Here is a 144,179-nt window from a genome sequence, read left to right on the forward strand (position 1 = left end):
TTAAAGAGGTGTAAAGGCCCTTCTCCTGCCGAGGAAATTTAATCATGTCACAGGGCCACCGGGTTATTACACAAGACACCGCTGACGCCATAGGACACTTTTATGTCAAGGGGCCAGGTGATATTAATTTTACTTTCCCCTTTCAGTGCTGGGGTAGAAGCGGTGTGGAGATCCACCGCAGATTCCTGAGAGGACATCGCCAAAAACTAAAACACCCAAAAAGAGGTTAATAAGAACATTTTATTCTTGGAAATATCTATGAAGAGCATGAATGAACACTGAATTCGACATTCTGCTCAGTATTCTGACTTAATGTATTCAGGATCTGTGCTCATCCTCCTTGAGAAATCCAATGATAGAGTTCTTTACTCTGTTGACTAAGCTAATTAAGTTTTAAAACATACAGTGCGTTTCATAATCAAAGCAACGCTGTGATTAATTTCAATTAAACTTAAAGCATGCGCCCCTCGAATCGCCGTCATCTCAATCAAACTGTACAATCTCCTATAGAAATCTTTCAAAATGAGCAGTCATACTTCAAAGTCATCGTCTGAAAGTCAGCCTTCACTATTTTTAGGTGCGATGATGTGTGTGTGAGTGAGTGCGTGAGAGTGTGTGTGTGTGTGTGTGTGTGTGTGTGTGTGTGTGTGTGTGTGTGTGTGTATGTGTGTGTACCCATATAGGTGAGCATGCTCAGACTAATTTCAGCCCCTTTTGTGAATGGCTGATTATCACAATCTGTAGCTTAAGTTCAGGGGGAGCTGCAGCGTTAAGTCCTTCAGAGTGAGCGCGAGACGAGGGGAAAGAGTCGGCATGGCCCAGAAAAATGACTGTAAGTTGATGTTCTGATTATGTTAACCTTTTATACTTTTTCTTCAAGTTGTTGAGTTGATTACGAACAAGAGCACTAATAAGACAGCTAGAGTGTAAATGAATGGCACTACTAACACGCCTAGATGACACATAACACGTCTCACAGAATCTTAGAAAAAACCTTTTGTTTCCTCATGATTCTCCCCCTTTGCTTTGATTCTCATTATTATCACTTTTCAGACCTAATTGTATTGAATCTCAGAGTGACTCACTGTTGAAATCAGAAAGAGACACAATATTATAATCATTTTTAATTCTGATTCTCACCTTGGGGTTTTCATGCAAATGTCAGTATTTTTTATTCATGTGGAATAGAGTTAAATTAAAAATGGAAAAAGGTAAGATTCTCTAAGAGGTGTATTGATGCTTCTTTTTTCTTTTCTTTTCCTTTTTTTTTTTTTTTAACAAGTTACGTGAGCGTATTGAGCTCATTGTGAAATCCAGCAGGAATTTTTTTCATTGCAACAACAGACAGATTAGTCTCACTGAGCTTTCATTCTCTCCCTCCCTCTTTCTTTCTTTATCCCTCTCCAACACGCAGTTCAATTCTCCATCAGGGAATATAGACCCTCAGATGAACATGGAGTCGTGTCACTCTTTCGTGATGGCATTCTCGAAAATATTTACCCGGCCTTCTTCAAGGCCTTGAGCCACCCAGACCACATTGGTGTGGCTCTGAGTATTTCCATGGCTGGCTACATACTGGGAGGCAGCTCCTACTTCCAAGCTGTACTCTTTGGCAGTGCATGGGCTGGCCTCATTTATTACTGCTGCCATGAGATCTATGAAACCTACATGTTGAGGAGGCTGAGCACAGACATGGCCAACATTCAAGCCAGCTACCTGGACAACCCAGATAACGGTTTCTGGGTGGCGGAGGACGGCGCCAACGACCAGTCCAAAGTGGTGGGGATAGTGGCGGTGATGGGGAAGAAAGGAGGGGATGAAAACGAGAGGTGTGACGACTTGAACGGAGGAGTGATGAGAGGAGGCTCCGACTTCGCCCAAGACGCTGGAGATGGAAGTTACGGCGAGATGTCCGGCGTGGTCGTGGCGTTTCCGAGGCGCCGCAAAAACCTGGGCTTACAGTTGACACAGAAGGCGTTGGACTTCTGCAAAGAGCGAGGCTACAGCCGCCTCGTTCTGGACATCAGCTCAACGCAGACGGCGGCCATTTCCCTCTATCAAAAATTAGGCTTTGTTCAAACTGCATCCCACAGTAACACACATGCTAATCGCTGGTTCTCCAAACTGGCAAGAATAAATGTGATGCGAATGGAGAAGTTCATTTAAAACAAATTGGACTTTAGACCTCGGCACTAGATACGCCCTCGACTGTACAGCACATTAAGAATATTCCAGTTAATTTATGCCTTTTTGGCACTTAATGCAAAATAACCCCTTTCTGTTTCTGTGATATCTGGTCACTCGTGTATCCAGCTCACTACCACGGTAGTTTGGGAAAAGAAAACTACATTAAATTTCATGTTTTTTTCCAACAACATGGCATTAATGATTTCAGTTGCCTTGTATTTCTTCTTGCCTTGATGTATTATGTATGCACCTGCACCCCTGACAGTCCATTGCCCACAACCTTGGTGAACGATGAGACAATTAGTCTTAGCTTCTCCGGTTTGTCAAATTAATCTAAAATTTGCATATGTAAGAAGAATAACTCTCAATAAGATAATGGTATTAAATTCATTACTAGACATTAAATAGAACAATCAGTTTTCACATTCAATTATCTATTGTTCTCCTGTCCACTAAGGAATATAAAAATATATGTGAGAAAAGAGAAATTTAGTCATTTGGAAGTAGGAGAACTTTCTTTTAAGCCTCTTTCCAGGGAGACGTTGAATCCCTCTGCCTCACAGGAATTAATGCCAGCTGACTTCTAAGACCTCACAACTCCTTGCTTAAAATACCAATGAAAAATGCAATAGTATCAGGACATTGGGAGGTTTAAAATTCTTTGGAGCTAAAAGAGCCGGTGTGTGTGTGTGTGTGTGTGTGTGTGTGTGTGTGTGTGTGTGTGTGTGTGTGTGTGTGTGTGTGTATGTGTGTGGCATAAAAAGAGGATAAAGAGTTCAGTATACAGCAATGTATTCAGGTCATCGTACGCAAGGAAAATACTGAGATTATTACGACACCAAACAATAGAGAAAAAGCTTAAGTGTTTCTATATCGATGGTCTTATGATATGTGTGAAGAGGGATTTGACAAAATAGAGGTGAAACGACCATGGGAATTACTCTTTTCTTATACAGAAAAATGTGATAGTTGGCCACTGTGACTGAAACAATGTAAAGAAGGATGTTCCTGTCAACTGTACCGCCTGATTTCAGCAGGAAATGTTCCTAATAAACCTCATAGGAGTGTGCAGTACCAGCTAAACAATGCAGATTTACAGATTTCTTAACCTTATATTGCCTCAGAAATCCCCCAAAGGTGATTACAATTTCAAAAGTATTATCGGCACTACACAGTACCTGCTTATCTTGAAAGTGTGTCCATGGTAAGCCTATAAGGGAATAACATCAAGCAGCAAACGTGTGCGATGACAGGTGCGGCCTAAATGAGTTTCAAGAGGAAGTACTGTACGGAGAGAGCAGCTTGGCACCGAGATACACACACCATCAAAGGCCTTTGGGCATCAATCATTCCTGCTGAGGCTGTCAGAAAAAAATTAGGCCGGTGGCCAGCAGGCAGGTGCTGTACTAGCCACAGGAAGATGAGCCTTAATGCTGGCCAACCTGTTGTCATCCTCTCACAATTACCAGTACAACTGGCCTCAAGGTAATGACAGCTTGATTGTAATTCCTCTCATACACATGCACTGCTGATGAGTCAGTTGCCATTTGGGAATGATGTTAGATGAAAAAGCTTTTTCGCAAATGCTCTCCCACAAAAATCACAATTGCTGAATCAAGCACTGAATCAAAGTAGATTCAAAAAGGAAAATTCCAGTTTATTTTAACCTGGCATATTTCCAGTAAATGTGGCAAGCTGTGTGAGCCTCCTAAAGCCTCCCAAGTAAGCTTTATTTCAACATTAATCATTTCAAAAGCTGGTCTTTGACCCAAAGTTTACAAGAAAATAGTCGCCTAGAATAGCCATGAAGTGCAAAGGGATCTGCAGCTTGGGCAACACGCTGGCTAACACATGTCTCACCAGTTTATAATAATGTGTTTATCATGCTTGTAAAGTGTGACACGACCCATAAACTTACAATAGCCACATTTATGAGTAATATACCAGGTTGAAATATACTAGAATTTTCCTTTAATGTGGCTTTTTTTAAGAGTAGTGTGAAAACAGATCTCCACTAAATGTATTAAAATTAATATGAAATACAAAATATGTGTTTGCGTTAGTATTCACCTCCTTAAAGGAGGAGCTCAAGTATTCAGTTGATGCATTTTTTAGCAGAACTGCTGGATTGGATTAAGATCTGGACTCTGAAGTGATTCCTTTGTAGTTTTCTTAACACAGATGTGTTTTAAAACCCTTTGACTACATACGTGATCTCCATTTAATTAATTATGGCTGCACCAGTGATGAAATAGGTGGGTTCTATAAAAGGGGGTTAATATTTATATGTACATTTATTTATATTTGTAATTACTTTAGCTGATTTTATAGGTATCTGTTTTCACTTTGACATTAAAGGATCATTGTCAAAAAATCTACTTTAATTCAATGTTGTAAAACTGTGATATAACTTCCGAGCAGGTTTAATCAGTTTTGTGGGTCCTGTATATTATAAGAATGGTTTAATGGTGCGGCAGGTATGCAGATGATTCACATTAGAGTGTGAAATTTAATTTTTCGCGGATGCATGCAACAGTTGAGAGATAATTGTATTTATTAGCATAATGATTAAATGAGTGTTACTATGAACTTGTAATCTTAAATTTAAACTGTTTCTTCTATCTTTCTTTCTTTTATTGGTAAGGGGGTATATATATATATATGTGTGAGTGTATAACTAATCTTAAAGGGTCTTTTCATCAGTCTGTTGTTACTGGACCAGTGAGCTTCCCAATTTGAGGTAACATATGAGATCAATGAAATAGGCAGACTCTCATCAAAGAGTGAGCTCAAGAAATCCATTTGGAAAACATCTCTTTGTTTGTTTGTGTTTCTCTTTGCTATTTTTAGGTGGGATGGTGTGTGTGTGTGTGTGTGTGTGTGTGTGTGTGTGTGTGTGTGTGTGTGTGTGTGTGTGTGTGTGTGTGTGTGTGTGTGTGTGTGTGTGTGTGTGTGTGTGTGTGTGTGTGTGTGTGTGTGTGTGTGTTTGTGTGTGTGGGCAGGGATTATCTTGAGCATTCCTGCGTGCATCCATTCTCACCATAAGGTATTTCTTTCCGTATCTTATTAATCTGACTCGGATCAACATCAAAGCCATCTAGCTTACGATAGGAAAAGAGTTAATGTATCTTGGGAGCACCATGGTAGTCAAATGGTTACCATGTGTATCACATAGCTGCACAGTCCTTGGTTTGATTCCAGCCAGAGATCTTTATTGCATGTCAAACGTATCTCTTTCTCCCCATGTTTCCCTGTCTGCCTCTTCACTGCCCACCATCCAATAAAATGCCAAAAAATAACAACAACAACAACAACAAAAAATTAATATATCATAAGGCAAACTTTGATGACACTTTCAAAGTAATAGCAAAGCAAGTATTCAACATTACAAAACACTGAATAGATGAAGATTATGGAGATTAATTGCATCAGGATACCAGTCGCCTATGTGCTGTTGTCAAAGAGCCAGAGGTAGATTTGTTTGGATCATACATCATCATGCACCATTCACCACTGCCTTGCATAATTACATTTTTATCTTCTCTGTTGCACCACAGGAAGTTAAGTTTTGGCCATGCCGCTGAACTCCATTGCAAAAACCCTAACACCTGGCCAATTACTTTAGATATTAAATCACAAGTAACGATGGCATGTCAAGCACTTATACAAATTGATAGCTTATCCTGCACCGTCAGTTTCGCTGCATGTTAGAAAAACCTGACATTATGCAGAATCCGCACTTCCTTTTACTGAATAATTGGTCAATTATTTGCTGCATGGTTCAAGAATGATACTTTTTTATTTTTTTATTTTCTATAAGAGCAGAATTATAGACCACAGTGAACAGTCAGTGAAACACTAACAGGTAAGATATGAGAAACAGGGGAGATGAGTCAAGTGGATCCCTTTAAATTATAGCTTACATCACTGTATCACATGTATGGAAGCACAATTAGTGTCTCATTATCATTCAAGATTGGAAGTCAAATTACGGGGATAAATGTGGGATTAGATGAAGCTAATGAGTTGGTATTAAATATGTTTACACCACACTAAACCTCTGCATTGTGGATAAATGTTCCAGACAATATTAGGCAGCCGCTCGTTTGCTGAGCTCCAGCTCCAGTGCAACGGTACTGTGGGGATTTGGTCAAGGAAATAATTGGACACAACAACAACCGAAAAATTGATCACAGCTGTTGTAATTAGGAGAAATATGGGACAATCAATTTTTTCATGTTCCAGGCTCGATGCCGGGTTACCCACAATAACTGCTCTCCGATATACAAGAGTGTAATAATTATATTGTGATCCTCTTATGGTATACTGTGCTTAAAATGATTCGGCAATATTTTTAAGGATAATGAACCAAGGGACTCAGATTTCAATCGCAGTGCACAATGAGACTCTACAGAATAGGAGTGATTGTACTAAAAAAGAAATGCAGATTTAAATAGGACACATTTAAGGGACTGTGTAGAAAAATATTGGGGCGGGAGGAGCTGAGTTTTATGTTTAATTTCATTAAAATTAAAAAAGGAAACCATTGCCTCAATATTTCAAACCAAAAGCATAAATTAATGTAAAATTAAGCCAATCTTTAATTGTGAGAGCTGTTAAATAAACAGTTATTAAAGTTAATGAGGAAGCCAGACGCATGCTGACTGACTCGAGCATCACAGAGTTGTTGTTGCCCCCCCCCCCCCCTCACCCCCTCCACCCCCCACTGCATTCAAAGTAATTAAAACACAAATTAATTAAATCAGATGATGTTGCCTGATATGTTTTAGATGTCTAATACCCCATTAACACCTGGTATTTAATTGCAATCTGTATATGGATGGGAAACTTTATGTTAATGCTAAAATGTAATTGACCATGGGAATTCGGTCGCGCTAACTCAGACATGTTTGTAATGACAGCAGGTCGGACAGGAGCGAATGTTGTAGAAGTTTTTATACAATGCAGTAATTACAATACAACTTTTAAAAAAAAATGACTTTAAGATGCAATGTGTAGAATTCAAGTGTTTGACTAATGTATCATCACCTGAAAATAAGAATTATTGTGTTTTTGTTACCTTAGAATGAGCAATTTATATCTTCCACAGAGCATGTTACATCACCAGGTTTCTACAGTAGCCCACAACAGACAAATCAAATACTGACGCTACAGAGGGCCTTATACGTACCACTGTAGGTTCTGCTACATGCTTGGAAGGGGAGGTAAAAGTGGAGTGGTATTCATTTGGTTGCAATCTACAACCTCACCACTAGATGCCACTAAATTCTTCACACTGGTCCTTTAACAAGAAAGCATTAAGAGCTTTTTTTTGGATATGGGCAAAGACAATTCACGCTGACGTAAGTAACCTAGCTGACATGGTTCAAGGAAAACATCATGCATTTAGTTGTGTGTGTGCATGTGTCCATCTGTGTGTGTGTGTGTGTGTGTGTGTGTGTGTGTGTGTGTGTGTGTGTGTGTGTGTGTGTGTGTGTGTGTGTGTGTGTGTGTGTGTGTGTGTGTGTGTGTGTGTGTGTGTGTGTGTGTGTGTGTGTGGGCGCATGTGTGAATTTGAGTTTGTCCATAGCTAATCTCACATACTACTGGATCCATCAGCCTAAAATGTTTTTGTGCACATTTATGACTCACTCTTTATCGTTCAAAAACCTTTCATGGTTCACAATTCACAATTTTATACCGGCAGGTGCAAAAAGTCGTCAACAACTGCAGCAGCAAAAGGCATTTTTCCGTCAATCAGCTCGGCTAAAAACGTGACTGTTGCAGCCCACATTTTGACCTGTGTCGTGGTTCAAAAACTGACATCCATAGAAAAGTTTCATCTTGAGTTGAAGCACCTGCATATTAATCCCACATCCAATATGTTATGATCCACAAAGTTAGCCCCGATATGAGCTGTGCAGCTATCTGTAAAGGACAACTGAGTGAGATTCAACTCTTCTTTGTTTTGGAGGTGAGACAGAGGTAGCGAAGGGTTGTATTTTGTGTGGTGTGTTACAACAAATTGTTCTGAATAAATAACTATGTTCAAATTGAGAAGTTTGGACTAACTATCATTTATCGTTTATTGTTTCCTCATTAAGTTTATACAGTTAGATGAACCCAGCATGCATGATTACAACACCATTACACTATTCTGTGCATCTTAACCTTCGTGTCGTCCTCCCGGGTCAAATTGACCCCGTCTGTTTTGACTGTTCCTTCTTTCCTCCCTTCCTTCTTTCCTCCCCCTACCTTCCTCCCTTCTTTCTTTCCTTTGTCCTTCTTTCCTTCCCTCCTTCCTTATTTCCTCCCTCCCTCCTTTCCTACCTTCCTTCTTTCCTCCCTTCCTCTTTTCCTTTCTCCCTCCCTCCCTCCTTCCTTCTTTCCTCCCTCCTTTCCTTCTTTCCTCCCTCCCTCCTTTCCTACCTTCCTTCCTTCCCTCCTTCCTTCCCTCCTTCCTTCCCCCCTCCTTTCCTTCCTTCTTCCTTCCTCCCTTCCTTTCCTCCCTCCTTCCTTCCTTCCTCCTTTCCTCCTTTCCTCCCTTCCATCCTTCCTTCTTTCCTTTCCTCCTTTCCTTCTTCCATCCTTCCTCCCACCCTTCCTTCCCTCTTCCTCCCTCCCTTCCTTGACTCGAGGACAACAGGAGGGTTAAAGGAAACTGAGACTATGAATGCACCCAGACACATCTGGATCTGCAGTCTATTAGTTTAATTTAGTTAAAATCTCAACAGTTTAAACTTCTAATTGTGGATGCCGAGTTGTCTTTCAATATAGAAAGTTGAAGCTGCAGTAACATACGTCGTTTTTTCAGAGAGACAGATGAAAGAAACGCAGAATGAAAGACTGCATTGACTTGAGAAAGAGGAACAGACTCCGACTTCAGCTTTCTATATAAATCCAGGATGAGACATAAAATTAAAATACCTTCCCCTTTTATCCCAGAAGAAGAAAAAACCTGATCATGTTCATACAGTCCCTAACTAACAACATTAGTCAAGCATAAATCATGATCCAATATATTTTGGAAATCATTAACTTCTAATGATGTACAGTACAATTTCATCATATCTTTGAGTTTCCAGAGGTATTGAAGGAAGTGAAGAAAATAATCCCCATCACAAATGGCTAGCAGAAACCATTAAAATCCAGCTTTGATTGATCTCTATATTAACTAAAGACCCACTGAAGTTATTTGACAAGGAAGTTGGAAGACAGTACTTTATCAAACACGTTCAGTGAGTCATGGATTAAGTTGCGCTGCAGTGAGGATATCTGGCACGTGTCACTGTACTGAAGTGAGGGGAAGGATAATGTCTCAGTCTGGGCTGCTGAGATTTGTGCTTCAAGCAAGAGAAATAGACCTGTTATGGACTTCGATTTCTCCTCAAGGAAACGACTGTGAGGATACTCAGCGCTTGTTGCCATCTGTTATGTAACACCATACATGCCAGCTGTCACATCAAGATAGATTAAGTATTTTATGTATTCATTAGCTGTCCTGCTGTTTTGTAGGTGCTATAACACCAGATATCTCCGTATAACCTTTCTGTATTTTAAAGGCTGCAACTCTACTCTACCGCTTGTTCTCATTTTAGCTAATTTACATGTATGAGGAATTCTTCCACCTGGTGCATATTTCAAAAAGACTATTATGGTGTCAAATTAAAGCTATTATTGTGTACGATGTTGACATCTTGTAAATTATTGGCAACAAGAGAGCACAATAGGGTGTTTATAATTCTTATAAGCTGTCTTAAAAGAATGGAAAGCTTTGTTTTTTTGTCCTCAGTCGCATCTCACTGTCTGCACCAAGCAACAAAACAAACCAGTGTGACTGCAGAAGTGCAAGGTGAGATGTGATCTCTAAAGTGAATCGGATGGTTCAGACGCCAGGTATTGACTGTTTTTTTTTAAAAGCCTAATAGGAGATTTAATAGATCCAGACAGAGAAACAAGTTATATTTTTTCGTGATGCCATTTCTCAGGGGTGTTAACGTTTCGACAAGCTGACAAACCTACATGATATTTATAAGCAACGGTCGCAACAATATAAGTGTCTCTGAGGATTACTTTGGGTTAGACTCTCACTTCTCGAGCAGAGGGCCTAAATGGATTTCTCTCTAAATGAAGAACCTGCATGAAGAAAAGAAAAGAAAAAGAGGCTGTACTGTAAAGTTCCTTCAAAGTGTGACTCTCTGTGGATAAATACTCCTTCAACAGCTTATCATAAAGAGTTCAATTATATCTCACAGGTTCAATGTAATTCTCCCAGCTCAGTCAAATAAGAAAAGACAAAACACAATTAAAACACAATGCCTGAATCTGTGGAGGACGGATACATATAATACATGGATAGAGTTCATTTCCAATTGGGGGATGAGGTTTGTTTTCTGTCTTAATGGGAGCTTAATGGGGAGTTGGAAGCAGTTGGGTCTCCTGACAGACTGGTCCGAGGCTGGAGGTGCGGACACAATGTCTCCCCGAAAAATGATGTTTCATGCAACTAATTTGCAACAGCAGATCCGCTTTTGAAAGAAACTTAATGCATGATTACACTTTCTATCAACATAATAAGGAAACGTTGCTATGAACATATTTGTCACATCGCAAAAAAAATCCTATTGAAGATATCAGCGTAATGTTCACTGACACTGGGTTTAATTTGTTTTCCTACGATATGCGCCTGTAGTGACTGAACCATGATTAATTTTGTGGACTTGCACTTGGACCCATAATGATCAGAGGCATATAGGAAATGGTGTTTATTGAAGAAATATTTAATAAACATTGATTGTAGATGTTTTTTATTATCATCACCGTCCTTATATAACATATAACAGAGTGAACCAGACGACATACTGTTGAGTCACGTTATGTTCTTAGGCTGGATTTTTAGTTCTTCTTACTTCTTGAAGTTCTAATTTCACTTCGGCTCTCTATGAATCTTTTTCATTGCCTCTCTTTAATCTTCACCAAAGTACTCTTGTTGCTTTGTTGCTTGTTAAAACACAGCGTCTCATTTGTGATTTCTACCCTAATGCCCCACTAGAGTACTTCTGTTCCCAGAATGCAGCCTCGTTTGTGGTTCCCAGTACCTCCAAAAGTAGAAGAGGAGGCAGAACCTTCACCTATAAGGATCCTTTTATGGACCCCGTCTGATTTGACTGTTCCTTCTTTCCTCTGTCCTTCTTTCCTTCCTTCTTTCCTCCATCCTTCCTTCCTTTCCTTTCCTTCCTTCCTTCCTTCTTCCTTCCTCCCTCCCTCTCTCCTTTCCGTTCTTCTTCCTCCCTCCTTTCCTTTCTCCCTTCCTTCCTTCCTCCCTCCCTCCCTCTGTCCTTCTATCCTCCCTCCCTCCTACCTACCTTCCGTCCTTCCGTCCTTCCTTCCTACCTTCCTTCCTTCCTTCCTTCCTTCCTTCCTTCCTTTCCTTGCTCCCTTCCTCCCTCCCTCCTTCTCTCTTTCTTTCCTCCCCCTGCCTTCCTCCCTTCCTTCTTTCCTCTGTCCTTCTTTCCTTCCTTCCTCCCTTCCTTTTTTCCTTTCTCCCTCCCTCCTACCTTCCATCCTTCCTTCTTTGCTCCGTCCTTCCTTCTTTCCTTTCCTTCCTCCCTTTCTTCTTTCCTTTCCTCCCTTGCTTCCTCCCTCCTTTCCTTCCTTCCTTCCTTCCCTCCTTCCTTTTCTCTTTCTTTCTTTCCTCCCTCCTTTCCTTCCTTCTTCCTCCCTTCCTCCCTCCCTCCTTTCCTTCCTTCTTCCTCCCTTCCTTCCTTCTTCCCACCTTTCCTTCCTTCTTCCTCTTTTCCTTCCTTCTTCATCCTTTCCTTTCTTCTTCCTCCCTTCCATCCTTCCTTCTTCCTCCCTTCCATCCTTCCTTCTTCCTCCCTTCCTTCCTTCCTTCTTCCTCCCTTCCTTCCTTAACTCGAAGTCAACAGGAGGGTTAAGAGTAAGCTTAAAACTTTCCTTTTTGATAAAGCTTATAGTTAGGGTCAGACTAGCCTTGGATCATCCCCTAGATGTGCTGCTAGGTTGCCGGGGGACACTATTACTATTTTACTATTAGTCATATTTCTTCTATTATATTGTTGTTATCATTAATATTGTTGTTGCTATGCGTCTCGGTGTCTCTCCCCTCTCCCCTCTCCCTCTTTTCTCTCTCAACCCAACCAGTCAAAGCAGATGGCCGCTCACCTAGAGACCAGTTATAGTCAAGGTTTCCTCCAGTTAAATGGGACTTTTTCTTTGTCGCTGTCTCCAAGTGCTCGCTCATCGGGGAATGTTGGGTCTCTGTAAATTAAAGAGTACAGTCTGGACACGCTCCATGTGAAAAGTGTCCTGAGATAACTTCTGTTGTGCAATGGCGCTATATAGACTAGAATCAACCTTCATGTTGCTTGTATTAGAGTCTCAAAACTACCCGAACACAAATCCCGTTAATGTTTCTAAAAAACGTTCTGATAGGATTTTCTTCATGATCTGTACAACTGTAATTTGGATAATGTTTGTCTGATACCTGACGTTTGCTTGCTTTGGGAATATTAGCATATATAAGAATGCTCCTCTAGAAGAAATGTAGGATTAGTGGGAGTAATAATCCACAGTTCAGTGAAGAGTCGGCTCTTATTATCAGAGAGAGAGAGATAGAGATGTTTCATGGGTCAAAGCTCGAGCCACAGATTACTATCTTAAAAACTGTCTGAAAAACTCGATAATCCCTCCAAATTAAATCACTGTCCTGTTCCAACTCTTCTTCAGGTCTCCTTGTGCATATTTTCACAAAATCAATTGAAATTAAGAACAGTACCAAACCTTCACCTATAAGGCTCCTCTTATGGAACCAGCTTCCAGAAAACCTCTATATGTTTGACCCCGTCTGTTTTGACTGTTCCTTCCTTCCTTCCTTCCTTCCTTCCTTCCTTCCTTCCTTCCTTCGTCCCTCCTTCCTTCCTTCCTTCCTTCCTTCCTTCCTTCCTCCTTCTCTCTTTCTTTCCTCCCCCCTACCTTCCTCCCTTCCTTCTTTCCTCTGTCCTATCCTTCCTTCCTCCCTCCCTTCCTCTTTTCCTTTCTCCCTCCCTCCTACCTTCCATTATTCCTTCTTTGCTCAGTCCTTCCTTCCTTCCTTTCCTTTCTCCCTTTCTTCTTTCCTTTCCTCCCTTCCTTCCTCCCTCCTTTCCTCCCTTCCTTCCTTCCTCCCTCCTTTCCTTCCTTCTTCCTCCCTTCTTCCTTTCCTTCCTTCTTCCTCCCTTCCTCCTTTCCTTCCTTCTTCCCTCCCTCCTTTCCTTCCTTCTTCCTCCCTTCCTTCCTTCCTCCCTCCTTTTCATATAATTCGGGGCTCTTTAATAAACATTTTGTATCAACTGGCTTTATTTTCAATGAGTCTAAATCAGGCTCTCATTTCTTGTTACACCTCGAGCTGATTCACACTCAGCCTCTTTCATTTTTAGACCCATTTCAAAAGAGGATATCTGTTTTGCTCCTAAAGCTATTGATCCAAAAAATGTCCCCGGGACCAGACAACCTAGGGCTCTTCCTATTAAAGGCTGCAGCTGAAATTATTGCTTAGCCTGTGGCATTCCTCTTTAATTACAGTCTACAGACAAATTCGATCCCCAAATTATTAAGGGTAGCCCTTTGTGGAGATCCTTCAGCTCTTTACAAATACAAGCCAATTCTTCAAACTCTCTATTCTTGCTAAAATGTTGGAAACTCAAGTAAACTGTCAAGTGAATCAATTTCTGTCAGATTACGTCATTTCTAACGCCAGGTTTAAGAGCAGGGCACGGCTCTGTTACAGCAACCAAGCTGGTGTTGAATTATATTGTCGATACGCTGGACGGAAAATGCAACACTGTGCTGCTTTATTTGTTGATCCGTCAAGAGCATTTCACTCTGTAGACCACGATTGCTAAATAGATGAAGTGATATTGCGATTGGGAACACAGCTTCTATAAAATGGTTGAGGAATTATCTTACAGGGGGCACACAATGTGTTTTTACAGATGGTCTTAAATCAGACTCCCAAAGGATTGATTTTAGCAGCTATTTTATTTTCTATATTTATTTGCAACATCGGGAAGTGCTGGCAAACTGCTTATTTGCACCTTTGTGTGGACGACACAGCAGCGTACTCATCGCCCCTTCTCTGAGCCAAGCCTTTGGTACGTTTTCGTGAATCATCCTAAACATTTGCAGGACCATAAGAAACTATTTGTACAAACAAGCACTATAGCAGCAAACGCCCATAACTTTTTCAAAATCCTCAGTTTATACCTCAAAAGTAAATATTTGTGCCAATGAACATGTCAGTGAAAGGCGGAGGAACGTCTGTTCACCGTAGCTCCCAATGCAAGTATAGAAGATAAGACTTATTATTACTATTATCCTCATTACACTTATATGTACACCTGCAAATATGAAATAGGATCGACACATCATGTGACTGTCAGGTGACTTTGACCTTTGGCCTATTTAAGATGGCAACTATAGATTCGTGTTTTAGCAAGAAGAGCAAAATGATATCCCGTTAAAACTATACTAGCATTGGGAGCTACAGCGTACAGACTTTAGTTCTTTGGTCCAACACCTGTTTTTTTGTTCAGAACTTTTTAATGAACATGTCAAATTGATGAGCCATGTTGTCAATATAACTTTGTATTCTGTATTTTCTTAAACTTTGTGTTTGTGTGTTAAAGTACATGTACAGTATGTATCTGTGTAAAGTATAATTACGGTAATGAACTTCAGATTCAGCTTCAAGTCTGTCATGTCTTCCGCCCGGGTCAAATTGACCCCGTCTGTTTTGACTGTTCCTTCTTTCCTCCCTTCCTTCTTTCCTCTGTCCTTCCTCTTTTCCTTTCTCCCTCTCTCCCAACTTCCTTCTTTCCTCCCTCCCTACTACCTTCCTTCCTTCTTTCCTCCCTTCCTTCTTTCCTCCCTTCCTTCTTTCCACTGTCCTTCTTTCCTTCCTTCCTCCCTTCCTCTTTTCCTTTCTCCCTCTCTCCCAATTTCCTTCTTTCATCCCTCCCTCCTTCCTTCCTTCCTTATTTCCTCCATCCTTCCTTCCTTCCTTTCCTTCCTCCCTTCATCCCTTCCTCCCTTCCTTCCTTCCTTCCTCCCTTCCTCCCTCCCTTCCTTCCTTCCTTCCTTCCTTCCTCCCTTCCTTCCTTCCTTCCTTCCTTCCTTCCTTCCTTCCTCCCTTCCTTCCTTCCTTCCTTCTTCCGTTCTCCTTTCCTTCCTTCTTCTTCCTTTCCTTTCTTCTTCCTCCCTTCCTTACTTAACTCGAGGACAACAGGAGGGTTAAAGTTAGTTCTGAATGAAACGAAAACCAAAGTCAATCCTCAGGTAACACAAATCTTTACACACTTAAATTAGGACTAAATTTAAAAAAATGTCATCTTATATGTATTTAGGTATGTGGTTGGATGACAAACTTTCTTTCAAAGTACAAACTGAAAATATTATGAAGAAGCTAAAACCAAGGAGAGGTTTTTAATTTTTTTTTTAAACAAGCTTTTTAAAACTCGTTATCCAGGATTAAACCTGTGCAGACTTCCTTTTTAAATGTTTCAGACTACGCTGATGTCGTCTACATGCAGTCAACTTTTTAGATTCTGTGCTTTATGATTTATAACCAACTCCAGTTCCCATACTCATCATTGTACGTATGAATTGGTGGACTGGCTTTCACTGAGTCCATGTAGAAGAGTTTTTATTTGTATATTTTTGTGTACAGGACCAAGCTGGGTAAACTCCTGTCATGTGACATCTTGACGCAGACCTTAAGCTATCTTCAGCTTCCTTCCACTAGGTGGCTTCATTACCAGTTTCCAGGGGTCTGCACTGAGCTGGGAAACAAAAACTTTCTCCTTTGGGAAAATAAGTTTTAAAAAAAGTCTATGCAACTGAGAAATGCAACTGCCTTTTTTTTCACACTCGATTTAATGTGTTCCTTGTGTGATTGATGTTTGTGTTACTTTTCTGTTGTGTTTTATTTCTATTTCAACTGTAACTGGTGGGCTGTCTTGGCCAGAAAGAGAGATTTAAAACTCAAGGGGCTTCCTAGTTAAATAAATGTTAAATAAACATTAAAATATATAAGATTGGATGTGAGGGTGTGAAGGCTTTAACAGGAGCATAACAAGTAATGTTACACTTGCTGTGAGTAAAGTAACGTTATTTCTTAGATAGATAGATAGATAGATAGATAGATAGATAGATGGATGGATGGATGGATGGATGGATGGATGGATGGATGGATGGATGGATGGATGGATGGATGGATGGATGGATGGATGGACGGACGGACGGACGGACGGACGGACAGACAGACAGACAGACAGACAGACAGACAGACAGATAGATAGATAGATAGATAGATAGATAGATAGATAGATAGATAGCATGGTCTAAGACTTTCCCAATGATAGACAGACAGAGATCAAGCAGGCTTTTACAAGGTTAGCGTCACAGAAAATGAAATGCATCCCTCCTGCAGATTCACATCTCTCCGGCTGAGCTGGCAGCAGTCTCAGCCATCCGATGCACTCGCTCCTGCGGGAATGGATTTAGTTGGATTTTTAATTATCCGACTCTGATTTCTAAATTAGTTTTTTTTATGCCAAAACTAATAATAACAATAGACAGTGATGGATCTACAGAGACTCGAATATGCTTATGAAGAGACAGATTGTTCTCTATCCAGGCCGTCAGAGATTACCTCCCCCACTTAGAGGGTTATAAGCAAATAAAAAGGCATGTAAGACAATTAAATGACACAATCACACCAAGGTCTTAATCATTATTCTTGATAGCATGAGCAAATGAACCGCATTTATTCACGTCTCATTGATACCCTCTTTATAAGTGCAAATATTTCTGCATCTAGAAGCAGTTAGCTTAATTATACCATGATTTTTCTGGCTACATTTGAATTGTTGAATAAGAAAACAGAAATAAGAAGTGTCTGTGTAGGCTGTAAACTCGCACACAACAAGCAAATGACCCGACGTGATACTGAAAAATAAACACAATGATTTTCAGATAAAGTGAAGCAATCCTCGGTAGTGGAGACAGTGTCTTAAAACCACAGCAATAAGTCTTCCTCTCCAACTGGGTGAAAGCCCACCCATCCGTCCACCCACGCACAGACTCACTGTCACCACCGTCACACACACACACACACATGCTCACCGACTTCCACATAAACCTTCATCCTTCATTTGCTGGCATTGTCTCTGTCTGTGTCGCACTTTACAGCTTGCTCAACACACCAATATCTCTAAATTTGACCACGCTACACCTTCGAGGTGAAACATGATTATTACCCAAAGACAACATACTGTTTCCCAGCAGCTGGGACACAAGCTACAGGGGACAGATGGATATTTACTAATTTTGTGTGCCGCATAGAGACTGAGCAGTCTGCTTTGGATCTCTTGGTGTGTACTATCTCCAGGTTTGGCAGGAGAGTCCTAGCAGAGACCCTCCGAATAAGCACGTCCTCCTGCTCCCTTCTCAGGAGACTTAATTGTTGCTGGACATTGTTTGTGATTCCTGCCAAGTTGCCGGGAAGTTTCCCTCTATTGCAGCTTTTTGTCACCCACACACAGCAGGGTCCCTGTGCTGTTATTCTCATCCCATCATCAAATTCATGACTATGGAAAAAAGCTGAAGAGACCGAAATAACCTCTGTCTGAGAAGCATCATCAGTCACACTACCTCCTTAGGGTCAAACACACAAACCGCAGTCTCCTGGATGTGCTTGAATCTTAAATTTGCTCTGATTTTCTGCATGTCTGGGTGACACTTTGTACAGTTTATAAACCGGCAAAACTTTTTCTGAAATATGTGAGGAAACTATGCTGTTCTTTTTTAACTTTTATTGAAGATTAGATAATAAAATCAGGCTTTATTGCTTGTATAGAAAAAACATCTTCAGTATTAAAGTTGGATAAATAATAAAGCCTACAGTGATTTAATTTGAAAAACATAATACAAACATATCTTAAATGTAATCTCAAGGGTTCATCGTGTCACTGAAGAACTCCTGAAAAATAAAACTTAAATCTGTGCTCTGAGAACAGAAATTCAGGAAGCACACCTTCACAAACACATTCAGTCGGCTATAATAACTGAGACAAAGCTCCTGATGACATCTGAGCTGTTTGAATTGATCTTGATCAGTGTTTCCGTTACGAAACAACAATGGCAATACATGAAGAGTCATTGTGGCGCAGAGTGAAACCGACAAACACTTTTATCTAGCCTCATAAATATCTCTTTGGAGAGTCACGGGGAAATGAACTCTCAGCAGTACGGTAAATAACAGCGTTCAGTGTCACACCACACCTGCATGCACACTGCTCCACGCTCTCAACAGAAAAACCAGACCTTGAAGTCTCTTCTGTCAATTTCCACCTCTGTTTATATTGCTATATTACACTGTATTCTAATGCCCTTCTTTTATTGTGCAATTTGAGCTATCTCGCCAGCAAAGAGCATGATTAACATGATAACTGAATATTAGCTGCACGGAATGCGCATACAGTATTAGACGTAAATAAGCTTCTTTTCTTATCTATTCAGCACTCGTGTCACAACGTAATACTGCAGCTCTGTCAGTGAAAGCCGAGCCACTGGCCTTCACAATGAAATAATCCAAGTGTTACTGACATTATGTTTTGTATTATAAGACTCAAATCCCACCTGAGTTGCATATTATAATAATAATGAACTGGCAATGTGTTATAGGTCCCAGCTGGGAGTTTCCCCCCTCTCTCTCTCTTTGCCGGCTCTGCAGGGAAGTACTAGTTTTTAGGATGCAGTGTGTTGCTGAAGGACACATTTACTGCTGATAATGCGGTACTGAACCCAGATCCTCCATTTGATAGCACTCCCAAGTTGATAAGCTAACCTGCTGCTATTGATGTGGTATAAAGATAGAGGAGAGTGGATGTCATGTTTTCTGTCCCGTGCAGTCTAAAGATTTGTAGGGGAGAACGGGGTTGGTTGTAACACGGGTTGGTTGTCACGTTGATCAGATCTCGGTCCCTAGAGGGCGCTGTTAAACATTTTTGGCTTTGAAAGTTTCACAATTTAGGTGAGATGTTACTTCAGAGGTCATCCCTGAGGGGCAATTCAGTTTCTACAAGCCCAACCTCACATCAACAAACAGTAATCAACAACATTCGTTCCTACACAACAATATCAGAGGAGGCGATAAATGACCAGTGGGGAAATAAAATACAATACTTCACCAATACTATACTAATACAGCTGAATAAAGAACAGCTGAATATTGAGAATTATTGAGAATATCGCACAAGAGTGTTTTTCTTCTTTTACACAATGAGTTTATAATAAAACATCATTACCATTAAAAAGTATGAAGAGAGAGCGATAGTTAGGTAGTTTTTTTTCTTAGCTACGCCAAAACATGTGGTTGTTAGCTTTGCTGGTGGCAAAAAAACCCAGTTGGGGATGTTTGTCATATTCTCTTTACGGGGTTGGTTGTCACATGTTGGTATTTACATATATGGTGTGATATATCTAGTTCTTTCTTTCTTTTTAGAGAGCAACACAAATGAGCAGGAACTTTGTCAGCAAGTCAAACAAGGTCCAGACTCCTCCAGATGTGATGCTCAGAGCAGTCAGAGAGGTGAAAATGCAAAATATTGTTATATAAGGACAAAGAAATGCACTTATAGGAATGAGGTTTCCTGCTTATGTTCTCTTAGTGCAGGAGATGTGTTAGGTTGTTGTATTTCAATGAAACTAAACATTTTAAATATTTTTTTTAAGACAGTCTACATTTTGTCCTCCATTAAAATAACACAAGAACAACCAACCCCACGATTGGGGACGGTTGTCATAAGTACACAAGACATATTTGACGGCCCGCATGTTTTGACCAGAATCAGCTGAAGGAGAGTAAGTCCTCTCTATCTCTATTCCTACCTGACACTTTAGGCTTTCATTACAAATTAAAAGAACATCTGTTCAGTATATGGTTCATGAGGAATTCAAAGTAAAACGTGTGACTACCAACCCCGTTCTCCCCTACTGTGAGAGATGAGGTGTTGTGTCCCTATTAGCTAATTTCTTGATTAAACACACTCTCATTTATTTCAGTGCATAGAAATCCAGCAGCAAGGTTGATCTTACTGGAGGCAGGCGAGGGAAAGACACAGCCAACTTATTTACCAAATTACACTTGGGTATTAACCTATTTAAAAAGTCACCCAGTCAAGGTCTTAGATAGTCATCCCAAGGGCATTTTAGATTGAAACGCTGTCATGAATGGATCAAAGTACTCATGTGAGAAAGCCACTGGCTTGACGAAAAAAACCCTCCCAGTCCTGAGATTTAATTGTTGTGACATGCCTGCTGAACGTCTCGATAAGCGTTTTCAGAAAAGCTAAGATAAAAGGGTGTATGGGTTCAGATAATTATTCTCATTTTCATCAATATTCTGTCAAACACAAAAACTTGTACCGAAGGCGAGATAAAATGAAAGTTGTAAGTTGTAAACTGGCTAAATGTTACCGTCAAAAAAAACAAGTGTACGCCACAGGAAGCAATAAAAACCTTGAGAGGCAGAGTGAATTAACACGGATTGAAAAATGGCAGCCTGTGGTGAACTTTCTTTACTTACCGTCAATATTAATGGCTCCCAGCATAAAGGAGATTAAAAGCCATGAAGTCCAATTCATTCAACTTCACTGGTGGCCATTTACATCATTCAAGCCTTATTGTTATAATCATGTTCATTTAAAAAAAAAAAAAATCATTTTTTAAATTTTTTACATTATCCCATTTAAATATGAAGCACAAATCTTTAAAATCATATTTCTTGCAAATGGCATGTCAGGATGTGGAGCTAAATTAAAACCTTTCTTATTCATGAGGGAGTTTATGAGACATTTAACAGCAGCTGTATTTGTAAAGATTGATCCTGAAGCAAGATCAGGACGGAGAGGAAGAACATGATGAAGGATACGTCTCATACAAGCATCCCAGTGTAATTTGAAAGGTTTTTTAAATAACTGAATAAAATGTTTATTCTCACCTTCCTATGAATCGGATAAAAGGTTTCACTTTAAAGTCTTTAAAGTAAGCTTTGACTTGTATACTCAAAATTGCAATTATCATGAAGAGGGAATTAATATATGTTTTGATTGTTTTTCTGTAGGGAAAGAGCCATTAGTGTTCCCCATGTCCATAGATTTCCACATTACAATGGTTTAAAAATCAAATACAAAGAGTAATAGTAAGTAGTAGTAAGAGGAGTCCTATCTACACTTTTACAGATGTCTATTTCACAATTACGGTCTTTGGGAAAAATGCTCTTAAGGGTAGCAGGTGGATATTTCTGATTGTGGCCACTGGGACTAACTGGCAACAGGTCTGGATGGCAGCCAGGGGCGGATTGACAAGATCCTGTGCTAAGCCCAGAGTGCCGAGAGCCAGGGCCAATCTTTTACATGTGCAGAATTTAATTTTACTGCAAACATTAGTAATAGTAGTAGTAGTGATTTATTTTGGTCCTTATGAACAATTTTCCAAAAACAACACACATAGAAATAAATAAATAAATAAATAAATAACAATAAGGAATAAGATTAAAAGGAAAACAAAACATTACATTTATATTATATTTGATATCGATTAGTACATTTTTAATTGCATTTCACTCTGTAACACCGCCTCGACTGAAATGTCTTCAGAAGTTTCATTCTTAATCACAATTGCTATAAACTCAGTCAGAATTAGTCAGCAGCTGGTTGAAGTCACTGTACAGAAAAAGTGAATTTAACCAGGATTTTCTTTATTTTTTAAATAAATTCAGGGCTTTTGAGAAAACATTCACGGCTGCAGCCCTATAAGCCTTCCCCTAGCTCAGCCCCTGGTAGCAGCATCTATTCGTCTTTCTTAATACATCCATTATGTTTTCCTGAAGTTTTTTGTTTGTTTATTTTTTTGGTTCCGACCAACGAAGTCAGTACTGTATTATTTCACTGGGGCGGTATCGCGATATTACGGTATACCAGGGTAGGTATGATATTCAGTACCATCAAAAATACAGAAATCGAGTAAACTTGGATTTTACGAGGAGCACTTGAAGGCAGCATGTAATCCCTCCTCTGGCCACAGTGTTGTTTTCAATGACAAAGTGGCGCTAGTTTACTCTGCAGGAAGTAAAGACTGCAGAAGAAGTTTCAAACCTTGCTGAACATTTTAACCAAAATATGAATTATCCGCGTCTTCTTATGCTTGTGGTGAATGAAACTCACCAGACTTTTCTCTATTTGAGCTGATATTCATTTTATGGCTTTTCAGTAACTTTGTTCCGGACATTTAATCAGCTGTTTCTCCACTGTGGTACCTGACGAACAGGTAAGACATTAATTGTTTTATCTCTGAAGTTTTTGCTGTAAATTACTTAAGCGAACATATAGATAACATATTTTCTTTGCAGTTGGCTGTTTGTGGATCAGGTCGGGTTTTGGCTGGTTGACTGACACATATTTTTGCAGGTCATTTGCACGTAAAATGTCAGGAAATTATGAAACAATAGTTAGTTCTCAAGCCTGTCGGGGCAATATCTATGTAGGCTGGCACTAAACATCACTTCAGTTTTAATGGGGAAATTATTAGACGTTGCTTAGTCCCATCTGTTGTTAGAGTCACTGCAGAAGGGCCTTAAACCTGCATTCTTTCCAATGGCCAGCAGGGGGCGACTCCACTGGTTGCAGAATAGGTCCTATTGTATGGAAGTCTATGAGAACCCTACTTCTTACTTGATTTATTGCCCCAGTAAACACTTTACTAAAGAGTTTATGGTGTCAATTGCTAGTTTCAAGTCTTTTTTAATAGAGTATGTTCATTTTGTAAATTATGCTCCCTTTTACAGTAAAATAGACTCTACACCGCTATTTTTATTTCGTCCTAACAGGGCACAATTGCATGAGCTTACTTCGGATCTTGACTCTGACAACCCGGGGCTCAACACTGCAAGACAAGTTGTAAAGGAGAATGAGAGAGAGGCTGATTAAGAGGTAAAGTGCCAGAGAGCACAGCAAAACACACCCACAAAACATTTGCTTTTAAAAGGACTGCCCCTCTTTTGTTTCTGCTGGCCCCCTGAAATATATCTGGCTGAAACCATGCGTGGTAAGCCAGCTAGGCTAACTAAAGACTGCAGGCAAGGTTTTTTGGTTGTTGTTTTTCTGTATCTGCAAAGACAGCTGTTTATCGCGAAGCTACACGAGGGGTGTCTGCTCTATGTGTGACTCACTGTATTTACAATCGATTGATCAGCTCTCAATCTGTCTGTGAGTTGATCTGTTTCACCGTAGACAGGTAGGCTCCCTCGCTACAGTGGGCGCCGGATTAAAATCAATGAATTAATATATTGATTCATGCATTATCATATGATTCATCGACATTTATGTGTAAATGCAAATACTGTCGATTTCTTCCCATCGAGCCGACATGCAACTATTTTGGTTCAGTATATTTCTGCTATCAGTCAGCCTGGTGGAGGCAGTTTGTCTGGCCGCTCTCCTCTGACCTCCCGAAAAGCTGCTGCTGACAGACGACTGCTTCTGAGGACAGAGACACTGAATGCAGGTCAGAAATGATGTTGACTTCATTCAGTGATGATGATGATCTCGTTCTCCTACTACTGTTATATACGTTCCATCCGCACCCACTCCAACCTGCGTTCAGCGTCTCTGTCTACAAACTGGGTGTCTGTCAGCTGCAGCTGCTGATGAGCTGAGAGGACAAACTGTCTTCACCAGGCTGACTGACAGCAGAACGAGCTGTCGAAAGCGCTGCCGGTGTGAATCGTTTTGATGCAAAATATTCGCAGGCGAGTGTTTCACATTTTTGTGTTGACAAACATTACATGTTGTAAAGACACAGCTTAAATCGTAAAATTTACATGACCAACACTGTGTGGCAGTTTCGAAAAATGTCTTATATAAATGTTCATAGAGTGCTATGATGTGCTCCAGACAGTAGAGCATCACAGAAGTTGACAAGATGTAAGTCAACCACTGTGATGGGAAGTGCCCACACAGAGTTTTGAAGCTTCGACTCTGCTTCCACAAATGTGTCCAAAAAAATGACATACAGTATGCAAAGCAGCTGCAGTCTCATTATAGTTCTTATTTCCTTTTATAAAAAGTGAGGATGCTTCAAATTTCAGTTCAACTTTAATGTAAGTAATTAAGTTTAGGCGTTTAGTGGCCTCAGTGTAACATCTGTAGCATTCAGAAAATATCTTGCCTATTTCCTGTGCTGAGCATCTGTGTGCCACCAGAAATATCAGCATCAACACTGGATTGATCAAATAAGGCATTATGAATCCGAGCAGGTTTGATGGCACACTACAGTAGCCCTGCTTGTTTTAGACTGAAAACTCTTAATGAGACATCGAGATTTCCCCTGAGACTGACAAATAAGTAAAAAATCAAAAACTAAAGCTGTTTACAAAACAAAAGGGGGGTTTCTATTATGCTCTATTCAAAGCAGATATGAACGCTCATGATGAGTCAAGTCAGACAGCTTGAAAAACAAAAGTGTTGTTCTTGTGCTAAACTCTTAAACTGATCAAATGAGTTGAGCTGTAGAGCTTCAGTTCTTTTACTTGATTGAATTCTTCTTGGGGAAAAGGTATTAATTGGCGGATTGGAGAAATGTTACAGCAATCCACGTAAGACTGCATTTGTACTTTTTTTCATTGATTTTTTTTTCTTTTTTTTCGGAGTGATTTAAGAGGCACTTTGAGCTTTCAAACACTAGTGTGGGTAATTGCCAAGCACAAGAGAATTAGTAATCTTTTATTCAAATCCAAAGAATACTTTCACTTGAATTGAACCATCTTTTGCACATTCAAGTGAAGGTTTTCAGATAGACGGTAGCACTGTTTAATATTCAAAAACTGATTCTCATATGTGTAACGCCGCAATTAAAGTGAAATACACCAATGGTAGACTTGAAGAGCTTTTAACTTTAAGAGATCCTCTCTTCATCAAGGCAAATACGTGTACTTAGCCTGTAAAGGATATTTGTTACACATGTCAGATTATACCAATGTCACTGAAATGAAATATTTTGCTTAGTTAATCAGTCACAATCAGAAGTCTAGGTGATTAGCTGTTAGACCATATTACTGAAAACATGATTTCAAATCATCTGGAGCAGGCATGTCCAAATTATTCTATCAAGGGCCATGCGGCTGCAGGTTTTTGTTCCAATCAATTGAGAGCACACGATTAGACCAATCAACTGTCTGAAGACTGAGATGTTTATTAAATGAGTCTTGCTTGGTTGGAAAGAAAACCTGCAGCCACATTTTGGCCCTTTAAGAAATAGTTTGGACATGTTTGAAGTAATATTAAATGAATTATGACCACATAGAGTAAAAATACCGATCCTAAAAAAGGAAAACCATCATCACAAGATTAGTGTTCAGTACATCCATCTAGATCAGTGGTCTCCAACCCTGCTCCTGGAGAGCTACTGCCCTGCATGTTTTAGGTATCTCCTCACTCTAACACACCTGATTCTAATTATCAACTCGTTATCAAGCCCTTTGACGACCCTCAGCTGCTTGATAACGAGTTAGAGTGAGGAGATACCTAAAACATGCAGGGCAGTAGCTCTCCAGGAGCAGGGTTGGAGACCACTGATCTAGATGATGTTTACTATATGCCACAAAACCACAGCATTTATGGAAAGGCTGCCTTCACATTGAGGACAAACAACTCTTTCTCCTCAAAATCACACGTGTTTAGAGCTAGTTGTGTTTTGGAGGAAACTTAATTGCTGCCTGGATGATGTTGACTGATGTGGTCAGGATGGATGACGGTTGTACAAAGCACAAGACTCTAACCCCCGGAGGCCGAGCTTTGCCTCCTGAGTTCTGAGTTTATATTTAAAGAAACAAAAGCACTTAGTTAAAGGTTAAAGAAAGACTGTGGGTTTAATTAAATGCTAACAAAACAATTACGCCAATCAAGACCATGATGTCTCCCTAAACTTAAAGGGGGCATCTTGGGATTTTTGTTTATTTATGTACTGTTATGATGTTGGATGTCTATGTTAAACATGGTCATAGTTCCAAAACTTGAGGTTAACATATTGTGAGCAGCACAGCACGTTCATAAATGACGATTGGTTTCTTAGTCTTCGTTGGAAAGGTTGTTCTATTGGTTGTTTACATTGTCCACTTTCACATTTTGTACCAGATTCAGGCTTGAACATGTACAAATGTATTTGAGTAGTTGGTATTTTGAGTAAAGAACAAGAAGAAGAAGTGAAATCCTGCTACTATTGCTTGTTTGCATAGCCTTCAGAGCCAGAGGATGCTTCTTTAAGCTGGCCAATCAGAACAGTGGGCTCATCAGGAGGCGGGCCTTAAAGAGACAGGAGCTAAAACGGCCTGTTTCAGACAGAGGCTGAACTGAGGGGGCTGCATAAAGAGCCAGTATTAGATAAATAATGCTAAAAAAAAACAACCATAAAACAATTTTAGTAGCTGCAGACACATTTTTAGGAGAAAAAATTGAATGTTTTGTCACTGAACATTTTACAACGGGGCAGATATATTCATTATGTACATGTACTCATTATATTTACAAAGAAATGTAATCCCAGTTGCATTATGTTTCCCTAAAACAGATGTTTAGGGAATTACTGTACTAGTTTATAGAAGTAAATCTATGAGAATCTAAGCTAGAGAAGATGTGCATGTAGCTGCAGTATTTATCATATAATTTTATTGTGGTCTCAACTTTTATTAGTTTGTAATTGTGGCATAACAAACAACAAAGTTTACACTATCATAATGAGCCATCTGTGTATTTAGAGCACATTAAATAAGTGTGTCTTGATCTTGAGGACACATATTTTTTAAAAGTGACCTTCTGCAGTGTTAAGATTTAACAAATGCAAAATGCTTCAATGTTCAAAAGTGTTTGACTTAACTCTTAAAGCCATTGCAGTCAAACAATAATCATGAGCTACACAGTGATACTTTGTAGTTATTTTATTGCAGTGTGCTCTGGCTAAACTTATTAAAGTAAAAAAAGGAATCATGTGATGAAATTACAGTTTGGTTTTGATAGCTGCAATCAGTTGAAGTTGATAAAGTGGTTTAAGTGTTATCCAACATGCTGAATGTGTCTCTACAATCTAAGCTCATCATGTCAAGGACTCGTTGCAGACACAAGTCAACACACTGCTGCAATTAGGCCTGTGACACTATATTGAATCACACTTACAGGGCAGGAAATGAGAGATTTCATTTCACACTGCTCTATTGGAGTTTTACATTTGGGAATAAAAAGCTCTTTAGATGGCAGTTTTATCTGTTTAAAGGTTAAGTACGTCTCATTTGTGCTAGTCAGCAGTGGTATTTATTGCTGATGTGTAGTGCAACAGCAGGACTCAGTGGTTAAACCCTCACCTGGGTGTTTGGCTTTATAAAGTTATGATGAGCTGATTATAGACGAGCATCAAACTCTACTTCTACTCAGTTGTTTAGCCCCTTCAGGAAACTCTTAAAGGTCATTGGCTGATTGGTTGACGCTATTGCTATTTGCTCATTTATCCTCCTCAGATGGCCGATATATTAGTCTGTCTCTTCTGGCTCGGAGATGCTTTATATATTCATCCCCCCTTCACAACTTACATGCTTATTGTCCATCAAAGTCACTAATGCACTTTTGATTCGAGTAATTCTTGAGCTGCCATGCCAGTAAGTAGTCCGCCCCTACCTTCCTCCCCCTCCCCATCCTCACACCCCACCACCCAACCCCCTCCCTCTTCCTTGCTTCTGAGTTTCGCAGGAGACAGTTGACGAGACAATGGCAATTCATCTTCATCATGCCGTCCGCATTACCATCAACTTGGAGCTCCCTCTCCTTACATAATGCAGCTCGTCTCACTCACAAATGCATTCAAAGGAAAAAGTACAATATCTTGAGAGCTGGTTATGTCATTTATGGTTAATATCACCAAGACATCAAGGATGAGTTGAGTGGAAGATGACTGGACTGGTTTTCCAAAGAAAAATTCCTCCACATATACTGTATGTTTACTGGCCTAATATGAAACTGCCCTCTCAATATGTTATCAAATTAAAGATTTATAAATATCATTTCAAAGTAACCTATATGAAACAGTGCAGTGTATATACGATCAGCTTATTTCTCAGGTGTAAAATGTAATAATAGAGCATAGAATATTGATTTATTCTATGGGGAAAGCCTTCAGTGGCTGCTCTATTCCCACACTATTTTAGATGCCATACTGTTTGCCAGCACAGTACACAGCCTAGCATTTAGATCTATTCAAAAGATTGAATTTTTTTGATCAATAGATGTTAAACGTTTGTGTGTTTTTTCAATGGAGGGGGGGGGGGGGGCATTTCTGTTTGTGTTGCTTTGTATGTCAAACATTTGATCTAACACAGACAAATGCAGCCTGTCTGGTATCAGAAATGTATTTGCACGCCTTTGTGAAGCCTGACAGAGCTGAAACATAAAGCACACCAGAGGATAAATACAATATATGCAACAATGCTGTGCTCATTGACCAAGTAAATTACACTATTATTATTATTATTATACAGACTTCACTTGGACAGACACAGATATCTGCAGTTCTGTAAAGTCCACCTGGAATTGACAGATATATTGTGATTTAGCTTTTTCTATTCTTGCCTTTTCTCTTCCTGACAAATGCTTTGCCAAAAATATCTAGCTTCCTCTCCCCTGCACCGTGTCCCTCTGGATACCGACAGCTGCCTGAATTACAAAGGTAGCAATGTGAGTAATGAACCAACTGAAATCTCATCATATATAGAGCGACTTTGAGTTACCCTGAGCAGCCCCCCTGACCCCAACCCCAGCCTCTGAGCCTCGCCAAATGAGCTTTTCATTTACTATTCAGAAATCAGAATGAGGCGTGTTGCAGACACAGAGGTGCTCTGACGAATCGCACTGCATGCAAACGTGGTTTTGCAATCCTTAAGCCCAACAAATCAGCAATTCTGCTCCAAGCTCATTTGCATACAGTACTCACTTATTCAGCTTAGGTGCACAGCGTGAAAGTACAAATTTCACAGCAGCCATGTTTGATCCTCGTGAAATTGTTTGGAACTGTGTTTTAACTGAAGTTAGATACGTGCCTTCATGCATATCTTTTCTGGATTTCTGTGAAGCAAAACATGTTATTATTTAATGACCGATGCTTTGATCTCGCTCATGCATAATACACCAGCATTAAAGACCAAGTTTAGCAGAGCTGATTGGAGTTATCTGGGAACTGAAACACCATTGAATTCAGATTTTGCTACATCATGGTAGGTACAGTATGCAGGATTTTCCTAAATAACAATGTATGGACTCTATTTTCTCAATTTTGTATTATTTTGCTGATGTTTCTCGGTGTGTAGCCAAAAATGCAGCGTTTCTTAATGTGCGTCAGTGTTTCCCCAGCTTCTCCGTCTCCCTTTCATTGCTCCATCTGTTTGACCGAAGGCGGGGCTGAGCTTCACAACCACGCACGCAGAGCAGAGGGGCCACAGCTAGACAGGATGAGGCCTGCGCTTCAGCTGCATTCACACGAAATCCAACGCTACCCGCGGGGTTGTGCGGATGTGTGATGAAGTGTAGGCGTGTTTGTTTGTGCCTTAGAAACATAACCACTGTGAAACAATCAGTAAATAATGTTTTATTTATCTGATTCAAATACTGTTGTTCTCGCCACCACCGCTCGTTCAGCTTCATCCATTCTCTAGCTCGCTCAACCGCTGCTACTCTCTCTCTCTGTCTTGCTCTGGTGTCGTTGAGCATTCATAGTATTCTTTAAAGGTAGCAAGTGCCAAAAACATGCCAAAAATTACCATCAGCAAGAAATATGACAACTCCGAAATATGTTCCTTCCATTAAAAAAAAAAATACTGTGACGAGAGCACTTCAGAATTACATTAAACTACTCAATAAAAGTGAGGAAAATAGTAAAAATACGAGTGAAATGTGTTTGAAACTTGATCAAAGATTAAAATAGGATATATATCAGGGCATTGATGTTGTGTCACTTATACAGAATTGACTCATTTCTGCTGTAAACGCTACTGAAGTTCCAAACATTTCATTTCCAGTGTGTACGCTGCAACCCACATAAGAGTGAGCACAATAAACATTGTATATGATGCAATGTTTTGTTTGCCATTGCAGATCTGCAACTTTCTAATGTGCTCCAAATTCTTAGATTATCTTTCAAGTTTATATGCTTCAACCTGCGCAGGGAGTGCAGATAGAAACTAGCTAGTAGCTCAAACTGATGTGAGATTTTCTTTCTTACATGGTCCCTGACAATTAAATTTCATAAACTAAACTAAACTTGAATGCGTAATTATATATTGTTTTTTAAATCACTGAAATTGTACAAGAGCATTTCAGTGTACTTTTAATCAAGATGTTCTACTGCAACAAAATCAGTAATTAAAAGAACAATCTACTCATTAGACAACCTTAAAAAGTGTCTTGATCAGTTTGCTTAATTGTTGTTAACTAATATATATCCTTGCATGCACCTATGGACACAATAGGAGATAAAAGTATGTATAAGAGAATCTGAAAAGGGATTTTTGAAAGTCAGTAGGTGTTGAAACTGTGATTATCCTCCCATTGTTTTGTGGTATGTGTGTCTCTTGTGTAATGAAGCATCGTCACTCCAGTCAGATATCTTAGAGGTGCCATAACAACAGCTGTGCAGCGGCGCGTCTTCACTCGACTACAGAGGAAATCAAAGGTTTTATCTCATAAGTGGCCTGGCACCTTTTTCTAACACTGTATGCTTGAAGGCAGCTGACTGCCAAAAAGCTAAATGTTTATCAGAGAGAAATACTGTGCCTATTTGAAAAACTGTTCATTTCACATCTAAATATATTAAATATAAAAAATAAAAAATGTTCATAGCTTTCTAGAAACAATCTGTGAGAAAGGCGGTTAGGTCTGTGAATTCTGATAACAAGGCTGGAGACATAATAACAGCAGCACCTCTGCAATATAATGCATCCCATCACAAACAGCCTCAAACATTATTATATAACTAAATCAACTTCGCTCTCACTCACTATCAACAAAAAAACAACATTGCAAGCTTCACAAAATTGTTTATGGCATTAAACTATAATGGTATTGTCATCTCACGTCCCATACATATATATATATATATATATATATATATAAAATGTTGCTTCGTGTGTTAGTCAATTATAGGTAGTCATTTTTTATTTCAAACATGTGAAAATGAAAAATAGATAAACAACCCCAATCCCATTTCTGTAATGTGGCTACAAAAATGACAAAAAACAAATGAATGGACGGATTCATATTCTAATCACGAGTCATATAACTCTTTCTTTTTCCTACCTGAAGCAGGTAGCCGTCTAATCTACAAACGTGTTTACTTATTCATGAACTAACTGATGCCTCCAGTCATACAAAGGAATTTATGAGGAATTAACACTTTGAAAATGACTGTCGGCAATTGTCCATTTTGGATTCAGTGGTCGTGCTTGGGTCTTGCCTCGGGAGAAAGCGAGCCCGGCCATGTTAATGTTAAGGATAAACACATTTCAAAAGCTAATGTCTCACCTCTACTACGAGAGACTTTGTTATATCAAAGTGGAAGAGGATCGAGATGAAAGGTTAGTTGCGAGTCATTACGGCATCAAGATTAAGGTAACTGGCCGTTCACTAAACCCCACCACCCTTAGTTACTGTTGCTATAGAGAACCAAAGTCATAACGTCCTGCATGATTAGCCTTTGTTTGACTAGCTTCTGTAACTCAATACAATCTGTTGTTCAGCATTTCTTTTATGTCTCTTTCAAAACAAAATTAAGTGTTCCTGGAGTTTATTTTTATATATTTTCAAACCACTCGGCTCCACTACAGCAGCTGCAATCAGAAATGTAAGCCTTTGATAAAAATAACAAAGGTTAAATTTAAAAAGAAAACATCATTTTCATTGTTCACACAGTCAATGTAATCACAACAAAAGTTATCTCAATGCACTTTCCACATAGAGCAGGTCTAGACTGTACTTTTTTATTCCCAGATGTCTAGTCTTAATCTCTGCTGCGTGAGGACTTTGTGAAGCATTTGCTCCTTTCTGTCCTGCTGTTAATACAAAGAAAATATGAACTCACCTCAACCATTCGACCCACTCGTGGATAAGTCTCCTCTGTCGTTTAGCCCTTGAACGTCTAGAACTTAAAGGAGACAGTGATTATTAGAGACCACTTAATAAGACACACACACATTGAATAAACAGCAATATCACATCGGGTTTTTTTTTCAGAAAACGAGTCATAGCACTTGACATACTGTTGAGAAAGGTCATGTTATATGGCTTGATTTTTTTTTAAATGTTAGTTATTAGCAGAGTTAAAAATGTCAGTGGGAATCTTAATGAGCTTTTCCTACTTCTGCAACAGAATCCAGTAGTTCGGGTTTGATTTCGTCTCTCTATGCCTGTCAAGCTTTCCGACTTGTCAAACCCTCTGCAGTCAAGAGTGGTAGATGGTTTTTGCGTTGTGTGATATTTTGCTATTCCTGCTACCTCGACCTACTCCATCAGCTGTGTTTTAATCAACCCCAAGCTAGTGAGGAGGACTTTACATTGACCAAGGAGATCTTCTATATCCTACCTTCAGTACATCCTGGTAAGATCTCAATCTGTGTGATGTTGCTCTACAGTGCCTCTGGGTGGTATTTTGCAAGGTGCTCTTTTATTATGAAAGTCGTTGTTTTTTATTGGTTATCACGGTCATGCGGTTAGGGTCTCAGACCAGAGCAGCCATCTTGTTTGTTTTTGTGTGGCAATGTGCCTCTGCCTTGTAATCCATCGCATCTGTCGCTGTTGAGCCTTGGAGAAGCTTTGTTTTTTCACAAGAAAGATTGTTCCTGGCATTGTTAAGTACGGTGACAAAGATCTTCATAGACGGACTTCAACTTACTAAACGTCAGAGTCGTCTTTCACCTTTTCATCAACAAAGTGTTTAGCTATCTGTCACTCCGTGAAGCCACGCACGTAGGGGACAGAATATTCTGCTTTGGAGTAGGAATACTGAAAGATCTGAAGAACTTGCAGGAACAACACAAACCACAAACGGCTGTGGCTCAGGAGGTAGAGCGGTCGTTCTCCAATTGGATTGGATTGGCGGTTCGATTCCCGGCTCCTCCAGTCCACATGTCGATGTGTCCTTGGGCAAGACACTTAACCCCAAATTGCTCCCGTTGCTGCGCCAACGGTGTATGAATGTGTATAAATGGTTAACTTCCCCTGATGTGCAGGTTGGCACCCTGCGTGGTAGCTCCTGCCGTCAGTGTGTGAATGGGTGAATGGATGAATGAGCTGTAGTGTAAAGCGCTTTGAGTGGTTGTAAAGACTAGAAAGGTGATATATAAGTACAGTCCATTTACCATTTACCACAAACAAGGTTCAAGGTGATGATTCTGATTTTTTTTTTTTTTTACTTCGGATATGGTCAAGGACCCACTGGAATGAAAGAAAAACGTCCATGAAGAATTACAAAAAAGACGAGAGGCCTTCAGTTCAACAAATAAGAGAGCTTGCTCCCTGCTGACTGAGTTTCTAGAGCTAATGATCGCTTCGAAAAATACTCACAAAGATATTGATGAAATCAAACATGAACAGACCCAGCTTAAGGATCTTGTAAAACAGGAACTAGGAATCAAATCAAACTCGCTGGATTCAAATGCTGGAAAAAAAACCGAGGCCAGTTGTGGTTAATCTTTTACTCTTTAAAGACAAATATCCTCATTATGACAAAGAAGAAAGATGAACCTCAAGAACACTTCAGTGAATGAAAATGAAGCCTGCTGAAATGCTGCCAGCGATGAAGGAGGCGAGAGCCGGAGGGGACCGTGCAGTTATTAGTTATGATTGCCTCGAGAAGAGAGATTGGAACCTGGTAATCTTTACAATAGGTTTAATGATTTGTTTATTTTTATTTAAACTAGCTTAACGTCTGTCAATTTACCAAAGAAGGGGTTTAAACATCTCAATATATGCAGTCTTAAATATAAAGTTGATGACTTGATTTCCTTACTTAAAAAGTGGAATCACCTGTTGAATGATTTCATTGATTGGAGGATGAGAGGTGACTTTTTGTACTTCAGATATTGAGGCTTTCACAATTCAAATACATTAACATCACACCAAACCATTTCTCTTGGGATGATCTTATAGACGACCAAGTGCAAATATTTAATACTTGGAGGAAATATATTCAATCCTACAGAAGGCGACAGACTGTGATAGAGAGGTTTTTTTCTAGATTTCTTTCAGCTGATGAATGCGCTTGGGTGTATTCAAACTTTGCATGCAAGACAGAACTCAACAACCCTAACCCTGATCTCATTGAATGTGATTAAGACCCAGAGTGAGGTTAAACCCATGGGAAGACACAAGCTGAAAGAGGTTAATCAAGACCGGTGGTGGTGAGTCTGTGTCCGTTGGGGAAAGAGAGGTTCTGTTTGGCTTCAGAGACCGAGGCGCCAATTTATGGATTGTGTACACAGGACGATATACATACTGAGTTTTTGCTTACTAAGTCTCAAATTAACACCACTGAAGTACACCTTTCACTTTATTTTATGTTATCAAATGGGTTTTATTTTCCATCTTATAGTACATGAATATTTTTACATGTTTTTATCTTTGGATGTCCTTTTCATGTGTAGCATTTGGTGCATGTGCATGTTTATTTTGTTGTAAAGTACTTTGCATCAGGAGGAGCATGAGGCGCCCTCCTGAACCTGTGAACCAATCAACCTGTCAATCACGACGTAGCCACGCCCTAATGCATACCCTGCTTTATCGTCAAATATAAAATCAGGGAGGCCAAAATGTCCCAAATGAACATCATACTGCATTGAAGAAGGCTTTAAACTAGCGATTGAGACCATAAACACATTTTGAAAACGTTTACTGAGGTTAGAAATCAAGTGAGAAGTTGGTGAATTCTCCATTGACTTGTATAGAGACGGAAGTCCTTTTGACACCAAAACGGTCGCCCCCTGGTGGCCTTTTGATAGAATGCAGTTTTAAGTTACTTCCGCGTTGGCCTCATTTCAGAGGACCGGAACTCCCCGCCTGGTAGGGATGCATTGTGTAGGTTACACTGACGTCTGCTGCTCGTCATCACCTAGCAACAACATTTCAGCCAATATCTGACCAGTTTTATAACGTACAGCGTGAAGGATTGACAGCTGAAAGAACGCCAAGGCTTTATTCTGCAGAAGTCTGTCAAACATTTACTGTTATTTTCATAGCAGCTTTAATTCATTTATTTCTCCCATTGCATCAGCTGCTCATCTTACTATTTTAGCAAGTATGGTGACTGGTCAGATTATAACAATATAATATCATAATAGGAGAACAATATAAAAATAGAACAAACTTTCTTCATTCAAAGCTTTTTTAAACATTTTCTAGACGTTTGAAAATGTAAGCTATGATTGGACAGTCACTGTTGGGGGTTAAAGGGGTTAGCACACGGTCAATTGTTAATTATTTAAATGTTAAAGAAAACGTGTATGGAAATGTAAAGCACAAATGGTGTTTTGCACTATCTGTCTCTTAAATATCTCGTAAATTAACCAACATTTCCTGCAGCTTACATGACAGTGTAAGATATACATTACTTTTTTAGTGTTTTTATAAGTCATATATCATGTCAGGGAAGCAGCCGCACAATATGAGAAAGACACGGCACATGCTCACGCTAAATAATGTGTTTCTGTTTGTTTATTTGGTTGATTTTTTTTTTTTAAATGAGCATTTTCGACACCTATCACATCTGGGATGAACGTTTTCTTCTGTTTAGATCGAGTCTCTGTTTTGTTTTACTTGGAGTAATCCTGAGTTATAATTCAGTTCAGGGGTTACGTGTCCCACTGGATGCAATCAGAGCGAACAGTGCTGTGCATTTCTCAAACCAAGTGCTGGAAACAATCTGCGTAAAGTGCTATACTGTTTATAGACAATATATTCAATCATACCTCAATATTGTCCTCTGAAATGCCAGCAGAAAGGTCAGAATTAAGTTTGGGATTCAACACGACAAACCTGCCACCACACAGCTTTGACGACAGTAGGAACTTGTATTACTTAAAACCTCTTTTTCTGCAGCAGAGTTTTGTTCTGCAGCTACAAGGCCGTAAAAAAATCACAATGTTAAGTTCTCAGGACGACTTTCTGTTTGCTGCCTGGTGAAATGCATGTTAAAGTCAAGAGATATGAGAGTTTACTTAAAAATGACTTTCTGGTTGACTCTTTCTTATCTCGTAAACAGTCAGTCTGACAGTCTGAACGCACCCGCAACCAAATCGAGCTGCAGTGGCAGATAATCTCCTCCAACAAATGATTTTAGGATCAGATTCATTAACAGAGGGTAATATTGCTTTTTTTTTTTCTCCCCCCCAAGACATAACACAACATCAGACAGCAGGGTTCAACATATTCACCGCTGCTTTAATTTCAAAGATATACAACATGTTAGATAAAAGACCATTAAAAACCTCAGTTCATCCATTTAATGGTACCGTGTAACAATTACTTGTGACATAGTCTTGTTTTCATTCAAAATGTTTGACATGTTTGTTATTCACTGAAGTGTAGCACCACCAAATATCCTGAACCAATCAACATGATGGTTACAGCTGAGTCTGTACATGCCGAATTACTGAGGTTACAACCATGTTATGATATGATTAAAGATAGATTTATTTGTTGTTTTTTTATTTTTTCTGAACAACAACAGTAAAAGCATAGAATTTAAAGTGGTGGCACAATTTCATGGATAAACCAGCAATCAGCTTTGTTATAAATAATCAGTTCAAGCTGTTTGCTCAGAACTTTTTTCTGACTTAAAAATGGGTTTTTTGTGTGTGTGTGTGTGTGTGTGTGTGTGTGTGTGTGTGTGTGTGTCATCAATGCCCAAAAATGTGCTTCGTTATAGAGCTTTTTTTTTTTTTTTTTTGGAAAATGATCATCCTACCCATCGTACTTTCAACATTCATTTAGAAATCACAACATACAACTGTAAACATTTAATGTTCACTTTTATATTTATAACATTCTGTGCATTTGAAGTACATGAAACGTTTCTCCCAAGATGTCGAAACAAATAAAGGAAAAATCTGCACAAAGAGAAAAATAAATGCATTAAAAAACTTCAGGCTCATATTTAAGGCCTTTTGTACTATGATGAAATCAGATTGATCTGATGTACTCCAAGTACATTGGGTGAGTTTCCACAGTGGTAACCTTAACTACAGCTAAAGTAAGTACATTTTGATGATTTAGGAAATTTCCAAAAGACAGAAATAAAAGCCAAAAAAAGTGACAATACAAAACCAAACATATAATAATTGATATGAATGCACAAAGGCTGAAAACGAGTCCCTGCCAAACAAAAAAAGAAGAAAAAGAATTGCTACATTTTTAAAACATATATAGTGAATAATGAGGCAAAAGACTTTTATGGCATTACAGTGTTTGAAAGTTTGACTAATGCAAAATACATGCAAATGCAAAGCAGCTTGTTTCAAGACTTTTCACGAGTTGAATATTGTTCTTAATACTTAAGGAGCGATTTGACACCATCTTTCAAAACACTGCTCTAGGTGTGTGTCCTTATACTTGTTTTTATTCACGTTTTTAATTTGCGCATTTGAAAAAAAACGTGAGTGGAAAGGACAACGATTTGCAAAAGTCTCAAAACAGTTGGTGCATCTATGAATGCAAAAATGCAACAAAGTGCAATGGAAACTGATTTTAGTGAATAAACCCTGACGTGCATGAAGCGTGTGAATGTCCACTGAAGCTTTCACGCCACCGTAGGGGATGAAGAATAGCAGCAGATGAAAACATCAGATCTGTGTGGGGCTCAAATTCATTCATGAGACTTAAACATAAATGAAATATTTCCATCATGTTTTTAAATTGTTTTTTCACCGTTTGAGGTTTGACTTATAAATCTGTGAATTACGTCATCTTGTTGTGCCCTCTTCCTCTGCAATGGACCCCCCTTTTATTCATGGCAGATATTTTAATTATTCAAAGCAGTAAAAATACTCACAAAATATCAGTGGATCGAAGCATGCATTCATTTGAATTTGCTTATGCCAGTTTTCTGGAAATTTGGATGGGAAGCCAAACCACTGATATTTTCTATATTTTCTAACCCTATTCATTTCTGCTGGGAGCTATGAAAATCACAGATATTTATTCTAAATGCAGCATTTCCATCTGTTGTGGACCACAGTAAATAAATTATGTAAATCCTGCACATACAACATACTGCAGATAACGTAGATACTTTCTTTCCTTAAATTTTGTGTAAATATCCTTTTTACATATCGTATACTGGCATCTGTGGAGGCTGGAGTGTGCTAGAGAGGAAATGTTGTATTTGTTAATATAATAACTTCATAAATGTGTGAATTTAGATAACATAATGAAATCCATCAGAATTGCAATTCAATTATACAATTAAATAACTTAATGATCATTAATATTAGTAATAATTAGTCTTTGAAAGATGAATACCTTCATGCTTCTTGAAATAGAGCTGAAAATGTTCTTTAAAGTTACATTTTAGTTTTGTTTATTTACTAATGCTCCTTCCTGTCACATGAATTTTCTTTCCCAATTTCATCCCACAGAACAGCAACAGGAGCGCTCTGATTGGTCAACTGATAAACTGGCTTTTCTTGCACAGGTTTTCATCACGACTGGCCGATAAAAATCCCCAAAATCTTTGACACATTCATTAAATAATTGAAGCATTTAATGATGACGTTAAAACGTTTTTAAACCATACATCTATATTTGCATCATTTGCATATAAAATGAAGTAATTATACAATTAACTGCTGAAACTATAATTATTCCAGTGGCACCATCCAGCTTCCACATTCAAAAGCAGTCAACCAGAGAGTCAATAAGGTAATGTTCACACATAAAATATTGATTGAATTTCGCAAAATAAATATACATAGTATAATAAAAAATATAGCAGGTTGATTCAATAAATTCTGCCACTCTCATTTCATTCTCTTTAAACAGAGCTCTGTCAGTGAACTGAAATACTAATATTAGGAGAGTTCGAGGCTATACTTTTCTATAGCCTTTAGCAGCTGTTGGTATGAAGTGACACATCTGTAGCTGTAAATCTGCAGGATGATTTTTTTTTAAGAGTTGCACAAAAAAATATACCAACGCTTTCATCCCCACTTTTTTTTTTACCTCTTTATTCACACCAGAAAACACAAAACAAAACAAAAATCACTTCCCTTCAACGTTTTCCTGATTACAAAACAATGACAATGATACGAATGCAACTTATCAATCACTGCCAGAAATATGTCAGCAAACGACTCGTAGCAACATAAATTGGATCAGTGAACGTGAACAAGCCAAACACTTCGGAGGCTCCGGCTGATTCGAGGTGCAGATTATGATTTCAGGGTGAAACAATAATAAAAGTCTCCTTTAAAAAAAAAGAAAAAAAAGGCTTCAGCAAGGTTCTAGGTTGATTTTTTTTTTTTTTTTTAACAATGCGGCTGCAGACTGCACCAGCAGCACTCTCTGCAGTAAAGTCCACCAGTAACTCTGCTGTTAGACATCAAGGGGAGAGCCATCACATTCTCTATGAGCACATTGAGCTCAAGAGCAACAATTAAGGAGTTTATTAATTCATCCGTTATCCCAGGCTGCCCACTGGAAGCTTTTTACGCTTGCCAACTGTGACAGGAATCTGTTTATTATCAGCATGTTAACCAATTAAGGCTCTCAGATGCCTATTAAACTTTATTAAGGTCCATAAACCATGAGTCCGTTATAAACACACAGGTAGAAGATACATTTATATATATACTACTCATTTTCAACAGATGATATGTTTTGGGAGAAACCTACCTAATTGCTTATCAGTGTAATGAGAGAGCGTTTTAAATGAATGCACCTGCCAAGTTGCAAAATGTTCATAGTGAGTGGACTTACAAAACATCCACATGACAGTTTAATGTGTCCTCCCCCCCCCCCCCCCCCTCCCCCCCTCCTCAATATAAACTCTTGCAATACAACGTCCACTTGTAGCAACTGACAACATTTTTCATGGTTATGTTCAGGCACTCGCAGCACTTGGTTAAGTTTAAGGAATGATGATGGTGTTTTTCTTAAATGCTTAAATACTGACAAACGTTGACAGTGGTGTGAAGCATGTGACAGGATGTGTTTATTTTTTATTAACGTTAAAACCGAAACCAGAATCTTTTCCTATCTTTAAAACCTGCAATAACAGATTTTTGTGGCTACTCAAGAACATCAGAAATGAAGTGTAACACAACATTGACATTTTATCAGCTTTTCAGGTTGATTTTTTAAAAACTCAGCAGGCATCAAGTAACATTAGCGTTTATTTGGATTGGTGTTTCACTCTCCTTTTACCTCTGTTTTTGTCGCCTGTAATCGATAACTTTCTCTTTTTGCCATTAGGTGGTGAGCAGATACAGACGGGTGACAAATTAAAGGAAAAACCAACATAAAGAGTCTTAGTAAAGTGTTGTGGCCACAAGTCTCTGAACTCTACTGGAGGGTTGAAGTTCATTTGGTGATGATGGTGGAGAGCGCTTTCCAACACATTTGGTCCAAAATCTCCCATAAATATTCACTTGGGTTGAGATAAGGTGAAAGCAAAGACCATAAAATATGATTCACATCATTTTCATACTCATCAAACTATTCAGTGAGGGTTAGGATTCGATAGAAAGTTTCATCAGAACAACTTTGTATTGTTTGCAGCGACTCTTCCCTCTAAGGACCCAAAATGCCTCCTATAGCATAACAAAGCCACCAGATCTCCTCACTATAGGGGTCAAGCATTCAGGATTGTGCTGCTTTTTCCTTCAATTTCTCACCTGTTTAAATACAGCAGGATTTTAAAAAACCAAAAGCAATGAAATGAAAGGTGCTACAACAGTGAGCTGAGGGGAACTCCAGAGTCCAGAGTCAGGCGATATCTGTCCGTCACTACAAGCAAACCTTTCACATACAAAACAGTCATGTGATCAATTATTAATTTGCAAAATATTGATTGAAGCCACTTTAACCGAAGCGCTTTCATTGCCTAAACTTAACCACATGCAGGGTTTTTAGGATGCAACCAGCAAAAAACCAAAAACCTGTCACTGAACATAATTCAGGCAAGAATTGAGTTTATCTCAAAATGTATTTGGCAAAACAAATGAGGAGTACATGGAGACAGTTTCTAGGCGACGGGGTTGCAGGTAATTCATCAAAAGTATCGGTATCAGCGGAGAGCCGATACATCACAAAACAAGCTTTGTAATCAGCATGAATTCTTCCTTTTTGATCAGATATAACTGAAGTTGTTCCACACCACAATCATCACTCTTGTCTGATGAACTCTCGAGGTCTGGAACGATCAGCTCCAGATAGAGAAGACGCCACACACACACACACACACACACACACACACACACACACACACACACACACACACACACACACACATACACACATACACACACACACACATACTTAGCAATGTGAATACTTTGGGTGATGAGATGTCCACACAAGTAACACAAGCACATATAGATTACATCCACGAGGCAGATGTACAAATATGCAACAACTGTTATATGAAAAAAAAAAAAAAAAAAAAAAAATCAGTATGCCAAGCAAACGCTCCGACAAGTCAGAGTTTGAAAAGTACTTCTGGGATGTTTTTCCGTGTTCCTCTCTGAGGCTGCTTTGAGTGACAGGAACATACAGTAGCGATAGGGAACATTTCAAGTCCTTTTTTATCTGGACGGGAGGGGGGGAGGAGGGGGATGGGGGGGGGGGCTCGGCACTTTCCAGAGAATGTGAACGATTTTTTTCCCAAAGTCTTATTTCCTCTCTTTCTCTCTTTCTCTCTCAGTTGCGATCTATTTCCATCTATCATTTCTCGACCATTTGGCAAGATCCAACTGAAGCAGCAGCAATGTTTTGATTATACGGTGACAACACATTATGAAGAAAGTCAGTAAGCTTACAATCTTCTTTTCTTTTTCTTTTTTTTTTATGGATTTTTTGATTTTCTTTTTTTCTTTTTTTCTTTACAGAGGGAACACAAGAAAGCCAGAAAACGTTGAGTACTGCCATCCACCAACTAGGTTTCCCTTCTCCAGCTTTAGGTAGACTTTGTCCTCTTTTTCTAGATAGAGCAGAACTCCATTGGTGGCCGCCTCACGAGTTACATCTTTGTCACCCGCAAAAGCAGAGATGACTGGTTTCCCATTCAACATCAAGTTCACCTGAACAAGCCAACAGAAATAACAATTAGTGACCGTAAAAAGAAAGAAAAAACGTCTAATTCACAAACATTTTAACTTGAACGCAGCTGTCGATAAAGACGAGTAAACTGCATATCAGGTCAATAATAAAAGACTCTGACTTTGGCCTACCTCTTAAATTTAAGCATTTATACTCATTCATTTCACTCTCTGTTTTGGGTGACTAGAGAAGAAACATTTCAGACATTTCATCAATAAGCCATTAAGTTCATATTAAGGGACTGTAAGCAAATGATGAGGCAGGGAGGGGTTGTTTTTTAACTCTTTTGAGAGCAGCAGAGGGTCTTTTTAAATGTTTTTGTCACCCCAGATTTATATTTTAGAATAATAATATTAGTCTTTATTGATGTAGCTCCAATCCAAAGCAGTGTTATAAAGTGCTTTACACAGGGAAAAATAAAATTATTAATTAGATTCAATTATTTATAATTAATTAAAGCAACTCAGCTTTACAATTGAATACAACGTGACCAAATTTAAATGAAATAGTATGAAACACAATAAATAAAAAAACACATAAAACATATTGGAACTGTAAAAAATTAAACTTGGGGTTAACATTTGTAAAAAAAAAAAAATTATAATAAATAATAAAATAATAATAATAAATAATAAATAATAAAATAATAATACATAATAATAAATAATAATAAATAATATAATAATAATAATAAATAATAATTAAAACAAATAATCATAAAAATAAATAATAATAATAAATAATATAATAATAAATAATAATTAAAACAAATAATCATAAAAATAAATAATAATAATAAATAATATAATAATAATAATAATAATAAATAATATAATAATAATAAATAATTAAAACAAATAATAATCATAATAATAATAATTTAAAAAATAATTTAAAGATGTCAATGACTTTTTTTCTCTTATAGATAATTTATTATTTTTCTAAAAACCCTCAAATACCAAATGTATCATCAATTGATGTATTTTAAATAAAAGGTTTAAGTTACATTTTTTATGCTTTGCCTCTTTTAGTTATTAAAGGTCAATCAAGTTGTACCAAAACTAATTTAAAGTGTTATTTTAAGATATTAGGGGGGGAGGTGTTGCAATTTTTTGTTGTGTTGCAAGTCAAGTCAAATTGTATTCATGATTCCAAAATCACAAATCACAAAATTTGCCTCAAGGAGCTTTACAATCTGTGCAAAAATACAAACCCTCTATCCTCAACCTCCTCCTCCTCCTCCCTATACCTATTACTTTCATACAGTCCCTAAGGAAGACATTTTGTCCCAGTCCAATACTACAACAGGTTTAAAACTGATTCAATTGCACAGCTCTGTGAAATAAACAAAAGTTATACCTGTATGGTTTGGCTCTGGTACACTTTAATGACATGGAAGTTAAAACTGTAGATTCCTTTTCTTGGGGACAAAAATACTGATTCGAATGTGAAGTAGTTTCCTATATTCACAAGAACCTATATGAGAGAGAGAGAGAGAGAGAGAAAGAGAAAGAAAGGGAGCACGTAGTGATGAAGGTGCTTAAATAGAGCCAGCACCTGAACAAAGATCTTAATTTCAATGAGGCTTTAAATTTAAATATGTAAATAAGAAATCAGCCATGCACACAGGATCCCCTCTCCCTCCTCTCACCCCTTCCCTGCTCAGACACAAACCGAGTGCGACACACTTCAAAAGACATTTAATTTCACGTTTCTCCTCAATGGACCCAAACCCAGCATTTAACTTTCCTACAGTATTCCAGATGCTTGATTATGAAAATGAGAAGAGAGAAATGAATCTCATCCATCTGATCCATCTGTAGATTTTTTTTTTGGTTTACACACAAATTCCAAATTGATCTTTTTGACAAGATGATGCTTAAAAAGAATCAAAAGCTGTCTTTATACGTAAAGTGACAAGTGCAATATGACCCTAATGAATATTACACACTTGATAAATAAATAAGTCTTGTTACTTTTGGTTGCTAGAAATAAAACACCCACCCCAAATGTGTCAGCAAGCATTCACAGTGAAGCACTTAGTGTGTCTCATGAGTGTCCCTTAAGGGTTTTAAGCACACTACACTACAGTTCACATGTAGCCTGTTATATACTGTATATGCTTCTCATGACTGATGGTGGCAGCAGACGCTCCTCTCTACCTGCTGACTCTCACTTGATCCTCACCTGTTAAAGACCCTGACATCACTGCAGGCTCACTCAGGACCTTTTTTTTTTTTTTTTTTTTTAACTCTCATAGCAACAACATGCACTTGATCCACACACCAGTCAAACCACTTGCAGCAAAAAAAAAAAAAAAAAAAAAGATCATATTATGTAATTCATATGAGAAGCCAGAAGGATATTGTTGCAAACACCTTACACTGCCCACAACTGTGTGACTAATCAGATTCTTGTTGTGCGGGTTTGCTTGACTTGTTTGGGTGTAATATGTAGGTGAAGGTGTATGCGTGTGTGTGTGCGCGTGTGTGTGCATGCGTGGAGGGGGTAGCTTGAGGCAAACTGAGGGGAGTGCGTGTGCAAGGCTCTGCAGGATGCCCGCCCTCAAACATAATCCAGTCACTTTCAAGACCTGCTGGTGATGGTGATATGTGCACTTGTACAGCTGCAACCAGCGTCAAACTCAACTCAGAGGTGCAGCTGCACTTAAAAAACTGACAATGACTCTTTTAATGTTCTGCATCACAAGTCAACGCCGAAGGATGAACGTTTATTACAATGAGAGAGAGAGAAAAAACAACTAAACAGACGAGAAAAGACTAAAGGATGCACGCATGAACTGAAAAGTGCGATTAAAGGCACATTTAACCACTTTTAGACATTTTAGCTGATGCATAGTATTGTTTTAATAAAAATGTCTTAACCTGATCGAAGTAGATGATTCTTGTTTTGTTGCTCATCTCCGACGGCTCATGGTTGTTGCTCCGGACTGCAGAGAAAGCCACCTTGGAGTTGGCGGCTCGCACTGAGATGCCGAGTGGAGAGGACGAAGCCTTCCAGTCCGTGGTCGGGTTAGAGTCGCAGACGACGAGGCATTTGCCCTCCAGGACGATAGGCTCCGTGTCATTCTGAGCTCTTGCAACCTCCACAAACACAGTCCAGCTGAGCATCAGTATGAAGGGGTTCACCATGGCTCTCTCTCTGACAGCTGTGGCTGCGCCGATACGAAAAGAGAGAGACCGTCTCCTTGCACCACACAAGTTTCCGAGCCCCTCCACTGGTCTTCCCCCCCTAATGGATCCACAGATGTGCCATATCCGAGTGAGACAGTAACAAAAAAGGAAGAAAAAAAACAATCCTTTATTAAGTCTAAACCTTCTTTTTCAAACAACACATAGATCCTCCAGTGTTGTCTCTGCGTCTCATTTTCAGGTAGACTTTATTTAAAGCTCGTGGATGAGACAAAAGTAGACCATGTGTGATGTTTTAGAGACGATCGTTCCCGGTATGAGAGGCGAATCAGTAGATAAAGCGTCCATAGCCCACACTGCCACTCCAAACAACGACGTCTGACACCAGCTGTTCCCCGCAGTGGTGTGCCGCCTGTGTGCGCGCACAGCTATCCACTTTACGCACGCACATGTGGTGTAAGTTGTAATTAACTGTCCCTGCGTAATTTACCAAAAAGCTTACATTGCTCTAATATTCTCTGCAGGACAGCTTCCAACTAACATATAGATTAATTACTTGTGCATGATGATTATCAGACTGAAGAGATATATGCTGGATATGAGGCTACTATTCTTGACTGGACCCTTTTTTTCTGAGATTCAGGAACAAATCCATGAAATAATGATCCCCAAACACACATTTTTTTCATTATTTTCCAGTTTTTAATGACTTTTTAATCTAGAAGTACAGAACCAACCCACGAGTTTCACTTTTTTCTAGTGCTTTAATTGCTCCCTGTTTCACTCTAATGCAGTAAGACTGAATAAATACCAACATTTCTCTAAAATCCAGGTCAGTAAAGCAAAAAAAAAGTTTAAAGATCTTGATCTGCAGAAGTCAGGGATGTGACCTTTTCTATGGTTGCCTTGGCGACATCATCCTTGAATTCAGTGTTGACTTCACTCAACCTGCCAGCAGCGCCTCAGGTTTCTAAAGCTTGACTCACTGTATATTAATCATATCCGTAATTTCTCAGATGCTTTGGCGGAAAATAAACATCTCATATAGTAATTTTCCAACATACTATTATCCGTAATGAGATGTTTTTCGTCGCACAGCTTCAACCGCTGTGAAAAGCACTTGTCTGTCTTATTATGCTGCATTAAATCAACAAGTCGTCCAAAGTGTCCTGTGAGAATATTGACAAGAGATTAGAGATGTGAGCACATCACCTCTGTCCTTGTGTTACGCCATGCTCCCCATAAAACAGCAGATCAATTTTAACGTCCTTCCCCTGACTTACAAAGCGCTCACTGACTCTGACTCCATCTTTCAGTTTTAAACCCAAAGTGGACCACTGCAGCTAAAAAAAGCCAGATAGATAGATAGATAGATAGATAGATAGATAGATAGATAGATAGATAGATAGATAGATAGATAGATAGATAGATAGATAGATAGATAGATAGATAGATAGATAGATAGATAGATAGATATTGGATTTATGAAATGCATTAGGCGTTGTGTTATGAAAGTAAAATGAGCCTGTGTCCCAAAAAGCACATTTTGTCTTCGGGATGCATTTGCTTTTCATTAAATACATGCTTATGAATGCAGCTTTCTGATCTTTTTCTAAGCTGAACATCAACAAATCATTAGGTTATGCTGTTGAAAGTGATAAAGTGGTTTGAATTGGAGCTGGACAACAACCAAATGGAGCCGAACTCTGACACTAATCATACTGTGCCCAATATTACTGTACACAGCGTGGTGGAAACTATCTCAGATTTTTAATTTTCTGCATAAAAATTAGAATATGTTGAGAGAAAGAGTCTGAGGTGGTGCTCTCTGCAGGAAAAACTGGCTATCAGTAAAAGCAGCACTATTTTCATTTATTCTGAGATAGTAAATGGGCGAAAAAACAGTTCACTGTACTATCTGTCTATCTACATATATATATATTTTTTATAATATATGTATATGTATATCTGCAGCTGCACAAATCTGACTTCACTAGTCAAACACAGTTGTTCTGGGCATCAATCCATCTGTAAATGAAAGACAATCTGAGGATATCGCCACCCCAAAACTCAAATAGCTGCCATTTTGTGAGATTTGTGTCATCACCCAGCCCTGACAAATGGTTCGGTGTCTAATGTTGTGCATGTCAATATGTTTCCATGGCGATAGAGTTTTCAGAGCTGAGAGGAGACGGCTCGTTATGTGCCAAGAAAAACATCCTTTTGGAGATTTTACACAGAAAAATCAAGTTGTCTCCCTTTCATTATAAGTGGACCAGTTGTTAAAGTGGGCATATTATGCTTTTATGTGTTTTTCTGTTATTTTTATACTGTTAGGATGTCAGATGTCTACGGTAAACAAGTTTTAAAACTTGAGGTGACAGATGTAAAAATGCCCAGGCTTCAGTCTGTTCTGGTGACGAGAGATGTGGTGGATTACTTTGTAATGCGGACACAGTGTTTCTGCAGTTTATTCTGCCTTCGTCGCAACAAAAGATAAAATAGTTGTCGCCACAATAACTTTCCAGGGTTGTAAAATCCGTTCTGCCAGCCTTACAAACAGCTGTGCAGTGTTTTAGTGTCTGATAAAGCTTCAATTCAAGGATCTGCTACGGTACCTTCCAGAAGATCCCCTCCAGACATGTAGTAAGACATAAAAAAAATACTCAAAAAACACAGTTTGAAATCTTTGAAAAATCTCCTAGTTCCTGAATCTATGCGTAACTTTAACTGCTGGACACAAGATTTCTCCGTCTTCACTGTAAAGTTCATTCTCTATTGGGCCAGAATTGGTCTCCAAACTCGTTGTGATGTCAGTAATCATGCTCAAAGACCCCTCCTTAAAAATCAGATTTTAAGTAAGCACAGATAAAATTTAACGTTTTAGCAGATGTTTGTGAAAACAGCCTTCTAATCTCAAAAACTCTTCCCATACATCATTCTGCACAGCGAAACTCAATCATCCAACTGTTGGAACAAGAAGAAAACATATTTTCGAGTGAAGGGGGATTTTAAACAACAAGCCCCTTGGACTGTTTAACGCAGGACTATTTCTGGTCTGCTGGCAGCCTAAAGCCCGTCTGGCAGCGCTGCCAGCATGCACAGTAAAACATCAGCAGACGGTCCAAAGTATGGCAGCACATCTGGTTTAACCAGCCAAAAAACAACCCATGTCTCCACTCGCTCTCTGCGGCTGCTTGCATTAAGTTCAAGGCACTAATGCTGATCTACAGAGTGGCTACGAGCACGGCACCCACCTAACCGAACACCCTCCTTCAGATTTATGAGCCTTTTAGTTAATTTCAATCAGCAAATGAGCAACAACTAGTCCTGCTGTCTATTGTATGTCCTATTTTATCTCTCCCTCTGTGGCGGAACAAGTTACTGAAGTCTTTTCGGTCAGCAGAATCCATCAGAAATTTCACTTGATGACTTCTTCTGAGAGAACTCCCTCACCTTGTATGCAATTTCTTTCTCCATGTTTACATCCTTATTATATGCATCTCTCTCTCTCTCTCTCTAAAAAAAACAGATTTTCTATGCATTTATGTGTTACTCTATACACCTGCAACCTTGTGACTCTTGTGTGAGTACTGAAGCTTCTCCTTGATATCTAATTTGTACATCGCTTTGGACAAAAAATGAATAAATGTAAATGTGTGTGTTGTCGATGCAGCATTGAATCACAGCTGTCTGTGTAGTGCAAAATTATAGCGATAAGAGTGAAGCCCGTGATTACAGTCATAATCTTTCATTCGTTTTCTCACTGCTGATTCCTAAATTGTTTGTGAGAGTTAAATGCGGTAGAAAAACCTCTGAGGCCAGCAGCAGTGTAACCAAGACGACCAAGGTCAAGCGACTTTTGATGGCCTGTTTTTTATTCACTGTGTGTTGTTCAAGTGACTTAAGAAACATTTTAGGATGTAAATGATGGAGACCGTCCTCTCAAGAAAAACAACACAAAAGGTTATAAGTCACCTCAAAACAACCGATAGTTACTTTTGATTGACAGACACCATCTTTTGTCTGTAGGGATTATGACCCAGAGCGAGGGCATAGGTCAGTTGACGTGACAAATGCATAGACTGTATATAAGAAATGGACGTCACCCATTGGTTTGTGGACTGCTGCTCGGAAGCCAATAGTATCGGTTCTGAGCAGCGCCATCTTGAAAATTTCAGGTGCATGCCGGGAAAAATAAAAACATGGATTCTACTTATATGGGCATCAGGAGGAGCATGAGGCGCCCTCCTGAACCTGTGAACCAATCAACCTGTCAATCACGACGTAGCCACGCCCTAATGCATACCCTGCTTTATCGTCAAATATAAAATCAGGGAGGCCAACATTTCACAAATGAACATCATACTGCATCGAAGAAGGCTTTAAACTAGCGATTGAGACCATAAACACATTTTGAAAACGTTTACTGAGGTTAGAAATCAAGTGAGAAGTTGGTGAATTCTCCATTGACTTGTATTGAGACGGAAGTCCTTTTGACACCAAAATGGTCGCCCCCTGGTGGCCTTTTGATAGAATGCAGTTTTAAGTTACTTCCATGTTGGCCTCAGGACCGGAACTCCCCGCCTGGACAAATGTCCACATTCAGAAGAGGAGGGGTGGGTGGAAGATACCCGACAGTGGACTTTGCCTCAAGAGGGCGCTGCTTGTTTTAATGTCTCCAACAACAACTACTACTTTAACCTCTTGGTTATTACTGCAGCCTAACGACAGAGATCCAAGCTCATATTTCGATTGAATTAGATCCAATTTTGTCTCAAACATCTACAAGTATATTTGAGGAGTTGGCATTTCAAGTGAATAATGAGAAAAAGTAATGAAACACTGCTATTGATTGCTGCAAGGCTTGTTGATGTAGTCTCGACAGCCAGTTGAAGTTTAACCCACGCCACGTTTTTCTAACCTAACAAAGTAATAATAAACCCAAACTATGATTTGAAGTGAAGCCTAATCAGACTTCACTCACTGGAGTCATGGCCTCCTGGTTTTTTGTTCACTTGGTTTGTGGTCCAGTCCTTTTGGTCATATGATTTTGCTCGTTCATATGATTTCGATTTCATCTTTAAATGATTATTTAGCTTATAATGTTGTGTAAGTGTTCAGTGCTGTTTTGTTATTTGTGCTTTCTGGGTTTTCCTCCTCTGCCTGTCTACACACCTAACCTGTATCAGCCTCCCTGTGTTTCCCAAAGCCAATCGACTCCTTGTCTGCTCCCCAGTTTCGTCTTCCCCCCTCCCTTCTCCTGACCTTCTCCGCCCATCTCCCCACCTACACCTCATCTCCTCGTTAGTTCAGTTAGTCTTAAAATCCTAGTCTTCCGTTAAGTCTTTGTTGGATCCTTTGTTCTTGTTACTTCTTCATTGTTCTGTCTTGTTTAGTTCTGCCTGTTCTGAGCTGACAGTTTTTTGCTTTGCTTTGCACACTTGTGGAATAAAAGATAAACTTCAATTCCTTTGCCTGCTGTTCTCTGCACCTTAAGCCACTTGTCTGCCTAACTGTAACAATCATGGCATTGTCATATCATAGACGTCATTATAATTTGACAGTGATTTGAAGCGATGCTGATGTTGGCCTGACGATAGTGGAAATAGATTAGAAATGTTCCTATGCGTTGTTCTGGAGCGCACATCATTTTATTTGAAGGACTTGTTGAAATGATGTGAAATATCTCTAATTTTATATGATCGCTCCACAGTCTGTATTTAGTCAGTGTATTTAGTGTGAAAAATGTCAGTAATAAAAATAAAACCTTGAACATGACCTTGTTGACAGATGTGCTTCTTGGGGACAATGTGCTGAAAACCACAGCTCGCTCCCTGAAACACGCAAAACATTATTTAAAGCATTTGTGTGTCACAGTGTCAAGCTGAGCTGAAGTTCAGTAATTCGCTGATTAAAAAAAACAGTCAAAGCAAAAATCCCTTCATGAGTTTGTGTGTGTGTGTGTGTGTGTGTGTGTGTGTGTGTGTGTGTGTGAGTGTGTGTGTGTGTGAGTGTGTGAGTTTGTGAGTGTGTGCGTGTGTGCGTGCGTGCGTGCGTGCGTGCGTGCGTGCGTGTAGCAATCTATCGTGCTGCCAACCCTCCAGCTGAGAATATGTCTCTAAAAGTAATAATACTGCTTATCTGATAGGAAACAAATCACATTAATATTTTACCTGCTTCCTCGAGCAATTATTCCCTCTTAAACAAATGCAATGTAAGGAACTTGGATCATTTTATTGCCTGACAAAGACAAATGAAAACTGAAAAAAAAGAATCTGACTCCCAGCTGAGTCTTGATAAAAATAACAAGTCTCTAAGGAATTTAATTAGCAGTCAAAAAGAGAGTATGTACTTGCATATAGTAACACACTGACCATGTCAGATAGCCCTGTCGCACATGAGTAGCTTTTATAATCTTCGAACACACGCAGACTGACTCTTATGTAGTCATTGTATGTACTTTCACACTAATTGAAAGAATCTTAAGTAGTGCATGTTCCACTTCTTAAAGCAATAAAGTATGCAATAGACCAAAGGAAACCAGAGATAGGAGCTGCCAATCACTAACAGATGCACCTGCTCCTGTCCGTGATATTTTAGCATTCATCTGAGCAGAGATTTCTAAGTTTGAATGATCAATTTAGTAGCATATTTGTATCCGAATCGATATCACCCAGACTCACTATTGAATTTAAAGTGATATTGAACCTTTTTAGAACTAAAAATGTATGTAGATTGCTCCTTTTATGGAGATTAGAGATTGTGTTCATCTCTGGATTCACGTCAGTTACAACAAAACAAAACAATTTTACAGCTAGGAGAAAGAAAAAAAAGAAAGAAATCAAAGCGTATCTCAAATCACCCCTGCAGCATAGTCTTTTTCTCTGCCGTCTATCTGTATGCTCAGTGTGAGTATAAATCCTCATGTTTTCTGCTCTTTCATTGGTCGCAACCTCTCTATCCTACAGCTCACTCACTCACTGGGCTGAACTGAACTGCCTCCACTGATCACATTCCTTAATCCTGACAGAGATGTGCACCTGCATTAATTGACTTGTTTCAGTCACTTGGGGTTAGCAACCAGCTGTAAATACAACATTGTGTTTTTAATCAACCTTACAAATGAGACTGTATTAGAGACTTACCTCCCACAAAAATAACATATATGGGTTGTGATGTCAGTCACCGAAAAATGACCTACAGTTACGTTTGAGTGACAGCTGCCATCTACTGGCCGTACTAATCCTAACCCAGAGCAGTGGTGCAGTTCAAATGATGCATATATGTCGACAAATTACCTCATTCAGAGGAGGGCTGGACGGAGCCATTGACCCAAAATTGGACTTTGCCATGGGACACTGCTGTTTGTCTCCTGTTTCTAACGGAAACTGTCACATGTCTAACCAGTAGGGACAGTTTTTTTAAAAATTGATTTTGTAAATTAACTACAACCATTCCCAAACCTTTATCCTGTGGTTATTTATAGCAGCCATGTTGATGAAAGTCGCCTAACTTTTGTGGAAGAAGTCAATTTAACCCACACTGTTTTTCCCTAATCTTTACAATGTGACCATTTTAACCTAAACCATGATGATGAACTTCCCTAAAAGTGTTTTTGTACCTGAACCTAACCAGAGCTTAACCACAGCGTTGTCACGTCATAAAACATCACTATTTTTTAACAGTGATTTGTAACAGTTTTGGAAAGCACAGTCAAATGATGATGTTCAGCTGATTACTGCCGACAGGTGCACCATATTAGAAAAAGCTAAAGTAACTTGTTGGGCTATTTACACATCCAGCAGGCACAGGGCAACATTAGCATTCATTTGGAGTCATGCTTCTGTCCAACTGATGAATATAGTCCAATATTCACTCTTCTTTTAGCTTTGTTTTTGGTCTCCACCAACTCCTGAGGGAGACATCTGGCTCTTTAGCTGCTCTAAATGCATCGCTATGTTTACCAGCTTGTTGCTATCGTTGTCTGTCATTTGAGAGCGGGCTAGGTAGCAATTTATCTGAAAGTTTTAGCTGAAAACAAGTGCCTGCAGCATCTGTAAAGAAAGCTAATAACAATAAATCAAAGCAGTGAAATTTTAAAGCCAAAACAATGAGCTGAACCAAGTGGAAGTGATAGAGGATCAGGACATATTTTGTTGAGGATTCATCACAATGAGCATCACCTTTCACATTACATGTCATGTCATGTAATCCACTGTGAATATAAAAAATTGATCAAAGCAGCTTTAAAATAATTGGCGGGTAGGCTGAAGCTGTTGAAATGCAACCCCGAACCAGTTACGGTCAAATGTGATTTTTGTTTTATTCCGTCGGTTTAAGCAGGACAAACCTGTCCAAATTAGAAATGCAGTCAAGAAGTACATACAGTTGTTCATACAGTACATGTCTATGGCTTCTTTTAAAATCAATTTATACAACTTCACTAGGCACAGAAATCATGCTGAGTGTAACCCTGTGACAGAAACTCTATCTGACATCTGACTGACAATGCAAATTTAGAAATAAAGAAAAAATATGTCACTGATGATTATGTTTGTCCACTACATGAAATCCACAGACTGGTTAGAGACGTTGGCATGCATTGACAGCAGCGTGGAGACACAAACAAAAACAGAGGAGATGAACAGACGCTTTCCCACTCAAAAAACACAACAGATGTGGTATTTAAGACCAGTGAAGGCTGGTGTTTGACAATTCCCACCAGTGCACACAATGGAGTCTGAGACAAATGTGAAGCTTTGTTTTCTTCTGCAAACATGTTTATGAGAATCTGCCAAAATTGTTTTCACAGTAGGAATATTATAATGAATATTAACACCTTCACTCCAGCAGCCTCCTGCTCCAGCTTTTGGTTAATGAAATTTCACAACACCAGCAGCACATTGTGATAAGTGCCTTACTGAAACACCAGGAATTCAAAACACTGATGATGTAAATAAACTCAATTTAATCATCCCACTTTGCAGTCAAAAATAATGTCAGCATGCTTTTTAAGTTTATTGGTAATAGTTTTGAATCATTAAAATGAAAAAAGGTCTTTGGGGAAATATCAGAAATGCTACTTTTGACCACAGCCAACTGAGGAGGCATGTTTGATTGCCAGTAGGTTGGCCAAGAGTGTCAGCATTACACTGTAACTGCTGGTCAGACCAACAGGAATCACATGTGTTGCTAACAGGGATCTTGAAGACCAAACCAGCATCCAAACTGGACCAAACTGACATTTTCAGGCATGTTTCCATGCTGTTTAATGTGCTGCAGCTGAACAGCTAATTGGCTTTCTTGCCTGCTAACTGATGTTCATCAAGCTGCAGTGCAGGAGAAGACAGGTTTTGATGTCTGTAAGTTATATAAGGAGGAGACTTTAATAGAAATCTATTGTGGGTTGTTCTTCAGTGTCTGTGGCTCTTGTGTTGAGTGGCAATCAGGCTCAGTGTGACTGCTCTGCCTGCGATCAAATGGTCTTATGCAAGATTTAATTTGCTGTATTAAAATAGAGAGTCAAGGTTAAAATAATCTAATATTGTTTATTCAATATGTGTGTTTTCAAGTGGCCTTTAACAAACATCGTTCAATGAAATTACTAGATGTTTGCAGGAAAAATGACAGACGATGAGTATGTGATCGAGTGGAGGAGTTGAACCAGGTTAAGAGTACAGATGTTACGGTGGCCGAGACCCGCCAACGCTGCAAATAAAAGTAACGCTGCAAACAAAAACAAACGCTGCTGCAAATAAAAAGAAACGCTGCTGCAAATAAAAAGAAACGCTGTTGCAAATAAAAGAAGCTCATATGCTGTATGTATATGTTTTTCATAAAGATTGTTTTTATGGTTGATTAGTGTTTTTTGTTATGAGTGAATAAATGACTGATTGATGGATGGATTGATTTGTATATTTGAGTGTTGAGCAGCACTGGTGCCCAGGGCAGTAGACACTGAGCAATTAATCACATAATAATTTCATACACAATATCCACGTAGTGAAATATATACAGATGCAACACCACACAACTCGGACGGCGCGAGTGTTATTGTCTTGTTATTACAGTCGTGAATATGGCATAACTATTGCACGGCGATCCGTCCCCCAACATTTTAATCAGTTGTTCCTGGTCCCATCGCGGATATTTCCTGAAAATTTCATCCAAATCCGTCCATAACTTTTCGAGTTATGTCTATAAAGGTAAGTTGGATAAAACACCGGAGGCCGCCACCTTGCTTTTCTGTTTATCAAATGGAGCAAGCCTATTGGGCTATCGCGGTCACGTGTCGACCGTGCCACCTCTCGCGGACCAAAATGTTACTACGCCCAGGTAGAAAACTAGTCCTGTGTAAAATGCCTCGCCGTAAAGATCGGGCAGGATTTTTTGCGATGAACTTTTTGCTGTGAGCTTAAATTTGCAGCGTGTTTCTTTTATTTGCAGCAGCGTTTCTTTTTATTTGCAGCGTTTCTTTTATTTGCAGCAGCATTTCTTTTTATTTGCAGCGTTTCTTTTATTTGCAGCAGCGTTTCTTTTTATTTGCAGCGTTTCTTTTATTTGCAGCGGCGTTTGTTTTTGTTTGCAGCGTTACTTTTATTTGCAGCGTTGGCGGGTCTCGGCCACCGTAAGATGTGTCATCAAAACCAAATAATAGTTTGCGGGGTCTAAAGTTGACTTTTGTGCTGCGGTCGTTGTTTTTTTTTTTCATCGAAAAACTTTAATCCAGAGTTGAGCTGTGTAGTCTAGTATGAAGGGCACGCTCACAATACTGGAGAGCAATTTTCACTTTCAGCCACTAGGAGGAGCACTGTTTTTGTAAACCACCTCGACCTTATTTTGAAGAGGAGCGACAAGGTGAATGTTTAGTCCTTCCCTCGGCTACTTTGACTTGAAAGTAAGTTGCTAGCTAGCTGACTGGAGGGAACATGGGGCAGACAAACCCACACAAAAGTCCAGAGTGGAAAAACTGCGGACCTGACACCAATCACCAAACTAGTACATCAACATTTGTAACAGCCTCTCTTGAAGGCTGATTATCATTTAAATAAATACAAGTTTGTGCAGTTAAAGCTTTTTGTTTGTTATGAATATTTGAAATTATTTTTGACACATTATCTATTTAGCTCTTGTGAATGTTGGCATGCAGCGAATATTCGGTTAGTTGTCGGTCATACCAACCGGTAAGTCGACCTAGTCCCTAGTTCAGACCAGGCGGGGAGTTCTGGTCCTCTGAAATGATGCGAACGCGGAAGTAACTTAAAACTGCATTCTATCATAAGGCCACCAGGGGGCAACCGTTTTGGTGTCAAAAGGACTTCCGACTCTATACAAGTCAATGGAGAATTCACCAACTTCTCACTTGATTTCTAACCTCGGTAAACGTTTTCAAAATGTGTTTATGGTCTCAATCGCTAGTTTAAAGCCTTCTTCAATGCAGTATGATGTTCATTTCTGAAATTTTGGCCTCCCTGATTTTATATTTGACGATAAAGCAGGGTATGCATTAGGACGTGGCTACGTCATGATTGACAGGTTGATTGGTTCACAGGTTCAGGAGGACGCCTCATTCTCCTGATGCCCATTTAAGTAGAATCCGTGTTTGTTTTTTGACCCAGCATGCACCTGAAATTTTCAAGATGGCGCTGCCCAGATCCGAAGCTATTCGCTTCCAAGCAGCAGTCCACAAACCAATGGGTGACGTCACAGATGTTACGTCCATTTTATATACAGTCTATAGTTCAGACATGTCTGTTATAACAGGACAAGGAAGAGTGTGTGCTGTTAAAGTCTTTACATAACAAAGTTAAACATTTACTTCAGGAGAAAGTGTGTGTAGTTTTATGGAAATGGACAAAACCCAATTATCACACTCAAGTAGGTAGCTTACCCACACTGATGCACTTGTAGCTCTTTGAATGGGTTGTAGTTTTTGCTTTGTGCTCAATAAAAATATTGTTTATCTTAAAATAACAAAGGTTTAAATTTCTGATAGCAGTTGCTGCTTTAAAATAAGCCCCAAGGACACACTTCATTTTTTCAATGAAAGATGAGATGTTGTATTAAATACAGGTTAAAGAAACTAGTGGAGCAAGGCCAACAGGATGCTGGCCAACGTGCATGTTTACTGGTAATGAATCAGTAATAATAATAAGTTTGTGTAGATGCAGAGATTTCATTAAAATCTGTTTTTTTTTCCTTTTTACAGCAAAATGTGCAACTTTTCATGTTTTACTTTGGCAGATAACATAATGATATTTCATGTTATTCATTCAAAACTAGGAGGCACCATAATGAAAGAATTTTGAATGAAAGAGAACATTTTAATTTCTCAATTTTTTATTTTATGATTTTCTTCTAAAACGAGAACACGGCCAAGTGATTTACAGAGCATGCGTGATGTAGTCGATGAAAAATGTGATTTAATTTCAGGGAAAAAATCTATAAAAATAAGTTTTCTTAGCTTTCACAGTTTCTGTCAGTAGTTAGTCAAATGAAAATCATCATCATCATACTCAGTGTTCAATTCTCAAGTTTATGCTTCATTTTCTCACAACAGTACATGCACTGTTGGTTTCATACAGAAGACAAATTATCCTTGAATGATTCAGTGATCGTGAGTGAATGTATCCCCCTAAACATTTGCATGAATCTTTATATGCACATGCTGTGCTAAGAAAAAAAAAACATATCAAATATAGAACCACACTTTGAAAAAAAAAAGCTTTAGGAAAAATAAGAATAAGAACCATAATATGAAGAAGCATAATGAGAGTGAGGGCTCATTGCCTTGGTTGCCTTTCATTTTTGTATTTTTTATTTTACATTACTGTCACATACAGTATAAAGAAGTGAAGAGTGGCTGGCGGATATTATCAGAGGTTATGAGTTACCTCTGAATAGTTTGTTGAAACCGGTGTTTCTATGGTTTTAGTTACTGTAGTTGGCTGTAGAGGATATTTAACTTCATTATTGGATCATTATATCGAAGTCTAAATCAGGAAATTACCTTAATTAACGTTTTTGTCCTTTACACTGCCACAGTTCATTTGACTGTTTTGACTTGAGCAGTAATAGAGTGACAGGTTATTTTAGTGGCAGTGATGAACTTGTGGTTGAAGTTGTTTACTTTGAACATGTGAGTTATGTGTTTTGAGTGACTCACAGCAATTTGACGGACAAATAAAATGTGCCGCTCAGTACAAAATGATGTGAGTGTTTTGAGAACGGAAACAGTGATTCAGAAAATGTGCTTAAGCAACCGAGAAAAACTTCAAGATCCATACAAGTTACAATAGAAATAATCTGACATTTAGACAAACTGAACGGGGAAACGGTAGAATTAAATCTCTCTATTGTTTCCGACCTCCTAAAAAAAAAACCTGAACCAAAAGGGAAAAGCAGCCAATTCAAAATGAGTTTTCACTCTTATAACAACAAAGTGGAAGAAATATAGGCTGCAACTTATAACAAGGGCACAGTAAATGCAGTAATGTGTCTTATGTTTCACTTTAAAGTCCAGTTTACACCAAAGATTTGCGACGAGACAAAAAACCATTGTAGAACTTCACAGTAAACTGTCTCATCTGGACTCGAGCTGACTGGTGGCATCACCTGTAACTAGAACATAAAGCACGTCAGCAAAGTCAGCTGGTCAAGTCAGTTACAGTGCAGGTTTTGATGGATAAAAGAGAGGATCACAAACTGCCCTCTCCTGAGTCCTGTCTCAAGTTCATAGCATAAATATGCAAAAGCCTCCGTAGTATACTGTTGAAAAACACCTATGGGCAGCTCCAAATTCTCAACCCTCTCATTTTTTAAACAGTTTTTCGCTGTTTCATCAGTGCTAGAACTGCAACTGCAACAAGTAACTCAATATCAGTGTCCTCATTCATTCTTTAAGACCCGACAAAATTGTCTGATCTAGTCGCATTGGTGTAAACTGGCAGGTTAGAGAACATTGCTCACTGGTGCATTGCAACAAGAAGTAAGTTTCAACTTGTGTCGACGTGTATCTTTGTTCTAATTTGGCCTTTAAAGTGAAATTAAGTCTAAAGTAAGAGAGAAAATGGAAACCAGTGAAATTTTAACAAAAGAAAATTCAGTGTTAATGTGCAGTTCACACTCAGGAGTTAGGTTAATTATCTTTTTTTAATTTCATAAGAGGTACAAAGACACTGTCAGAGGGTGAAAAAAAAAAAAAAAGCTGTAATGATCCTTCCAGCTACAATTTTGACAAATTGGAAATAAAATAATAAATAATAAAATAATGAGATAACGCTCTGTGAAGGTAACATTTAATGAAATAGTTTTGCATGTTTCCTGCTAATGAATCACCAGTTTGTGTCGATGCAGAGATTTAATTAAAATCTGTTCTTTTTTACAACAAAATGTGCAACTTTTGGTGCTCAGTAAGGGGTCCGGTTCATTAGACCGCCATGATTAACAGTTTTAACTGCACACTGTGTTTCTGCTGCCATCTGATTAAAACGCCAGACACACACAACAAGATAAATCAGTTATAACTAGAGCTAAGAATACCTCTCTACCTTGTGAAGAGGAATATTGTTTTGCTCATCATGTCATTGCCACAGTGCAGATGTGGTCCTGAATCAGAAGTGGCCTTGGAGCTCCTCCCACAGCGCTGGGGTAGAAAATGTCCACGACCAGCGCACGACTGCATATTTAAGTACACCGGCCTCAGCCTCAGCCTCAGCTGGCCTCTCAAGTGTCTGTTTTGTTCCTCTGCCAACAGAGAGCTTTTGGTATTAGCCGCACACTTCAGCATCCGAGTGTTGTTTGATACTGCAGAGGAGTTTCAAATCTTTCATTACTGATTTGTCAAACCGGATGTCAATAAACATCAGGTCAACCCAAATCAATCCGACCTCTGACATGAACTGATGTGACACAGATCTGTTTTATATTCACAAAATTGATTTCCGCTGACATCATCAACCTGTCGTCCAGGTGCATGAGTTTAATACACTACACTTCATCACATTCAATGTATATTATATAAAAGGTAAATATTTGTACAACACAGAACAGTAAGGTACTAAAAATATCAACATTTAACAATATTATTAATGTTGTTTTTACAGAAAAATCTTGGTCAAACTGCTTGATATCTATCTGAGGTTATTTAACCTTTGTGTCGTCCTCCCGGGTCAAATTGACCCCGTCTGTTTTGACTGTTCCTTCTTTCCTTCCTTCCTTCCTTCCTTCCATCTGTCCTTCCTCCCTCCCTCCTTCTCTTTCTTTCCTTCCTCTCTTTCCTCCATTCCTTGTCCTTCCTTCCTCCCTCCCTCCTTCCTCCCTCCTTCTCTTTTTTTCCTTCCTCTTTCCTTCTGTCCTTCCTTCCTCCCTCCCTCCTTCTTCCCTCCCTCCTTCTCTTTCTTTCCTCCCCCTACCTTCCTCCCTTCCTCTGTCCTTCTTTACGTCCTTTCTCCCTTCCTCCATCCTACCTTCCTTCCTTCTTTCCTCTGTCCTTTCCTTCCTCCCTTCCTTCCTCCTTCCGTCCCTCTTTCCTTCCTTCCCCCTTCCTTCCTTCCTCTCTTCCTTCCTTCTTCCTCCATTCCATCCTTCCTTCCTCCCTCCCTTCCCCCTCCCTTCCCCCCTCCTTTCCTTCCTTCTTCCTCTCTTCCTACCTTGACTCGAGGACAACAGGAGGGTTAAGATGATGTGCGGTGAATCATGGGGCTTCAGTGTAAATAGAAGAATAGCAGAAACACATCATCAGCTTGTCTCTGATGTTACTGCTTTCATTTCATTCCACCTCCATCATTTTGGTTTTGTGTGTCAAGCTCATATCATGTGTAGAACATGTTAAATGAAGCCAGTGTGGAGGTGCCTTCAACCTGCATTCTTTCTAATGGCCACCAGGGGGCGTATTGAAGTTTACAAGAAAATGACCCTACGTCTCACTTGATTTATTCCCTCAGTAAACACTTTTTCACAGTTTTAAGTCTTATTCAATACAGCATGATGTTCATTTTATAAATTATAGTCCTGTTTAAAGTCAAATAAGACATCATCAAAATTCAGCATATGCTTCAGGACGTGGCGACATTTTGATTGACGAGTCGCTACCATGGCAACAATGTTAGTTATATAACATAACCATGGTGTAACCCTAGATTCACACCCAGGATAGACGTCGCTGCTGCTATTTCACAGTGTGTTTTGAGTTCATGAAAGGTCATTTTAACATTTTGACCACCTAAAAAAAAAGTCTTGTTCAGCATTTGGTTGTAGTAAAAGACTCTAAGGAGTTGGCTCTTCAGTTTTTTTCCAGTAAGTACATTTTGTTTTAACCAATTTAAGCCAATTGTTAGCATTAGCTTCAACACAGTTAACCATAATCTGCAAATGTACTGCGCTAACTCAGCTAGCAGCTAGTGATAGGGTCAGCTCCACCCTCTTGTCCGAATACGGTAACTTCTGGCTCCAAAAATAAAAGATGGCGATGGTAAAACACCGACAATGTTCATGTTTTGTTGGGTTGTTTTTTTTACAGTGTATTGTACGGATGCATTTGAGATCAAATTTAGTAGAAAAAGTAGTGATATTCTACCCCCCTTGTGGCCCAATTGTTGAAAAACGCATGCTAAAGTGCCCTCTTGGTTGGCAAAACAAACTAAACTGCCCCCTTGGGTGGCAAAACGTGCGCTAAAGTGCCCTCTTCAGTGGTGAGAACTCAAGCTGTATGTGCCCTTTTTTTTTCCGGCCCTGCCCTTCAAAAAGTCTGTGCACGCCACTGCTACTACAGTTATTGTTTCATATAGTTTGAGCCTCCAGAGCTGCCAGAAGTCTGCCAAGGGAAAGCTTCCTGAAGCTGGCCAACCAGAACTGAGTGGACTCATCGATTGGGGGCCTTTAAGAGTCAGGAGCTAAAACAGAGGCTGAACAGAGGGGTTACATAAAGGGTCAGTATGAGTTAAAGTGTTTTTTTAACTGTTAATAATGCTAAAACATACTTGTAGAGCCTTAGATTAAAAATACAGACCTGTAAATGTTTTCCCCCTAAACATTTTTTTCAAAAGCTGCCTTAAACTTCTGACTCTGTCATTACTGTCACGATTTTTAACTTTTGTCTCAGACAGACAAAAAATCCCACAGTGTTAAAGAGGCCTTAGGAGGATAGGATCTGTTTAATAATGATTATATGGCGATTATTAAATAAACTATATACAATGTGTACTCTTCACAGTATAACTCATACAACTTCGGCGTGGGTCCTCTTGAATTCATTGATGAACTGACAGATCAACCCAAAGAGCTCCTGAGAGTCTTGATCCGCTGGTTCCCCGAATTTCACCTTGACAAGAAAAAACAACAACAAAAACAAAAAAAACAGGATTAGTTTTTTGGAGATTAAGAATTTTAATCTGACAGCAATTACACTTTCTGAAACCTTTTGAGCTGACGGGGGAAAAAAAGTTATAATTAACTGCGTTTAACTTCCATTAGTGAACCACTGCCTGGGTTCTGCATATTGTTCTTAACAATGGTCTTTTGATATAATTACCTCATATCCTGCCGCAGCATGCAATCCAGGCCTTGATTGCACTTATACAATGAGGTAGACATGTAAGGTTGATTTAACACTTACACCTGGGCGTCTAAGGGTCACTGGTATAAAACATGTTGCTAATTCAAACAAGTCAAACTCGATCAGAAAGGGTCACAGCGGCCAAGTGTGATAATTGGCTCGGGGCTTGCTGCTGACTGTGCTGGTTGGAATCAGGTTCATGTTATGCCGCTGTGTCTCTAATTTTCAGTCTTTATGTTCAAAAAAATGTAAAATACCCTAAGGTGCTATATTTTGTTATTCTGTTCAAATGATTACTGACAAACTTACATTATGCACCACACATTTTTATTGCAGCTTAAACAGCCTAAAAGAAGTGGTTAGATATGATGGGAAATACGCTTATTTGCTTTCTTGCTGAGAATTAGATGAAAATTAGATCGACCTCTCGGTAAGAAAGCAACTAAGTGTGTTTCTTAAAACTTTTCTTTTAAACACTGCACAACTCAGGACTTACGTAGCAACAGTTTCCTTGTATTATAGACAGAATGATTGCATAGTTTATGAAGGTTAAATAGTCACAGAGACAACAGTTTTGTTTTTTTATGGGCAGCCTGACGTTTTCAGGATATAGTTATAGAGTTAGAGTTGGATGTGGATTTTCTTGAACCTTTGCTAATCAGGGACACTATCTTCATGCAATCTCTATTTATTTATATTTTTATCTCTCTCCTTTCACAGTGGGGTCCAACCATTTATTACATTTTGACATTTTGCAGACGCATTTATCCAAAATGACTTTCAAGCGTGGCAAGACAATCAACACTCAAAAGAGCTGAGATACAAATTCATCAATAAAGTAAAATAGTAGATGACTCGGTACAAGTGCAATAAGAGAAAATGGGTTTATTTCTTAAAGTAAGGAACAACTGGGAGTACAAAAGTGCATAAGAAATACAATAAACAACAAAAAAAGTAGTGCAACAATCAACAAAGTGCTAAAAAGTTAAAGAGCCTGAAGTGTTGAGATGTTCACAGAAGAGCTGAGTTTTCAGACGTTCCTTGAATGCACCACGCAGACCATGTGGAGCTGTGCAGAACCACAAACTACAAGAGTCTTGATCGTGATTGGTTATCGCTCAAACTCCTCAAATATTTCTTCAGCTTTTCCTGTCATGCAGTTTATGTCCAATAACTGTATTTAATTACTCTTTAACCCTCCTGTCGTCTTCCCGGGTCAAATTGACCCCATCTCTTTTGACTGTTCCTTCTTTCTTTCTTTCTTTCTTTCTTTCTTTCTTTCTTTCGTTCCTCCCTCCCTCCCTCCCTCCCTTCCTTCCTTCCTTCCTTACTCCTTTCCTTCCTCCCTCCCTCCTTATTTCTTTTTCTTCCTTCCTTCCTTCTTCCTCCCTTCCTTCCTTCCTCCTTACTCCTTTCCTTCCTTCCTTCCTTCCTCCCTCCCTCCATCCTTACTCCTTTCTTTTCTTTCTTCCTTCCTTCCTCCCTCCTTACTCTTTTCTTTCCTTCCTTCCTTCCTTCCTCCTTTCCTTCCTTCCTTCCTTCCTTCCTCCCTCCTTACTCCTTTTTTTCCTTCCTTCCTTCCTTCCTTACTCCTTTCCTTCTTTCCATCTTTCCTTCTTCCTTCCTTCCTCGACTCGAGGACAACAGGAGGGTTAAATGTAACTCTCTTTCAGTTGAGTCTCTCCTGATTGAACTACAGTCTTTAAAATATTTAAGCTTTCCCAATCAAAGCTACATACGTCTGTGTGAATTGAGATCCCTGATTTCCTGCTGTGGCGGCGACACCACGTAATTAGTAACAAGTATCAAGGTGACAGGAAAGGTTTGGAATTTGTCACGTCTGGATTTTGCACATGTGGCACTTTCGAAAATTGGGAAGGATCTATGAATAGTCATGAAGTTGTACAGAGCCACTGTTACATTCATCACCGGCACCACCTCAACCTCCTCTTGTTAATTTAACTGAGATTTAATGCTCATTTAAGCTTTTATTAAGAGGGTTTACTTATTTCACCACAATCCTTTTCCTCCGTCTATGTGTAACTATTTTCCATAAATGCTCATTTCCTCAATGTGTCTCTGACTGAATTAAGAATAATTCAATAGGATTAAAATGAAAACATGGTTCAATTACAACTATATTTACCATAATCTTAATTTTTAAATGACCTCAAACAGAGAAAACACAGTTATGAAATTAACTGACATGTATAATTATTAAATCCTCCTTAAGATTTTTAATTAGTTTACCTCAAAGGTGAATTTAAGTAATCACAAATACATATTTAGTGAATCTTAAATAGTCAATCACTGAATGGTTTTATAATGATTGGATAACACCTAAACTGACTGAAACATCCCCGAGCGCCAGATGTAATTGCTTACAGTGAATACGACTATATTAATGTGTCTTCTGACATTTGTGAAAGATTTACACAGGTGTGAGCCACCTGTTCTCAACAATGTCCCTTAAAGTGAAAGGGGGTTGTCAGCTCATCATTAACACCTGCTCTTTTTTTTTTCTCTCTTGCATCCAATGTGCAAATTAGTATGTTTGCACACTTTTCTCTCATTATTTTGCGCAATATGCCAGAAAAGCCTGATATTACGTTATAACTGAGATAAAAAAAAAGGAGTGTTGTTATTTCTCTGTTTGAGTGGTGAAATCTTCACAGCCTGTTGATCAACCTCACTGTGCATGTTTAACATTTCTTTATATGGGTTTTTTTTATATGCTTGCTCTGCCCAAAATATCAAACATACAACCACACTTCAAAAAAAGGAAGTGACTGCTGTACGAATCAATGTGTTTCCACCTCAGGTGCCTAATGAGGATAAGAAGGCTAATGAGATTGAGAGCTGGTTGCATGTGTTTTGTACCATGGTGGTGAGGTTTATGGTTATTCTGAGCTCCTTCATCTCCAAACTGGCATCAGACATGCGTTAAGACCTCCTCCAGACATGTTTGAAGACATGTAAAAATACTCTGCTTTTGTAAAGTAAAAATTCAAGAACACGTTTAAAAAAACAAATCTTTAAAAATGACATCTTAAAATTACAAATTAAATACCAGGCACGCAACATGTCCGAAACTGCATTAAAGCAAAGCACGTAACATAAAAGGTTTCCTTGTATTTAGTAGACTTTGAATGGTTTTTGAAGTCTTGCCTCCAGCATAGCAAAAAAAAAAAAAAAAACCTCTCCGCCAAAATTTCATGAGCTACTTCTATGTATAATACATTTTCATGTTGGCTAATTTAAGGGCAACATTATGAATTCTCCACCTCCGTGACAAGACGTGACTAAATATGACACCTTTTCCCCAACCTGCTGCTTCTTTACACAACACCACAGCACAGTCAGTCTCAATCATTTTCTCCGATGCTACTGAAGGGCTTTATTGTATATTCAGGAGGTTTCACACACACACACAATATCAGAACTGGGTCCCCACACAGTGAAATCAGGGGAGGAGGTTAGGGACGCAGGTGAGGCTTGAGGATTCTTGACACATCACTGGTCTGATTTTTAACTATACTTGGAGGAATGATGCTGGATTGTACTGTGATCTCATATCTGAAAAAAGACACATAATGACTAGATTGGGATGCTACAACAGAAAAAGCAACCTTTCAAATGTGTTGAAAAATAAACATGCAGGGGGGATAATCATGCATTTTTGCCCTGCTGCCTGCCTGGTGATTAAAAACATATCTCGTGGCCTGAGGGGGACGACTACAGTTAAAGGTCACAGTCTGAAAGGCTACAGCCACTACACCGCAAGACTATTTTCAATAATACTTGAAAGAGTGATTTATGTTAAAGATAAGGACTAAAGAGGACATCTGGTTGCAATAACCGGATCTTAAGCCATTTGATGGCAGCGAGAGCCGTAAACACATCATTGACATATCATCACTTTTTAGGTTGATAGATTTGTGTCTCATCGGTACATCTGTTTTAGGCTTTGTGATGAATGTAAGTAAATATTCAGTCTTTTTAGCTCTGTTATTTGGTCAGTTAAACTACTTATCTGATCTACAGTGTTCATCAACTACTCGCTAACTGTGTCTGTTTCATGTTTCATGCAGGGCAGATAGTGTAAAGTTGGTTTTTAGAGCCTTTTTTAACCCGAACAGGCCCAAAAAAACAAGACAATGAGTTGAAAGACAATATAAAGCTTCTTACATACAAGTATTCATACGATCCATTGTTAATATGAACACTTTGATTATAGCTGCATAAAGGATTTATTGTATCCTGAGGATGTTTTACTTTAAGCTCATGGAGGTCTGAACATTACACACAAAAGCCATTACATTATGCTTTGTTGATTTCTTGCATTAAATCTGCACCAGTCCCAAAAGAATAGATGTATATTAGAGGGACTATATAAGTTCAGACTGAATTTAGCATTGTTGTAAAAAGGAGAAGAAGAAGGAAAAAAAAGTGCAGCCTTCTTAGTCATTTCAATGAGGCCAGTCTGCAAAAAACAAAGTGTGGCTCAGCAAAATAAAGTTGAACTTGACTCAGCTTTCACCACAATATAATTCAGCAAGGCACTGCAATGGCCAATCAAATTATTCTGTAACAAGTGTTCTATCCTTCCTTCTTTCCTTCCTTCCTTCCTCCTTCTTTCCGCCCTTATTTCCTCCGTTCTTTCCTTCCTCCCTTCCTTCTGTCCTTCCTTCTTCCTTCCTTCCTTCCTTCTTCCTTCATTCCTTCCTTCCTTCCTTCCTCCATTCCTTCCTTCCTTCCTCCATTCCTTCCTCCATTCCTTCCTTCCTTCCTTCTTCCTTCCTCCATTCCTTCCTCCTTCTTTCCTCCCTTATTTCCTCCGTTCTTTCCTTCCTCCCCTCCTTCTGTCCTTCCTTCTTCCTTCCTCCATTCCTTCCTCCCTCCTTTCCTTCCTTCTTCCTTCCTCCTTCCTTCCTTCATTCCTTCCTTCCTTCCTTCTTCCTTCATTCCTTCCTTCCTCCCTTCCTTCCTCTATTCCTTCCTTCCTTCCTTCTTCCTTCCTCCATTCCTTCCTTCCTTCTTTCCTTCCTCCTTCTTTCCTCCCTTATTTCCTCCGTTCTCTCCTTCCTCCCTTCCTTATGTCCTTCCTTCTTCCTTCCTCCATTCCTTCCTCCCTCCTTTCCTTCCTTCTTCCTTCTTCCTTCCTCCATTCCTTCCTTCCTCCCTCCTTTCCTTCCTTCCTCCCTCCTTTCCTTCCTTCCTCCCTCCTTTCCTTCCTTCTTCTTTCCTCCATTCCTTCCTTTCTTCCTCCCTCCTTTCCTTCCTTCTTCCTTCCTTCCTCCATTCCTTCCTTCCTCCTTTCCTTCCTTCCTCCTTTCCTTCCTTCCTTCCTTCTTCCTTCCTCCATTCCTTCCTTCATCCTTTCCTTCCTTCTTCCTTCCTTCATTCCTTCCTTCCTTCCTCCATTCCTTCCTTCCTTCCTTCTTCCTTCCTCCATTCCTTCCTTCTTCCTTCCCCCATTCCTTCCTTCCTTCCTTCCTTCACCAAGGCACTGCAATGGCCAATCAAATTATTCTGTAACAAGTGTGTGTTTATTCTACAGTTTACTTTGAGACTGCAGATAAAATAGTTCCTTTGCAGAGTTGTAAAATCCTTTCTGTGAGTATTATAAACCTCTGTTTGGTGTTTTGGTGTCTGATAAGCCTTCAAATTCACAGATCCTGGATCATGTATTCATTCAAGTAACACTCCTCTCCTCCACACCTCCCAGCCTTCTGTGCTGTTTTAACCATCCTGTTGTCCTTGAGTCAAGGAAGGAAGGAAGGAAAGAAGGAAGGAAGGAAAGATGGAAGGATGAAAGGAAGGAAAGGAGGAAGGAATGATGGAAGGGAGGAAGGAATGAAAGGAGGAAGGAAGGACAGAGGACAGAAGGAAGGTAGGAGGGAGGGAGGAAAGAAGGAATGAGGGAGGTAGGGGGAAAGGAGAAGAGGAAGGGAGGAAGGAAAGGAGGAAGGAAGGAAGAAAGGCAAGAAAGGAAGGAAGGAAGGTAGGAGGGAGGGAGGAAAGAAGGAATGAGGGAGGTAGGGGGAAAGGAAAAGAGGAAGGGAGGAAGGAAGGACAGAGGAAAGAAGGAAGAGAGAAAGGGAGGGAGGAAGGAAAGGAAGGAAGGACGGAAGGGAGGAAAGAGAGAGGAACGAAAGAAAGAGAGAAGGAAGGACGAAGGACAGACGGAAGGAAGGAAGGGAGGAAAGAAGGAACAGTCAAAACAGACAGGGTCAATTTGTCTCGGGAGGACGACACAAAGGTTAAAGCAGGGCTGTTTCTTAATGCCCACTAAGAGTCTCCAGCTTTTAGTGTTTTTCCAGGGCTTTTGGAGTATTAGTGGCGAGCCATAACATGAGTGTGCATCAGTGTTTTTCTGGCAAACTAAAAGAAGTTGTTTACCTGTTGGAGGTGTGTTGTTTGCATACGAGTCTGTTATCTGCAGCTCTTCATCTCACATCTTGTTGTGGCTTATTCTGCTTGTACTATCCCTCCCTGCAGTATTTTAAATCTAAATAACTCACAAAATAGCTCAAAATAGCTCAAAATATCTAAACATCTTGTTGGATCTTGAGGAATATCACTGCTAACGAAGCACCACTAATTCAGTGATAATCACATTTCATTTCCTGTATAGACTGCACTTATATCTAGCGCCTTACTAACTTAATGGACAAAGCACTTTACAATGTTTTTGGCCTCTCATTGCAGCAGTGAGGCTTGCCATGGCTATCCCAGCTGTGAGACTGTGAAACACTTTTCATCACACAGTGGCTCCGCAGCTAAAGCAGACCAACCCAAGCTAATGGGGAAAAAAGCAATATGTTAGCAGCAATGTGAAGCTCATTGGAATAAAAACCAAACTGTTTGCTACAGTAGAAAGGCCATTTATTGGACGATTTGAAAGTTTGACCTGATGGTGGCGCTAGAAGACAAATCAGGACCATTAATGTCATTCATGGTAATCTACTTCATGAGTGGTAAGATTGACACATAATGAATTACGTAGTTGCTGTCATCCCAATAAGTTAACATTACTAAAGACCTTTGATCTGACTGCATCCACAGTTAGGAAATAGCACGCTAGCAAGCTAATTCTTGTCTCATTTGTGGTCCGATAAACAGATAATTCATAAAGTGCACATGTTTTATAACTTGGACACATGCTTTATAAAGAAATGTATCTCCATGTCACCTCTCGGGTGCCGTATGAGCATGATCGCTGGGTGATTTGTGTTTATTCGCCCAAAACAGCTAATTACTGTACATTAGCTGTAAGCTAGCTAGTAAGGGAGTGTTTCTATTGGCGCTTTTCCACTATACAGTTCTAGCACTACTCGGCTCGACTCGGCACGGTGCCAGAACAGACCTTTTCCATTACAAAAAAAGTACCTACTCAACGTGGGCGGGGTCGTCATAGCACGGCTCCACGAAACTGCCGTGACTTTGTTTTATACGCAAAACACATAAACAATGGAGGACATGGAGGCAGTGGTGTACTTGCTGCTGTATGAGGCTTTCTGTCTCACACAAAGCAAGAAAATTGAGCCGTATGGTTGTAACGCTGTTACCGGTATTTAAAAATGCCGGGTTTGATTCTTGTGTCGGACGTCTCATGACTCTTCCAGCGACAACACTCTGACCAATCAGTGGCCGGCAGTCTGTTGACGTCACATTTAGCATCGGCTCAGCTCGCTTGGAACCTCGGCAGAGCAGGTAGTAAAAAAGTACCAGGTACCAGGTACTTTCCCTACGTAAAAAAATAAACGAGTCGAGTCGTGCTAGAACTGTATAGTGGAAAAGCGCCATATGTTCCTTCAGCCATACGTTCCCACAGTTTAATAATAAAATAAAGAATTTCACTTGTCTTTCAAGCATTTTCATAGATGAAAAACAATAACACGTTATGTGCATTAGGGAATGGCCATACCTGTGCTGTGGGATTGTAGGTCTGAGGAAACATAGGGCCTAATTTTGATGGGAGGAAAATGTCTTATAAAAATGGGGGAACATAGGCCTGTGGGAAAATATGGCTGACCCCGCTAGTAACAGAAAGCACCGACCAGATCTGTTTGATATTCAGTTTCATGACTGAACTCAGAACTCACCAAGAACTCCAGTCTCTCTCTTTTAACCTTCGCCTCTCAGAGAATCTATGAAGTACCTTCATTAAGTCTCAAGATCTGATCAAATTGTTTCCTCAAGTTCAAACATTGTTTATCTCCCACAGATTCATACTTGTGTCTATTCACATCTGTATGTTGACCTTGTTCATAATCACGCCACACAGAAGACTTTGCTTTGTGTTTGGTCTGAACATAACATCAGAAAATTCCTCACTGAAAAGAGTCAGAAACAAAACTGGGAGGTGCAAACATGACTACGATTGAGAATCAGAGAAAAACCTTGAATATTTGATATATGAACTAACTTCATAGCAGATTGACTGTATTCATGTGTGAGTTGGAAAAGTTATGTGAAGTGCAGAAGAATCTAATTGATGGGCTTAGTATAGAGTATATAACACCACTCCCTACTAGGGCTAAAGCTCACTGCTGACCCTGTCATAACTCAGCGCTCAAACACAGCAAGAAGGGTAAGTGGGCTCTATGATGATAGATTGTCCACAGAAACATGGAGAAAGGTGAAAAAAAATAGGTACTACTTTTGTATTGATTGTTTTTGAAGGAGACTCTATAACAAAAGACATAGCACCTGTTAATGTGTCAGAAGTGGGCTTGAGCTCAGTAAACTTAATCTAACCAGGTAAGTGAGCAAAGAAAATGTTCTTTCTTTATAGACGGTGTGAGGAAAGGATATACAGGGACCGGTGCCTCCACTAAACCTGATTATATATGTGACAGAGTTTTCTTTAGGAGACATCTGGTTGGGGGACAAAAGCTTAAAAATCAAGTTTGCTTCTCAGATAAACTCATTAAAGATGATCATTATTTATAGAGCGCTTAAATCATAAATACTGCAAGTATGAATGAAGGCAATGTAACATGTTGCTAGTATATTTAACCTCCGTGTCGTCCTCCCGGGTCAAATTGACCCCGTCTGTTTTGACTGTTCCTTCTTTCCTCCCCTTCCTTCCTTCTGTCCTTCCTTCTTTCCTTTCTTCCTCCTTCTTTCCTACCTTATTTCCGCCGTTCTTTCCTTCCTCCCTTCTTTCTGTCCTTCCTTCTTCCTTCCTCCATTCCTTCCTCCCTCCTTTCTTTCCTTCTTCCTTCCTCCATTCCTTCCTTCCTCCTTTCCTTCCTCCCTACATTCCTTCCTTTCCCCATTCTTTCCTTCTTTCCTCCCTTATTTCCTCCGTTCTTTCCTTCCTCCCTTCCTTCTTCCTCCCTTCCTTCCTCCATTCCTTCCTCCCTCCTTTCCTTCCTTCTTCCTTCCTCCATTCCTTCCTTCATTCCTTCCTTCCTTCCTCCCTCCCTCCTTTCCTTCCTTCTTCCTTCCTTCCACCTTTCCTTCCTTCCTTCATTCCTTCCTTTCTTCCTTCCTCCATTCCTTCCTTCCTCCTTTCCTTCCTTCCTTCCTCCTTCCTTCTGTCCTTCCTTCCTCCATTCCTTCCTTCCTTCCTCCCTCCTTCCTTTCCTTACTCCATTCCTTCCTCCTTCCCTTCCTTCCTTCTTCCTCCCTCCCTCCTTACTCCTTTCCTTCCTTCCTTCCATCTTTCCTTCCTTCCTTCCTTGACTCGAGGACAACAGGAGGGTTAAAATGAGATGTCACTGACCGGAAAAAAGTTCCCTCCAAACATGAACTACCTCTCCACAAAAGCAATAAACCAAAACCTTTGAGGTATGTGTCCTTGTGACTCCACTACATTTTTTTTAACCTCCTGTTGTCCTCCTGGGTCTTTCCTTCCTCCATTCCTTCCTTCCCTTCCTCCCTCCCTTACTTTCTTTCTTTCTTTCTTCATCCCTCCTTACTCCTTTCCTTCCTTCCTCCCTCCCTCCTTACTCCTTTCCTTCCTTCCTACCTCTCCACAAAAGCAATAAACCAAAACCTTTGAGGTATGTGTCCTTGTGACTCCACTACATTTTTTTTAACCCTCCTTCCTCCATTCCTTCCTTCCCTTCCTCCCTCCCTTTCTTTCTTTCTTTCTTTCTTTCTTCATCCCTCCTTACTCCTTTCCTTCCTTCCTCCCTCCCTCCTTACTCCTTTCCTTCCTTCCTTCCTCCCTCCTTCCTTCCTTCCTTCTTCCTCCCTCCCTTCCTTACACCCTGCTTTCCTTCCTTTCTTCCTCCTTAACTTCCTTCCTTCCTTCCTCCCTCCATCCTTACTCCTTTCTTTTCTTCCTTCCTTCCTCCTTTCTCCCTCCCTCCTTACTCCTTTCTTTCCTTCCTTCCTACCTCTCCACAAAAGCAATAAACCAAAACCTTTGAGGTATGTGTCCTTGTGACTCCACTACATTTACACATCAGAAACCCAGCAGGGGTGTTCTTGTTACACGCTCATTGTTAATCTTTTGTGGCCCATTCATCGACATGACACACCACACATTAAGGGTCAGGATGAACTTGTCTCTCACACTTTCTGGCGACAGCGGCAATTGTTCACTAATCCTGAAGAAATTATCCAAAAAAAAAAAAAAAAAAAAGGTACAACATATTTCAGAGCAGCAAATCAGCGGAGCTTGGTGTTAAATGATGTGGAAGCAACGGCTATGCGCTGTATATCAGATGCGTTATATCCTCAAGTAAGCCCTCAAGGACACCCGGTGAGAAGGAAGTAACCTTGGGGGACTTCTTTTGAAATATATGTACTCTCTCGCTGTAGGGTGAGGAGATAAGATGACAAATAATTGAAGAGGGCGATCTAGACATAACTGGAACAGAGAGTCATCCATCTCCAAGGATGTACAAAAGAGATATTGGAATAATAACTCAGGGATTACCAGTATGACAGAGTAGAGTTTCTTCATCTCCTCACACGTCTTTGTCAGAGCCGAAAGATCCGTGTTGTATTTCTCAATTGCCATCTAGGGAATAGAGAAGAGCACAAGGAACTCTGGTAATTGGGTTCATTCATTCATACATTCATTCATTCGTACAGCCATTTATCAAACTGAAAATCACTGTTAAATAGATTTTTCTGACTTATTTTTTCATATATTCAGGGGTTAAACTCTGCATTACCTACATTAAGACATTAGATGATAATAATAGTTATATATATATATATATATATGAATATAGGTACAGTACCGGTCAAAGGTTTTGACACACTTAACCCATTTACTTGAATAAGGAAACATGTCCAAAGTTATAATAAAGCCGCTCTATAATTTGTATGTTTAAATTACTCCGTCATGTTTTGTGAAGCAAAATCTAGGAAGAATTTTGAAGTATGTTTATTCACATCATGGTTGGATCTACCATACGGGCAATCTGATTAAATGCCCAGGGGCCCTTGAGCAGAAAGGGGCCCTCAGTGATGACAACTTCAAAAAAAAAAATCAATCTCTTGAGGTTGATAATTGTGGTCGCTCTCAGACGCCTGGTACGCCCAAAATGAAATATGGAGTTACAAGGTTTCCACCCAACAGCAGCGTTATCCAATCAGAATGGGTGGCGTGTGTTTCAGTGCCATGGGGCCCTTTGGGGTACTAATGCAGCCTTGATTCACCTTCCTGTCCAGAGTTAGATGTTAAAATGTTTACCACTTTCATGTCTGTATGAGAAGCTCCAGCAAGGAGTCCAGGAGTCAATGAGCTTAGCCAAGCAAAACATCTGTAAGCAGGGTGAAACAGCTGGACTGGCTCGACCACAACTTCACTTTTTTACATTTCTGTGTGAGTGCAGATTAAATAAGATGAAGCTAAATGAAGATAATCGACTCCTGGCTACAAAATTAGCATACATCTAACTTGCAGCAGGAAGGCAAATATTTCCAAAAATGTCAGATTACTCCTTTAAAAGTGAAAAAAACTGACCAAACAAAGCATTTATATTATTAAATGTATATATTGGAGTTTTTGACCACTAGTGATGTTGAACTATAGAGCAGTGTTTTGATGAGGTTGTTAATATAAACACAAATTGGGATGAGAGTAGATGACAACTGAATGAACAAATTAGCATAATTGAAAGTCATGCTTCTTTGGCTACTAGCGGTTCCTGTTTGTTCAGTACAAACAACAATCACCTGGATTACTTTTTGGCTTTAAGCAAAGATCAGAGTTCCTGCCACGACTATTAAGATCCAGTTTAATTCAAAAAAGCGAGACATGAGTGGCATGTCGAAGCGCTCTGTCCGTTCAATCCACACAGATTCAGACCTGCATTTGGCCGTCTGTCTGTCAGCAGCAGCTTTTGAGGAGCTTGAGAGGACGACTGCCGAGCTGTCACCAGGCTGACTGACAGCAGAAAGGTGCTGAGAAAAAATACTTGTCATGAAGGCTCCACAGGAAGAAATGATCAATTATATGTTGTTGTTTTTTTAATTGTTTCTATTTAATGATTCACTGGTTTTATTTCCCCCCCCTCAACGCAGGCGAGGGGAATCTTCCTATAGTGGAATAAGACAGGATTACTTTATTGTCCCCAAGGGGAGAGATTGTGTCTCACTGGGAATCTTGATCAATCCACATAGATACCATTAGTAAGTTCAGAACATATAAATAGCAGGATAGTTAAGTAGATATCTGTGTGTCTCAGTATGGATTGACACATTTAATACATTTATCTGTTTGGTGCAACATGAAAAACGCTTTCTATGTGAATCGGCTGCAGGATGAGGTAAGGCGTCAGGTCAGTGGGAGGGGCAACAAATCCAGATTTCCAGATCATGCAAATTATCTGTTCCTATCCAAATAATTTACTCATATTTGTCTCTACGACCCTGCTCTGTAAATGACAGCAATGCTCCAATAAAAAGAGAAGAAGGAGATAAACTAGCTGATGTAAACCGTACCTTTAGTTAAATGCATAACTGCTTTACCTTCAGGTCTTTGGAGAAGTTTGGATGTTGAGCTCCACCGTTTCTCTTCTTGGAGGTTTTTCTATACTGGACGACTTTCTGCAGTTCATTCTTCAGGACTGAAATAACACAAACACACACACACACCTTGGTTACCATCCATCATATTTGACCACTGAAGCAAATAGCTGCTTTAAATCAGATGTTGTCTCCTGTGTGATCCTGTGAAGTGCCGTATTTGTGCTTGTAAGGCATCATATAGACAATATATTGGATGGAGCCCATATACTCCCTTGACAATGTGTATTTCACCAAAGTATACTGAAACTTCAATTACAGGAAGATCTCGTAAATGTTGTTATTACACTGCTGTTACCTCCTCACAAATAACTTGCCTTGCCACAAAAAAAACAAAAAAACAAGGGTCAGTATTACAGTGATCTCAGCAGATTTAAGACCAACAGTCTTTGGCCGCAGTAGTAAAATGTGATCTACTTACCATCTACTTCTGCGGTCAGGCCTTTGATGGAAGCTGTCCAAAACAGAGAAAGAAAAAAACACACAATGACACACACACAGAAAATCCACACGTCTCACTTAACTAACCTCAATTGAAAAAATACCACACAGATTTTTTTTTTTTTTCCAGCTTTGATCAAATCTTGATTAGCAAATACCTCCCGGGACAGTTTCAAATTCTGCCAACTCCTGGGTAAAAGTGGCTAAGCACGGTTCATGCAACATGATCTGCTCCACAAGGGCATGCAGCAAGGTGAACTTTCTGTCTCTCCCACGGAGCTGCGAGAGCTGAGGATGGAGAAAACACACAATTAACAAAGAAAAAAAAAAAAGGAAAAAAAGAAGAAAAGGGCACAGCCTGCGCAAACCTGTGGTCCCCTGCCACACAGCACAAGGACGTATAAATGAAAGGAAGGAAGACATAGTACAGGTGTACAGTATATCTACGCCTGTGTGCGCCGCTGATAAAAAAAGGCAGCTTCCTTACTGAAGGCCACTCAAAGAATAGCACATTCTGTTTACACCTATAGGGAGTTTTTTTTTTCACACTTCTATTGTGTTGTGTATTCATTTTTCCAACAAAAGTTTACCTTGGATTTTTAGTTTAATAACATTGCTGATACCTTGTGGTGACAGCGCTGAAGTACTGGTATTGAATCTTGTGACTGAAATCCAAACTGTTGAATCGAGTGTTGTATTTTTTAAACTGATCTATTTTTAGTTAGTTTAGTTAGTAGTTGTAGAGATACTAGCAGCAACAGTAGCAGCATTAACTCCCGGCTATTATTATATATATTATATTATATTTATTTGAATAAAATTGTAATGACGACTCTTAAAATGCAAACCTTGTTGCACTTGATGTTGCCACATAATTGAAATGCAGGAGGGACCTCTCTCTTAATCCTGTGATAGGCACTCATAGTCTTTTTCTAGGTTATGTTGTTTATGAATTTAAGGGCTAGGCCAGCCTCCGAGGACTACATATACAAGACAGCCACCAAGTATTGATGCTCACTAGTGAAAAAAAAAAACAAGAACCAAAAAAAGATCTGAGATAACCTCGGTGCATTTTTCTTGCGAGCAGTCAGCCATTAATTTGATTAGAGTCTGTCTTGAGCAGCAACCGTTTACTCTCCTCAATTAGATGTGGAAACACCTCTGAGGGAACAAGAGGCCCCGGCTTCATTAAATGGAGCAGAGGACATTTTTACGTCTGTGCCAGGAGCACTGCCCCTTAAACCTTCCCAGAAGTGAGACTTGCACACAAAACACTGTGGCTCAAATTAAATTCAGAGGTATGCAGGAAAAAACCCTGATATGGGAAAAAACCTCTGACAATAGAAAACACAACTATCCAACTTCTACTAAAAGTAATTTAAAGTAATAGTTAAACAATGCACTTTTTTTGCCAGGATGGGAAGATGGATATCAGGTATATTTCTGGTAAATATAGCCAGTTAGCTTAGCTTAGCATAAAGAATAGAAACAGAGGGAAATAGTTGGCTGCTGGCTGCATCTAAAAGTAACTAAATCCACCATCCCTTCTAAAGCTTGCTAATTAAAACACTTTAATCTTTTTTTTCCATTAATCTATGCAAAAAACATGTGCAAAAAGTGTGAAAACAACATGTACTTTTACAGGGGTTGTGTACAGGACTATGTTTTTTACTGGGAGGTCTACTGGGGCAGCAGCATCTCAGCTGCGGACAGGAAGAGGCTGGACAAACTGATAAACAAGTCCAGCTCTCTGTCCTGGGATGCAACCTCGACCTGGTGATGGTGGTGGGAGAGAGGAGAGTGATGGGGCCAAGCTGTCCTCTCTGATGAACAGCGACCCGACCCCCCCCCCCCCCCCCCCCCCCCCCCCCCCGAGGGAAACTCTGACTGCACTGCAGAGCTCCTTCAGCGACAGACTCCTTCACCCAAAGTGTGTGAAGGAGCGATATCGCAGGTTCTTCCTCCCTGCAGCTGTCAGACTGTACAATCAGCATTAACCCTTAAACTACCGCCAACCTGGACAATTAGACAAACTGCACTTTTTAATGTTCACTACTGTGCAATATTAGTATTTCAGGTATACTACTAATTTCAGTTCAACTGTGCAATATATACTTTTTCCCCCCTGCTTTAAATCTGTGCAATAAAAATATCAACTCAGGTATATTATCACTCCACACCAATATTACTCATGTACATAATGTTACTATTATTTTTATTATATTTTTCTTACTACTATTGTTTTTTACTGCTTTTATACTTATTATTTATTGTTCTTTATTCTTTTTTATTGTTGCTCTTCTATTTTCAATATCCACTTTGCTGCTGCAGTACTATATATTTCTCCATCATGAGACTAATAAAGGAAAATCTTATCTTAAGTGGATACCGGACTCAAAAATGGCACATATTCAATTGAATGTAAATTGCTCACTTGATGCATGAGAAAATGTTTTCTTCCTCTATGTTTTTTACTTTTCTAAGCTCAAGGAAAGCCTACGTTTATAAAGTCTTAATGGATTAAACATTCATAATACAAAGATTAATAATTGACCTTATTTGCAGTTGTTTGAGTTTGACAGAAGTCTCTTTTATAATAGTAGTCAATGTGGAAAATGCTTTTTAGGCCACAGGGGAGAAGCACAAAAAGAGTGCCAGCGGCCACAATAAAAAAACTGGCAGCAAGCTGAGCAGCAGTTCTGTATCCAGTTCTCTTAATACATCTTTGGGCTCGGACCAATAACTTCATGAATTCTTGTTGTCAATGTGAGGGTGCCAGGCCGACAGGAAGTTACTGGTTCCAGCCAAGAAATAATCGTAGTTTTCACACTTTGGGTACTGAACAGATTAAAGAAAGGTGTAACTTTTTATTTGGTGAGCTTCGAAGGGGACATATCATGCTTTGTGTGATTTTCGGTTATTTTTATGCTGCTATGATGTTAGATGTCAAACATGGTTAAAGTTACAAAACTTCCTCCTCAAATTGAGGTCAGATTGTTCATGCATGCCCACAAACGGCTGTCCCTTCTGTAGCCTTTGTTGATAAGGTTGTTGCATGGGTTGTTTGTATATTTCAGGTTGGATTTGGGCTTGAACATGAACAAATGTATCTGAGAAGTGAAATCCAACTACTACTACTGTTTGTTAACCTCACCTCCCAAACCACTTGAAGTCTGCTGAGGGACAGTTTCCAGCAGCTAACCAATCAGAACAGAGTGGGCTTATTGGTAGGAGAACCTTAAAGAGCTAAAATGGTTTCAGACAGAGGCTAAACTGAGAAGCTGCACAAAGAGCCAGTATAAGATAAGACTGTAAATCATATTAGTACAGCCCTAGAATATAAATGTAGACACGTACTGTAAATGTGCATGATGCATCCTTTTAAACTGATAGGCAAAATTATTCCCATCTGAATTTTGCATGAAATTAATAAGCATTTTTCCCCACTGCAGTTAATGATAGTTAACTTTAGAGATTAAACTAGAGGCCAAAGTGCAAAGTTTCATATGCTGCGAGTCACAGAAAGACCAGAAAATGAACCTCAGTCAGGACAAAATTGAAAGAATATGCAGAGAAGCTCTGTTGTGTATATCAATGAGTAGTGTTATTAGCCTAGCGCCACAACTCAATCAAACATCAGGCAACAGCGGTGGAGTCGTACTTTAGTTAAGGAGGAGAGGCGGAATCCCTTGGCCTTTCCTTTTCCGGCGTTCTCGTTGAGGTAATTGCCAATGGCGAGGAGGTACTCCAGCACGGAAACAAATGACCTGCAGTAGTACAGCTGCGTGCACATTCTGATCTTCTGGTTAATCAGCTGGAAGACAAACACAGGGGCACAGGAGCAAAGTCATTTTGTTTTTGTAATCCGACAGCGGACCGACTCTCGCATTCATTTCTCCACACGGCGACTTTGTGAAATTTACGTAATAAGGCTGAAGCTTGTTTGAGGGTTCTCTGTGCAGACAAAAATAACTCCAGGCTTTTAGTATTTTACATTATAATGATAAACAGTCATCTCATAACACCTCACTTGACCTCATAAGATGAATAATCCAGGCCTTGTTGTTTGGCAAGAATATTACTTGGTATGCAATTGTGTCAAGTACAAGTATCCCTCTAGAATATCACACAATTTCCCTGTTTAACCAGCAGTGAACATATCCTGTTGAATATGGATAGACATACTGAAAAACAGGAGAAAAAAAAAATTACATTGGGGCTTCAGGTTTTGCCAATGGTGTGTTGGAGGAAAAGGGGAGCTGATGATATGGGAATCGTAGTCCTTGACAAAGACTAAGCTTTTCCAAATTAGGTCCATGCCAGCCAGTAACAACACTCCCAACCATATGCTCCTGTTTTAAGAATTACTTCCCAAAAAACCTTCCAGTGGGACAGTCTCAATTAAAGAGAAGAGAGAGCAGATATTCAGCTACATTATACAAACAGGCTTTGCACAAGACCATCTGTGGAAAACTAATGAAATTTCTATTAACCCTCCTGTTGTCCTCCAGTCAAGGAAGGAAGGGAGGGAGGGAGGGAGGAAAGGAGGAAGAAGGAAGGAAAGGAGGGAGGAAGGAAGGAAAGGAGGAAGGAAGGAAAGGAGGGAGGGAGGAAGGAGGAAGAAGGAAGGAAAGGAGGGAGGAAGGAAGAAGGAAGGAAAGGAGGGAAGGAAGGAAAGAAGAGAGGAAGGAAGGAAAGAAGGAAGGAAGGAGGGAGGGAGAAAGGAAAAGAGGTAGGGAGGAAGGAAGGAAAGAAGGAGAGGAAAGAAGGGAGGAGGAAGGAAGGACAGACGGAAAGAAGGAAGGGAGGAGGGAGAGAGGATAGAAGGGAGGGAGGAAGGGAAAGAAGGAAGGGAGGACGAAGGAAGGTAGGACGGAGGGAGGAAAAAAGGAAGGAGGGAGGGAGGGAGAAAGGAAAAGAGGAAGGGAGGAAGGAAAGACAGAAGAAAAAAGGGAGGAAGGAAGGAAGAAAGGAGGGAGGAAGGACAGACGGAAGGAAGGAAGGGAGGGAGGAGGGAGAAAGGAAAAGAGGAAGGGAGGAAAGAAGGAACAGCCAAAACAGACGGGGCCAATTTGACCCGGGAGGACAACACGAATGTTAAACATACAGCACCGGATAGTCCAAACCTTTTAATCGGTGCTGTGATTGAAACAGTCGATGATGTCATGTCACCTGCTTTTAGAGGTTTTGTACTATTACAAAAAAAACCATTTAAGTTATACCTGTGTCCCTGTAGTAATTGTTCAGTTCAGCAGGCTTTTATTTTATTTATTTTATAGGATTTTTCTATCAAAGCGCCTCTCGTCTGGCTTCCTGTGCAACGTTAACACATTTTTGATGACTCATCCTGAACTCAGGGGTGTGTACACGAAGCTCTGGCGAAGGTTCAAGAAGGAAGATCTCTTCCCTGGCGTTCTGCCTTTATTCCACTATGGGTGAATTTCCTCCTGTTCTACTTCTCCCTGTCACTTCCACTTTCCCAATGCTGTCGAAATCCTTTCATTTTCTTTTGATGTTTTTATATTTATATGTTGTGATTGTGTGCTTTGTGTTTTTATCCTCGCTGCTACACTGCTGCACAACCAATTTCCCCTCGAGTACAAATAAAGTACTAAAGTAATTTATTCACAATTCTGACGTCACCAAACCTGGTCAGTTATCTTTTTATCCATGTCTCTGAAGCTAATCAGTCCTACTATACCCCTCTGCAAGTCTTTTAGAGCTACTATTGTGCAACCCAACACCAGCATGACCTCAATGATATCCAGAGAGACTCTTTCAAAGGTTTCCATCAACCACTAACACCAGTGTCTCGGAGGGAATCCTGTCCCATCTCCTATCTTCAAAAAATGATATTGTTGTAAACTTCCAATTGATCTCTCCTTCTTGATTAGAGATATGGGGCAACTAGCTAACCCTGCCCCTCATATAAAACATGTTTACATTTCCAAATGACCTTATTTGTGCTCATATTAATTTCCCCTTTAATGCTCTTTATTTAGGGACTTGATTTAAACTGCTCTCCTTGTTAACTATACATCTATTACATTTACAGATGCTACTGTACATGTATTATAATTCTGGCTTTAATTGAAACTGCTGAACTAGCACTGTTTGTTTTCTAACATCCAGTACATCACAGCTTTAAGAGATGCCTCCCCCGGCCAGAGCTCTCCTGTCATCTGCACCACTGACTTCGGATATCTGTTTCTTTGACTCTCTTATTTATATTTAGAGATGGTTGCTCACAGAGCACATCAAACAGTTTAAAGAAGGAGCCAGGTCCACAATGCAGAGTAAAACCTGTCATCCTGGCAGTGAAACTTAGCACTAGCAGGCACACTATAGGCGAGAAATATTCCCCCAGGTGGTGACTCCTCCGTTTGTGTCTCCTCAAGTCATTTCTGTCAGGTGGCGAGTAAATCCTCCTTAATTTTGGAGCCTTAAGACATCTGTTGTGTTGGAGGATCAATATTCTGTAGCAGAAAATACCATAAACTCTCCATGATTGAACACATTGTATTATGAGACAGTGGCACACACTACACTGTGGACTATAGATTAGATTAGGACGCCTTAACACAAATACCAAATGACTGATTGAAAAATGAATAATAAATCCAAAATACAACACAGTGGAAATAAAATATTTTAAAAAACACAACAATTGAAAGAAAGAGCCGAGAGTAAATTGAAACTTAATGAAATCGCTAATCTCCACAAAATATGTTTGTCTCTGTGTTTTTAGACAAAGAAAAAAATTACAGTCGCAGTCAAGGATTACGCTGCCATCACTCTTATCCATTGTTTCTCTTCATTCTCAGGCAGTCAGCAGACAAGAGATTAGGACTGAAGCACTGATGCTGAAAGAAACAGAAGCTTGAGAGAATCACATATAAAAAAATAAAAATAAACTAAAAAAACAAGGAGCTAGAAGGTATTCTTGTCTGACTGCAATATCTTCCCACCCTGCAGTCCTAAATGCCAATAAACAACTATCCTCTATAAGAGTGTTAACGATTAGTCAGAGTAATGATGGACTTCAAATTTCTCATACTGCACAAGCCTGTGACCGTGAGAAAGGGTTAAGAAAGACGCTAAAAGAAACTAATAATAATCCATATTTTTGCATATTCTTCCGAGTTGATTATACCTGTATTAATTTAAGCGTGTCTTTTAAAGCGAGTCCAGGCGTTTGTTGAATGATGTTAAATTAATATTTCTCTCCAGCTCTGATAAAGGTAAAAAAAAAAAAAAAAAAAACTTTGTATGCTTTACACCACCTACAGGAAGATAGAGCTTGATTTGATTAAGACACATCTTTTCTTCTCTGTCAAATGAAGAGAGGTGTCGTAAGTGCCTCTCATGCCTTTCTGTTTTCAAGACTCTTAACCATCCACCAAATAGAATAGAAACCGCTTCAGCCACCACTTCAAACATAAACCTCAAACTGAAGGGGGAAAAGCTTTCATGAATTAAATGACAGTTTGTCCCCATCATGGTGTGCTGTGTGTGGAGGCTCTGCTTTATCTTTTTTTTTTTATAGCTTGTAGGACTGGGGGAAACTTTAAAGGCAGCATAAAGCGATAATAAATATGTCTTCGGAGTTTTCACACTACAGAAAAATGTCTTATTAAGCACTGAGACAAATTTAAATGAAAATAAATCGTCAAGTATATAAGATTAGGTTTCAAAATTGTCGGAAAATAAGCAGTTTTCTCTGCTCTGAAACGCTGAAGAGGGCTAAGAGGCTAAAAGGCTAAGCTAAGGCTAACTCTTCATCAGCTGTCTCTACCTAGCATTTTCCTCGCCAGTGTACAATCTATGAAGAACAAAAATGGATTGAGAATCACTACTCCTAAAAGAATTATGGACAGCAACGGCTTAACAGCAGCGCCCCCCCCCCCCATAGGTGCAACTGAGCTACAGGGCTGCTACATCCTCAGGGCAGATAACAGCTAAAGACTTCAGTAAGACCACAGATGTGTGTCTGGGAGACATTTATATTAATAAAGCTCGGTGCACAGACAATGCCATTATCAAAAGGCACTGCTCTGCTAACTTAGAATATCTTATAGTTAAGTGTACATCTTTCTGTCTGCGCGGAGAGTTTACATCTACTGTTGTGACTGCAGCATACATTAATGCATGCTGCCGTTAGCTAACAACAGACTACACAGCCAGCTGATGCTGAGGCGCTCTACTTCTTATATAATGTTAGCGGAGAGGTCATTCTAGTATGACTCCATCATATCATCAAGACATCATTTAAGTCCTGCAGAAAACACAGAAGTGAAGAAAAACAATTGAAGTCTAACTCCACAATTCAGCACTACACACTTCAGTCTTTTCAAATATTTTCAGCAATTATTTCTGACGTGTATAAAGTGTTTAAAAAGTAAATCCCTGATTATCCTTTAACGTGGATTTCAAAAGAGCTCAACGTGTGATTTGACTTTGGCAAGGGTGATCGAGTGAACTCACAGGCTGCAGGTCGTTCATGGCGGTCGGGAGCTCTCTCAGAGTCAGCAGCAGGTCAAGTTGTGTGCTCAGGTAGGGGATGTTGCACATCTGTGGCAGAGAAAAAGGATAAGCATAATAAGCTTGTGTATGTGTGTACAGAGGAGAGTGTAATTATCACATCACTGCTCAACCTATTTCCATGTGATTATTCAGAATGATCTAAAAAGCGGCGCTGCTAGGAGATGCTGCAGGGAGATACGGTCGTTGGAAGGCTGCAGCTTGTTCTCACACACTCGACTTCTTAGGTGTGAAGAGCCCAGATTACCTCAGGCGAAAGTAGAGCCCTGCGGGCCTGTCTGCAGGCTGATTTAACAGAGAAACGGAAAGCTTGACACCTTGAAACAATTGGCTGAGCTGCCTAGTCGACCTTTGAGTCAGTGCTAACCTCTAATAAATCACTCCATGTTGTCAGACAGTCTCGCTCATGCTCAGGTAGCTTCACCCAAAAAGACAAAAGGGCACTTTCTCTGACGGATGGTTAAAGAAAGATATTAGGATTAGTGTTAGAAATCTAGATCATGTAAACATTCGGCTGTTTCTGAAATAAAAAAAGGTCCAGAATGTGTCTTTCTTCATCCTCTCAAGTACCGTGCTCCTCTTCTTGTCACATTTTCTGACACATTTTAAATTTCTAATGGGAGATTAACAGATTTTACCGATTTCATGCCAAGGTAACGCTGATATAATTTAATTCCTCGTGGGCTAAAAAAGCATTCACACATTAGTCACCAAGTCTGAAGTAATCACATGCTCAGATATTTTGCTGACTTTTTTCACAGATTTATAATCAAGAAACTCTCATGTTCACCAAATATGAGATATATTAAAAAAAGGGATTTCTGTTTTGGCACGACACAGGATTTTAAAGGATGAATTGTGGGTTTTTTCCCCCCTAAGTCTGTCATAAAACTAAACTTTAATACCCATATGTCAGTGAAAGAGTTGTTGGTTGTTGTAATAATTCCTCCTCTCCATACTGGCTGTGAGGAGATCCCCTACTAATACTGTTATAATCTAAGTGATGGGGGACAAAATCCACAGTCCTCCTGCGAAAAAGTGTATTTTAAAATTTATCCAAAGCAAATATAAGACTTTTGCCATTTCAATTAGTCAAACCAAGTGGGTATCTTCTGATGTTGCAAAATTACCTCGTTACCTGCTGCTGAACACTGAAATACTGTGCATGGAGACAGAAATAAGACATTTTGTAATGAAAAGTCTGTAACTTTGCAACTTCTACTGTTCTGTCGGCTTTAACTCTCATAACCAGAGATGATACGTCGTCAAATAACACAAACCGAGAACACAGATTAGTGCTCCGAGTCATTTTTCAGTCTGTCCCTCCTGTAGATGCGATGTGTTAAATTCACTACAAGATAGCCAGAGGCACCGAAACCACCTGGAGTCACAACGGCCCTGTAAACTGCAGCAGGTGAGCGTGTAGTCTAAATCATCATATCACAGTTTACAGGACTCAAAATGAAAGAAAATGTTACTTCTTGACCAGAAATAACCTTTTTGTGAATATGGTAATAAGTCGATTTCACAATTTTTACATTTTACAGCTTCTGCAAAGACAAAAAAAATCCAATTAATCAAATTATTAATAGATTTTTCACAGCTTTACATCAAACTCCTGGATTTTATTCCCCATCTCATCCAGTTAGAAAGTGATTTCTTCACAAGAATGATTAAAGCAACTCATATCTCTTTAAATGTGCTGATGGACAAGTTATATTAATAATCGACGTGTGTTTAATGAATCCTTTAAATCTCCAGGGAAGGTATGATAGGCATGAATTCTGCAGTAGTTTCTCTTGTCCTTTGTTTTACCTCATATCTTCATCATTTATGCTAATTGTGTAATGTTTATCTAGTTATTGCTGTGTATAAATATGTTTCCCAGCATATAAGATGTCATATACAGTGTAAAACTAAAAAAAAAGCTTGATGAGCTGCAGCACATTAGAGTACGATACCTGCAAAGCATGATTAAGATTTGATTCATCTTGCAGTAAATGTCAGCATTTCAACATCATACTGATTTTTTTCTTTCTTTAACCCTCCTGTTGTCCTCGAGTCAAGGAAGGGAGGGAGGGAGGGAGGAAGGAAGGAGGGAAGGGAGGGAGGAAGGAAGAAGGAAGGAAAGGAGGGAGGAACGTAGGAAGGAAGGAAAGGAGGGAGGAAGGCAGGAAGGAAGGAAAGGAGGGAGGAAGGCAGGAAGGAGGGAGGAAAGAAGGGAGGAAGGAAGGAGGGAAGGAAGGAAGGACAGGAGGGAGGAAGGAAGGGAGGAAAGGAAAGAATGAAGGGAGGAAGGACGGATGAAAGAAGGAAGGAAGGAGGGAGGGAGGGAGGGAGGGAGGAAAGAAGGAGGGAGGGAGGGAGGAAAGAAGGAAGGAGGGATTGAGGGAGAAAGGAAAAGAGGAAGGAAGGAAAGAAGGACAAAGGAAAGGAGGAAGGAAAGGAAGGAAGGAAGAAAGGGGGATGGCGGAAGGAAAGAAGGAAGGAAGGGAGGAAAGAGAGAGGAAGGAAAGAAAGAGAGAAGGAGGGAGGGAGGAAGGACAGACGGAAAGAAGGAAGGAAGTAAGGGAGGAAAGAAGGAACAGTCAAATCAGACGGGGTCAATTTGACCCGGGAGGACGACAGGAAGGTTAATGGTATAAAACATGTAGTCAGATGTCCTGCAGATGCTGCTCTGACTGTTAATACGGAGATAATGAGACTATTTGCAGCTGTACCACACAAGTTGTTAATATGAGTGAATACAGAGCAATATAAAGAGCAGTGAAGGTTGAATATCCTGCACATCACGAGGCGTACGCATTTGACTCCCAAGTAATACTGATGCTAAAAATTGTGAAATTGTAATGTTTCATCAAAGGAAATGTGTCAGTCCTTTCATTTACTTTAATAATTTAATGGGTTTTAAGGGGGGAAATGTGTGGAATGACTGAAAATTGCAGAACATTAGATTTAGGGAAGAAGAAAAAATCAACCTCAAAGAAAAGCAGCGAGTAGTCACCTCTAATCTCAAGTTTCAATTGATGCCATTTCAGTTCCTATTAAGTGCAATATTTGAATACCTGCTTTAGTCGGCGGCGCTAAAGATGACTGATAATGTTGTCTATTTAGAAAGAGTTCAGACCGACTGCTTACGGCCCACCGCAGACAGCATGTGCCTCCAGAAGCACATGAGTTTTTCACAGGTGATCCCACCCTGTCTCTTAAATATGAACGCCCTTATGTCTGGTGTCAAATATTCCTGAAAAGGCACAGTGGGCTGATCCTGCTGTTCATCCCGTTAACCCTCCCAGAGCCTTTAGCCAACCACACACGGGTCAGACGAGTGCCAGGCATGCTGGAAGGTGATAACCAGATGAATGGTAAGAACTTGTCAAAACACCCACGGAGCGTAAATGAGGAGGCAAGTGAATAAAGACTCAACAAGCCCTCTTAGAAAAGAAAGTGGCACATGAGTCAGATTGGCATTATTCTTCTGCTTGGGTCATGATGTCGAGGCTGGTTTATGGAATTTGCAGCTGGGAAACGGCAACTTCCCAAAAGCCCCAGGATTAATCTTTATCACTTGAGTCTACGTCATTAGAATAATCTCAAATTTGGTGAAAACTTTTGCACCATTGAAGTCTAATATCAGCCACTTTAAAAGCCCAGAGTTGTGGCTTATGATCAGCGCCATCATTTTCTGTTTGGAGCCAAGATCTGCCATATAAGGAGTGCAGGGTGAAGGAGGAGGAGGGGGGAACACACCCTGCTACCGTACTGGGAACATCTTGGTATTGTACTTTAAAATACTGGCTTCAGCCTCAAATTGTGCAAGGTTGTATTAGTCCATCATAGGAGTCCAGTAAGGCTACAATCAACAATTATTTCAGTATCAATAGGTCTGATTGTTAAATATTTAATAATCATTTGATTTTTCAGTTTATAAAATGTCTGAAAATTGTGATAAATGCCGATTAGTCCAACTTTACATATTAAAATTACTTTTTTTCCCCCTCGAGCAAGAGTAAAAAGTCAAAGATGTAGAGTTTAACGTTGAGGAAAATTGGGGAAATTAGTAGATATTCACATTTGAGATGCTTAAACCACTGAAATGTTGGGTATTTTTCCTTAAAAATTGACTTAATGGTTATTTCATCATTAAAATTCTCTAAATCAACTAATCATTTCAGCTCTACTGTGCAGTATATTGGGAGTCAGTAGAGGCCCAACAACAAATCCCACCATGTGTGCGACGAGTCAGATCAGAAGACAATCTTAATTCTTGTTAATACCAGGCGGGGAGTCCCGGTCCTCTGAAATGATGCCAACGCGGAAGTAACTTAAAACTGCATTCTATCAAAAGGCCACCAGGGGGCGACCGTTTTGGTGTCAAAAGGACTTCCGTCTCTATACAAGTCAATGGAGAATTCACCAACTTCTCACTTGATTTCTAACCTCAGTAAACGTTTTCAAAATGTGTTTATGGTCTCAATCGCTAGTTTAAAGCCTTCTTCAATGCAGTATGATGTTCATTTGTGAAATTTTGGCCTCCCTGATTTTATATTTGACGATAAAGCAGGGTATGCATTAGGGCGTGGCTACGTCGTGATTGACAGGTTGATTGGTTCACAGGTTCAGGAGGGCACCTCTTGCTCCTCCTGATGCCCATATAAGTAGAATCCGTGTTTTTATTTTTCTCAGCATGCACCTGAAATTTTCAAGATGCCGCTGCCCAGATCCGAAACTATTGGCCTCCGAGCAGCAGTCCACAAACCAATGGGTGACGTCACGGATGTTACGTCCGTTTCTTATATACAGTCTATGGTTAATACGAGAAGCTGAAAGCTGTACCTCCATCATGTACTGGTCCACAATATGCAGCTCTGTCACAGGTCCTTTGTGGGATTTATACATTTCCACATCATCCATGGTGGGAACGTACCTTCAACATAAAACAAACATAATTGTTCCTGTTAAAATGCAGACTCTACAACTCTTCCACACAGTATTTTTCTACAGTAGTTTCACTGATTTATGAATAAAACTATGAGCACATACAGTACAAGGAAAAGCTCATTCAGCCAATCATTCTTTTCTTTGTGAGTCACATGAATGAACCACTTCCAACTGATTAAACTGTGATATGTTGAAAATGTGGCTACTGGAGAAACAACAGCACCAACTTCATATTTGACATAGTTTGATGCTTCAGGCATCTTTAGTATTTACTTGTGAACTTCAGTTTTTTTCATCCTTTATGATAGTTAGTCTCGTCTGGTGTAAAGTTCGGGTTGAAATATGCTTGTATGCGTTTGTTTCCTTTGATTTATGTTGCATCTCTCCACACTGCATATGCTTTGATGTTGTTTTGTCTACTTTTTTTATACATCTTGTTTGTTTCTTTAATATATAAAATCACTCTGCCCAGGGACCATAGATTTTTTTTTTTTAATGTGCCTTTTAGTTAAATCTGACATCAGTTATATGTTAAATCAATTTACCCCCCCAATATATTAAATGAATACAATAAAGTAAAGATTAATATGATATGGTAGTTAATCACAAAAACAGTTTCAGTCTTGAACCCTCCTGTTGTCCTCGAGTCAAGGGAGGAAGGGAGGAAGAGGGAAGGAAAGGAGGGAGGAAGGAAGGAAGAGGGAAGGAAAGGAGGGAGGAAGGAAGGAAAGGAGGGAGGGAGGAAGGAAGGATGGAAGGGAAGAAGAAGAAAGGAAAGGCGGAAGGAAGGGAAGGGGGTCGGAAGGAAAAAGGAAGGAAAGGAGGGAGGGAGGGAGGAAAGGAAGGAAAGGAGGGAGGGAGGGAGGAAAGGAAAGAAGGAAGGGTGGAAGGAAAGGAAGGAAGGACGGACGAAAGAAGGAAGGAAGGTAGGAGGGAAGGAGGGAGGGAGGGAGAAAGGAAAAGAGGAAGGAAGGAAAGAAGGTGGGAGGGAATGAGGGAGGAAAGAAGGAAGATGGGAGGGAGGGAGAAAGGAAAAGAGGAAGGAAGGAAGGACGGAAGGAAGGAAGGAAAGAAGGTGGGAGGAAGGAAGGAAGGAAGGAAGGGAGGAAAAAGAGAGGAAGGAACTAAAGAGAGAAGGAGGGAGGGAGGGAGGGAGGGAGAGAGAAAGAAGGAAGGAAGGAAGGAAGGGAGGGAGGAAGGGAGGAAGGAAGGAAGGGAGGAAAGAAGGAACAGTCAAAACAGACAGGGTCAATTTGACCCGGGAGGACGACACAAAGGTTAAGGGTCCACATCAGACAGGAAACAAGAACACCATGGTCTCATGATTAAGGATCAACACAAACATAATCACACACACACACAAAGCGCACACACACGCACACACACACACACACACACACACACACACACACACACACACACACACACACACACACACACACACACACACACACACACACACACACACACACACACACACACACACACACACACACACACACACACACACACACACACACACACACACACACACTCTGGAGGAAACACCAGAGAATCTCTCTTCTCGAGCTCATACAGTCTGCGGAGGGGATAGTGAATATTTTATTGCTAAGGTGAGCCAGTGCATGTTGAAAATGTATGGCCTCCTCAAACAGTCTATATGGAGTCGTGGTTTAGATTCTCCTGCTTTAATTCATTCATTGAATCCTCATCTGCTTTTATATGAGTCATTTTAATAGTATCACGACCAAACAACAAAATATGGAGGGTCTCAGATGTCTCAGACCCCCATAATAAAAGGTGAGGTTCACATTTTCTCAAGCCTTTCTTAAAATAAAACACATCCCCATATGCCCATTTAAAGTGTTATTGATGGCTGTAATTGTTCCTCCTGTCCATTCTGGTCACAAAGATAGCAACATTTCCTCCTATGAGTATCTTCCCAAGTGTCTTATTACACAATGTGTGCCTCTTTGTGCATAAACAAACAGTATTTCCCCTGCTGAACCTCAGGGGAGAGGATTGGCAACATTAAGTGTAATTGGAAGATAACCCTTTGAAATGTCTATTTGAGACTGCCGAACCCTCGTATTAGCTTAAGCGGAATTTAAGAATAAATAAGGATAAAACAAAGACTGTGAATTATGTCCCTCGTCTCTGCAAATGAAATTGCTTGAGAAGGCGTCTCTTTGCAGCCAGTATGGACAAGAGGAACAATTAAAAGGGGATGATAGCAATGTTTCAATGTATAAAACCAGTCATAAATATATATACTGTATATGTATATACCCCTGAAAGAAAGAATCTACTTTTCAAAAGGTCCCAAAATGAAGCTCATGTTTGTATTTATCTATATTGTTTATTTGCATGTTGCATCATGTGATGTTTTTTAATTTTTTTTAAAGGCAAGATGAGACAGCCCTCACTCTTCACGCTGCAGCAGCTGGCATGGATACCGTCACGGATCATCACAGATCAGATGAATTTCTGCATCTTATCTCAGCAGTTCTGTTTTTGTTTTTTTTGTGTGTCTGCATATTTGAAAATTCCAAAACATGAGCGTCAGACACACAAATACCTATAGATGAATAGATTCATTTGAAATGTATGGTGATGTTTGCCTTTTTTCCATCACAAATACTTTCCCATACTGACCTTTGCCCCGTATGTCATCACAAGTTCTCTAGCCGAGTCTCTTGGACTGATGCCATTACATTGATTTTTAACAGACTGGAGAAAGCCGAGTGATTAAAAGCCAAGCAGCGTTGATGGCCCTCGTCAGTTTCGGTAAAAAAAAAGTGAAGCGCTGATCCGATGAGCCATTTACTCTCTGTACTGAATTTGAACCCAGCTCTCCTTAAATTGGACTTCCTCTTTCTGTCATTTACTTGCGTACCAAAGGCATTCACTTTTTCATGAGCCAGGCTATGTGCCACTGGAGTAGCACCGCTCATTAATATTGCAGCACCTGTTGGGAGAGGTTATTCCAAGATTGTATTCCTCAGGCCTACGCCGTGGCACATTAAAATATATATTACGTTTTCATAGAATAAATAAAATCCTCCACACAGTACATTAGATCACTCCCGCCTTCCAGGAGGTCAGCGTCCACGGCCGCCAAGTAAACTGTAGGTAAGAATCAGGAAGCATTTTACCCACTTTGAGTGTTATATTCCTGAGGGCATGTCAATAGTTTCCGTCTCCGCAAATAACCCGAGATAAAAGTTTTATTACTAAGCTGCTCTGGTAAAAGGTTCTGGCATGTGCGCTTTAGTATTAGAACACTGCGAAGACCGCTGTGCAAACCTTGTGTCTTCCTCCCGTGAAGTGGCAGCGGTTTCCATCGTTTCACACTGTCCTGACTGTAACACGCTCTCATGTCCCTTATTGATGATTTACCAAGCTGCTGGTTTCCATTGTTTTTATCTCTGCAAGTGAAGGCGCATTAACTACTCGTGGTCTCAGGCACAAAAAGTCACTCACCTCTCAGCTTCAAGTTATGACAACTATAAGGAGTGAATACAAATCAGCGTTTTTTTTTTTTTTTCTTGGCACCAAGTCCTACCTCCTCAGAGAGGTGATGTGCTCATCAGACAGGCCTCCATCTTCCTCATTAATGATGAACAGTTTGTCCTTCAGCTCTCCCGGTTGCACTGGAAAACTTTTGAGGAAAATGTCTAGAAGAACAATAGATTAGACAAAGTCAACACACTCAATGGTACATAAAAGCTTTCCTCTTGACAGATAGTCTTCTTATCCTGCGATGAAATGACTCAAAAAGCATTCTGAAGACAAAGGGTCCTTTGCTTAATTACTTTCCCCCAATGCCTAAGGGAAATGCACAAATTTGCATTCTATCAAGTCAAAGCTGATGTGATTTTTTTTTTTTTTTTTTTAAACAGAAAATGCCTCTGCATAATTCAGGAGCTGTGAGCAGCATTCATTAGGAGGCTGCTCTAAGAATCCCAGACATGTATGTAAAACCCATAGTGAGTTTTATAAATTGAAACTTGAAACACTCGAGACAGAGCATCAGTCTTTCTTTTTTCTTTTTTTTTCTTAAAGCAGACATCCAGCTCTCTTTTGTTAAATTGTGAGGTTCTTTATTAATTTGCGTTAAAGGGAAAGACTGCCGATATTCTATATTTATTCTTGTTGGCAACAATCTTATGTGAAGACACTACAACCTTTATGAACTTTGAATGGTTATTATTTTTGTTGTTTATTTAAGTTTTCTGTCATTTCCATTTTGTTTTGTTTTGCTGCCTATATATTTTATTTTGTTATTTTAACATGTTCGTAATCAATTAAAACTTAAACTAAAACAGAGCCAAACCAACAATGAACTGACCATACCTTTGTGATGTCATCTTGTGCTTCAATGTGGACGTCTGCTGTAGACCTTGTTGTCCAAATATAACGAGATGAATATGATCTACCAGGATTTAGATACACACACAATCCTCGTAATCCATTGTTGGTTTGACTCTGCACATGAGATTTGTTGACAATCACAATAATATGGAGAACCACTAGCCTCACTATCCTTTAAAACAACATTTTTTGGGGAGGTGTAGCGATGAGTTTGACGAGTCCTTCTCTTTAGTCATGGTCCAAACTAAAGCAAACATGCTGTACGTATTTCTACGCTGCAAGTCACAGCACTGCAAAAATGTTCTTTCCCCTAATTTAAAATACAGAAAATACAGTCTTATACATATTAAACGATTATAGTTTGGGAAATATACTCATTTGGTTTTTTACCAAGACTTAGAATAGAAGATTGTTATAACCTCTTACGGTAAATATGAAGCTACCACCAGCCGCTGTTCAGCTTAGTTTAGCATAAAGACTGAAAACTGGGGGAAACAACTTCCTCCAAACTTTAAACATCTGCCAATCAGCACTAAAGCTAATTAACACATTATATGTTGTTTGCTCAGTTCCTAAAAGAAAAAAAAACAATCGTCTCTGTCTCAGCCAAGAAATAGTCCCAGCACGCGACTCCACGTAAAGCCACAAACTGTCACTTTTACACCTCAGTTTGTATCCAGATTACAAAAACAAGATATAATGTGCTATATATCCACATGAAACCACTTGTTGATATACAGGATATAACAGGATATAATGTGTTAATTGATGAGCTTTACAAGTGTTGCTGGGCAGATTTTGCCACCTTCAGGCGGAGCCAGTTTCCAGTCTTAGGGCTAAGCTAAGCTAGGCTAAGCTAACCAGCTTGACTCCACTGAGCAGACAGATGTGAGACTGTTATTCAAATCTGTTAAAGTGTATTTTCAAAAATGTCAAGTTATTCTTTTCACTGTCCATAAAAGGTTGATTTCTAACATGTACCAATCCAAAGCAATAGCAAAACTATTCAGTGGTTGAATCCAAATCATCAAGCTGATTGCAAATCCACTCATGACAAAGCGAATAAAATAATAATATTAAATCAGAAGTATTATGAAGGTACAAAGCTGTAATCAACACGTCTCTAAATCCCTGACATTAAAGATATGAGCCAGTAATTCTCTCTCCAGCAACAATAGACGCTTTTGTGTCACGACAGCCAACATCAAAACAATTTTGAACGCTATTTGTGTCCCCCAGAGTGAAGGCTGTCTCATTCTGCCTAAAAAAAAAAAATTAAAAATAAGAAGAAGCGCACACACACACACACACACACACACACACACACACACACACACACACACACACACACACACACACACACACACACACACACACACACACACACACACACACACACACACACACAAGAGCAAATCAAGCCTTTTGTTGATTGGCACTCAGACAAACTGGGCATTGCCCTGGCAAATTAGAGTATGGAGATGGAGAGTGTGTCCCACTGGGCGAAGGCAGCCACAGGTGTACTTTTAATTAGGTGTGCGACATTTCCAGTCATTAAATAGGCAGCATGCACCACGACTCTCAAGGTAAATAACCATATTAATCGGACACACATTCTGAACAGACATGCAGTACGATCATACAAAACCACTTTAAATCTCATCCTATGGTGGAAAACGTATATTTACATTTACTCAAGTACAATTTTGAGGTACTATATTGTACATTTTATGCTACTCTATACTTTTATTCTTCTATTATACTATCTATCTGACAACTATAGTAACTAGTTACTTTTCAGGAGATTTTACATGGAAAATGTAGTAATCTATGAGTTGTTTACAGTTCTACCAAATATACATTTCCCCTCTAAACTTAGGTTGAATGTTTGAGCTTGAATGTTAAGTATAATCTAAAATCTGCCAACCAGCGGCCACAGGTGCAGCGGCTCCTCCAGGTCTAGATACCTTTTAAATTATTTCTATTATTATTATAGTAAAGCACTGGTCTTTCTTTTTTTTTTTAAACTGCTTCTGCTTCATGGTCTTTTTAATTGTTCTTATGTTTCTTCACTATGTTTAGTTATTTATTCTGTTTCTCTTACAATCTGGTGCTGAGAAACGCAATTTCGTTCCACTATATGTATTAACCTTCATGTCGTCCTCCCGGGTCAAATTGACCCCGTCTGTTTCGACTGTTCCTTCTCTTCTCCCTACCTTCCTTCCGTCTGTCCTTCCTCCCTCCCTCCTTCTCTCTTTCTTTCCTCCCTTACTTCCTCCTTTCCTTCCTCCCTCCTTATCTCTTTCTTTCCTCCCCCTACCTTCCTCCCTTCTTTCTTTTCTTCCCTCCCTCCTTTCCTTTGTTCCTTCCTTCCTTCCTCCTTTCCTTTCTTACTTCTTTCATTTCCTCCCTCCTTTCCTTCCTTCCTTCCTTCCTTCCTCCTTTCCTGTCTTCCTTCTTTCCTCATCTCCCTCCTTTCCTTCCTCCCTTCCTTCCTTCCTTCCTCCATCCCTTCCTTCCTTCTTCCTCCCTTCCTTCCTTGACTCGAGGACAACAGGAGGGTTAAATATTGTTGGAATGACAAATAAATAAACCTGAACTTGAACTAAAGTGGAAAGTTAAGGTGTGTACCTATGAAAAAGATTTGCGGCATCACATGTAGCTTGGAGCCTTATGCATACTGGTCCATTATGCAACAATATGCACTTCTATAAGTCCAGTATCTCACTTGTAGGAGTGAGATATGCATATTTGAAGCCTCCGCTTCACTGGAAGAAGGAGACAGCTTGTGTCCAGCAGTTAAACTTTTTCTAACATATTCACAGCTTTTGGATTTTTACATGAGGGAGAAGGAGGAGATTTGATTTTAAGGATTTTTCACAAATTAATGAAACTTCCTTTTTTTTCTTTCAGACACAAATTATTATTCCAAACAGAGGATTTGTATATGTCTTAAAACATGACTGGAGGGGGCGTTGTTCAATAAAAGATTGATACCCAAAGAGGTCAAATTACCCAATATGTCGCAAATAGCAAAGATTCAGTCCAACGTTTAAAAAGATTCATACAAATTAATATAAACTTGTGTCCGGCATTTGAAAAATATCTGCATATTCATATATTTTGAAATTTCTCATGAGGGAGAAGGAGCAGATGTCATGTTAACAATTTTAACTTGGCAATGAATGGAGGTAATAACCATAACAGAAACACATTACTGTTCCAAGCACAGTATTTTTTATACATCCTCAAACATGTCTGCAGGGGACATTTAAGTCAAATATGCGAATACTTCTTACACCACTGATCTCATCAAAGGTGACGGGTGATTCTATGTGAAGGCGTTTCATTTCATCAGACTTTATTAAAACTTATAACTGATTTAAACTTTGAGAAGAGCCAGTCATGGACATTAATGTTGCAAAACTATACCCACCCCCCACACACACACACACACACACACACACACAGATAATCTCTGTATCTCCATCTTTCATCTGCTCAATGGGTATTTTTCTAAAGATTGCAATAAAAAAATCATCAATACAGGCTATAACCTTTCTGTCAAAGATGTGCTTGATTCCTGTAGAGCACTTAAAATACTATAAATAAATACAGCATTGTCCAATAGACAACAATAGATACAGCTGATGTTCCTCTTTGCCCACGAGGATCATGTTGATTACTGGAGGAATCCACTCAAAACAACAGGGATATAACCACCAGCTCATGCTATCGTACTAACTCCATGTGCAGCATTGTGTAGCTGCAAACGACATCATGTTTTCAGTGTCGCTCTGGATACAGTAAGTGTGCCAGCTTTATGCCTGATGCTAATTAAAAGTTCAGTTTGTTCGTTAATTATTGATCACATGCTTGTGATATTATCTGATCGAGGTGGAGTCTGACTCTCTGCTGAGCTGTTGCTATCTTTGTAAAAAAACAATGCAAGATTTCGCATGCGTTCTGACTCCCAGTGTAATGGGATCAGATGAATAAATAGTGTGGCGAAGAATACGATATGAGCTGAATAAACAGCACAAATTTAGGCAGGTTTGTGGTGATAAACATGCAAACAAGCACGGGGAGGGTGTCTGCATGAAGGATGCCAAGAGATAGAGAGAGACAGAGTGAAAGAGAAGTCCTATTAAAAACTTGTTTTTTTTTTCATATCTGGCTTCAGTAAGTGGTGGAGCCTTAATGCACGGGCTTACTGGGGTTTAAGCCCCAGGCTTCAGGCCTCCAGGGGCATCACGAGACATGAGCTTAAAAAAACACAGACATACATACACACACACACACAGACACACACACAGTAAACATGATGTACATTTATAAGTAAGCTACTTCTGATATGGGGAAAGACATGATGAGGAGTGAATCATCTCACGGCGCTTCAACGCTCTTTGTAAAAACATCATTTACGTCATTACGTCGTGTTTGAACGTGGCAGCGCAGCGGCAGAAGCTTTCATGCAGCTCAGTGGCTACTTGCACATGCTTGTAAATGTAAAGACATTTAAAAAGGACAACAAAAATATCACATGGACTCGGAAGAATTTGTGTCAGAAGTATTCAGTTTCATGAGTTTGTGCCCAAATGAGATGAAACATTGAACTTTTAGTTGCATGTGTTGTGTTTGCTCGTAGTGAAGGCAATAGAACATGTAGGTGTCCTCAGGAATTCCTTCTTAATTTTACTTCAATTACAAGTTTAATAAATATTCATCAGATTATTTTTGTCTTATTAAATTTGTAAATGAAAGCATTCGCCTTTCTTGAACTTAGTTTGAAAAAATATAGCTTAACCACTAACCTGCTTTGATTATGGATGTATTATAAGATCTTATTATTCATACATGACTTTGATACTTTTACTCAAATGTTGTGGGAGCTGTTCATAGATTACACTGTCAGTATAAAAACATTTAGGCTACTATCCACTATGGAGTATCAGTCAGATGGCCTATATTTAATACACGATTTGTCAAACTGCGATACTGTCATCTTTTATATATTGCATTAAGGCAACGTCACTTTTTAAATGTTTCTTTGTTGAGAGGAAGCACTCTATCGCACTGCAGTATCCCACACTGATGGTCACAGGTCAAATCTGGAAGCTACTAGAAGTTGAACCACCACACAGTTTGTACACACGATACGTTCCTGCAGGGTGTGAGTCCACAGTGACAGAGCAAGTTAAGTTAATGTGAATATGGGTCACTTTTTCACCCATTAAAAATAATGAGATGAATGCTTTTTACTCAGCACACAATTTCACTTGTAAATCGTTAACTAAGAAAAACACAGATCAGTATGTAATGAAATCTCAGTAAAAGACACATTAAAGGTATTCACAATTTTCTATTTTCTTAAGTGTTTTCAACAGCTTCCGCCACTACGAGCTACCACGAAACACTCTGCCAAAAGTCACCAGTTAACATGGTCACTATTAGATCTGAAACACCGGCTTACTTGGCTGATAACGTAACTTTGTCTTGACTTATTCCTGCCGTATTATCTTATTTTGATGAGATGTGCATTTGGAACGAGTGGGGCCTTTCAAAACATCAATAGCCCCGGTCCCTTTAGTAATGTTCAGACACCCCTGTCAATGATTACTGAATCCTGGGGGGAGTTTCTGTGGCAAATAAAAATAAAAAAAACACCTCTTTTCTGATCCCATTCTATTTTTTATAACAAAGAAAAAGCTCTCATTGATTAAAACTTCCCATGGAATAAGATCTGAAATGTCACAATCTATACTCGTGTTAATAGGACCAAATTAGGAGAGACAGGAAGAAGGTTTCCCTTGTTCTTCAAATGTCTAATTTTTGCCAAAGCTTGCAGCAGAAAGATGCATGGCCTCGGGTTGCCTGCAGGCTGTCATCACTCAGCTCCCGCTCCTGACACAACCAAAGTTTCCAGGTCAGAAGAGGAGCAAAAAAAAACTCTGAAAGCAGGGGTATTCAGTATCAGACAGGAAATCGCTGTCACTGTCGCTCAGATTCCTTATCCATATTTTATGAATATGTGAACCCTAATTATGTTGCCAGTCTGCACACTTACACTGATTCCGTTTAGCAGCCACCCACCACCACATCTGTATCGTTTCACAGTGTGTGTGCCACTTGGAGTAACTGTGAAGAAGAAGCTTCTGAAATGTTCTCCCCTCGCTTGGGTCTTGAAATATACAAGCCATGTACACTCAGTTAATCAAAAGTGAAAAGCCATTAGATGAGAAATAGAATATGTTCCACTTCACGATAGCTCTGCAGATTACAGGATCAGTAATGGGGACTGCTGGATTGGTGACACACTGCCCCCTGCAGGCAGACAGGAGGAACTTCCATCTATCTGCTTTACACCTGCTGGGGCATCATTATAGTCTCAATCATCATTTTAAAAGAGCAATAAAAAGGCATTATTACAGGCTTTCTCTATAAGACTCATCAGGTCAACTTTCACTTAATTGGGCAATTAAAGTCTAATATGTTGAAATTAAAGAGTCTGACATTGAGCACTGCCTCTCCATAAAGCTTTGTCTCTCTGTGTGGTGCTTCCCTCTGGTGGTCGTGGAAAGAGTGAGATCATTTCACACCACAACTTCTGATTCACTGAGGGGATAAGCTCCTTAATTTGACTTAATCAGGAGACATGTCTTTTTATTATAACATGGATATTAAAGCTTTTATTTCGCTGAGGAAATCTCATCTCCCTTATAAAACGCTGGAAATGATCTGTTGCAGCAGGCAATATTTAAAAAAGCAACACTCAGTAGAATATTCATTGTTGGGCTACTCACTGAAGTTGTGTGCAATCTTCTGGTTGAGCATAATATTCTGGGTATTACTCGGCTCAGTTGCACCAAACGTCCCCAGATCTTTAACTGCAAATTGCTCGTATAAGCTGGATGTGTCGATTTCAATCCTCTTGGTGCTTTCTTGTATCCAAAATGATTTTGCAATCTGCCAAGAAACAAATGAATTCAGCAGCGAGACAACTCCATTTTATGAGGAAATCAATGTTAACGTTACAAAAAGAATAACACTGGGGAAGCAATAGCTGACAGACTAAATAGAGAGTAATTCCCAACAATGATGCATTATGAGAAACGCTAAGTGAAACGCTGAAACTGACCTTTCTGTGTATTCAAATATAATATAAACACTGCATTTAAACTTACACTAATGAGACCATTTGTACGTTATATACTATGAAAATGTGTCTTAATGAAGTGACGCTGTTACCTTCTCTGAGCCGACAACGTCCCAGTGGAAAGCCTTGGTGCGATTTTTTTTAAAGATTTTCTTAAATGTAAAAGGTAAAGGTGGAGGGGCCGGGATATTTGGAGGTGGAGGAATTTTCACAACTGGGGAGGCTGGTTCATGGGAAGGAGACCGTGGGACAGCAGGAGGGGGTGTGAGGGCCATGTGGCAGGGTATGGGTGCAGGAGAGGTGGGTGAACGCAGGGCAACACCTGGAGAGGACGGTGGTGGTATGACAGGAGGCGAAACATCAGGTCCAATAACAAGACTAGCAGTCTTAGCAGGGTTGCGAGGTTTAGGGACTGGCTTTGTTTTATCTGCTGAGGGACTCACATCACCAGCTGATAACCGATCCCCACCACCAGGAGAGGGATGTGACGTTGGGTAATCAGCTGGGGGGTAATTATTAGTCACATTCCCACCACTAGATTCACCACTGGACTCCGGATCTGTATCGGCATCCTCTGCGTCTTCGACTATGCTGAGCTGTCGTAGAGTTGTTGCTTCCAAAAACATATGTTCACCCCTGGACTTCCTCTTCCAGTGCGAGCACAGTTTCTGGATGGCATGGGCCCAGTTTTCCTGCTCCCTCTGGACAGTCCCTGAAGCAGATGTTTGTTCTGATACCGGAATCCTGAAGCTGTAATAAATCAATAAAACTTGACTCAACCTCCCATATCAGCAAAGTAAGTTTGATAATTAACACTCTAGGACTATACATGACTTTATTGCTCAAACCAGGCTGCCTCATAACTTGATTTAGAGACCGCTGACTGAAAATAGACACTATCACACGACAGTAAATTACTTCTGAAAGCAAACACAGCTGATGTGATGGATTCATTAACTGCTTGCTGTTGTGATATTTCAACATCTGGATCTTCACTCACTGGTACTCATTTTTGTGGGTGATCAGGGTGAAAGTATCGGAGCTATGAGATGTCTGTACGCTGGTGTCACCGTCTGACAGGTGAATCACGATGGGCATGGGCACTGAGGAAGTCACGTCACCGTTAGCAACAGCTCGCCGCAGTATTAGCTGGCCTGGATGGAGCTTGGCCTCATATCTGGAACAAAAATGAAGAAGCAGTAATGTGTAACGTAAGCCACAACAACAGGATCTGAGCTATATGCTAATTCCACACTATACTGTTTTTGCAGTGTTTTTCAAACAAGAGCACCAATGGAAATCAAACTATGACTCTGCCACTTTTAATTAAACTTACAAATGAGATGTTTAATCAATTTGTCGACAGAAAAATTACTTGACAACCATCTTTATAGTCAAATAATCGTTTAAATCATTTTTTTCAATTTCAAGATTTGATTGATTGAAGCTTCTTGAATATGACCATTTGAAGCCTTTCTGTGTTATACAGAAGAGTGATTTAATTATCTCTAGGTTTTGGACTGTTGATCAGATAAAACAAGACATTTGAAGGTGTCACCCTGAGCTGTAAGAAATTATAACTGGCAATTTTCACTATTTTCTGACATTTTACAGATGAAACGATAAATCAATGAATCAAGACATTAATCTGCAGGTTAACTGATAATGAATATAACTATTTTTGTGTTTGTTTTCCAAGCTCTTGCTTTGGTGTCTCACACCATATTAACTTGTTTCAAAAGAACAGTTATGACATGTTCATTATGAGAAATTCACCTGTTTGCTTTCTTGCAGAGTTAGATGAAAACATGAATACCACTGTAGCGACAGGAGTATCAATCTCCTTCTGCTCTCAGCAAGAAAGTGAACAAGCGTATTTAAAATAAATGTCAAACAATTGATTAACTGTTTTGAAGAGCGCCTCCATTTCCTTTGTGTTTACATTCTGAGTATATTTTCACTCCCACTCACCTTACAACTCGTCTTAATTTCATCTGGAGTTCGAGATGTGTGACTACTGTACATAATTTTGTGCTCAGATATACAAAAAGTAATTTAACTTTGTAGTGGGGAAAAACACACATCAATTATTATGTCTGGATGGGTATTTTAACCTTCCTGTTGTCCTCGAGGAAGAAGGAAGGAAGGGAGGAAGAAGGAAGGGAAGGAGGAAGGAATGGACGAAGAAGGAAGGAAAAAAAGAAGGAAGGGAGGAGGAAGGAAGGAAGGGAGGAAGGAAGGAAGGGAGGAAGGGAGAAAGGAGGAAGGAAGGAAGGGAGGAAGAAGGAAGGAAAGGAGGGAGGAAGGAAGGGAGGGAGGGAGGAAGGAAGGAAGGAAGGAAGGAAGGAAGGAAGGAAGGAAGGAAGGAAGGAAGGAAGGAAGGAAGGAAGGAAGGAAGGGAGGAAGAAGGAAGGAAAGGAGGGAGGGAGGAAGGAAGGGAGGAAGAAGGGAGGAAGAAGGAAGGGAGGAAGGAAGGCAGAAAGAAAGAAGGAAAGGAGGAAGGAAGGGAGGGAGGAAGGGAGGGAGAAATAAGGAGGGAAAGGAGGAAGGAAGGGAAGAAGAAGGAAGGAAAGGAGGGAGGAAGGAAGGATGGAAGGGAGGAACAAGGGAGGAAAGGAGGAAGGAAGGGAGGAAGATGGAAGGAAAGGAAGGAAGGAAGGAAGGAAGGACACAAAGTCCTGATTTTTGAAAAGATGTATAGAGTTGTAATTGAGAAAGGATTGGTCATGTAGCTACAAAGAATAATCTCCTTATAAAGATGCACGTGTGTTTTAAAATAGCAGTGCTACAGTAATGAGGACACATACTTACTTCACCCATCTGAAAGACGCCAGGCCGCCTCTGTGCAGCAACAGGACGCCTTCGCGAAGGCTCTGTGATGCTTGAGGCTGCTGATGCGTTTCTTCATTGCCCTCCTCAGGAGCGTCGTATATGTTCCCGTAAATAATCTGATTCACAAGCTGCATCATCTGTTCAAAAACACACAATCACCAGCCAAAAAATGAACAATTACATTCTCCTTCCTCTTCACATATTTCTGCACAACAGGTCCAACAGGCTTGTTCTCAGTATAAATAAAACACAAGGTGAATCTGTACTCACCTTGTGTTTGTCCTCCAGTGAAGTGGCCTCCAGTTCATAGTCATGATGTCCTTTAAAAGAAATAGAGAACCTCGATCCGACGCCATCATCACAGCTCTTAACGAGGGTGAAGGGGAGCTGGCGCTTGACGATGCCTTTTTCGATGCTGCACAGCATTTTGGTCTTAAAATCAATCTGAGTGTTCACAATGGGAGAGTTTCATTTACAGTATTAGTGCATGTGTACATTATTTATACATATACTGCATATAACTTAAAAATGGTCATTGTGGATCTTCTGATATAGTTTTTCAGCCCTGTTATCAGAGGGTCTCTAGAGGTTGGTATGTCTGTCCGTTGGTCCACATCTTTGGTTCAGAACAATATCTCAAAAACTATCAGATAGATTTCCATGAATTTTTGTTCAGACTTTAATGGAGCCCAGAGGATGAATCCTACTGACTTCCCCTGACTTTTACTCTAAAAATGTGGCTAAAACATTCCCAAATCTCTCTGGATGAATTGTGATAACTTAACTTAACTTCATAACTTAACTTCATTAATGTTTTTACACAGTATATAAAAACCATATCAGGTATTCTGACCAAATATATGCAAAACAAATAACATTCAAATCAACTTCAGTACTTTTATTTAGTGCTAGAAAATGTTACAACCTAAAATAATGATGTTACAGTAGCATGCTGATGGCCTGGCGCTCAAGGTATCACTGTGTCTAGACCCAGTTTGTGCCTCTCATGTATTCGTCTACATCCAGGTCACAGAAGTAAACCATCTGTTTCTCTAAAAGATATCCTGTCCACTGAATGATAAAAAATACTTTTTCCCAAGCTATGCCTCTGTTCCTGAATCAAAACAAAGATGTTAGACCTCTGGCTACCTGGATAGAGAACGGTGCCTGGGGGAAAAGTTTAAACTATTTGCAGCGTATAGAATATTTTCTTCCACATGGTTAGGATTAAAGATTAAAAAAAAAAAACCTTCTGAGTATTCCAAACATTGCCCTTTAATTATCTCATAGGGGTTATTAAGTTATCATTGTGACCCGAATGTAAGCTAATACATGTGATGAAAAAAACTGGGGCTACACAAAGCTTTAGTGTTGCTTGAGTCACTTTAACTCACCTGAAAAACCCGCTTCTGCCACCTGTAGCGGCCATGCTTGTGAACACTGAAGTTGTATTGTGTGGGAAGCTGTTCCTGAAACATTAGCCACACAAAAACAACACAGGTCATACATACCTGATGGGAAAGCACCTTCTTGTAACATTAACATAGGAATGAAAAAACAAGGGTATTTTAAGAACGTCTTCCAGCTAAAATGTAGAACAAAAGACACCTGTCACATTCCTTCATGAGAGCACCTTTGGGAGAAAAACACTGGTCAGACACAGATTTAGTTTAAAACCGATCAAACATGACAAGCAGCTTGTTAACTCAACAACAGGGAGGAGAAAAGACACATATGGGGATCAAGATTGTGATCTTAAAATACAGGTTTTTCTTTGAGCTTAAAGTAGGTCATTTACAAAACAATACAGGATGCAATTAAGGTCTAGTTTAGACTAGACAACATGTCATAGTGGCAGAGAGCGAGATGAAAAAATTAACATTGCTGTCATGACTGTGTGTTAGTCATTGTGTTTAAGTACAGACCTCGTTGTTTGGAAGCAGTTAACGTAGCTTAGCACAAAGACCCGGAGCAAGGGGAAACAGCTTGCTTGGCTTTCTCTAATGTTCATAAATACACCAACTAGCAATTGGTACTTTGTTTGTCTAATTAGTACAAAAACAGAATTATAAAAATTAAAATGTGCTCATCCAACTGCTTAAGGCTTTTGTGCATCTCATCTGACTGCATGGAAACCTCAAAGCGACGACAAGACTCTGGGACATCAGTGCATCCAACACATAACAAGTTATAGACTTCTGTGCGTGTGCAGATTAAATAAACAAGATTCAAGGCATTAATTAACAAAGCACAGGCATAAAGAGTGCTATAGATCTACTCGTCTAACTTTATAGGCAGTATGTAGGCCGTAAGTGTATTTTTAAAATGACGCACTATTCCTGTAAGAACATACTGACGCTTCCTTGTTCAAAGTCCCAGTTTAGATTTAATCAGCTTCTGTCATCTGTGTGATAAGTAGTCTACGTGAAGCAGCTATATAAATCTGATTGCATGTATTGAATGCCTGATACATTTGTTCTAAATAACTTGGGTCTACTTACAAACATTTTGCATTTTGATCAAAAAGCACCTAGTTGCAGCTGCACAAGCCATGGATGCAGTTCCTCGGTCTCTCTTAGTCTGAAAGGCTCTGTTCAATGCTCTCTTCTAATTGGCTGACTGTTTTCTGAGTGGTGCACGCTCAGTCTAACCACAAATTGTAGCACACAGAGCGCAGGGGAGAGGAGAGGAGAGGAACTAGTCATACAATAAATCCCTAACCCTATCCCACAATGGAGATTCTCACACTGAGCTGAAATGAAAAGAGTGCACATACATTAGGTAAATACCAGGAATAAGCAGATTTTGTTTTTTCACAGTAAGGGCTGGGGTTCCCGTTATAGTAGGGGAAACGCTGAGGAGCATACTGTTGTGTAATCTTAGCCATAAAGAAGTCCAATTGGCTCATTTATAAAAAGGGGCAGTTTTCTGTGTGCATTTCTTTGTGGAGTGGGTATTTTGGTACTTTCACAGTATCTATTTAGTACTTACACCTGCTTTATAATTAAAAGAGAAATGGAAATCTCCCTTCCTACAATATGTCCACTTTAAATGTGCCGGTACCTCTTCAGCAAGACTGTGCTGTTTAAACAGCTGCGCCTGGTCCTTCCTGGCCTGGTTCAGAGCATCCTCGATGGACAACTCTCCGTTCTTCACCTTGTTCATGATGCTCAGCTGCATCTCGTTGCTCAGCTGAAATCACAAAAAACCCAGTTAATAAAAACATTAAAAAGTCTCTTTTATAGCATACATTGCGTTGAGTATCAGGTTGCAATCGGGCTCAGTGTGACCGTCTGCTCTGCCTTGGATTGAACGCCATGATGCTTTATACAAAGATTTGGTTTGCTGCATTGAAATATGATCTCCAGCTAAGTGGATGACGGGATGGGATTTCATCAAAAATAATACAAAAATACTGTAGGGGGCACCATCATGAAATAAAAATCCTTCTAAAATATACATTCCTCCCTTTTGGTTTATGATTTTTTTTTTTCCCTTACAGGTGAATAAACGACAATTCATTTACAGAGCAGATATGCATGCCGTAGAGGACAAAACAAGGCAGTTTAATTTCAGTTGACTCATTTTTTTCTAGTGTTTAGTCAAGTGTGATGAACTCTGGTGTACCCTTGTAACGTGCCAATTAGGTCACTGATAATGGAGTACCACGAGGTAGGGGATGCATAGGCTGTATATAAAGGCTGTATCTGGATAATCTGTAAATATAGTGGCTATGGCTGCAGGTATAAAGGCTATCTGGATAGGCAATAAAGGCTATGGCTGTATAAAGTCTATATCTGACTTGGCTGTTGTTTTGAACTTGCCTTGAAAGAAAAGGCCAAGTGTGGTTGAAATCACTGGAGCTCTTCAAAATGCCAAATCTAGCCCTTTTAAGTATTCAGATTATTCACTTTCATACAGTACTTTGCTTCAACGGCACTGCTAATGTGTGTGGGGTTTTTTTTAGTTTTTTTTTTTAGATATGCATGGTTGTTAATAGAAAAACAAGATTTAACTGATTTCCTTTCTGTCACAAAATGAGCAACAGAGGCCAACATGTGACAGTCTCAGTTCACTGGAAATAAAGAGGAACTAACACTGCAAAGGACAATCAGCATCTGCATCTGTTGAACATTTGCTGTTACAGGAACATAGAGTCCTTCCTTAAATTAGTCACTGTGTGCCACATTTCTGGGTAAATAAGACCTCAGTAATGTGGGAAACTACTGACAGCAGGGAAGTCGAGTCAAATTGAGGAAGTAAACTGTCGTCTGGCTGCGCAGACCTGACGTTAATGAAAGCAAGGGGGCTGCTTTCACTGGAACCTAGAATACAGTAACGCTGTTTTTATTTAATGACTCACCTGCAAATGCACTGATTACACTTTCACAAACATGGTCAATTGCATCTTGACTCTTGCAGTTAAAAGAACTTCCTGCTCAATGCTGTCCAGGTATATGAACTGAAATCTTACCTGAGGCAAGGCTGTAATGGGTCTTTCCATTCTGGATAGATTGTCTTTCTTCTTTGACCCTAAACTCAGCATCATAACTTCTCAGATTTCACACAAAAATCCATGCAGCTCTTTAATCCATGAAACGGTTCCTCTTTTGCAGCAGAGACGTGAAGGGTGTTTTGTTCTAGGGGGATTTTTTCCCCCTGTGCAAACCTTAGACAGAGTTCTGCTCCTCTGACATGGAAGAAGGAAATTTGTTGTGATTTGTTTCACTCTTTCTACCTCCGCCCTCTTTCAGCTCAAGTTACATCCTTTAGGTAAGACAATCAGCCACACCCACTCCAACACAGAAGCTTTCTCTGCAAAATAGCAAACATTTCAAAGCAGTTGACATGTCTCCACACGCAGCACAGCGAGCTTTAGCTGCTGCTCTCTTTGATTTATCCAGGAGAGAGTGCTAGGATGCCCAGCTTACCAATATTAATACAATACAGATATACAATTTATATTGCTCATTAAAAAAAATCCTTAAAGTCCCCCTCCGCTCAAAAATATGCATTTATTCTTCTTCTTTCAGTTGGGTGTTTGAGCTTCTCTGTGCAGAATGAATGTGAGAGCAGTTTGACACAGAAATGCTGCTGACAGTGGAAAGTTTCTATGTGCTCATTGAAAATCACATTTTAAGGGCGGGCCTACAAGCAAGATTTGTGACATCGCAAATAGCCTGAAAACCAATCTTGATCACATATGCAAATTACCTTACCTTCCGTTTTTTAAAAGATCTGTATTGACTTTCACATGAATAAAACAGCGAGTTACATTTAACAATAAAATGCGACCAGTGCCAAAGTGCAGAGTACAGTAATCCTCACCTGTAAATGTTTGACTAATGTATTACTGTCAATCACTGCTGTATTATCATTGCACTTTGTTTACCTTACCTTACCTGATCCTTTTCAACAGAGGTGTCAATCTAAAAGAGAAACAACTGTTTTCACACCTAATACCCCTGTAGAGACATTTTTATATGCACATTTATGTATTTTTTCTTGTTTTTCTCTCTTATCTTTCTTTCTTTTTTACTTTAAATGTTTACTTTTATATTATAACTTCTTCTTTTTTTAAGCCTCCTGTGAAAGCTTTTGTAATTTATGGTTTTACTACAAACACTAAACATGTGCATACTTGTATGTTGCAGATCTAATACTGTTGTGATGCCCAGGTCAAAGTGTGAGATACATCTTGTGTCCAGCAGTTAAACTTTTCAAATGAAAAATGTTTTCATATTTATAGATTTATAGAATTTATACTGAGGGAGAAGGAGGAGATGTAAGGATACTTTTTTGTGGAGAGAAAAAAAAACAGATGAGGTACAAATTATTATTAGTATTATAGAGTATTTTATATTCATCTTAAAACTGGAGGGGATCATTTAGCTTTGCTGAGACTTCTCATGGATTCCTACACAGAAGGTATCCACATGAAATATAAACAGAATTTCACTGTATAATTAAAAAGTAACACACTGTTTTAAATACATTTTTATCGTACTCTTACAAAAGATTTTCCCTCGACAGGCCGGATTTGAAGAAGAATATGTGTGTTAATTTTCTGTTTTCACCTTTATTTGAATCTTATTTTATTTTTGCAGCGATTAGTTGATTGACAGAAAATGTATTGCCAACTATTCTGATTATCAAAAATTGACTTTGAGTCATTGTTTAATAAAATAAGCCAAATTTCTCTGATTCCAGATTCTTATTAAAGACAAATATCTTTAGTTTATTTTGTCCTCTATGACAGTTAATTGAATATATTTGGGTTGTGGACTTTAGTAAACAGTGATCAACATTTTTTAAAGACCAAATAAATCAACTTACTAATTAAACTAGACTAATTATCCATTAATCATTCTTGCCTTTGCTTTACATTGTTTTGACTAATTATTGATTTGTTCATTGTATTAGTAATAAATGCAAATATTGTTTTCGTTACATTTCAATGAACAGTATTTGACTATTGAAATGTTTTTAAATGGACTAAATGGATATAGATGATTACAACCACCAAGGTAAAAATCATAAATACTCACATGAAGCATTCAGACAAAAAAAGGAACTGCTGCATGGAAAGAGGAAGAGAGCACATCATTAAAAACCACTGTGTATAATTATCACACATAGTGCACTCAATTCTGGTGTTGTACATGTCAAGTGACACTTCATCTCCATTAAGTCCAAGTTGTATTTCAGTGCACATCTCCTTATATGGAGTGAGAAGGTATTGGGGATATTGTGTTTAAATAAAAAGGTGAAAGATAGAAAATATGTAAAAACATGAGACAGTTATGTTACTCTGGCTAACAGTCATGGTGCAGGTTATTGGTTAAATCAGTTTAAATAAATGTGTTCATTAACTGTGGTTTGTAACAAAGGCTGCAGTTGAAGATCACCCTGAAGGGAAGGGAGAAAGAGAAACAAGAACATGAGACGAGTGTATTGACTCACTTAAATGGGAAGTAAAGGTATCCTCATCATATTTAATACCAGCATAGTGAGGGTCTTTACTCATTAAAAGGTCCAATATGTAGAATTATAAAGCAATTTACATGCATTAATTGTTTTTTATTGCAAATGAGTTAACAGGTACTATGTAACTTAAAATTAGACATTTTTTAACTTTCTCAGTTGCCTGTAAAAGTCTGTGGACTGATTTCTATTTGAATAACCTGGGCTACCTTAAAAGGATGTGAAGACGCTATCTAACTAAAAATACCCTGCAGATATTAACTCTGCAGCTATGTGAGATGGCTAGCTTCCCCAATAAGTCACAAGACATTTAACAACCAGTCTCCCACTCCTGAGTACACACACACACACACACACACACACACACACACACACACACACACACACACACACACACACACACTAAAACATTATTTCCTCAACAGAGGAGCAGAAAACAAGCTCCAGTGCAAAATTAGAACATAACTTCCCTCTTTTGCTTTTTTCTGTTAGAAGTCCAAAGGTGAAAATAAGGACAAGTTTCACAAAAAACCACAGCGCGTTGCTTCTCGGCCACAGCACATTGTTTCCCAGCCACAGCGTGTTGCTTCCCGGTCACAGCTACACACCTACAAATGTCACTAAGAAGAAACACTAAAGAGAGTTATAGCAAGGAGATTACAATTTTTTTTTCAAGTTACAGGAATTAAAAAAGTTCAGGATTTACATGATGGTGAGTTCAATCGAGGCAACATTTTACCAAACATAAGAGGAAATAGGAATTATCTGAACAAACCTATTAAGAAAAAAAACAGGAGACCTAACCTGAGAAAAAAGTACAGAGCTTTATTTTAATATTCTTCATAAAAAAACACTGCAGACATATATGGGAGTAAAACAGGACAACTAGAATTTCCCAGAAGGAAAGAGTTATGAGAAATTAAGAACTTGCTTTTTGGCTTTTCACTATTTTAAAAAAATATTTTGTTGACAAAATGAACAATCATTTCGAAAAAATAGTTGGCAAACGAAAATAGTCATCAGTCGTTGCAGGTCTGCACAGCTCTTAACGGTGATGTTCACTTTAAAAAGAATGTATGTATCATATATGACACAATCTTTTCTACATATACAAGAAACACAGCCTAGCCTACAGTGTTCTTGTTACTTTAAGCTCATTACTCAAAATTCAATCTCACAGACCTTCTGCACAAGCTCATTCACACATCACACAACATCAACAGGCTGCTGAACCAGCAATACACTAATAACTGAATAACACATCAGCTGCAGTGTCCAGGCCATCAACATGCAGCACATTAGGAGAGATAATACACACAACAGCCACATTTAAACACCAGAAAAGAAACTATAGTGACCAAAAGGACACACAGAGGCAAGAGACTATAACATGTCAGATTTCAAAGAGTTTTAAGACCTCTTGAAATTAAAAATGCTCTAAGGTGAAGTGGACAGGTCATATCTTTCTGCCCTAGGCTATATGTCTCAACATGCACAACCGAAGGTGCACAAAACACAAATACATGCATAGGATATATTGTGTATATGTGAACGGATGTACATCATCAATATAAGTCAAGCTTAATGTTATGTTAATGCTATTTTGTTTTATTATTTTTGTTTCACTGATTTTGCTTTGGCAATGTTGTTATTGTGACATTCGTGCCATTTGAGAGAGAAAAAAAGATGGTGTGTGTTTGCGTATCTCGACTCACGTTATCTGACGTCTTCTCCTTTCTTTCATGGAGATGAGTTCTGTTCTGTTCAATGTACACCTGCATTTGTTGCTGCGCCATCTTTGGCTGTTAGCAGAACTAGCTAAAAACACTGGAGGTGATATCATTATTAGCAACACTGACAAGCTAACTCTCCCGGTTGCTTCATTTAAATTTTAAATGAACACTTCAGAGTCTCTTTTCCATCTTCTGACAGTTTGATATTTGGCTTTGACTACTTTTGAAATAAGAACGTAAATGTAACGTGTTTAGAATTTGGCAGCAAACAAATAGTTCCAGTGCTTGCTTGTGATTGGCCGAGCCGCGTTGCATGCCGTTCTAGAACACTCAATCAACACACACACACACACCTGTGACCGCATCAGCGCATTATGACAGTATCACTGCGTCAATTAGTCACCCACATCATGAATTGTTTCAAAATGACAGATTGTGTTGTGAGTTTTGATTTACTGTGTGGGCTAAACGTGAATAAGTTGTGGACAGAGATGGGCAGGATGGAGGAGGAATATTTAAAAAAGAAAAAAGAATTAGAAAGAAAGAAAAGCAAGAAATCAAGAGTCAAGAAATGAAGCCAATTACCTATAAGATTGTTTTTCATGCTATACACAATATGAAAGACATTGTGGTGTAAGGTATTTTGTCCAAAATCACAGTCAGTAAATGGAGTAATCTACCTATCACTGTCAAGAGTCAATCACTGTTAACCGTTACCTTTGCTCCGTTCATTGCTTCATTTGACCACACAGTACGTTTACAACCCATAGGGGGCGCCGTTTCACACATTTCCAAGAAAACTCATGTCCCAGCTTGTTGCCCGAGGGGACTGCCCACACTGCACAGTCTATCACCCACTGAACCGCTACACATGCGCAGTGAAGTACCTGCCTGAACGTTTATTGTGCTCTCTCACATCAGCAGCTACACAGTGACCATGTGGGAAAATCCCCCCCCCCCATGAACATTTTATGGGGAATCCCTTCTAGAAATCAGATGGGGTTTTAGTCCTTACCGTGGAAGAGGTGTGGTCCATGACAATAATCCCTCTATTGTAATCCAGTCATCACTCATGGATGCAGTTGTGACTAATACATTTGGAATTTGTAGATATTAATTTATTAGTGGTGGAATTTAAATAAGTAGGCCTACATTAACTCATTTTTAAGTCTGTGCTTGAGTATTTTGTGCTACCTCATACTTCTGATTCACTTCATTCCAAAGGGAAATATTGTATATTTTACTGCACTACATTTATTTGCAGATACTTCTCAGATTAAGAGTTTACGTACAAAATATAGAATGTTTTTCTTCATGGGCGGATCTACCATATGGGCAATCTGAGGAAGTGACCAGGGGCCCTTGAGCCAAAAGGAGCCCTCAATAATGGGAGAGGGGAAAAAAGTGTGTGTGCTCTTTTTTTTCTTTTCTTTGTCGGGCTCCAAAACCTAGTATGTCTAAAACAAAAAAAGGGGGTACAAGGTCCCCACCAGACAGCAGCATTATCTAGTCGTAAAATGAAAGCTGTTTGGGGGGCATGAACTTGATTGCCCAGTTTCTTAAAGTACTTAAGCTAAAATTAGCTCCAACTACAACAATACAAAGATGCGTGCATATTGAATGCACCTATACTATTATATCATAATAGTGTATCGGCTTTATATGTTATATTGTAGTATAAGCATGGGGCCATAATTCATTCTTTTACTTTTGATATTTAAGCTGATAATACATAATTCTTTAAATGTAGAACTTGTTATAGCCTACTTTTAATGCAGTTTTTGTACACTAGGGGAGAACGGGGTAAAATGAGCATAAGGGTAAGATGAGCCACCCCTTGTTTCTAGAAAACGGTACACAAATGTAATCATGTGACAGCATTTTAAGGAAGAAGGGATCAATCCTAACAACCCGTGGAGAAGGGCAGCACATGGAAAATGTGGTAAGAAAAATATGTGCAAAAATGTGATTTTTTGCTTTCCGAGTGAATTCTGTTTGTGGTCAGAGTAAAGCTTTTTTGAGAAAAACTGGAATAGATCAATATTCAGGTGCAATACAAAGTAATAGGTGCACTTCCAAGGTATAATAAGAGGGTTAAAGAAAATCATGAATGTTAGCCTATTTAGCTTTGAGAGGCATTTTTTTCAAAGATGGCAGTTGCGGTTGAAGATGAGCCATCAGGCCTGGGGCAAGTTGAGCTTACAGACTTGGTTAAGTGATAGTGTTTAACTGTTTCTCAGGAAAAAAGTTTTGAAGGTTCCAGTCTGATCTTCCCCTGCAACTTGAAACAGTGCGATACTGAATCCATGGGCTACCTTAGTTTAGTGTAATACCTTAGTGTACCTTAGTGGCTTAAAGTGAATACCTTAGTTTAAATGATGTTCAACTGTTTATAAGGAAAAAAGTTATAAAGTTACTGGTGTGATCTTGTTTAAACTGAAATGTATCTGGCTATTTTAATCCTACATTATTAAAAGGAAATAAAAGGTTTTCTTCTTTGAATATGTGTTTTGGCTCATCTTACCCACACCTATGCTCAATTTACCCCGCACAAGGGGCAAGTTGTGCCACAAGACCAACTTTTTTTGGAGTGAGTATATGTCTTAAACCATATGAGTTATCTGGAAGTTCTAGCTTACAGAAGATGTAGAAGACTTTTTGAATTTTAGTTTGATTTTAAGATTGCATAATAAAACCTTTTTACACACATTACAATGATGAAAAATGTTTAAAAAAAAAAAAAAAAACTTGAAAAAAATGGCTAATTTTACCCCACTCTCCCTATTGTAATTTTGCTTAAAATTAAACTTCCCTCCACTGATGGTTAATTGAACTTTAAAGCAGCTGCCCACTAAAATCCATATCCTAGTGTAAATTGTGTACATTTTGAACCACTTCTGGACATTTCAGGATCCAAAATATGACGACAATGTTAAGTTTACAGTTAGAGGAATCGGTCAATTGACGAAAATACTCGAGCGGAAATCCCCCCCTTTCCTGCTCCTCCTACTCAGTATAGTTAAGACACAGTGTCTGCACAATCATAAAGTCGAGCTCGCCTCGCAGTCGAGAACAACAATGCCGCGTTTCTCAGCACAATTATTCAAGATGCATCTGCTGCTATTGATGATGATCCTGCCTGTTTTTATGGTGAGTAGCTAATTCATTTATTTCATCTGGCTATATAAGGATATATCTTCTTTTGTGATTACCGAAAGTGGCTCACTGACGTTACTTTTTTATATCTACTTGTGTAATTGTATAGTTAAGCCATATATATATATAAAGCATGTGTTATCTATATTTTCTCTCTGTTGTATTATTAAGTCAGTATTTCAGGTCGAAATGTGTCCGTAAAATTGCAAGAATAGACTCACACGCCTTTTTAAAAAATATACTTTCACTTTCGTTTTCTTCGCAGCAGCAAGCTTGAGATGAAAACGTATGACTATTGTCTGAATCTTGATAAGCAAAACTGAAATATTAATAGGCTAGATTAATTGTTAAAGAAAGAAAGACATGCACCTGGCTGTTATTGAGTTTCACAGTGTGAATGTTTGGGACTTTCCGGCACACCCCTCAATGTTTGGTCTGAGGAAGTGAAGCTGCCAACACCACACAGAAACCACAGAAAGCACAGTATCGTCAGTCAACACACATGATCGATCAACTGCCTTATAAAGCTTGTCTCACTGCTTGTTTTGTAGGTGGTGACTGCAGGTATGCCCCCTTGTGACCCACTAACGCAATATGAGATGGGTGGCGAGTGCTGCATGAAGTGTGCTCCAGGTAAGACAGAAAAAAACGTCCTCCTCTGCTTTTGTTGTTCAATGAAAAAAAGGATCTAGGAGCAGGTATTTTTATTATCACCCTAGTTATAGCTGAAATGGCACGATTTGTTAAAGGGATGAGTCTCTTTCCTATGACATAGAACATGTAAGAAAGGCGTTCCTAAAAAGATTAACACATGGTGCTCCTTAAACTAGAAGTACCTGTTTTAATTGCTCCCACAGCAACACAAATGTAATACAAGTCAAATGTAAGTAGAAGATAACGATGGTAAAAGGCAGCACATTTATAGATTAAAGTCTTCCTCAAATAACATGAATAGTGGCACTAAAAACATTAACAACAAGTGAAAAGTACTTTTGCTTTCACTTGGCATCCCTCTTTTCCTTTATCCAATTCTCTTTCACTTTCTTTTTCCCCAATCCTAAAAATCCTGCACACTGTCGATCATATGCACTCACTTAAATAACAACCTTTCTGTCCTCAGACACAAGTCATAAACTGGGCAGGATTTTTTTTGGTCCTTTGTTAGTCACAGATCATGATCCGACACACCTCCAGATCATGAACTGTGCCCACAAGTCTTTCTGGAGTACATCTGTTTCCTACTTTGCCCATCCTAACATCCACAGCACTTTAAAAAGAATAGTTTTCTGTAGCTGTTAGAATAATAGTTAAAAATACACTTTGTGAGATTTAACCCTCCTCTTGTCCTAGAGTCAAGGAAGGAAGGGAGGAAGAAGGAAGGGAGGGAGGAAGGAAAGGAAGAAGAAGGAAGGACAGGAGGGAGGAAGGAAGGAAGGAAGGAAAGGAGGGAGGAAGGAAGGACGGAGGAAATAAGGAAGGAAGGTAGGAGGGAGGGAGGGAGGAAAGAAGGAAGGAAGGGTGGAGGGAGGGAGGGAGGGAGAAAGGAAAAGAGGAAGGGGGAAGGAAGGAAAGAAGGACAGAGGAAAGAAGGAAGGGAGGAAGGTAGGGGGGAGGAAAGAAAGAGAAGGAGGGAGGGAGGAAGGACAGACGGAAAGAAGGAAGGGAGGAAGGAAAGGAAGGAAGGAAGAAGGGAAGGAAAGAAGGAAGGAGGGCGGAAGGAAGGGAGGAAAGAAGGAACAGTCAAAACAGACAGGGTCAATTTGACCTGGGAGGACGACATGAGATTTAATGAGAATATAAGGCTACAGCCAGGAAACAGTTGGCTTAACTTAAGATAAAGACTATATTGTCCAAAATCTGCCTCCCAGCACTGCAAATTAAAACGTCTTAATCAAACAAGATGTAGCTTTCCTTCAAATAGAGCAGGCTAGCTATTAAGATAGATGTGTGTTAATACCAAGTTAAGCTAACTGTCTCCTGGCCCGTGATATCGATGCCTTTCTCTCAATAAAAGAGTAAATAAGCACATTTTCCAAAATACCAAAGTATTCCTCTAAGTCACACGTGCCTATAATACTACATACACTGTTTATATGTGGTGCAAAACTATGTTTTTCAGGGACCTACATGACGTCTCAAGGCACTTGTTCGGAGCCACAGTGTGTAAACTGTGGGGAGAATGAATATCAGGAGACGTACACTATTGAACCAAAGTGTAAACGTCAGCCATACTGCGACCCAAGTAAGACCTGGTGACGGATAAACCAAACTGATTTGTATCGATGCACTTTTGTTAGATGTAGCACAGCGTTTAACTTGTGTCCTTTCTTCTCTCAGATAAAAACTTTAAGGTTCTTGATTTTAAAGAGAAGAGCAAGACTGAAAGATACGATTGCCAGTGTGCTGAGGGATTCCACTGCTCTAGGGAAGGTTGTTTATTCTGTCTGCGGCACAAAACATGCAAACCAGGAGAGCGGATTCAATACAAAGGTACTACATATCTTCCTGATGCAATACTTAATTTTTTAGTATAAAGAGCGATTGATTTTTGCAATGTGCTGAATCTTTTTTTGGCTGTCACACTTTGCTTTCAGGTAATCAGACACATGACATAGTGTGTCAGAAATGTCCCGAAGGCACATTCATTGAATCATCGGACGGTGTCTGTAAGAAATGGAAAGAGTAAGTAAAGGAACCTCAATACATTTATATATGAACTGAGATAATGGCACTCTAAAAGCACACAAGCAATCTCAATAGTATGTCTGCAGATTTCTCTCAGACTGTATAGAGATGACAACATGATGATAATGATGATAATAATGATTATTTTCCTCTGGTTTGGTTTTGTCTTGTGATTGGCTCCATCAAACCGTCCCAACTTTGTTAAGGTTTAATACTAGTTTCCGAGTGGGTCTTCATGTATGTTTATATGCTTTGATGAAAAGTATCTGCTGGACATTATTGTCCATTGATAACAGAAGTTAGTACCTGCCCTACACACCTGGAGATGGTGCTTCAAATTAATGGTTTACAAAGCAAGAAGTAAAATGGGAGACTGGGGCCATAGTATTGATTTGATTGTGTGTTTTTGGAGTGCTGCTATGTCTGTTCATAAGTTGTTATGTTGCAGAGTGCCGTCTGAATGCAAAGGTGTTTTTAGCTTTTACATGAAGGTGGAGTAAGAAACCTTTGTACAATCTTTCCTTAAGGGCCTTCATGATTCTGCACTTGGTTGTACAAATTAAAAATGGTAGAAGCAGTTGTTTGAAGGATGAAAAAAGAGATTAAGAGAGAAGTTTAGACCTTCCTCACCTCCATACACTTAGCTGGGCTTGTCAGATTTACAGTCTTTGAAAGTTGCAGAAATTGTCTGATATGTAATAACAGCAATGTAACTTTTATAATATTGTGATGATCCAACAAGCAGTTTGGTTGAAGGAGACTGACACCTTGCTTTGAAAGGCAATACGTTTACATGCTCAAACTGGGGATAAATAAAATGAAAACATGGGTACAGGCCTGAATGCTTGACCCATACAGCGAGGGGCAGTGTGGCTCTGCTATGCTGTGGGGGACATTTTGCTCAACAAATGCTTGATGAAATTGGCGCAAGATCTCCACCTATGGGTGAATTCAGAGGCTCACCACCATTAAGGAATAGGAGCATGGAAGCTGTGGTGTAAGCCGAAAACCTTCCTAACTTATGTCAGTTTTATTTAATTTGTTCGATCTGAAATGATGTGTTTTGACTAATAAACTTGATTTGGTAGAGAGTAATACATTCTCATTCATCATTTAACACCAATGTTGAGGGAGTGCTGCCTACTGTGTTGACACTTCAGGACTAATCCCCCCCCCCTCCTGAATCTGCTTATCTTGACTTATCTTATCACTTAACACTGTGAATTTATTTTGCAGATGTGAGAGTGGATACCATATTGTAACAAACGGGACAGTGTCATCTGACAACATCTGTGGTGAGTGCTGTGTAGGAAGACTGGTTGTCAAAGTTTTTTTTCACTTTTAGATCTCATGCCACCTACAGGTTTGTGGTTTGATGCAAAGTCTTACTCATAACGAAACTATCTTGGTGAGACAGAACATTGTCTCACCAAGTTGGTCTGTGGTTTAAGTGGTATTCACAGTTTTCACCTACACACTCCTTACAGTTTCTCTCTACAGACTCCACTGCATTTTAATGGCTAAACAATCTGTTTTTTGTAGAAGTAAAAAAGTAAGAAGGGCATCCCCGAGAACTCCTCATCTGTGTTTCCTTCCTGTGCTGAAATGCAAATGTGTTTTTTTTTATCAGTGATTTGCATTAAACTAATTTCCTTTTGTAGATGACAGCTAATCAGGGTTCTGCAGGCCTAAATGATCTAATTATCCTTTATTACTGGACATGATAAATGTACATTGTGAATATGTAATACACAATACTGAATGGGTCTGTATGTGTTCTTGTCTTGCAGCTGAAAACTCTCGGGGCCATCTACTTGTGATTTGTGTTGTCGTTGCTTTGGTTTTGGTGATTGCATCTGCAGTTTTGGTTGTTTGGCTATGCAGAGGTACGCTGTGCTGTAAATTCTCTCTCTTATAAAAAAAAATGATGTATGAGTTAAAGGATTAGTTCACATTTTTTTTAAAGTCTATCTTAATATAACGCTCACATGCCTTTTCACAGTCAGTATGAACATGAAGAATGATTACCAAGATAACATGTAGTTATTGTTTTAATACAGGCTTGAAAGAATGTGAAACTTTCCTTTTGAAAGTTTCAGGACTACACTTAATCTGCTAATTTATGCTTTCCTTAATGTACTAATTTGTGCTCTCTGTGTTTCTTTTTTGTTTGGTAAAGGAGCTGCAAAAGAAAAGGTAAAGGTAAATTTGTTTATTCTTTCATGCATAATATATACTAAAGTAATCAATTAATACCCTGTAAACTCTGCAAATTATTATTGCATTTAATGTTTAAAGTCTCACTGAAAAGAATATAATTTACTGGGATTCCTGGATAATAAGTTGTTCCCACTACAATATCGCTTCCAACATGAAGTTACTTTTTCTTTACGGATCTTTCTCACAGGCACACTTACAGACAGCAAGACGTTTAGGGAAATATGCAAATTTGATTCAACTGTCATGTCTGTATTCTAGATATAAAATTACAGCCAGGGAACAGTTAGCTTAGCTTAGCATAAGGACAGGAAACATCTAGCATAGCTCTGAGTGAAGATATCAAAATTCACCTAGCAGTATCTCACTGATTAACACATCTTATCTATTTAATACGGACAAAAAAACAACATATAAAAACAAGTTGTTGTTTTTTTTTTTACTTTATTGCAATTAATGCACATTGTGTTTTTTATCTTTAGCCTTGGACAGATAGGTTAGCTGTTTCCGGGTTACTTCCTGTCTTTAGCTTTAATGTCAATCTTCTCCGCTAAATCTAGGCAAGAAAGCCAATAAGTGTATTTCCTAAAATATTCCATTGATTCATTTAAATGGCCTACATGAAGGTCTACATACTATTTAGTATTTAGGTTTCTCAGATCTAGTTGTATTTACGTTTGTAATCCTTTGACCTGGGGAAAAATGGGAATCAGGTTTTGTATTGATAATGTTTCCCCACGTAGAGCGATCACTAAGAGAAACTAAAACTGCCTTGAATTCATAAAAATGTCCTGAAATGTGTACATTTTTCTCGTTTCCAAACTGAAACTGTAATATCCTTTTCTTTTTTCCCCCCAAGGACTGCGTGGAGGCGTGTGCAAGAGTCGAAAGGCCGCCACCCAAAGAAGAACCACTAATAATGTTCCCAACTGCCGATCCTACCAGCGACGTGCCCGAGACTACAATTCTGTTCTCACCAGAAGATATCGGAAGCGTGCCGGAGGAGAACGAGCTCCAGCCGAGCCAAACTGAAAACGGCTACACTGAGAACGGAAACGTAGTGAGGCAGGAGAACGGGAAATCGCATATCTTCCCTCGTCAGGAATCGCAAACACAGACACTGTCACACGAGTCCTCATCGTTTTGTAGTGACTTGTGATGCTACCTGTCGGATATTGTTACTACATGTTGCACCTGTACCTAAAAATGTAGATATTTCCCCTTAAAATTTCAAACAATGTGATGTAATGTAGTGTATAACAGTATAGTGTAATGTAATACTTTGGGCATTAGCTTAGTAGCTTTTTGTTTATTTTTCAGTGTGTGTTTCCATTGTGTGTGTATCCATGGTACTTTTGTTAATATTTGCACTATTTAAAAAGAAAAAAGTGTTAATCTGTAATATTTGTGTATTATCTTGTATATTTTAAAGTGCATTAAAAGTGTATGCCACTTGATTTTTAAACCACATCAGAGTTTTATTGTCCATCTATAAAATAAGTCATGCTGTAGTTACTCTTCATATCCTCAGAGGGGTGCTAGAGGCTCACTATAGACTGCTTAAAATTCAGATTATTGATGAGTGTCCCTCCATTACCTCATGTCTGGATGATATCATTAAAGACTGAAAACAGGAAATATAAGAAAGTAGCTTTAGGGCACCGCGATAAAACTGAAATTTTATTAAGGATTCTGAACATTTTAGTTTAACGACATGATATTCTACTGTATTCATCTGTTTGCTCTGATAAAAGGGCTCAGATAGGAGCTAATCTGCCTTGTGTGTGTTCCTGTTTGAGGGGATTTGCATGGAGAGGTGAGGCGGGAAGACAAGAGGGCTGCTGCACCCGGGGGTTTTCTCATTATCCCTGGATTAATGGAAGTACGGCCCTTTGAATTTACATGTAAACCTGGCCGATTGATGGTGAGGAATCTCTCTGCCAGCCTCTTCACAGACCTGTAGCCTGCTGTCGTTGCTGCTGCTGATGATGTATAATCTGAAAAACAATTCATACCTGCAGGGGCGGACTTTACCATCAGGCTAAGGTAGGCAACTACTTGGGACCCCAAACTAAAAGGGGCCTCAAACAGCTATAGATTTATTATTATGTTTAGACGTGAAACATATTAAATGGTGTTACTATTCTGACTCATTAAAAGCCAAAACGACCTCTTAATTCATGTTGATAGAGATAGAAACTCCTCATGATGATAATGCACAATCCAACACAACATCGAACCCTGTAACAGTACGACCACAGTTACTAAAATGTTCCTGTTGCATTGACTAATTTTTTAGATGATGGAAACACCAACCCTGTGTCCCCCCCCCCCCAAACCTTCATGAATAACAGTCAAAGAGGAATGATAGTTATATAAGAAAGAACTGCATCCAATGAAGAGAAAGTGTCAACTAGCAGGATATAAGAAAAGAAAACCGCTTTCAGGACAGAAGAAGACAGGAAGACACTTTTTCCAAAAAACATGCTGCTTCATGGAAGAAGTATTCAGATCCTTAAAGTCACAATACTGCGATATAAAAAGTCCTGCATTTTAAAGATTTACTTGCATTAAATGAAGTTTTACTATGTTACTTGTATTATTATTATTGCAGGCCAATTGCCTTATAAGCAACATTTTAATGTTAATTTTAACATAATTTTAGTTCATGTTGCTACAGCTGGGTAGTTAAATATAGTTTCATCTTTAAAATGTTGCTTTTAAAATCTTAATCTTTAAATGTAGTTGAGTAAGAATATAAAGTGATAAGCAGTATATGATTCAAGTAGCCTAAATTACAAATAGCCTGCCTCACTAGAGTAATAACATTTTGTTTTTGGGGTTTTTTTTTGTTTAAACCTGTTGAATATCAACATCCTTAATCCCACATGGTGAAAAGTAATCAAGTACTTTTACTCAAGTTTCATACTAACAATTAAAAGGTGCATGTACTTTAATATTTCCATTTTATGCAGCTGTTTGCTTCTACTCTATTTCTACTCGGAGGGATTCAATTCCTTCTGTTTCAGAGGGAAACACTTATCTTATCTTACTTATAATTCTACATTTATCTGAAGGCTTGTTACTATTTACTTTACAGATTAAGATTTAACACACAAACTATTCGATCATCAGAGAAAATATGATGCATTATGACAGATTAAACCATCCAGCAGTATATAAAGCAGCTAAACTAAGCTCCACCTTGACCAAACCTTATATAAATATAAACCCATTGTGCTAATAATACGTCATTTGCATTTTGACCTAAGTACATTTTTTGAATGCAGGGCCTCTAACAAAGTATTGTTAATGTGGTATTAATAGTTTAAAGGTTGAAGTACTTTGTCTACCACTGCCACACTAACATCCTCTATTAGAGAAAGGGTGAAAATAAAGCACAAAGGAGGCCTGTGGTTGAGTTTGCTCGGGGGCCTCCAAATAATTAAATCCGCCCCTGCACACCTGTGGAGAGAAAATGGACAAAAGAAACACTTGATATCTACCTTCATTTAAGAAACTGATTTTTTTTTCCTTTCTATTTTTAAATCTGAGGTCTAGAAAGTTAAAAATCAAGTGGAGATTACCCAGCAACACGTTGCCTGAATACCCAGCAACACGTTGCCTGAAATCCTGTTTGCAAAGGTTTAATAGATGTGGTATGAATATTTTTGGATAAAGTGTAAAATTCTGTGTTGGACACTATTTATGTAATAAATTATCTAACATTACTGCCACATGCTTAGTAGAAAAAACTCAATATATGGCTTCATTTGCGTAAATTGAACACAATGCATTGCGTTAAAATTCTGCATCAGACCAGAAAACACGTCAAAAAAATTTCGCTAGATGCTGCATTTTATTTAAGCAAAAATATTTCTTCATGATTAGACAAAGGAGACTTAATTTACAGGTTGTTGGTGGAAAAATACATCTACATTTATTTACAATAACACAACACGTTTAGTCTTTGGTCTCAGAACATGTTTTCATTTCATCGCAAACTTCAGGAGAAAAAAATCCCTGAGGTTTGATATTTTAAAGTGCAAAAAGATGCGGAAAATGTCTTTTTATTTGTGTGTAAATACCCGCTCAGAGGATTTCATGAGTGGTATAACATGAGGGAATAAACAGTCCGTTTCTTGAAGCCCAGTCGGCCCACAGTTTCCCGGCCGGATGGTAAATATTGTCCAGAGGTTTCTTCACAATCTCTGAGGTCGCTGTTTCTGCCAGGGACCAGATTTTAGGTTTTTGACTGGTGTCTTTACTCTCCAAAGCCGATGGCGTGTGATCAGAGTCACTCTTTTCAACTTTCTTGACAAGTGCAATCTCTCCGTCTTCGTGCTCATCCACAGGTGCCGAGCTGTCCAGCGCGCTCTCGACGTGCTCATCGCTGTCTGCTCGGTCAGCTTGAGGCTCTTCCTCATCTTCCCGCTCATCCAAATGACATTTCTGCAGAGAGCTCTCGTCTTCGTCACTCTCTCCCTCATGCTCCTCGTCCTCCTCGTCTGATTTCCCCTTACACGCCCAGCTGACCCTGTTCTCCTTCTTCAGGCGTCGCCTCGCGTTGGCGAACCAGGTGGAAACCTGCGTGAGGCTCATTTTAGTGATGATGGCGAGCATGATTTTCTCTCCCTTGGTCGGATACGGGTTCTTCAGGTGCTCGTTCAGCCAGGCCTTGAGCGCCCCTGTGCTCTCTCGTGTGGCCACTTTGGCGACCCGACTGGGATCCTCGGGTGCTCCGGGGCGGTACGGCGAATAGAAAGCCCCCCCGCGAGCCAGGAGTGCGTGATGGTAAGGAGAGGCGGCCTTCAAGTCGAAACTGTTGCTCTGAAAAAGGAGAGAAGAAACGTAAGAGCGAGCTAAGGGGTATCGGTTGCGCACAATTACGCACAGAGTTCACGACCCTTGAACCAGAGCGCACAATTCAAGGAGGGATTTATTTAAAGATAGAAATGTAATGACGAGCAAATACTACTAGACAAAAAGTTAGCCAACCGCTTTAGACATTTTAAAACTAACAAAGCTTAAATTTGTGAGAATAAAATCCTGTTTTTTTCCTTTCTTTTAATTATTCGTGGTTGTCCAGCTACTTAAGATCAGACTATACACACATATCAAGAATTTAACACTTTTCTTGCAATATTTCAATCACTTTTTAAAAGACCAACTCACCATGTGTGCGATGTGCCTGTGGTGTGGATAAGGGATAAAGTTATATCCCTGTAGTCCTGTGTATGCGATGGGAACCCCAGCTGCCATTGCTGCCAGATGCTGCTGCTGTTGTTGCTGCTGCTGCACACCCGGTGAGCATCCCAGCACCGGGATCTGATATCCAGACGGCATGCTGATGTTCCTCTCCAAGAAGAAGTTGGCAAATCCAGATTGTGATGCGGGCATCTTTCCTGCGTCCCAGCTAGTCGAGTTTGAGTGTCAATCCCACCTCCTGGATCTATTTATATACACCCAGCTGCCAGCGTGTGTGTGCCGGGGGGGAGGGAGGGAGGGAGGGAGAGGGAGGTCCCACTGGTATTGACTGACAGCTACGTTCAAAAGACCTACAGCTTTCACTGGCAACAAATCCCATCAAAGAAGCCCTCCGCTGTTCCTTTTAACGTTTTGGTGGAGAGGCTAAATATGTGCTACTTATCGCAACACAGTGACTTCTGGAGAGAACCTCAATTCAAATGCAGCCTTTTCTTTGGAGAGGAGGAATAAAGGCTCATAAACTTAACCATCATCTCCATGTAACAAATATCTCTTTTATTGAGAGTCTTTAGGTTTGCATCATCATTCATTTTGTTACTTTTAATAAGAGCGTGTTTTTTCTCCACACAAGTTGCTCATTAGTAGCAAGCCAAACGTTTAATATTTTAAAATTATACTAACCAGCAAACTTTAGGGTGACAAAATATCCTCCTTTTGCATGTTTTCAATGTTTGATTTGATTAAGTTTGCACGACAAATGCGCTTACACAAGTTTAATGTAATTTTTGATGACGAATTTTAACACTTCTCATGTCTGGCACTAATCGGCAGAGATGTTAGAAAAACGACCTGAATTCAGTTAACAACATCCTGCCAGTCATGTACTGTCGCTTCTGACACTTCATCACCTACAGATCTCTACTTCTGTGGATTGAATTAACAATTTCAATCGCATTAAATTACGCTAATATACAAAGAAACTACTTTTTACGCACGCGTAAAAGAAGACAGAGTTGTGCCATTCACCAAATGAAACTTCTCTGCAGTTCTCTCAGTGAACAATTAAGAAAATGAATATAACAGTTGTCATTATGCCCCACAGCAATACTTTTTTTTTATTTGTTAATTTATTGATTGAACCATAACAAACTGCCCTTTTACACGTCGGATGGTATTGTTGTGAATCAAGCGCAACGTTTCAATGGTCCTAATTAAACGAGGTTAAGCGAAACAGGTGTTGACTAATGTATATGATAATTGTGAGATAACAGATGCAAATGTGTGTGTGTGTGTGTGTGTGTGTGTGTGTGTGTGTGTGTGTGTGTGTGTGTGTGTGTGTGTGTGTGTGTGTGTGTGTGTGTGTGTGTGTGTGGATGGATGGATGGATGGATGGGGGGTTGTTAAAGATAAGAGGAGAAGATTACACTTCTTACCCCATTGCCCCCTCCATCCCATGCCCTTCAAAAGAGCCACAGTTAAGCTCAGTGTTTGTGTTCAAAGGAGCTCTGCACCTCTCTTATCTTGCATAATTTTGATTATTATATTAACAGCATTAAGAGGTGCTTTAATTAAGTGGTGGTAACAGGAAAAAGTCCCAGTGGAAGTAATACTTAAGTTGAAACATGCAGGACGATACCAAAGAAACTTTTTATTATCTTTTATTTATATTCCATTATTACTTTTTTTTCTTTGGTTAAATCAGAATTAAAATCCAAAATATAGAGTCCATGCATCTTCTGGATTAACTTCAAAGTCAATAGTTATGTTCTTTGATTTGCTTTTGATGAAACTCACTTAAAACGTCATTTTCAAAGCAGAGACAGAGAGACAGACACAGAGTGGCATGTTTTAACTTCTATAATGTCTCTTAAATAAATCTAAATGAGCCTCAGCGTTAATAACAACAACAACAGCAACTTGTAAATGTGAGTTTCGGGGACTCTAAATGCTAAATTCTGTTTAATTTCTGTCCTCTAGTTCTCACAGTAATCTGAGATGTGTGCAAATTACACTCAAATCACACCCAATCATAACAGGATTATACTCACACATACTCCAATTACTTAAACTTCTTGATAGGTTTCTTTATGAGAAGCAGAAGCATGAATCTGACATCATTTAGCTGCAGCTTTGATCGTTTTTTAAATGATTTGAAACTTTATTATTTGGAGCTTGTGAATATCATCTGGTATAAGTTAAGATAATGTATTTCTGGTTTATTAGATACACTTAATACAACTGATCTGCAATAAACCTTCAATAAAGGTTGAAATGTTTAGAGACAGAAAAAAGAGAAGAAAGAGATTTATGAATGAAGAAGAAACCCTCTCCTCGATGTTGATCTTATGTTTAAAACCAATCTCTGCAGATTAAATATAAACTGATTATTGACCAGTATGATAAAATTAATTCTGTGTGTATTTCTTTCCTCATACTTGCAGATGTGTTTTTTCCTCCATCAACAAAACCACAAACATCTGAGCTGATCCCACTGAAACTGAGCTGAAGCCCAGACAACATCTCACAGGAGGATTTGATCTCTTTGATGTGAATATTCTTCTAATTATCATCAATTATAGTAAAGTATCACACTCAAGAACCTGTCACACATTCTGTCTTCTCGTCTGTAACGGCTCATTAGTTATGTCATTTCTTCTTGTGGGTCCACCACACACACACACACACAAACAAACACACACACACACACACACACACACACACACACACACACACACACACACACACACACACACACACACTGAACAGTCAAATACAAATAGAAGAGAAACTAAATGATCGCTCCTTCCAAACACAAAATTATAAATCACAGTTTTTCAAGAATTTCTTCATACAAAAAAACTCCACCATCATTTATTTCCATCTTTTATTTATCTATATTAAATTAGACATTTTCTCAGAACACCTAATTCAATCCATCCTGCATTTTCACACATTTAAATCCAAGAAAAAAAAGGGTAAAAGAAAACACTTCTTGTTTCCTGCATGCGAGTATATTTCTCCAAGGTTTCCTGTCAGATTTGCATTTTATTTCTTACACCAGTTGTCACTAATTTACACACACAATTCAATCAATGTTCCTGCAGTATTTGGAGATTTTTACAAAGCCTTGAATATATTTTTACTTGTTTCTTGAACACTGGCAACACGTTTTCTTGTATTGAACTTTTTTTGTATCTCCTTTTTGTTGCATATTAAGTTTGAAAATCTTGTTAAAATAACCTTTTCATAAGGTTTCTTCATTCTGAGTAATCTGGGAGCAAATGCTGCTCATCTTCTTTCTACTTGAAGAGGCGTTTCTAATATTCCGCTCACCCCATTCATATCACTGAGGGTGGACGAGTGTATAATCAGAGCCCCAAAATATAAAGAGAAAGATGCAAGGGGGGGGGTCACAGGGGGAAAAAAAGTGGTATAAGTGGAGGGAACGGGGAATTTATTTGGGTGGGGACCACAGAGCCTAAAGCAAATTTGTACAACAGCAACAATGGGCCGACTAGAGTGCAAAGAAAAGGAGGCTTATGGCATCAGTAGTCTACATCTCACAACATAAACAGCTCAGGGCAGCAGCCTTTGTCCCTCTTGTAGAACCTCTTTTCATTCTCTTCCTCTTTTCTGCGCCTCGACCGACACAATGCAGGTGTCGGTCCTGCTCTGACAGGTCGGGTTTGGGCTGTTTGCTGTTAGGATGTCAGTCGTTTACAGGATAGAAAAAGCGACCAAATGGAAGAAGATTGTCCTCAGTCCCCGAGGAGATACAACACAAGATAGCAAAAAGAGGATAGAAATATCTTAGATAACACCTGGCCTATTCTTCTGTGTTGAAACACAATATCCTCCTTTATCTACTAAATCTGCTGCATATTCCACATTTTAACGCACTAAACAAACTGTTAAGTCACATCCTGGTTCTGGATAAAATGCAGCGTGACAGTGCAAGAGGCTAATAAGCAGCTCAGGACAATATGTTTAGGTGTGACCTCAATTACAGGCCGTCCCCTACCTGCGAGCCAACAAAGGGACTAAACATGCAATTAGAATAGCTCATAGGTAGGTGTGAACAAGACAACAAAAGCCTAAAGAGAGCCCACAGAGCCTTCAACACCTATTCCTTGTTAGTTTATTTTTACTGCACTGGATACTGAAAGGGGAGAAAGTTGACCCATAGAAACTGAGCTGGAGGAGGGGGAAGGAATTATATTTATTTTAAGGATATTGTGTGAGGTTATCTGTAGGGAAAGATCTTTTTTTTTTTTTAAATAAGCTAAATTAAAAGATGTAAATGGTGTCTTTTTAAACTCAATTCAAAGCTACACCACAGGTCAAAATCCCAACAAAGAAAATTCAAAGCAGAAATTTAAGGAGAAGAATTTACATAGTGACAGCAAATCTATAATGCTCTCCAACCAGAACTCCAATTTTCCTCCCTAATGGGATTTTCCTGGCAGCAACACAAATGGAGAGATGTAAGCAAAGTGTGAATGTTATCAAGCTCTCCCACCTCTTTACTATCTAACCCCCTCTTCCCAGACCCCCTTCCACTCTTTGTCCTTTGTCATTACTCTTATCAGGACCACTCTATCATTCTCTCATAATAGTAGCGGCACTGAAACTGCTTGCAAATGTAAGTATGTCTTTGTTTAGGGCCGGGCAGGGGCCCGCCTCCCAGCTCCCTCCTGGGTGCAGCCTGATTGACGGCCCTCCGCTGAGTGAGTGACAGGCGGCGTTGGTTGGGTTGTGATGGCCGGTGTGACAGCTGGTGTGGCTGACGGTATCTCTCCCCCTGTGTTGTGGGCCCCCGGTGGTTTCTGGGCCCCTGGGGTCCCCTCAGCCTCAGTGTCCTGCCTCAGTTTGCTGGAGCTCGGTCAGAGCAGCACCCCGGTGTGCTCGTCGCTGCAGATCAGCTTGTTAGCTCGCTGCACCCTGTTTCTTTAACTCAGCTGCAAGTTTCTCCAGTGCATTAATAAGGCAGTGATGCCATTTGTCTCTGCAGGATGCTGCTGAGGGCTGCAACAGTGGAAAAGATGCTCAGTTTTCATAGTAAACAGACTTTAATTAACAATCTGTTGATTTATCTTCCAAACAATATTCTCTTCTTTACCTTATTAAGATCGTTAGCTCACTGCTCCATGTTTCTTTAACTCAGGTGCAAGTTTTTTCTGCATGTACAGAAGAGCATTAACAAGGCAGAGGAGGATGATGCTGAAGGGTTATTTCTGAGAGTAACAGTGGAATAGATGGACTGTTTTCATCAGGAACAAAGTTTAATTAAGAAGTCTTGGATTTGTCTTTGTAATAAAAGTCAGTTTTTACCCTTTTTTCTAACATTGTTGTCTTGCAGTGTTTCTCTACCTGAGTTGCAAGTTTCTGTCTAGGTTATTATAAACAGGGATGACATTTTCCTTGCCTGAGATGCTGTTATTTCTGAGTGTTACTGTGGCAAAGAGCTTTTATGAAGAACAAATTTGCAACAAAGTTAAATGCATTTATCTTTTTTGATGCAATTCAGTTTGATACCTTAGTAACATTGTTTTATTTCCAGTGAAACAAAAGCTTTTAAAAGTGAGGTTATCTCCATTAAACGCAGAAACTGAACTAACTGAAGTTCATGCGTCAATTATTTTCTCTCTATAGCCTCACAGAGAGCAGCTAATGAGGTTATTGGGCATCTGTGACGTGACATCTACATTTTGGCCTATTTGTGAAACAATGGTAACAAGGAAGCCAGGGACATCGGGCTCTGTGTTTCCCCAACTCAAAATAACAAAGCCTAGCAGCCGCTGGTGGGAGGCTGTGCTCTCATGGAAATGAGCAACCGAACCAACAATGTAGCGCCTAATCTCTTCAGAGAGAGGAATCAGTTACACAGCAGTATGCGCCCCTCAATGCTTTTCATTAGAGTCAGCGTGCTATTGAAACAGTCACTCCACCCCCCTGACTCACACACAAACACACACATACATACGCACGCACGCACACACACACACACACACAACCCTCGTGTGTAGCCACAGGCCTTACTCATACATGCGCTACATACAAGGTGGCCCCCCCCACCAACAACAGAAGGGGTGAAATAAGTGGGGCAGAGGGTGGTATGGGGGTGCGAGGCCTCAAAGCATCGGATTAGAGTTAATGTGCCCTCCCTGGGTTATAATCTCTTCAGAGGGGGACTTTGTTTGAGGGGCTTGAGGGCAGTAAGATAAGTATCTATTACAGAAACTCCCTCTTATCCCCCCAACATCCCCGCTTCAAAAATGAAGCACAAAAACACTTGCCTCTGTTCCCCTCTGTGTCGTCTGATATCCAAGACCCAAAAGCAAGTGCTGCCCTTTTCAGCTAATCTGGAATTAGGGGCTAAAGCCTTATGGAGAGTTAGCAGGGCCCATATTTACTCCATCTGTAGCCCGCAAAGTCAGGTAGTTAAAGTAAGATCAAAGGCAGCTTAAAAAACAAGGTTATTGTGCAAGAAAGAAGGGAAAAAAGCATTACCACAAGTTGTTCTTCTATTCTGTTCAGTGTGAAGAGAAACTGTGGTGTGAGCAGCAAAGTCTCTCAGTATGAAGATGGAGTTTTTGTGTAGATCATCCCGGTGGTAGTAGCGACACGCTGGCATAGTACTGTGTTAAAAGTGAACAATACGGGTGCATAGTGGCATAAAATACAGGAATCCAGCTTGATATAAAATACAGTTTAATACCAAAATATCTTCATTATATAAATAATGTGCAAAGGATGTAACAGAGGCAGGCTCTTCAGATTAGATTATACAATTCACTTGTATTTGGCACTGTATTATAAACAAATAGTTGCAATGAGCTTCTTCCACAACAAATGAGACAAAAAAGCCCTTTTAAAACCGACTGAATCACTCAGAAGACACAGATTCACAATGTGATAGTGCAAAATTTCCTATGCAGAAGTTAACATAGCGCTCGGATACACGAAGGGGGTCAACGACATAAAATACAATCAGCACTTAGATGTGAGTTTATGAGCCGAGCTGCTCAGAGGTCAGATTATTTGCCCCCCAAACTGGAGGAACGTCAGACAAATAACTCAAAAATGTCATTTAAGATGTCAGAGGAGGCAGAAAAGCTGCATCACGACAGAAAAAACAGCGATCGCAACTCGACACTGAGCAGGGATATGACAAACTGAAGCTGATATAACTCACTAACTAGTACTGAACCTATCTGAACTAACCTGAACCTTTGCAGTGGTCATAAAAATGCAGCGTTTACTTTCTTTTTCCTGCATCCTGCTGCACTCTGAAATGTGTCATCGGCTCAGACATTAAGAAAACACACTGATGGTTTTGTATGTTTAGGGTCTGTTAACTTAAAATCTCAAACACTTCTTCACACTATCCCCAAGAGGTCACTTTATGTTATGTTATTGTTTCATGATAATTCAGTTGCAATTCAGATTCCTTGATGATGCATTCATGGACATCATCAAAAATTAAGAGATTTACAACTTTGCCTACAACACAAGCAGCAAGTACAGATTTGGTGAAAGGGACAAATACCTTGCTGAAGTTAGGATGCTGGCATTTCCCACTAGCAGCTGAACGCATCATCAAGGAAATCCCAACATATAATTGCCTTACCATTAAATTACAATATAATTTTGATTGATTTTGGTATTAAAACAATAAGTGTGATATGTCATTAACATTCTCACTATAATAAATTAGCTTTAGTGTCTCTGCAAATTGTTTTAATGCCAAACTGACATGGATCTAAATAACTGTGTAGGAGGTTCATGTTATTTTTAACAGGAGAAAAACATACAAAACCATCAAGCATGATCCTAAAAGATAAGTCTGCTGATTAAACATGTTTCTTATTGTCTGTGTAGATAAAACCTGATATAGTTTACTCCTCTGTGTAATAAAACCCCCCCCAAAAAATACACTTCTTACTCCTGTTTCAGTAACAGAGATCAATCAGTTGTTGGTTTCAGATGTACTGACAGAAAATTGCCAGCCTCATCCTTTAAAACCTGGAACTCCTCGCTGAGATTTAAAGTAAATTTAGACACTTATACACAAACGAAAGTGATGTCAAGTGTAATGAACCATGTGACCTGAGCTCATTTGAAATAGTGAGGCATGGTAGTAGCTCCATGAGTAACATTTAGCAACATTTATAAACAATTTAAAGGCTTAGAGAAATACTCTTACGGTAAGCATAAATATTGGTAATACACACATACTGAATAGCGTCACTTGTAACACCTCCTATTCAATATTAAAGCCTGTGTGTGTTCAGTGTTTCGGTACATCTGCAGACATGTGGGATTGTGTGAGAAAGCGTAGGTATGAAAGGTGTGAGTGTACGCCCTTGGTATATATACATGTAGGTGTGTGTAAGTGTGAATGTGTGAATGTGTGAAAGTGTAACAGAGCGAGCAGAGTCATAAATCCTCCCTTGGTGTCTGTTGTTCCTCAGCGGGAGAACTTCCTGGGTCTGAAAGCGGGGAGGGAGAGCTGCTGCTGCGGCGCCATCGCCATCCTCTCCTCCTCTATCGGAGCCAGCTCCTCCGCCGAGCCCCACTTCTTCTTGGAGTGGAACAACGACGCCAACTTTCTGTTCCTGTTTCGCTCTCTGGCCTGAGTGACTTGAAACGCTGAGATCACAAGAAACACAAGGGTTAAAACACAGGAAAGTTACCTTAAAGTTTGAGATTTGTTACATCTTGATAGCAAAACTGATACGCTCGGACGATCTTGACACTTATAGTGAAGGTGATGCAATCAATGTTTTACAGTCATATTGAGAATACAACTTTCAGACATCAGAAAATACGTTTAAAGTAACAGTTTGACCTTTTGGGAGATGCTGAGAGTTACAGGAGAAGGTTGATACCACTTTTATATCAGTCTGTTAAATAGTTAGCTTAGCTTAGCATAAAGACTGTAAACAGGGGGAAACAGCTAGCCATGGCACCTCTAACGCTCATTAACTAACAAGTTTTAATATAAATTGTTTAATGCAATTAAACAAAGTGTAAAAATAGTACATTTTTCAGGCATTGTGTGCCAGACTATTTCTTTGCCGGGTGCAGTGACTTCCTAGTAACAGAAACAATACTCCAGGAAGTAGCATTAAACACAGATTAAACAAAATAGATAAAACCTGTTTAATTTGTGAGCTTTATAGGTGTTGGTAGGTAGATTTTATTCACCTATATTGACAGAGCCAGGCTAGCTCTTTCCTCTGTTTCCAGTCTTAATGCTAAGCTATGCTAATCAGCTGCAGCTTTATATTAAACTGACAGACATGAAAGTGGTATCATTCTTCTCATCTAACTCTCAGCAAGAAAAGCAAATAACTGCATTTTCCCTGAATGTCCAACTATTCTTTAATAAAAATTTAAAAAAATGATAATTTGATTTGTTAGACACATTTACTTAAATCAAAGTTTTGGTCACAAGATCTTTAGTTGTTGCTGATTTGTACTGTAAATACAATTAGAAGATTTCATTAAAATGCTTCAAACTCATCAAACAAAAAACTACAGTATCATCCAGGAACAACTTTACTTATAGCATTAAAATGAAATTGTTGGTTACGATGCATAAAATCATTTACGAGCAAAACTCTGAAGCACTCACGTAGCTCACAGTCCTCCTCCGGACCTTCTGGTTCTTTGATGTTCAGATAATGGAGGGCAAGATGTCCACTGTAGTCCCTTAAGTTTTCTTTAGCTCCTGATAAGAGAAAAAGATAAATGTGTGTAAAGTGAAACTCGTCGTGGAAGCCAGCAGGTATGCTACTTTACCGACACCTGACACCGACAGCTTAAAGGCACAAACAAAGATTCAAAGATAAACAACAAACACCTGATTAAGATCTGTGTCCCTCTCTCTAGCTGAGTGACAGATGTCTTAATGTAAAGTCATGTAAATAGCAGTGATAGTATAGTCATTTACATTTACATCAGTTATTTAAGTTTTTTTATAACGTTTCCTGTATTTTATCTGTACTTTTAATGCTTTTGAGCCTCATATGCTGTAATATCACTATCATGGATTCATGGTGGTGTTATTCTTACAATCAACAGGTTAAATAAAAGCAGTTTTTTTACCATATGACCCTACGAGCAGGTCAAGAATATGTTGATGACCGTGTAACGCTGCGATGTGTAAAGGTGTATATCCCTGTGGAGCAAAAACAACAGTAAAACATGCATAAAGAAAATGTTTTAAAAAGTGTGTATTTAAAAGTTTTTTCTCGTTTTTGGGGACACTTGGTGATGAAACCTGGCATGCAAACAACAACCCTAACAAACGCTCACTTCACACACTGGCACATAAAGAGTAGAGGCAGTTAAAAATGTTTGAATGACACCTTTGATATTTTTACTTTGTGCAGAGTTCAGGGGAATAACTTTTGCAAAGTGCTCCAAGAGTTTAGTACCTACCCCCTAGAGTTTCCCAGGCCCAAAGGCAGCCAATGAAAACAGCATGGAGAAAAAAATATACAAATTAGCAAAGGTTATGGAAACACGAGATAATGATAAAAACATAATTGCAAGGTAATTCGCTGAAAATTGCATACTTTTAGAGTTGTGCATGCTGGCACATAGACGCACTGTTTTGGGAAACAATTAACATGACATGACATGATTTATTAGCGGAGTACTCCTGCGGCCCGAACAACACGTGCTGCTGTAATACATTTGCACAGCTGGATCTTCACAGAGGATCACTGAGGGACATTACATCACCGAGGGGAACCGGCCGCCATGTTGTTGTCATGTTCTTCTTATCAAATCAAACCTACGTACCCATCAGCTCCTGATAAAAGCCTCCATACTCACATGCTGCAAGAAGAAGAAGAATTAAGTGAATGATTCACGTCATAGAGAAGCAAAACTGCAATGTATTGTTGCATTAAAGGGGCACTCCACCAGTTTTACACATACATTAAGTCAACTTTTGACTGGAGGAGTAATACTCAGCCAGTGAAAATCATTGTATAATTTCTTCTGTGGCTCTTCAGTCTGTAAAAATAGCTTTCGGGTTAGGTTTGAGACTTGAAATAGTCTAGATAGTCTAGTAGTTTAGAAGTCAGAAAACCAGTTCTAGCCAGGTTAGCCACTGATTGCAAAACCAGTTGATAAAAAACACACAGTGCTGAATGTATGAGACACATTTGCCAATAAACAGGATATTACTACAACTTTCACACTGTTGATGCATGGGGCAACCATCTTGGATTTTGAGGTTGGGGCTGGTGAGGTTAGCCTGACTGTCAAGAGTCGGAGTTCCCACTTAAAATTTCCGAAATTCTGACTTTCGAGTACAACTGGAAAGCACCATTCATCTCTTTATACAGACACTGTTGAGTTGCATTGTGGGAAACGTAGTATCCAGTATGTTAAGAGTTTGGCCGACACTGGAGAATAAGAGTCATCATATTTCAGCCTCTGCTGCTTCAGCTTTAAGCCGTTCTTATTTTAATTTGTCTTAAACAACAATATGCAATAGTAAATAGCTGGAGTGCCCCTTTAAAGTCATTGATCAAATCTAAAGAAAAAACAAAACAAAACTGCACTCACTGATTTAGTGTTGACATCGGCACCGGCGTTAACGACCAGAGCTGCCATGTCCTCGTTGCCATGTTTGGCGGCCCAGTGCAGAGCTGTCTGTGAACGAGAAGGAAAAGAAGAAAAGTTATTCATTAAAGGTTCGTCTCCACTGGGCGATATGGGAAGATTCAAATATCACGATATGTTTGACCAAAAACCTTGATATCAATATTTTGTTTATTGTATTATATTAAAGGGATGACTATCGGTGCTGTCATAAAATATTTGCGCAATAAGATTTTTGATAAATAATCATCAGTAATGTGGATATAATGATTAAGTGGATAAAAGCAGATAATAGAAGAGAAAATTACATTTTTACTGTAATTCAGCTTTTAAAAGCAGGAAAAGACAAAACTTATTTCATATCACGATTAGGGTTGCAAAAGGGCGGAACATTTCTGGTACACTTCCAGAAACTTTCCATGGGAAGTTAAGCTGGGGAATTTGGGAAATATTCCAAGTTGGAAACTTTCCATGGGAATTTATGGGAATTAATTTATGGGTAATTTATACAAACCTTATCAACTGCATGCAAACATAAATATAAACATTTCATTTTGCCATAAGCAGATATGCATGCAAAATAATTTTAACAAGATTTTGACTGATTTAATTGTGATTAGAACTTTAATCAATTCTTTCATTGAACAACAAAAACATGAATGTTGAGTAAAATAAACATTTTCCTCTCTAGAAATCATGTGTGCATGTAATGGAGAAATGCACAGTGCATGTAAGTAAAGTATTATGTGCATGTGATGGAGCAATAGGGGAGATATTCAACTGTATTTGCATTAAATCTGGTTGTTTCAACCAAGACTATGCTGCAAGATGCTACATTTAAGTTCCCTGTTAGAGGGTAACATGCAATTTTGTAAATTTCCATTAATTCCCATATCCATAAACTATCACAATATCAATATAATATCGATTTATTGCCGAGCCCTAGCCTCCACCACAGTGATATGAACGGCTGTCAGTCATGATAATTACTGCAGCATCATTACAAGACGTCTACGCTGTGCAGGGCGGCTTTTTATTGGCTGCACGAGGGCAGAAGAGGGCCAGCTGCGCACAGAGGGGAGTGGAAGAATGGAGAGATGGTGAGATGGAGGGATGGAGAGATGGTTTCCTGCCATCTAACGGAGGCTAATTACAAAACAACACAGCACTGTGCCCACAGTTGGGGGGAGGGTGGGGGGGGCCCGGGCCACCTGTCACAGCGGGGGAAGATTGATGATGTTAGTGTGACCCGCAGAGGGGAGACCCACCCAGACATCACCGCAGTACTGTCAGCACACGTCAAGAAGCAGAGGGGGAAACACGAGGGCCCCCGCCACACTAAAGATACACCCGCCTGCAAACATACTCGACGTGTGTGTGTGTGTGTGTGTGTAGATGTGAAAATAATAGACACGTGTTTGTAGCAGAAGTCAAATGCAAACCACATCCACCTGTTTGAGCCGAACTGTGATCTCCTCTGTTTTTCCTGCACGCTTTAAGCTGCGTAATTATGTGCTATCAACAGGTGAAAGCGGAGCGTGAGTGCAGATGTCGACCCGAGAAACCACATTTATCCCCTCTGAGTCTGACCCCTTAACACGGGGAATCAAACAGTAACCATTTCAGAATTACTTATTAACTGTGGATGGATGGAAACCTTATAACCTCCTCTTTTTTTGGAGGCTTTCATGCATGAAAACTACTTTTTGGAGCTTTTGAGAAGTTGTTTTTTTTCCAGATGGCTAAAATCTGGAGCATTTGTAGGAGCTCATTAGGTTAGATTAACTAAAACAGGCAGATATAAGAATCTAAAATGATAACTTTTAAAGTATATTTAAAGCCTGTTTTATTACAAAACCAGTTACTTTTTGTAACATCAAAAATGTGTCACTTAAATCTGACATTGCTCAAATAATCCTCAATAAAAACGAAGCTTGTTAGTATCACCTTCAGACTTCAGCACTGCCAGCTGCATCTGAAATGAGCCGCTAACTACACAAAGCTAAAAACAATCACAGAGCTAATAGCGTTGCCGTTTGATGACACTTTGTGCTGAATCAACACCTGGTGAGATGTTGTCTGACAAATATCCAAGGTGGATTATTTTATATCAATTTGACAGATTCTTCCTTAAAGTTTGTGTCTCGGCAATCTTTGATACAAATCAACACTTAAAGCTGCAGTATGAACATTTTTTCTTCTATATTTTTTAATTGAAATATGCTCCAAAGCAAGTCTTAATGTAGAGAAGTGTTGTCAAAAGCTTCTTCAGCAGTACAGAGATATTTCCTTCTTCAATTTTTAAGCAAGCCTCGCCCTTTTAACCAATCAGAGAAGGCCAAAGTCATGTGAACGCACTTCTAGCTCCTACTCCTTTCACACCAAGGCTACAAGTTAGCATTAGCTGTTGGAAAGTGTCGCTATGGCTGACTAACAGGAGAGCAAGCTCACGATAGCTACGATCTAAGAGCTCAGTTTATTCCAAAAAATCATAAATCAGGTGCATCCAATCACGACAATGCAGCAAACTGTAGCTTTAACGCTGTTTTCAATGTATTTCCAGAATCCTGAAAGACTTTTGTAACTATCTGAATTTACAAAATAGTCTGTTTGCTGCAAATGAAAAATATTTTTTTTTACATTTTTCCTGAGTTGCAACAACAAATTCTATTCTGCATGAATATTTTCTTGCACAGTAGAAAAAGAGCAAACTTATATATGCAATTTACAGCTACCTGGAGAGAGAGGAAAAACAGTCGTAACCTGAGAAACAAGTTAAAAATCTTTCTTATTTCCTCCAGATGGTTAACACTTTAGAACAACAGTGAGTGTTGTTAACAAACAGCGCTGTGTATTTATTTCTCAGGGAACCTGAAGCTCAGCTCTCTGACTCGAATATCATGTGACACGTGAGAAGCACAAACCGATGGGCTAAACACACTTTCTCCAACATGACACAAGACCTTTTGTGTTTTGTGTCGAGAGCCGAAGCATCAAGTGCAACAAACATGTCCAACAGAAAAATGTCTCCTTGTGTCCACTGAGGGAGGAATGAGGAAGTGATATGTAGGTACGCATCTATGTGTCGGCCGTCTGGGAGACAGATTGTGATAGATGCTGTCTGGCTCGAGTATCTCCATCTCTTTTGTCTGCCCGCTGTCACGTCCGAAGACGGATTGGCCAAAGGTCCGTTTGACAGACAGCTCGGCGGGTCTCCCGGTGGGCAGGAGTGATGGACGAGGCCGAACAGGATGCAGGGTCTTCCCTTTCCTGCGCCTCTCGTTTCAGTTCCTGCTCACCGGGGAGCCCCCCCCCCCCCCCCCCTACACACACACACACACACCTGTCTGATCACTCAGAGAGGAAAGCGGTGGCTAAAGAGGGGCTCGGATCAGCGGGAGACACAATGGCTAATGTGCCTGACACTTTTCCTGGATGTGGAGGAAGATAGAGAGGAGTGATGGGCTAATGATGTACTTACAAACTGTGTGGCAGAGGAAGTCCGTCACAGCGGGAGCAGAGGACGACGTCCAGAGAGGAGAGCAGGGAGAGAAAAAGAGACAGGTTAGATGTTGGAGCCATTAGGAATCATGTAAAAAAATATATATTATTATTATTATTATTTTAATGGATTCACAGTCGTTGATTTTTTGTTAAATCATGTTGTGACGTGCAGACACTTTGACAATCAGCTGACTGTCAGAGGGAGCGTCATACTCAATCAACCAGCTGATCGTGATGTCACTAATCGCAGGTCAGGTGGCATCAGCTGACATATAAAGGTGAGGAGCTGTAAGTGACAGTTGCTCTTTTTGGTTGTTTTGACCGCTTGAAATTAGGTGACTTTGAGTTCATTTTTTGTCCTTTAATTTTTTCTTGTCTGCTTCTCTTCTACTTGTAAGAAAGTTATATCGATATCGTGATATTTTATAGATATCGTCTTAGATCTTGAATATCATAATATAGTGTTATTTCCTGTTTTTAAAGGCTGTATTGCTGTAAAAATGTAACTTTCTGAGCTTAACAGATTATAAACTTAGTCATTATATTCACATTACTGATGATTATTAATCAAAAAATCTCTTTGCGTAAATATTTTGTGAACGCACTGATAGTCATCCCTACAGTATTGTCAAAATATCGATATCGAGGTATTTGGTCATAAAATATTGTGATATTTGATTCTGCCCATATCGCCCAGCCCTACATGACAGAAGTGTCTCAGTGCAAATGGATAATAAATACGACAACAATAAAGGAATCGTGGACTCATGTGTGTTGTTACGAAACCAAAAGGGACGATACGCTGTTTGAGAGTTTCACTTTTATTAGATTTAGTTGTTTCATATCTTCACTTTCAAGAGAGCTCACCTTTAAGCTACTGTTTGAAAAGCATATCTCTAAAACCGCCTGATCCTAACGAACATTCGGTCAGAACAGGAAACACTTAAGTTCTCCCAGGATGAAGAGTAATCCCTTCAGTCCTGCTCAAACATCTAGATTTAGAGCTCGGAGGGTTTGGTATACTTAACAAGACTTGTGTTGAGCAAAGTCAGAACATGATGAAAGCAGATCAAACACCCATACAGTGACTCCTGGTTTGATCTGGTTCTCATGGGTCCTGGACTTTTTCTTTTTTTTCTCTTCTTATTATTCTAGGTGAAGTGTCTCGTATGTGTGCTATCTGTGGAAAAGCATCCACCTCTGCAGAAGAGGCCAAAGCTAAAGGGAACATCAAAGAGGCCTGAGGGGGACTTAGCACCTTCCCAGGGACACAACCAGCATTGTTCTACAATTAATCCCAGCCTGCTCTATTACTTTCAGATTATCTTTAAGTGGGTGAAGTCTTTGTGGGGCATTAAGGCTCTCCTTAATCCGCTCCAAGCCCCCCCCCCCTCCATCTCCCTACACTTCAATGGCGGCCATGCTATCTTGTCCGGGTGGGGATAGCGGAGGCTTAGGGCCACTCTTAGAAGGTGGTCCGCCATGGCCACAGGACAGTGTGAGAACTGTGACACAGGGGAGGGACAACAAACATGAGCTCAAATCTCTTAAGCGCACAGGGAGACAAATAAAAGGATTTGGGTTGTCAGGGGGCACAGGAGCTAAAAAGCTATCTTTCATAATCCTTTTGATAGTGGACCTTTGAAATGCATGATCTGGATGTTTTAACACAGGGTTCTCAGAATACTATTAAGGGCGAAAATCTCAACAGAATGAGCTTGTGAAAGTTATATATAGCAGAGTTTGAGAGCGAGGAGTTTGGTATTGTTTGGTATCACGGTGGATAAATCAGAAAAGAGTTTTTTAGGGGCAGGTACTCTCTGTTATAGCTGTGAATAAACATCCACTTCAACAGGAACGCTGTGGGTGTTAGTTATTAGATAAAAGGTGGAGACAGAAGTATGAGTGATTTAATAAAAACTTACCCCCTGAGAAGGACGGTCATGGTCACAGTCGGGAGGGTCAAAATGAGAAAAGAAGAGGCTTTAAGTCAGATAAAACTCATAATACACAACTTTAAAAACAATATTAAGAGTTTATATGAACTATATAACATGCAACAGGTTACATTCAGTCTGTTTTAGTACTTTATCAAATACTCACTGAGGTGAAGTCCTGGTTTGACCCAAAAAAACAAAACACAAACAATGAATTAGTGATTCAAACCACCTCAAACTGAGTTTTTACTGAGTCTTTAAGTTTTATTCAGGATAATTCTGGTTGATTTGAATGTTAATTTGGGTTTTATTTGCATAGTTTTGGTCAGTTATGATAACAGTGCAGTCCTCGAACTGATCGCTGAGTTTGTGACGGAGCAAGAAACACGAAACGGTCAAATAATCAGAGTACAAATCAGATTATTTAAATCACTTAATATGGAGGTGAAAGTCTGTGCGAGCTGTTATCTGATAGGCCGGGCTGGATTTGGGT

General features: G+C 39.4%; 6 protein-coding genes across 7 annotated transcripts in view; 2 read left to right on the forward strand and 4 right to left on the reverse strand.

Moving 5' to 3' along the window:
- The first annotated feature begins 199 nt into the window (after positions 1–199).
- On the forward strand, positions 200–2,202 carry LOC133987920 (N-acetyltransferase family 8 member 3). Its single transcript, XM_062427406.1, has 3 exons — positions 200–225; positions 751–832; positions 1,415–2,202. Exons 2-3 carry the CDS (start codon positions 814–816, stop codon positions 2,164–2,166), a joined length of 771 nt encoding a protein of 256 aa, XP_062283390.1. The 5' UTR covers positions 200–225; positions 751–813; the 3' UTR covers positions 2,167–2,202.
- Positions 2,203–42,424: 40,222 nt separating this feature from the next.
- On the reverse strand, positions 42,425–45,793 carry cbln4 (cerebellin 4 precursor). Its single transcript, XM_062427568.1, has 3 exons — positions 45,527–45,793; positions 44,001–44,117; positions 42,425–42,622 (listed from the first exon to the last, which is right to left on the reverse strand). The coding sequence occupies exons 1-3, from the start codon at positions 45,791–45,793 to the stop codon at positions 42,425–42,427; spliced, it is 582 nt and encodes a 193-aa protein (XP_062283552.1).
- Positions 45,794–62,755: 16,962 nt separating this feature from the next.
- On the reverse strand, positions 62,756–109,286 carry LOC133987725 (uncharacterized). Its single transcript, XM_062427169.1, has 17 exons — positions 109,112–109,286; positions 107,701–107,829; positions 106,032–106,106; positions 104,908–105,081; positions 104,617–104,774; positions 102,806–102,982; positions 101,898–102,555; positions 101,453–101,615; positions 93,841–93,952; positions 90,171–90,261; positions 85,278–85,364; positions 80,455–80,607; positions 76,952–77,081; positions 76,774–76,806; positions 76,296–76,393; positions 74,251–74,334; positions 62,756–63,116 (listed from the first exon to the last, which is right to left on the reverse strand). Exons 1-17 carry the CDS (start codon positions 109,184–109,186, stop codon positions 63,015–63,017), a joined length of 2,499 nt encoding a protein of 832 aa, XP_062283153.1. The 5' UTR covers positions 109,187–109,286; the 3' UTR covers positions 62,756–63,014.
- A 7,109-nt stretch (positions 109,287–116,395) lies between these two features.
- On the forward strand, positions 116,396–122,824 carry cd40 (CD40 molecule, TNF receptor superfamily member 5). Of its 2 annotated transcripts, none has more exons than XM_062427365.1 (9): positions 116,396–116,504; positions 117,062–117,143; positions 118,630–118,752; positions 118,848–119,000; positions 119,105–119,192; positions 120,432–120,490; positions 120,986–121,081; positions 121,375–121,397; positions 122,272–122,824. In XM_062427365.1, the coding sequence occupies exons 1-9, from the start codon at positions 116,433–116,435 to the stop codon at positions 122,569–122,571; spliced, it is 996 nt and encodes a 331-aa protein (XP_062283349.1). In that variant the 5' UTR covers positions 116,396–116,432; the 3' UTR covers positions 122,572–122,824. The 2 variants fall into 2 exon arrangements, with proteins under 2 accessions (XP_062283349.1, XP_062283350.1); XM_062427366.1 differs by having other exon boundaries at positions 121,375–121,391.
- Positions 122,825–125,504: 2,680 nt separating this feature from the next.
- On the reverse strand, positions 125,505–126,812 carry irx7 (iroquois homeobox 7). The gene is made up of 2 exons (XM_062427170.1): positions 126,588–126,812; positions 125,505–126,242 (listed from the first exon to the last, which is right to left on the reverse strand). Exons 1-2 carry the CDS (start codon positions 126,810–126,812, stop codon positions 125,505–125,507), a joined length of 963 nt encoding a protein of 320 aa, XP_062283154.1.
- Positions 126,813–133,324: 6,512 nt separating this feature from the next.
- Positions 133,325–144,179, reverse strand: part of LOC133988322 (ankyrin repeat domain-containing protein SOWAHA) — a 30,147-nt gene continuing 19,292 nt past the window's right edge. The window contains exons 6-10 of the mRNA XM_062427946.1: positions 140,148–140,162; positions 138,204–138,296; positions 136,734–136,806; positions 136,261–136,356; positions 133,325–135,272 (exon numbers count right to left, since the gene is read on the reverse strand). Coding sequence (XP_062283930.1) covers positions 135,091–135,272; positions 136,261–136,356; positions 136,734–136,806; positions 138,204–138,296; positions 140,148–140,162 — 459 coding nt within the window. The 3' untranslated portion in view covers positions 133,325–135,090. The remainder of the gene's footprint in view (positions 135,273–136,260; positions 136,357–136,733; positions 136,807–138,203; positions 138,297–140,147; positions 140,163–144,179) is intronic.

This window comes from Scomber scombrus, chromosome 10, assembly GCF_963691925.1.
Source record: "Scomber scombrus chromosome 10, fScoSco1.1, whole genome shotgun sequence".
Classification (NCBI taxonomy): domain Eukaryota; kingdom Metazoa; phylum Chordata; class Actinopteri; order Scombriformes; family Scombridae; genus Scomber; species Scomber scombrus.

Excerpts from the sequence above, each read along its gene's own strand:
- cd40 (XM_062427365.1), top strand. The coding sequence starts at position 116,433 with ATGCCGCGTTTCTCAGCACAATTATTCAAGATGCATCTGCTGCTATTG. Across the intron at positions 119,001-119,104 it reads AGAGCGGATTCAATACAAAG|GTAATCAGACACATGACATA; the intron begins GTACTACATATC and ends CTTTGCTTTCAG. Across the intron at positions 121,398-122,271 it reads CTGCAAAAGAAAAGGTAAAG|GACTGCGTGGAGGCGTGTGC; the intron begins GTAAATTTGTTT and ends TTTCCCCCCAAG.
- LOC133987725 (XM_062427169.1), bottom strand. The coding sequence starts at position 109,186 with ATGATGCTGAGTTTAGGGTCAAAGAAGAAAGACAATCTATCCAGAATG. Across the intron at positions 102,983-104,616 it reads GCGTCTTTCAGATGGGTGAA|ATATGAGGCCAAGCTCCATC; the intron begins GTAAGTATGTGT and ends TTTTTGTTCCAG. Across the intron at positions 93,953-101,452 it reads GAAGATTGCACACAACTTCA|ACATTTTCCTCAAAAGTTTT; the intron begins GTGAGTAGCCCA and ends TTGTTCTTCTAG.
- cbln4 (XM_062427568.1), bottom strand. The coding sequence starts at position 45,793 with ATGGTGAACCCCTTCATACTGATGCTCAGCTGGACTGTGTTTGTGGAG. Across the intron at positions 44,118-45,526 it reads GAATCATCTACTTCGATCAG|GTTCTTGTGAATATAGGAAA; the intron begins GTTAAGACATTT and ends TCTCTCATATAG. Across the intron at positions 42,623-44,000 it reads ACCAGAGCCAAACCATACAG|GTGAACTTGATGTTGAATGG; the intron begins GTATAACTTTTG and ends TGGCTTGTTCAG.
- irx7 (XM_062427170.1), bottom strand. The coding sequence starts at position 126,812 with ATGCCCGCATCACAATCTGGATTTGCCAACTTCTTCTTGGAGAGGAAC. Across the intron at positions 126,243-126,587 it reads ACAGGCACATCGCACACATG|AGCAACAGTTTCGACTTGAA; the intron begins GTGAGTTGGTCT and ends CTCCTTTTTCAG.